The 136,664-nt window shown below is 40.9% G+C and overlaps 19 protein-coding genes, 3 long non-coding RNA genes and 6 pseudogenes across 33 annotated transcripts in view; 16 read left to right on the top strand and 12 right to left on the bottom strand.

Annotated features, from left to right (window-relative positions):
- Positions 1–558, top strand: part of LOC123474500 — a 1,990-nt gene extending 1,432 nt beyond the window's left edge. Inside the window, exon 6 of the mRNA XM_045176715.1 lies at positions 16–558. Coding sequence (XP_045032650.1) covers positions 16–450 — 435 coding nt within the window. The 3' untranslated portion in view covers positions 451–558. The remainder of the gene's footprint in view (positions 1–15) is intronic.
- Positions 559–1,381: 823 nt separating this feature from the next.
- Positions 1,382–7,232, top strand: LOC116935392. 3 transcript variants are annotated; one of them, XM_045176501.1, is made up of 15 exons: positions 1,382–1,748; positions 1,926–1,990; positions 2,193–2,538; positions 2,637–3,109; positions 3,170–3,283; positions 3,365–3,578; positions 3,648–4,138; positions 4,234–4,365; positions 4,434–4,654; positions 4,829–4,984; positions 5,390–5,659; positions 5,750–5,907; positions 6,460–6,619; positions 6,757–6,879; positions 6,995–7,232. In XM_045176501.1, the coding sequence occupies exons 1-15, from the start codon at positions 1,738–1,740 to the stop codon at positions 7,151–7,153; spliced, it is 3,093 nt and encodes a 1,030-aa protein (XP_045032436.1). In that variant the 5' UTR covers positions 1,382–1,737; the 3' UTR covers positions 7,154–7,232. The 3 variants fall into 3 exon arrangements, with proteins under 3 accessions (XP_045032436.1, XP_045032437.1, XP_045032438.1); XM_045176502.1 differs by lacking the exon at positions 1,926–1,990 and having other exon boundaries at positions 1,419–1,748; XM_045176503.1 differs by lacking the exons at positions 1,382–1,748; positions 1,926–1,990 and having other exon boundaries at positions 2,463–2,538; positions 2,637–2,690; positions 2,768–3,109.
- Positions 7,233–7,690: 458 nt separating this feature from the next.
- LOC123474499 (meiosis-specific nuclear structural protein 1-like) lies at positions 7,691–12,352 on the bottom strand. The gene is made up of 5 exons (XM_045176714.1): positions 11,762–12,352; positions 9,703–9,809; positions 9,377–9,620; positions 8,142–8,345; positions 7,691–8,070 (listed from the first exon to the last, which is right to left on the bottom strand). Exons 1-5 carry the CDS (start codon positions 12,350–12,352, stop codon positions 7,708–7,710), a joined length of 1,509 nt encoding a protein of 502 aa, XP_045032649.1. The 3' UTR covers positions 7,691–7,707.
- Positions 12,353–18,022: 5,670 nt separating this feature from the next.
- LOC116922105 (uncharacterized protein K02A2.6) lies at positions 18,023–19,250 on the bottom strand. Its single transcript, XM_032928526.2, has one exon. It carries the CDS (start codon positions 19,202–19,204, stop codon positions 18,023–18,025), a length of 1,182 nt encoding a protein of 393 aa, XP_032784417.2. The 5' UTR covers positions 19,205–19,250.
- A 2,515-nt stretch (positions 19,251–21,765) lies between these two features.
- Positions 21,766–23,961, bottom strand: LOC116921020 (ATP-dependent RNA helicase glh-2). The gene is made up of 6 exons (XM_032927210.2): positions 23,827–23,961; positions 23,524–23,713; positions 23,327–23,455; positions 23,159–23,230; positions 22,684–23,082; positions 21,766–22,534 (listed from the first exon to the last, which is right to left on the bottom strand). Exons 1-6 carry the CDS (start codon positions 23,845–23,847, stop codon positions 22,389–22,391), a joined length of 957 nt encoding a protein of 318 aa, XP_032783101.2. The 5' UTR covers positions 23,848–23,961; the 3' UTR covers positions 21,766–22,388.
- A 1,296-nt stretch (positions 23,962–25,257) lies between these two features.
- LOC116920891 lies at positions 25,258–26,037 on the top strand. Its single transcript, XR_006649204.1, has 4 exons — positions 25,258–25,417; positions 25,526–25,598; positions 25,664–25,819; positions 25,936–26,037. It is a non-coding gene; the product is annotated as an uncharacterized LOC116920891 (long non-coding RNA).
- A 1,537-nt stretch (positions 26,038–27,574) lies between these two features.
- LOC123474395 lies at positions 27,575–28,576 on the bottom strand (annotated as a pseudogene).
- A 752-nt stretch (positions 28,577–29,328) lies between these two features.
- Positions 29,329–30,384, top strand: LOC123474399. The gene is made up of 2 exons (XM_045176522.1): positions 29,329–29,624; positions 29,690–30,384. The coding sequence occupies exons 1-2, from the start codon at positions 29,435–29,437 to the stop codon at positions 30,055–30,057; spliced, it is 558 nt and encodes a 185-aa protein (XP_045032457.1). The 5' UTR covers positions 29,329–29,434; the 3' UTR covers positions 30,058–30,384.
- A 405-nt stretch (positions 30,385–30,789) lies between these two features.
- On the bottom strand, positions 30,790–31,847 carry LOC123474397 (annotated as a pseudogene).
- Positions 31,848–32,571: 724 nt separating this feature from the next.
- LOC116925954 lies at positions 32,572–33,601 on the top strand. The gene is made up of 2 exons (XM_032932724.2): positions 32,572–32,977; positions 33,040–33,601. Exons 1-2 carry the CDS (start codon positions 32,666–32,668, stop codon positions 33,556–33,558), a joined length of 831 nt encoding a protein of 276 aa, XP_032788615.2. The 5' UTR covers positions 32,572–32,665; the 3' UTR covers positions 33,559–33,601.
- Positions 33,602–37,421: 3,820 nt separating this feature from the next.
- Positions 37,422–39,045, top strand: LOC123474400 (serine/threonine-protein kinase 35-like). Of its 3 annotated transcripts, XR_006649202.1 has the most exons (4): positions 37,422–37,487; positions 37,747–37,907; positions 37,969–38,311; positions 38,421–38,667. XR_006649202.1 is itself a non-coding variant. In XM_045176524.1 (3 exons), exons 2-3 carry the CDS (start codon positions 38,295–38,297, stop codon positions 38,950–38,952), a joined length of 549 nt encoding a protein of 182 aa, XP_045032459.1. In that variant the 5' UTR covers positions 37,438–37,487; positions 37,969–38,294; the 3' UTR covers positions 38,953–39,045. The 3 variants fall into 3 exon arrangements, 2 of the variants coding, with proteins under 2 accessions (XP_045032459.1, XP_045032458.1); XM_045176524.1 differs by lacking the exon at positions 37,747–37,907 and having other exon boundaries at positions 37,438–37,487; positions 38,421–39,045; XM_045176523.1 differs by lacking the exon at positions 37,422–37,487 and having other exon boundaries at positions 37,494–37,907; positions 38,421–39,045.
- A 4,676-nt stretch (positions 39,046–43,721) lies between these two features.
- LOC123474393 (dolichyl pyrophosphate Man9GlcNAc2 alpha-1,3-glucosyltransferase-like) lies at positions 43,722–45,380 on the bottom strand. Of its 3 annotated transcripts, none has more exons than XR_006649199.1 (3): positions 44,890–45,380; positions 43,898–44,830; positions 43,722–43,831 (listed from the first exon to the last, which is right to left on the bottom strand). XR_006649199.1 is itself a non-coding variant. In XM_045176512.1 (3 exons), the coding sequence occupies exons 1-3, from the start codon at positions 45,054–45,056 to the stop codon at positions 44,142–44,144; spliced, it is 786 nt and encodes a 261-aa protein (XP_045032447.1). In that variant the 5' UTR covers positions 45,057–45,380; the 3' UTR covers positions 44,052–44,141. The 3 variants fall into 3 exon arrangements, 2 of the variants coding, with proteins under 2 accessions (XP_045032446.1, XP_045032447.1); XM_045176512.1 differs by lacking the exon at positions 43,722–43,831 and having other exon boundaries at positions 44,052–44,187; positions 44,258–44,830; XM_045176511.1 differs by having other exon boundaries at positions 43,722–44,830.
- On the top strand, positions 45,187–46,777 carry LOC123474498 (annotated as a pseudogene).
- Positions 46,778–47,523: 746 nt separating this feature from the next.
- On the bottom strand, positions 47,524–48,713 carry LOC123474401 (DNA polymerase theta-like). 3 transcript variants are annotated; one of them, XR_006649203.1, is made up of 2 exons: positions 48,250–48,713; positions 47,524–48,166 (listed from the first exon to the last, which is right to left on the bottom strand). XR_006649203.1 is itself a non-coding variant. In XM_045176527.1 (2 exons), the coding sequence occupies exons 1-2, from the start codon at positions 48,695–48,697 to the stop codon at positions 48,179–48,181; spliced, it is 444 nt and encodes a 147-aa protein (XP_045032462.1). In that variant the 5' UTR covers positions 48,698–48,706; the 3' UTR covers positions 47,524–48,178. The 3 variants fall into 3 exon arrangements, 2 of the variants coding, with proteins under 2 accessions (XP_045032462.1, XP_045032463.1); XM_045176527.1 differs by having other exon boundaries at positions 47,524–48,249; positions 48,325–48,706; XM_045176528.1 differs by having other exon boundaries at positions 48,079–48,166; positions 48,325–48,705.
- A 5,402-nt stretch (positions 48,714–54,115) lies between these two features.
- On the top strand, positions 54,116–56,990 carry LOC116934519. Its single transcript, XM_045175900.1, has 2 exons — positions 54,116–55,234; positions 56,744–56,990. The coding sequence occupies exons 1-2, from the start codon at positions 54,132–54,134 to the stop codon at positions 56,781–56,783; spliced, it is 1,143 nt and encodes a 380-aa protein (XP_045031835.1). The 5' UTR covers positions 54,116–54,131; the 3' UTR covers positions 56,784–56,990.
- LOC123474071 (leucine-rich repeat and transmembrane domain-containing protein 2-like) lies at positions 55,686–56,223 on the top strand. Its single transcript, XM_045175901.1, has one exon. The coding sequence runs from the start codon at positions 55,794–55,796 to the stop codon at positions 56,145–56,147; it is 354 nt and encodes a 117-aa protein (XP_045031836.1). The 5' UTR covers positions 55,686–55,793; the 3' UTR covers positions 56,148–56,223.
- A 4,001-nt stretch (positions 56,991–60,991) lies between the features above and the next one.
- On the bottom strand, positions 60,992–61,422 carry LOC123474763. Its single transcript, XR_006649792.1, has 2 exons — positions 61,168–61,422; positions 60,992–61,101 (listed from the first exon to the last, which is right to left on the bottom strand). It is a non-coding gene; the product is annotated as an uncharacterized LOC123474763 (long non-coding RNA).
- Positions 61,423–62,092: 670 nt separating this feature from the next.
- On the top strand, positions 62,093–63,831 carry LOC116934589 (annexin A4). The gene is made up of 8 exons (XM_045177333.1): positions 62,093–62,243; positions 62,322–62,495; positions 62,572–62,776; positions 62,840–62,919; positions 62,992–63,064; positions 63,147–63,320; positions 63,387–63,568; positions 63,665–63,831. The coding sequence occupies exons 1-8, from the start codon at positions 62,190–62,192 to the stop codon at positions 63,713–63,715; spliced, it is 993 nt and encodes a 330-aa protein (XP_045033268.1). The 5' UTR covers positions 62,093–62,189; the 3' UTR covers positions 63,716–63,831.
- Positions 63,832–65,504: 1,673 nt separating this feature from the next.
- LOC123474760 (coiled-coil-helix-coiled-coil-helix domain-containing protein 10, mitochondrial-like) lies at positions 65,505–66,680 on the bottom strand. The gene is made up of 4 exons (XM_045177335.1): positions 66,551–66,680; positions 66,164–66,262; positions 65,709–66,091; positions 65,505–65,646 (listed from the first exon to the last, which is right to left on the bottom strand). The coding sequence occupies exons 2-4, from the start codon at positions 66,238–66,240 to the stop codon at positions 65,633–65,635; spliced, it is 474 nt and encodes a 157-aa protein (XP_045033270.1). The 5' UTR covers positions 66,241–66,262; positions 66,551–66,680; the 3' UTR covers positions 65,505–65,632.
- A 291-nt stretch (positions 66,681–66,971) lies between these two features.
- On the top strand, positions 66,972–70,113 carry LOC123466393 (septin-2-like). Its single transcript, XM_045177332.1, is given in 11 exon segments — positions 66,972–67,305; positions 67,379–67,476; positions 67,977–68,171; positions 68,266–68,358; positions 68,431–68,582; positions 68,584–68,597; positions 68,669–68,819; positions 68,913–69,078; positions 69,175–69,238; positions 69,309–69,416; positions 69,500–70,113. Coding segments are annotated over 9 exon segments (1,155 nt in total). The 5' UTR covers positions 66,972–67,305; positions 67,379–67,476; positions 67,977–67,990; the 3' UTR covers positions 69,726–70,113.
- Positions 70,114–70,450: 337 nt separating this feature from the next.
- On the top strand, positions 70,451–73,237 carry LOC123474758 (vacuole membrane protein 1-like). Of its 2 annotated transcripts, none has more exons than XM_045177331.1 (7): positions 70,451–71,005; positions 71,078–71,280; positions 71,355–71,636; positions 71,695–71,968; positions 72,033–72,113; positions 72,203–72,385; positions 72,447–73,237. In XM_045177331.1, exons 2-7 carry the CDS (start codon positions 71,102–71,104, stop codon positions 72,744–72,746), a joined length of 1,299 nt encoding a protein of 432 aa, XP_045033266.1. In that variant the 5' UTR covers positions 70,451–71,005; positions 71,078–71,101; the 3' UTR covers positions 72,747–73,237. The 2 variants fall into 2 exon arrangements, with proteins under 2 accessions (XP_045033266.1, XP_045033265.1); XM_045177330.1 differs by having other exon boundaries at positions 70,466–70,974.
- Positions 73,238–73,360: 123 nt separating this feature from the next.
- On the top strand, positions 73,361–74,339 carry LOC123474759. Its single transcript, XM_045177334.1, has 2 exons — positions 73,361–73,643; positions 73,702–74,339. The coding sequence occupies exons 1-2, from the start codon at positions 73,364–73,366 to the stop codon at positions 74,145–74,147; spliced, it is 726 nt and encodes a 241-aa protein (XP_045033269.1). The 5' UTR covers positions 73,361–73,363; the 3' UTR covers positions 74,148–74,339.
- On the bottom strand, positions 74,216–75,245 carry LOC123474762. 2 transcript variants are annotated; one of them, XR_006649791.1, is made up of 5 exons: positions 75,122–75,245; positions 74,957–75,065; positions 74,805–74,880; positions 74,495–74,741; positions 74,216–74,434 (listed from the first exon to the last, which is right to left on the bottom strand). It is a non-coding gene; the product is annotated as an uncharacterized LOC123474762 (long non-coding RNA). The 2 variants fall into 2 exon arrangements; XR_006649790.1 differs by having other exon boundaries at positions 74,216–74,415; positions 75,122–75,242.
- Positions 75,246–75,353: 108 nt separating this feature from the next.
- Positions 75,354–78,691, top strand: LOC123474757 (annotated as a pseudogene).
- LOC123474756 lies at positions 78,687–83,966 on the bottom strand (annotated as a pseudogene).
- Positions 83,967–84,929: 963 nt separating this feature from the next.
- LOC123474789 (organic solute transporter alpha-like protein 3) lies at positions 84,930–86,739 on the top strand. Its single transcript, XM_045177486.1, has 9 exons — positions 84,930–85,105; positions 85,176–85,293; positions 85,367–85,474; positions 85,565–85,729; positions 85,797–85,905; positions 85,995–86,082; positions 86,153–86,187; positions 86,252–86,381; positions 86,467–86,739. The coding sequence occupies exons 1-9, from the start codon at positions 85,033–85,035 to the stop codon at positions 86,619–86,621; spliced, it is 981 nt and encodes a 326-aa protein (XP_045033421.1). The 5' UTR covers positions 84,930–85,032; the 3' UTR covers positions 86,622–86,739.
- Positions 86,740–95,897: 9,158 nt separating this feature from the next.
- Positions 95,898–96,909, top strand: LOC116934111 (annotated as a pseudogene).
- An 8,148-nt stretch (positions 96,910–105,057) lies between these two features.
- LOC123474704 (ATP-binding cassette sub-family C member 4-like) lies at positions 105,058–112,219 on the bottom strand. 2 transcript variants are annotated; one of them, XM_045177175.1, is made up of 25 exons: positions 111,845–112,219; positions 111,314–111,424; positions 110,654–110,803; positions 110,321–110,528; positions 110,146–110,262; positions 109,983–110,088; positions 109,747–109,903; positions 109,539–109,677; positions 109,358–109,468; positions 109,082–109,285; positions 108,772–108,950; positions 108,416–108,707; positions 108,132–108,350; positions 107,904–108,070; positions 107,508–107,842; positions 107,353–107,432; positions 107,135–107,285; positions 106,838–107,068; positions 106,664–106,739; positions 106,476–106,570; positions 106,269–106,396; positions 105,795–106,213; positions 105,598–105,727; positions 105,417–105,527; positions 105,058–105,345 (listed from the first exon to the last, which is right to left on the bottom strand). In XM_045177175.1, the coding sequence occupies exons 1-25, from the start codon at positions 111,919–111,921 to the stop codon at positions 105,157–105,159; spliced, it is 4,182 nt and encodes a 1,393-aa protein (XP_045033110.1). In that variant the 5' UTR covers positions 111,922–112,219; the 3' UTR covers positions 105,058–105,156. The 2 variants fall into 2 exon arrangements, with proteins under 2 accessions (XP_045033110.1, XP_045033111.1); XM_045177176.1 differs by lacking the exon at positions 110,654–110,803 and having other exon boundaries at positions 111,845–112,218.
- Between the last annotated feature and the right edge of the window lie 24,445 nt (positions 112,220–136,664).

Raw genomic sequence — 136,664 nt, 5'->3', positions numbered from 1 at the left:
ATGCACTTTCCACAGGTTAAAAATACGCTGAAAAAAGCCATTCGAATTGTAAGCGGTGGAGGATCGGATCAAAATGGAAACAGTAAAGGATCGACGTTTAGCATTGCGTCTCAATTGACGGGCAGTGGAGTCATGGGCGCCAGTGTTTTATTGCCCGGCGATCCGTCTCGAAGATCTTCCATGCCCGTCTTGCCTACAAATAACTCGGGCGGAGCTGCTGGTTTTGTTGCCGAACTGTTTGATCGACATCGTTCACAAGGTCGTTCGCAATCGCATCATCCGCCGACTTCTTTCAACGTGCCCAGGATTCAAGTCTCTTACTGGAACAATACGGTAGGAGGCAACATCCCTCCACCGCCGTCCAGCACACCGAAAATTATACCGGGCGAAATGAGACCGCAAACGAGTAGCCGCAACCGGCAACGTTCAAAGAGTTCAACTCGATCCTGAAATGTTTTTAATGGGAAGGTAAATCTTGAAAATTGAAAAACAGATGATTGTGAGTAAAATGTGTTGAAAATATGTAATGTGATGGATGTCCATAAACCAAAAACAAAAAGCGACAAAGAACTATGGATGTGACAAATTAAAATGGTTTAGGAGGTACCTACAAGGATTTATTGAGAAAAATTCATGTGATTAAGCACCGGAAAAATAAGCTTTTGTATGATACGAACTCTCTGTGGGTTTCCAAGTAAATTTTCACTTTTATTGATACATTTTCTCTGTTTGTTGGCATCGTTAACTGTTGAGATGTTGGCTGCGTCGTTAATCGAATCTCTACAACAGGATAAGTAAATGGAGTAGGTTACAATACTAATATACACGTTGTTTATTGTGCAGGGGAAAATTCAGTCAAATAGTTCTCTGTGGAAAAGTGAGGGGGAACAGCGAAAAAAAACGTCATCCAAACATCATGGCAGATTTCGACATTGCCAGACTTCAAGAATTCTGCTGTGGTCGTGGTCTACTCCGCAGCACCAGAGTAATAGAATACTATTCTCTGATAGAAGTATTCTAATAGAGTATTCTATTACTCTGGCAGCACCGTCGCACCGGTCGCACCGTAAAAGATGTTCACTTAGCGCTCGGCCCCGGTGCCCGGTGCAAATATGGGTTGACTGGCCAGCTAACAACGGAACGTGCTGGAACAGTGACACAGAAAATGTATTATTTTTCACTTTTTTTCCAGCATCATGCCAGCACTTTTCGTTATTAAGCTCATCAAGGTCAACCCATATTTGCACCGGGGCAGAGTCCTAGGTCTTTTAGATTGCTTAGTCAGAGTCATAGATTAGAATTAGATAGATTATATTGTAATTGTAGCCTAATCTATTACTCTGGCTTAGTTATTACGTAATTATGATATAAATTTGCGTATACTACAAAGCGAATTTTTTACCTAAATCAAACTGGCAACGCAGAATGTTTACATGTGCATTTCGTGCGAAATAGATTGCCAACCGCCCAAAAATATCCGGGAAACGGGGCGGTGGTCGTTTCACTTCATGTTTGTGCACGGCTAGCAAAACCAGGATATTACTCTTTCTTCAATACCAGATCTTCTTTCTCGTGTAAACGGTTCCACTCTCCCGTGTAATTGCGTAGGATAGTCGTAGTTTGGAGTTTGGACGTATTGGAAGACTAATTGTGTCTTGGTCAGATCAAATCAAATCTCAACGAAGTTGAAAAGACGGAAGTAATTGAAGTTACAAATACGCCAGAGGCATTGGCTGCATGCTTGCAAGGTAAGATTCTTCGTTGACTTGCTCCTGCTTTGCTATTTGGCATTGATATGGGCAGTTCGATCGATTCTTAAATTGGGGATGGACGATACGGCTGTTGCCTATCTCGAAATAGCAAAGATACTTTTAGAGGAAGTTCCATTAACTAAGGCCCTTGGATTCCCTGACGTGTGGCGTTAGGCGTTACGTCAGTAAAAACCATGTACTTAGCCAGCAGTTGCGAGGAGAGCAGCAATGGATGAAGAGTGAGTCATGAAGGAGTAAAGGAGGAGGCGCGGCTCACATAAAGCCCTGTCGTAAATTGTGTGCCCATACTGGCTGCTGCACGAGGAAGAATCGGCACAAAATTTTCCCTGAGCAGCTCCTCCTCCATTCCCCCTTAATGACATAAGGGTTCGTAATTACAATACAAGTGACATTTATCAACTTTTTTGTTTTTTTTTGTAGTATCTACAAGTTGTAAGAAGATGGCAGAGGCTGAACAGCTGAAATCAGAACAGCATTTGTTATTTAATGGGAAGAAATTGGTTTGCAACAATCAGCGTTTAAATCCATACGTTGACGGGATGTATGGCGGATATTGGAGGCGCATGGGATATCCTAGTAAACCCCGTGACCCGCTGGAAGAATGGAAAATGATCGAAGTAGAACAAAAAGAAGCCAAAATAAGAAGAATTAAAAATGAAGACTGCCTTGATGGGTGGAAAGATGTGGCCGAGAAGCTCATTATCTTCTATCACAACAATATCCTACGGGTTTACGGTTATGAGGAGGACGTGGCCAATGGATGGAGGTTTTTATTTTATTTATTTATTTATTTATATTCACATTAATGGCTAAGGAATGAGCAGTATAAAATAAAGACAATCTCATTTTTTATTTGTGGTCCAGGTATTTTGCTCTGGAACCGTACAGGGCCACTTTATACGAATATTGCAATGGCAAGTACGATGGAGGCATGCCAAATGAATCACAAGTTCTTTATCAAATTACCAACGGAATCTTCTTTCTGCATGGCCAAGGATTTGTACATGGCGATTTGAATCCATTAAACGTCGTAATTGCTGCCCAGTCCCGTCCTGTGCGCATGAAAATTTCAGATTTTGGATTGAGCAAATTCAGTTATAGCAAACAGCTGTCTGAAATAGAAGACATTTCCTCTAAAGTGAAACTCTGCCTGAGAAAGTATTGGACACAGTCAGAGGAAACAGACTCCCTGGAAGGCATCGAAGACCCCACCGAAGATGTCATTGCAGCTGGATGCATTTTGTTTTATTATCTAAAGCGTGGCGAACACCTTTTTGGTAATGACTTTGAGTCAATCTTGATAAACCTCAAGGAAAAGAATCCAGTCAATTTAGAAAGTAAGTTTGCATACATTCGCCGTATTTACGATTCTAAATTGTCTTTTTTTGTTCATTGAGATTTGGGTAAAAATCATTTTGCGTACGAGCCCATCAAAAATATGATTATTCCCCCAGGAAAAGGATTCAGTTGGTTGCACATAGCAAATGAGAAATTTAAAGAAGCCCTTTCACGCAAGTCAAGAATTTCCGTTTCGTGTATAGTCTAAGTAATCATTTTCTAAAATGTAATTAATTTTTTGATTAAATTTGCAGTCCAAGTCAACACCAGCAAACTACTTGGTAGTGTAACTTTTGGACAAGTGTTCGAGGGGAAATTTAACGGCGATCCCGTTGCAGTCAAAACAATGACGACGACAACAGCTGAAAAAGAAATTATTCAAAGAGAAATGAATACGCACATAGAATTGAATCACGTCAACGTAGTGAAACTCTTGGACGTCGCTGATTCGGCCAACAATAGATTCACGTAAACTGTCCATCTAATTTCATTTCCAAATTTATTTGAATTAAACAATTTGTTGAAACCTCTGGACAGGCATCAGGTTTTGGAATTGTGTGGCGGGACATTGGCAGATTATTGCCAAAAGAAATACAGCGGACCGGAATTGCCACCAGACGAATTGGTCCTTTATCAAATCGCCAATGGATTGCATTACATCCACTCGAGAGGTTTTGTGCATCGCGATATTAAACCGGAAAACATCCTCATTTCAATGACGACGCCCGTTCAGATGAAAGTCTCTGGTTTGTCGTTTGTTAAGAAAACTCGGGACGATATTTTTTCGCAGAGTAAAATCAGAGGAACTCTTCTCTGGATGGCACCTGAGAGACTTAAAATTTTAACTGACAATGAAAACATGCCAGTCGATCTGCCAGATGGAACAATCAAAAGTGACACGTTTTCATCCGGATGTGTATTTTTCTATTTCCTGACGCGTGGCACACATCCATTTGGGAAAAATCAAGTCTCTGCCCCTGCCAATATTTCGAAAAACAACCCGGAGGAACTCGACAGTTACAAGAAACGTAAGCCATTCCACTAGTTATTTCTTTACGTCATTTAATGCAGCAAAGATTTCACTCTTTTTCTAAAATGTACTTAATTAAAATGTTTGAAAAAGATTTGGCGGCAGACGACGTAAACGGAAGAATCCTTGCTCGTTTGATTGAGGATATGATTCAATTTGAAGAAAAAGAAAGAATCGGATTGCCTGAGGTCATAAAACAACTAGCCGCTGTATTGTACGGGATGGGTAAAAACTCAATCGTTTCATTTGAAAATGAATTGATTATAACGATTCTTTTATTTCCTTTTTTTTAGACAAAATCAAATGTCAATTGAACCTCGCTGATGTGTCGTTTGATAGGGATTACAGAATCCGTTCCCACCCCACTGAGCCGATTCTTGCATGTGCCAATGAGAAAAAGTTAATATTTTACACTGCCGAAAATTTGGCTATTCCGTTTTCCAATTGGAGACAGAAAGGCACATGTCTACCTTTAAACTTCGGTGGAAAGAGAGTTCTGTCACTTGAGTGGAATGTAAGTCAATAATGGACTGACTTTTTATCCCTGATTTCGTACGGAAACATAGTCCCCTAAAAACATCTGTATTTGATCGGGTTGTTACGGATAAATGTATAACGAAATCACGGACAGACAGAAATAATTTATCCGTACAACTAAGAGAAAATATAACGTGAAATCTTGAATTAGATTAACGGGACACGACTAGCTGCTGGATTTAATGAAGGTACTGTCGTCGTATGGAGTTACCCAGAGTGCAAAATCCTCTTTCAAAAGAAAGCGGGAATTTTTACTGAAATAAATTGGAATCCAACCAGGCCCAACTTATTTGCTATTTTTCTTTGGGTAAGTTACAATGTCAATTTTGATTGGCCCATCAACAAACTTGGGTTCATCTTCATGTCAGTTATCTGTCCTTTACTTTATTTATTTATTTTTTGCGAAATGCTTAAAATTTACTTGAAGACGCCATTCAAAAAGAGTTGAAGTTTATTGGATATTTTAATTAACATCGTCGCTATTCTGATTACGTCAAAAAGAAACTGTTACAGTCAAAGCATTTAGATCTGATGTTTTAAATTAACGATTCATTCCTCAAATTCAAAATTGAATTCTCCATTTACATAAAGTGAACGTGCGGAGATGTCAGTTCAGCAAAGTCAAAACTGCGCCTTTTAATGCCCATAATTCGTCAATTTATTTTTACGTTTGGCCAATTTATTTTCTTTTTCTTCACCATTCTTCATCCAGTACAATAGTAAAGTTTTCGTATGTGATTCATCCAATGTCGACGTGATCACCACAATTGACATTGAAGGCGTTATGACTGTGAAGTGGATCTCTGAAAATCGAATCGCCGTCTCTTCTTCTGGTGGAAAGATCGAAATTTTTGAAATGGAGGAAAACAATTTGACAACAACTCGACTCGTGAAAGAATTCACACATGGAATGAGTTGTCGTCATCTGGAGTGGAATGAAAGGACCCAATATTTGGCCAGTGGTGGTGATCAGGAGATCAATGTAAATAATTTGTTTATTGACGTAATGGAATGAAATTGAGGAAATTGAATTTGGTTTTTCTATTCGATTTTTCTTTTTTCTTCTTGGTAGATTTGGTCTACACACCACGACAGGCCAATTTATAGCCTGAAGTTTCTTCTACAGGACGGCTGGAAAAAATTTGCTTGGCGCTTGTGCACAGGAAATGGGGAAGAAAAGGGCGGAATCGAAATGGCAAGGAAATCAGCCAAAAACTTCGCTTTTGCTTAGTAAGTCCTTTAAAACTTAAATTCTAGTTCTACCAAATTGTTTGTTTGACTGAAGGCTTTTTTAAAGAGCGTGTCTATTCTTTTCAACGCGAATCACCCGATGAATCGTTGCGACTGAATTAAAAACTATTAGCCACAGGGGCGGGGATTTGAACACATTTTTTTCTGAAATTAGTAAATGCAACTTGAAGTTTAACGAACGCAGTGTCATTCGACAGCGGATGCCAAGCGAAAGGCATACAGGAAAATAAACGAAAGGAAAAAGTCTAACGAATGAATTGGCGAATCCAATGCGTTTCCCTGTTAGTCCTGTAAAGGAACCTGACAGACTTTCCAGCTGGTCTACCATCTGCCAAAGTTAAATATCAACAAAGAAAAAGAAGCAGCTCAAGGAGGGGAAATGTCCGCAATTAAAAAGGAGTACGTACGAGGGGATAGGCATTTTTTAATAAAAGAAAAAAAAAAATGCTTTGTGAATTGGTGTAAAATCCATGTCCGATGTTTTTGTTTTCAGTTCCGGTATCCTCTGATGGGTTTCTTTTTGTCATTTAGTGTTTCGATGAAAGGCATTTTTATTTGGAATCCTCTGGAAAGCGAACAACAGACGCGATGTCTTTCCGATGATACAGACATAGAAACGCTCGCCTTTTCATCAGACGGTCGATTTCTTGCAGCCGTAAGCCATGGGACATTAATGATTTGGTCAACGGAGGTGAGAAAAAACTATTAAGAAAATCATTGTTTTAGCCATGAGTTAACATAATCAAATAATGCTTCACGCTTAAAGTTAAAAAAATTCTTTTAACTTTAAACAAAATTTTATTTTCTCTTCCACTTTATGCTTTTCAGGACTGGGTACAAATATACAAAATCAACAGGTATATGGAATATGAACCAAGGAATAGATCATTTTTCACCTCAAAATCTTCAAACCTTTACGAGAATAAACTTATAGTCGATTATATCGAAGGGGTAAGTGATATCTGCTTAGATCCACGGATTTCAAATAATTCAACCTGACGATTATTTTACTATTTTACCATGTCACACAATTTATGCTCGTGCGAACCATTTTCTTTCAATGTAGACCAGCAGCTTATTTGAATTCGCATTCGAAGAAAGTAACATTTCTGATTCGACCATTGAAATATCAACAAAAACCGATGACGAGGACGACGATGAAGACGTGGACGCCAATAGCGAAGACGTTAGTCCTCCAAAACGCCTAAAGGGGTCATTCCTCTAAATAGAAACTAGTGAAAAACAAGATGTCCTGCAAAAGACAACCATTTAATATTTTCGAAATAAAACATGCTTCAATGATATTTTTATCCAAATGTACTGGGGCCCTTCAAACTACGTGTTGGATTTTTGCATTCTGATTGTTTTCACTGCATCGTACGTCTAGATTTGATTTGATTTTCATTTAGAGGTGAAAGAATCTCACCGATTGCAAGACAAGGAAAATTTCACAAGTATTGCGATTGGTGGTAACTTACGTGTTCGATCTCCATCAGCAAATTGCAGTTTTTTTCGTATTTTCTACGACCTACGAGATGCTTTTTCTTTTCTTGCCTTCTAGATGTTATGTCACATTGAAATTGTTTAATAACGTAAAAAAAGGAAAAAAAAAAACCTTGTCGAATCAGCAAACCCTGCCAATTTGTTCCATAAAAAACCATTTTCTCTCACCAAGGGCAAAAGCAGACAGACTGAAAAAAATAATTTTCACTTCTTTATGTATAAACTGTCACACAGCCATTGGTATTTTCTGGAATGTAAAGCAGAATAATCGCCATTTTACCATAAATCTGGATCGTCTTGAATCTGGACGTGCCGGCGGAACTGGGCCTGGATGTTTTCGGGTAGGGAACTCATTTCTGCCATGTTCCGGAACAGACCAGGTGGCAAGAAACCAATCAAAAGCGGAGCGTGTTGCTCCAAGATTCTTCTTCTTTCCTCTGCGATCGCTTCGTCCTCGGCCTGTTGACGCAATTTTTCCATGCGTCGTTCTTCCTCCTTCTCGGCCAATTCCAATTTCTTCAGCTGGCGTCGCTCTGCGAGTAAGGCCGCCTGTTCTTTCTGCAATTGCGTGAGATCCTTGTGTCTTCGTTCAGCGGCCTCTCGTTCAGCCTTTTCCTCCAACGCACCTTGCTCCAGCATCTATCAAGAAAATTCGAAAAGTATATCAATCCCATGTTTGCTAGAAATTAGAAAATCGTCAGTATGTTTACCCATAAAGGTTCGTTAAGTTCTTCTTCTTTCTGCGCTTTCTTCTTAAGCTCGAGCTGGCGCAATTGTTCAGCCATATCTTCATTCCATTTGATTCGTTGGGCTCGAGTCATCTTCTCTAATTCTTCAGCTTTTTTCTTCTCCAGTTCTTCCTTCTCTTCACAACCGTATTCGATCCATAACTCTTCTCTTTCACGACGCCGGCGCTATGTTTATTTGATTGAAGAAAAAAAATTTGAAAAATGTCATTTCTCACGTGTTTATGATGTAGGGGAGAGTGGGGGCAATTGATACACTTTTTGGTTTTTTGTATTTCTTGAAAAAAAAACTAAAAAGTTTAATATAAAAATTATATAGAATTGTAGCCTATTATCTCAGCTACTAAACGATATTTTTTTTATGAGAAAAGATTTATTATAATAGTAGTAAATTGTAAAAAACTGAGGTCGCTTCGAGTGTTTCAATTGCCATGGTAGCAGGGCAATTGAAACGGTGTGTCGACGCAATTGCAACGTGGGTTTTCCCATAAGGAAGCTTCTTCATACCCACATAAAATGAAAATCACGATATCTCAGCAGCCACAACTGCTAGTGTGATCAAATTTTACCATTAGGTACAATGCGACTTACAGATTTTTAAAATATGCTTAAAGTAGATCGTAATTTAGTTTAAAATATTAAAATAATTAAATTTAAAAAAAAACCATTAAGCAACATGCTTTTTTAAATAAATCCCAAACAGCGAATACAAGTATTATAGTTGTGTTAACATGATGATTTACATTTGTTTAAATGAATTACGTCAAATACTTGCAAAAAAACTGCAACCACTCGCAGACAGGGAATATAAACAAAGTGTTTCAATTGCCCTGCAATAGGGTCATCGTTACATTTAATTATTTAAAATTATTTAAGAGTGCAGGGAAAAATTAAATGACATTAAATTGTAGAAAAATGAATTGCAAATCATCTGAAACTAATTTTATTACTAAAATGTAGCGTTTTAGGGGTTAAAACAAAAAAATTGAAAACGCAAATTTAACAGACGGAGAACAAAAAACAGTTTTTTCGAGATATCTTAAAAAGTTTTGAATAAAAAAACTCGTAAATTTTTCTAAACTTGTAAACCCCCTCATTCTATTAACCCTAATTTTTTCAAGAAAATTTCTCTTATACGGCGAGAGAAACAATTTTTGTTTCAATTGCCCTGTGTCTCAATTGCCCCCACTCTCCTCTACCTCCTCGACTTCTAAAGCCTTTTGAAGCCGATGGCGGATGGAAGCAAGTTTCTCGGCTTTCTCTTTCCTTTCTTGCTGCTGCATTTGACTCAAGCGACGTCGTTGGAGTTGGCATTCTTCAATTAATCTATCTTCCTCCATTTCAATAAACTTCTGGATGGCTTTCCATTGATTCTGCAATCTGATACAATGATCTAATTCTTCTGCTAGGCGACGCTTCTTTCGCTCTCGATCTTCTCGTTCCCTGGAATTTAAAATGTTTCGCTTTAAGACAACTCCTTTTAAAAACAGTAGATTTCTCCTACTGTTGCAAGGATTTCTCTCACTTAAGCAACTCAAGGAAGAAAAATGTCCGGAATTGAAAAGGAGTTTGTGCGAGGATGTTGTCTGTTGTTTGCTGTTTGTTCCTGTATTCTCTGACGGTTTCTCGTATCTATACCCACATAGCAACGGGTAATCTTCAAGACATCCCAAGGATTTCCGGTAGTCCAAAAGACATCCCGGACTAAAAAAAGATGTCCTTAGGATGTCTTGTTAGGGATATTTTGGTACAAGGACATGCCTGACAAAAAAAAGATGGCTTTAAGATGTCCCGTCAGGCCTATTTTTGGGACAAGACAAAAGAAGACTAAAAATGGATGGCTTAAAGACGTCCTGCCGGGGATACTTTAGGACAAGGGCATGCCAGACCAAAAAAAGATATCTTTTGGATGTCTTGTCGGGGATACTTTGGGACAGGGACATGACTGAAAAAAAAAAGATGTCTTTAAGATGTCCCGTCAGGCCTACTATTGGGGAAAGACAAAAAAAGACTAGAAAAGGATGTCTTTAAGATGTCCTGCCGGGAATACTTTAGGACAAGGGCATGCCAGACCAAAAAAAGATGTCTTTTGGATGTCTTGTCGGGGATACTTTGGGACAGGGACATGACTGACAAAAAAAAAGATGTCTTTAAGATGTCCCGTCAGGCCTACTATTGGGACACTTATGGACAAAGCAAATTATGACTTTATGAAGATGTCTTTAAGATGCCCTGTAAGGGATACTTATGGACAAAGCAATTTAGGACTATATAGAGATGCCTTTAAGATGTCCTCTAAGGGATAGTTATGGACAAAGCAATTTAGGACTGTATAGAGATGTCTTTAAGATGTCCTATAAGGGATACTTATGGCCAAAGCAATTTATGACTATATGAAGATGTCTTTAAGATGTCCTGTATGGGATACTTATGGACAAAGCAATTTAGGACTATATATAGAGATGCCTTCAAGATGTCCTCTAAGGGATAGTTATGGACAAAGCAATTTAGGACTATATAGAGATGTCTTTAAGATGTCCTATAAGGGACACGTATGGAGAAAGCAATTAAGGACAATATAAAGATGTCCTTAAGATGTCCTGTAAGGAATACTTATGGACAAAGAAATTAAGGACAATATAAAGATGTCTTTAAGATGTACTATAAGAGATAATTATGGACGAATCAATTGAGAACTATATAGAGATGTCGAGAAGACGAGGGGATAGGCATTTTTTAATTAAAAAAAAAAAAAAAACGCTTTGTGAATTGGTGTAAAATCCATGTCCGATGTTTTTGTTTTCAGTTCCGGTACTCTCTGATGGGTTTCTTTTTGTCATTTAGTGCATCGAGAGGCAAAGGCGTTTTTATTTGGAATCCTCTGGAAAACGGACAACAGCCGCGACCTCTTTTCGAAGATACAGACATAGAAACGGTCGCCTTTTCATCGGAAGGTCGATTTCTTGTTGCCGGGGGCAATAAGAAATTAATGATTTGGTCAGCGGAGGTGAGAAAAAACTATTAAGAAAATCATTGTTTTAGCCATAATGTTACGTACGTTAACGTGCATGTAACGTCGTAGCAGAGATGAGATGAGGAGGATGAAAAAATAATGACAATGAAATATGACTTGAGGTATAGAACACTTTATTTCTGTGTAGATGTGGTGGGGGAGACAATTTTACCGACGTGGTAGAGAGAGAGAGAGACTAGGGGTACCTTTTACTTCGATACTGGATTTTACACTAAAAAATAAAAAGGGGGCAAGGGCTTCTTAACGTTAACATAAATTTAAAGGGCCCTTGCCACCTACAATCCTGCCCGTGAGGGCAGCACCGTAGGTGACAGCGGGCCCACCTGTCCACAGGTACAAACAACGTTAAAGGAAACAAAAAAAAACACAGTATCTGCCATTTCTGGTAACAGAAAAAAGGGAACAAAAACAAACAAAAAAAACAACACAGTTTTCAGGAAGACAAAATTACTACCCCCAAGAAACGCCACGTCGACGTTCAATTTTCTTTCGGCAGGAGCCTCTTGTAGGAGCTCCGAGGGCCACAGAGGATCTGGTGATGGTCTCCCACCTTGCAGAGGTTGCAGCACCGAGGATGCGGGCAATCGGCCAGGGTGTTATGGCCAGCAACAGAGGCGGGCAAAAAACACCCGAAGCAGCGATGCTGCGTGAAAAGAAGCTCCAGGCGATCTTGATTGGTGGGAGTCATAAACTCCTCACATTCCGCAATCTTCAACGTGCAGCGGTAAGATCCCGGCTTCTCCAAATGCTCGGGCAAGAAACAGCGGATGGTCGGGGTGTGACGGGGAACAACGTACTTCGGGGCGTCGGGAATTGGAACCGTTACGTGGACGTTTTCGGTTACATCCTTTTCCCGAATCTTGCGCAGCAGGTCTCCAACAAATCCACTCACCATTTTCTCCCTCTCAGCTCGGTAGTGGACCTGGACGTTGACGAGATCCTCAGCTCCCCGAGCGATTTCTTCGTTCAGGCGAAGCACCACGCGCTGATGGGCGTAAATGACGTCCACAGCTTCCTTTCGGGCTTGAACCAACTGAAGTTGGTTTTCCTTTAAATTCCGCACGCACTCTTCTTCCTTTTCACGGGACTCCTTCAATTTGTTTTTGGTGGATGCGGCGGATTCGGCTGGATTTTGGGCCATAGTGAACGTTGACGGCGAGAGATGATTAGCACACACAATGATGAAGTAGCACACACCAAGTCAAGGGGTAAACTGTCGCCTGCTGTTCGTAAGGGACTAAACAGTTTCCCTAAGCGGTCAAGGGTTAAACAGTAGGCGACCTAATTTTGCCTTTGCCCTTTGAACTAAGTATAGGTGGCGTTGCCGTCGGAAATTTTACAATGCGGTTTTGGGGTTCCCACTTTTTACATTGTTACATAGGACTATAAACCAGTTTTACATTTTACATTTTGACATTTGACATTCTACAATTTTACAATTCATACCACTTTTTTTTTACTTTCTTACAAGAATTGACTATTTACATTACATTTTGACCTAACGATCTCGATTTTTACTCAGGTGACCCCATTTTTTCATTTTCTACGTAAACGTCCTGCTCTTTGGCCGTAGCCATAACACAGAGCTTAGTCACTGGACGAATACAGGGGTTTTTGTGGTTGCTGATTTGCACTTTTACCACTCGTACAACGTTATCAGAGTCACTGGGGAGAACTTCTATCACTTTTCCCAACGGCCACTGTCCACGTAGAGTATTCGGCTCAATGACGAGTACTAGGTCTCCGACGGTAACGTTTGGCCGATTTTCCGACCATTTTCTCCTTTCCGTCAGGTGTGGAACGTATTCATGAAGCCATCTGTTCCAAAAATGTTGTATGATGGCCTGGCTTTGGAGGAATTGTTTTGATGTGACGTCCATGTTCTCAGAATCTCCCAACTTTAGCGGCACGTAGGGACGGGCTCCTCCATGAAGTAAGTGATTCGGCGTTAACGGGTCGGGATCTTCTGGATCCATGCTGAGGTGGGTTAGTGGCCGAGCGTTCAAAAGGGCTGCTACTTCTGCGATCACCGTTCTTAGGACCCGATCGGTGACTAAACGATTCCCGACGCTGACCTTCATGGCTCGCTTGCACGATTGCACGAGCCTTTCCCAAACTCCACCGAAATGGGGTCCGTGAGGAGGAGAGAAATGCCACTCTATTTGTTGGCATGCCATCTTCGACTGCAACTCCTGGTGTTGTTTGACTAACTCCGTTAGAGCTTGTCGGAGTTCTTGTTCCCCAGCTACGAGATTTGTTCCGTTGTCACTGTAAACAACGTTCGGCTTTCCACGTAAACTCACGAACCGAGTGAAACATAGCATGAATTCTTCGAGACTGAGGCCGTCGGAGACTTCTAGGTGAACGGCTCTAGTTGTTAGGCACGTAAACAGGCATACCCAACGTTTCTCGTGTCTACATCCTCTTCCACCGACTCGTACCGTTAGAGGGCCGAAGTAATCGATTCCCGTATATGCGAAAGGTGGAAGATAGGGAGTAAGCCTGTGAACTGGTAACGATGCCATGAGTGGCGGAATGGGTTTCGATGATCTCCGCTTGCAAGGCCAGCAGGTGTTGACAACCGATTTGATGACGTTACGTCCAGAGATTATCCAGTAACGTGAACGTAAATCCGCCAACAATCTTTCAGATTTAATGTGGAGATTCCGTGTGTGATGATCCCATACAATCCGTTGCGTCAGGAGATGATCGGCTGGAAGCAGGATGGGATGCTTTATGGAATAATCAACTGGAGCCTGAAGTATACGTCCGCCTACACGTAGCTGACCTGTTTCATCCAGGAAAGGGCTAAACGTGCGTAGTTTTGACTTCAGAGGCAACTCCAAGCTCTTTTTCAAGGCGGAGATTTCTTCCGCAAATGCCAGTCCTTGGGTGCGTTTGACACAAAGCATGAGGGCCGTCATCATTTCTTCGGCCGTCAACTCCCCCACGGTTGGCTTGTAAATTCCCATCTTAGCTCTGGCGTTGGTCACGAACCTTCTGCACCAAGCGATAACTCTTTGGATCTTGAGTAAGCTGGAATACCTTTTTACACAGTCATCAATCGGGTGATTTTCGTCTTCCGTTTTGACTGCGAAGACTCGAATTACGTTAACGTCCCTTTCTTCCGGCTCTGTGATCTCTTCCCAAATATCCCACTCTGACGGATCGAGTTTCAGGAACGATGGACCCTCGTGGAATTTCACCAACTCGTCGACGTTCTTCGGGTCAATGCCACGACTACACAGGTCTGCTGGATTGTTAATTAAAAATTAATAATAAGCGACTTCATTAAGAAAACAACAGGAGCGACGAGTCCCAACGGGTCGTAGACACTGGAGATTATACTGAGGAAATTCCTTTTGGTGAGAACGTCATGGCTAGGCTGCTTCCGTATCTTGAACGTCAGCATATCCGTTTCTCCGTTCCACATCACTCCAAGTGTTCGCTCGATGGGCAACTTCTCCAAATCAAGGTCCAGTGTTGGTGAAGCCAACCCGAACTCACGTAGAGCCGATATAACCTTCCTTGATGAGGACGTCCACTTCGTTAGATTGAAACCGCCTAGTTGTAAGAGTTTCTTTATCTGGCGGGCCCGTTTTACTGCCCCGTCTTCGGAATCAAAGGAATCGAGGTAGTTGTCAACGTAAAAGTTTCTTCGAACGCTCTCTGCTGCCTCCGGATACTGGTCGCGATGATCGTCTGCAGTCCGATTTAGGGCGAAAATACAGGTCGTTGGGGAAGATACCGATCCAAAGACGTGGACTGTCATTTGGTACGTTAACGGTGCTTGATTACTGCCAGGCGTACGATAGACAAACCGGTAGGCCGCCTGGTCTTCTACTGGGACCTTCACTTGGTGAAACATCTTCTCGATATCTGCGCCAACTGGTACCAGGTTCCTTCGGAAGCGTAGTAGGACACCGAATAGGCTAACGAGAAGATTGGGTCCACGTAACAGGTTCTGGTTGATCGACGTTCCCCCATACTCGGCGGCTCCGTCGAATACAACTCGAACTTTGGTCGTAGAGCTGGATGGGCTTACGACGCCGTGGTGCGGTAAATACCACGTTCTACTTGACTCCTTCCGCAACTCTTCGGTCGTGAGGAGTCTGGCGTGATCCAGGCCGATGTACTCCTTAACAACTGCATCATACTTCTGGGCGAAGTCTACATCTCGTTGAAATCGCCTCTCCAGAGAATAAAGTCTCTTCAATGCAGTTGCCCGATTGTCCGTAAGGTTTACGTTGTCGGTTTTCCACATAAGGCCGACTTGATACCGGTTACCAACATTTTTCACTGTTGACTCGAGGATACGTTGCCCACGTAGATCGTCTTCGGAGAGAACAGGCTGCTCCATGTCTACGTCTTTCGCCTCCAGCTGCCAGAATTTCTTGACTAACTCGTTGAGGTCTTCGGGACGTTCCTCTGCTACTATATGGGCGATGAACGGACGCCCATCTTGTGGCGGGCCCGTTTGACCACCCAGGCACCAACCAAACGGTGTTTTGAAGGCGATAGGCCCAATTGTTCCAGCCGGCGGCTTGACGGAATCTACGTGATCGTGGGCTTCTGCTAAGTCAATTCCAATTAATACTCCAACGTCTTCGGGTTGTATGTTCGGGACATCAAGACCGCGTAGGTGTGTCCAGGACTCCATTTGACGAGGGTTGATTGGAGGATTTGGCGTCACCTTCAAATTGTCGACGGGGTAGGCGTGTTTAACTTCAAACCGGCTTGTTCCGTCAACGGACGAGAGGGAGAAATCCACAACGGCAGCTTGGACGTTTGATGTGGCTCCATCATAAGAGACAACGTTGATGCGTTTAGGCTGACCAACGAGTCCCAACCTTCTTACTAAATCTCTCCTGATCAGTGTGGTGTCACTTCCGGTATCCAGGAATCCGAAAGTGTCGACCCATCTTGTACCGACGCTAATACGAACGGGTATAATCTTGAAACGTACACGTCGCTTTACCGGTTCCTTCTGGGTTAGTGTCCCAAGGAATGCAGTCGATGTAGACGCTGATGGAGACGTTGGATCCGATAGTTTCCTCAGTGGGATGAACTCAGACCCGTGAAGCAAGGGATGGTGTCTTGATCCAGTGCATCGACCCATGGTACATTTGATGTCCCTGGGACACTCCTTGCGTTCATGTTTGCCGGTTAGGCATAGTAAACACCTCCCGGACTTAAATACGACTTCAACCCTTTTCGTGGGCGTGAAAGACATAAGCAGGTTACAGCTGGCCAAGTTGTGAGCCCTGCCGTTACAAGCTAGGCACCTCCATTGGTCAGTCTTTTCGGCCGCTTTCTCCTCCGTCTTCGGTTGTTTACCCTTGGGAGCAGCCTCCGGAGGTGACGACGCCGTTGATTTAGAGCCTTCTTCTGTCGAAACGTGTCCAATGGTCGACGTGTGAGCAGCGTTCTGTTTCTTGACAGGCTTCTTCTCATCAAACCGTACTTTGGACGTCGACGTAGGCAAGGACTCAAATACGTTTTTACCATGTTGCTTGCTCATGGATTTTACAGTTACCCAGTCGTCCAGGTCCAGAACGTTCAGCTCTGCACCGGTTCTCTTTCGTTTTTCATTCCACTTCTCTTTAAGGTACGTCGTCAGCTTTACTTCCATGGCCATCAGAGTAGTACGGCTATGAAGCTCGTGGGCATATCTTGATTGTGACAGCGTCACCACTGCTCCATGCAACCGGTTTGCAAAAGTCTTGAGGCTCGCCGCATCTTGGCTCTTCAAAGGTGGAATCTGCAGAAGGTCGTCGAGGTACGTTTGATCCATGACTTCGGTGCGGCCGTAAACTGCATCGAGTCGTTCCCACACCACGGAGTACATAGCCTCATCTGCGAGGCACTCGCCGATCTCATTCCGGACCTCCTTCGACAGCAGCTCTTCCAACATGAACAGTAGGGCAGGAGAACCGTTGTATTCTTGTTCGTATAAGGCTCGAAATTTAGCCTTAAACCGGGCGTAGTTCTTCGGATTTCCATCAAACGGCTGGATCGTGAAGGTCGGAGTACTTGGACGACTACAGCAGCCGCCATGAGGATGATTGGAAGGGCCAGCGGCAGGTGGAGGTTCAGGGGTCGTGTCCGAACTCTCCGAAGACGTATCGTCCCCAGGGGGTGGGCATGGATTGCAGGTTGAAGGCATGATGGGCAAGGGTCTTTGGGTAGGATCCTGTGCAGAGGTACCGGCTGGAACGTAACGATTGGACAAGTCTCTTCGGTGCATTACTGTGGCCTCAATTGACTTTAAGGACGCCCGAGCAGGGATGTCTTGTGTAGCAGCGAATGACTGTGATCGTTTTGGAAGGCGTGTCTCCTGGTCCAGAACTTGCTCTTGTATCGTTCTCAGATGGATCTTGTTGACTTCCATCGTCGTTTTTAGACCTTCAATCTGAGCATTTAGGTCCAAGTTAACCTCTTTGATCTTCTGATCCATTTCACGTAGACTCTGACGTGAATCTTTCACCAAGTTGGTGTTAGCGGCAATTTCTGATGACGTCTTTTCCGCGCTGTCAATGAGTTTGCTGTGTAATGTAATGACGTGAGAAACAAGCAAGTCGTTGTATACACGCCAGTGTATTAAACTGAGTCGAGTGAAGGTGAGACCTTCGCAGAAAGGCAACTAAATGGCGACTGAGGGGTGAAACAGAGCTGCGGGGGTAAGACGGAAGGGTGCGGGGTTGCAACACATTACACGTCCCTTTTTTTTTTTTTTTTTTTTTTTTTTCAGACAATTAAGCCGTAATAGACAAGGGAAATAAGGTGATAGCTTAATGTCTAACACACAGCATTATTTCGACCACGTATGAGGGGGATACAATGATGATGGCTTCGGGACCCGCGCTGAACGTCGCGGAGGGGGGTCTTCTTCGCCTTGGTTGACTGGAGCGGGGTCGGGTGCTGGGCACGGGACGACAGCTTGCCCAGGGATGGCTGGGGCGGGTGTCGCGGGTACTGTTGGCGGCGTGACGGCTGCAGGCATTACTGGAACTCGACGACGTAGGAAGCGCCGGTTTCGCCGGAACACACGTCCAGCGGGAGTTTTGACTAAATAGTCACGATTCGGTCCGACTTCGGTGATGACGCCGGGAGTAGACCAGCATTTTGAGATTGGGTGCTGGATCAGGACTGCGTTGCCGACCTGGAGGGGCGGTAAGGGATGTGCTCGGCGATTGAAATGTTCTGTCCTCAGCTCCTTCGCGCGTCTTGCCCTTTTTTCGAGGACGTCGGCGTCTTTCTGCCACTCGGCAGCGAACGAACGGCGGTGGGCTGGGAGGCAGTCGCGCATGGGGCGATTGAAGACGACTTGAGCTGGTGAACGACCACCAGATACGGCGGTGTTGCGGAAGAGAAGTAGCGACTGTCCAAATTTGTTGACGTCGAACGATCCGGAGGTGAATGATCCGGCGATCAGCTTCTTCATGGATTTCACTCCGGCTTCCGCGACGCCGTTAGACTGGGGAAAATGAGGAGACGACACTCCGAGTGAGACTCCCCATTCCTTTAAAAATTGCTTAAATTCCGCTGCAGGGAATTGAGGGCCGCCATCTGACCAGTATTTGACCGGTACACCGACGTTGATGAATAGCTCCCGGACAGCATTGATGACTTTCTTGGCGGAAATGTGGGCGTCCGGAAAATAGACGACATGAGGCCAGCCGCTGAATGCATCGACTTGGATGAGAAAATGACGACCGTTGAGTTGGCAGAGATCTGCATGAATCTGCTCAAAGGGTCGCGAAGCTGGCTCGTGAGGTCGAAGAGGTTCCGGCGGGTGTGATGGAAGGCTAGAAGTGCATTCCTCGCATGCGCCGGCGAGATTTACAATTTCAGCGTCCATGTTGGGCCAAAAGACGGAAAGTCGTGCCCGTTGCCGCAGTTTGGTGGTGCCTTGGTGCATTTTTAGTAGGTCGCGCAGTAAATCGCCTTGCAGCGCCTTCGGAATGACGACTCGAGCTCCCATGACAATCATCCCATCTTCTCCGTCGACGGCTAGATGATGTCGAACACGCCAAAAGGGTCGAAGAGCGAGCGAAAGGTTGCACTTCTCGTTCGGAAAACCGCTGAGGATCACTTCGCGAAGCTCCTTCATGACGGGATCGGTGGCGGCGGCAGCTTTCACCTTTTCTAAAACGGGATCGATGACCGTTGGGTCCGACCCGTCGATAGCACACAGCATAGCAATCCTGCTGTCTGCGCCATGTAATGACGTGAGAAACAAGCAAGTCGTTGTATACACGCCAGTGTATTAAACTGAGTCGAGTGAAGGTGAGACCTTCGCAGAAAGGCAACTAAATGGCGACTGAGGGGTGAAACAGAGCTGCGGGGGTAAGACGGAAGGGTGCGGGGTTGCAACACATTACAGTGCTCACCCATGCCTTTCAGCGCCTTGCTTAACGTTTCTGTAGCCGACGTGGTGCTCGCTTCCATCTGGATTCTTGCACGTTCCATCTTGACTTTCAGTTCCAGTATCTGTTTCTGGATGCACAGATCACGATGGCTGGGTTGACCAAGGGAAACATTTGACGCCGAACGGGTAGACCTCTTCCGTGATAGCGTGGTGCTAACTGTGACGTCAGAAGTTGTCGTACCAATAGAGCTGGCTGAGTGACGTGACGACGTGGCATACCTAATGGCGAAGTTGAGGATTTCCACGTGGTCGGTGTCGAATTGTACCTCCCATTTTTCACATGCTTGACGTTGTGGATCCGTAATATCGGGCAAGCTCTCCATATACGTGTGGTGGAGATCTTTGTCGTCTTCGTAGATACGAATTAATTCGTCTCGCCATGCTGCAACTTGCAACTTCTTGAGTCTGATGGCTCCCATCTTGTGATCTGCCACTGCTTTTCTGAGCTGATTCGTTAACTTCGTGGGGGCCGCCTTTCTTCTCCCACGTTTCTGCTTGAGATCGTTGTCTGGGAGGAGGGGGCCTTCATTCTTCATTGCTTCTGGCTTCATTTCGTCTTCTATAGAGATATTGCCGCCCGACTCAATACTCTCGGCTTTTGCTACGGCTTCACTCATGACGTAGAAACGTTCAAAGACAAGGAAGTAGTCACACGTAAACGGATGTCGATGATTCACGTAGATACAGCGACGATACAGTCAGATACGTAAAGGTGTGGTAGACCGGGTTTTGCCTTCAGGATGGCGTGGACGTGTGTCAAAGTCTTACAAAGGGAAATACCCGACAATTTTACTGAATCTAACAAGTTTTACTAGGGATAACAAGAGAAATGCACGTGTTCGTTAAATCCCGGGTTTCGGCACCATTTGTTACGTACGTTAACGTGCATGTAACGTCGTAGCAGAGATGAGATGAGAAGGATGAAAAAATAATGACAATGAAATATGACTTGAGGGATAGAACACTTTATTTCTGTGTAGATGTGGTGGGGGAGACAATTTTACCGACGTGGTAGAGAGAGAGAGAGAGACTAGGGGTACCTTTTACTTCGATACTGGATTTTACACTAAAAAATAAAAAGGGGGCAAGGGCTTCTTAACGTTAACATAAATTTAAAGGGCCCTTGCCACCTACAATCCTGCCCGTGAGGGCAGCACCGTAGGTGACACATGATTTAACATAATCAAACAATGCTACGCGCTTAAAGTTAAAAAATTCTTTTAACTTTAAACAAAATTTTATTTTCTCTTCCACTTTATGCTTTTCAGGACTGGGTACAAATATACGAACTCAACAATATTGATTTTGTCGGCCTAATGAATATATCATTTTTTACCACAAAATCTACAAACCTTTACGAGAATAAATTTATAGCCAGTGGGGTAAGTGATATCTGCTTCGATCCACGGATTTCAAATAATTCAACCTGACGATTATTTTACTCTTTTACCATGTCATACAATTTATGCTCGTGCGAACCATTTTCTTTCAATGTAGGGCATCCGCTTATTTGAATTCGCGTTCGAAGAAAGTAACATTTCTGATTCGGGCAGTGAAATATCAACAGAATCCGATGAGGATGACATGGACCTTACGTGATAGAAGACGTGGTCATTTTAAACGACTAAAGGCGCTAATCTTCTAAACAGAACCAAGTGAAGAAAATTTAGTCCTGCAAAAAAAAACCATATGAATTTAAACTAGAAAGAAAAAAAAACTTGAATGAAATTTTTATCCAAATGTTGTGTGCCTTTTTTAAACTATAGATGTTAGATTATTAAATCTGATTGTTTCACTGTATCGTCCGTCTATAGTTAATCCGCATTTCATTTAGGAATGAAAGCATCTCACCAATTGCAAAAATAAAAAGAATATTTCACAACTATCGCGATTGGTGGAAACTTACGTGTTCCATCGTCATCAGCAAATTGCAGTCGTTTTTTTTTTCTTGTTTATTTCGTGGGTCTTTTTGATTTTTGCCTTTTCAGCGTCGCCACGTATGTCTACCTTATCTTCACATTTAGGGAAGGACGTGCCCATCGTCGTGTGGTGAATACATGCCGTGCTTACCTGCTACATCGTAACTAGAATTTCATGATTGTAATGGATTTTGGCGTCTTTGGTAAGTTCATTAAATCGATTTTTGCATTTCAGGGGGGTCTAAAAATGTGGGCCGTCAATGAAAGGGGAGAGGCAAATAATTAGTGACAACAGCGTGACAGAAGGAGCTCAAAAATAGTGAGTTTTACAATCCGAAGTAGAATTCACGAAGGTGACTTTTGAATGACATGGGGAACAAGGGTCGGAGATTGACCAAAGAATTGCAATGACGTCATGGACAAGGAAGAAATGGGAAGCGTTGAGGAGGAAGAGTGGGGAAGAGTTCAAGGAAATGAGACAAACGAAACAATCCAATTCTTTTTGCGTTATCCCTAATCATCTTGCCATTGACACCACATGAATGAATCAGATCTTCATTTCACCATCGAACAGAATTACACGGCTATTTTGGATTGTAATTGACTCATGTTTGAGTTTAGGGTATGGATCATTTAGGAGAGATTTGGATTGTGGACACACGACATCAGGACGAACGAATCGATGTCGTTGGTTCGTTGAACAAGGCGCCCGGCCCCATTAGCCACCTTACGTTTTCTAAACGAACAATAAAAGGCAATCGCTCGCGTTGTTCTCAATCGATAGGTTTTTTTAAATCTAAAATCGATTGAACAACTTCACAATCGTTTTATTCCTGTTGGTTGGCAAAGTCGATTTCGCCGCCGCTGGCCGGACTGGAATCGACAGAGGGAGCAACGCCGGGCTCGGCGACCACAGTGCCGTTGGACTTTTGTCCTTCACGCCATCCTAGGTAATTGCTGCCGTAACCACTTTCTGTAGATAATGGCCGAAATTAGCAAAAAAAAGGAAATCGTTAACAATCAAGTCATTCAAGTATGAAAGAAACATGTTTCAAGGCTCGACTAATTTTTAACCTGAAAAAAGAATGGCACAGAGGACGTTGCCATTTTGTTTTTACATACCAATGCTAAGGCTGTTGTATCCCGAGTTTCCATACGCGACATGTCCTCCGCCAACGTTGTTCCCGTACAGTCCCGTATTGTATCCAGTGTTCGTTCCGTATCCAGTGTTCGTTCCATATCCGGTGTTGCCGTATCCAGTATTGATTCCAGTATTTGTTCCGTATCCAGTATTTGTTCCGTATCCAGTGTTCGTTCCGTAGCCAACGTTAGTTCCGTATCCAGCGTTAGTTCCATATCCAGTGTTCGTTCCAAAGCCGGTATTGGTTGCATAACCCGCGTTCGATCCGTAACCCGTGTTTATTCCGGAACCCGTACCGTAGCCTGTGCTGCCATGGCTGGTATTGCCGTGGCCGGTATTGCCGTAGCCGCTGTGACCGTATCCCGCGTTACCACCGAAAGCTATGCAACACATATGATTTTGATAACATCGTTCACATTATTGTTAACTGATTTCCACGAAAAAGATCAAACTTACTTCCGCCGTGGTTGATGTTTTGCCCGTATCCGGCACTGGCTCCCGGAGTGTGGTAACCACTTCCGCCAAATCCTGATGCAAACCCAACAGCAATGCCAACCCATTATTTAAAAATTTCGCTTTATCAATTCTTGATCAAGTCTCAAGAGTTTAATCCTAAATGATTACCACCGGCAGCGTTGTTGGCGTGGTAGCCAGCGTTTTGGTGGCCAAGCTGTTGCTGCATGGTCAGACTGCTACTTTGCTGCTGATGGCTGCTGCTCTGTTGTTGATAAACTGTACTGCTCTGTAATTGACCTATCCACCCCCGAAAATGTTTTGTTTTCAAAATTCAATTGTTCATTTAAATTAGATTCTCTCATTAACTGCTTGGTGGCCATAATTGGGACGGTATCGCTCGTCAACCTTTTCACCTTCAGCCAATTCGGATGGGGCGGCTGCTGGATTGGCCAGCTCGTCCACAGGTGCCACAGCATCCAATACCTCCGGTGAGACAATAATGGGAGCCTCTTCTTCAGGGTACGGCATGGCAACAGCCAACGCCAACATCAATAACTATCGATACAACATGTTGAATGAAAATCGAAACAAACCAACATCAAACGTGAGACATTTCAAATCCGAAATGAAATTGGAAAATAACAAAAAGTAAAATGAAAATGACTTACCGTTAAAATGAAGTGAAACATTTTTTCCCTAGGATTATGGAGAGCTTCTCTTCCGGCGGATGATGCTGTGATCGCTTGGACGGTTCGTGTGCGGATGTGTCCTACTCGCTTTGGATGGTGCCGTATTTATAGTCAAACCGACTTTACCGAGCCATGTGAACAAAGCAACAGCGTCAGCATACGAAGGTCGATGCGGCGTATAGGTAAGAAGAACTTAATGACCTGTGTGTGTTTGTGTGTGTGTGTGTGCGTGTGAATAATAAGGAAAACGACCGAAGCTAAGAGAAAAACCCAACACCTTTTGTGGGGTGTTATGCTGCCTATCGAGCAAAGTACGCACTAAAAAAAGAGGGGGGGAGAGACCGAATCCATGCACTTATGCTCGTAAAAAAGAAAAAGAAAAACATGTTGAGGTGTTGGTGTTCCTGGGCTGATTTGTGGGGGAATGGCCATCACGATACACGTGATAGCCCGAGGAATTGATAGATCGGTTATGTGAGCCGGGTTTTCCTCCATGATGACATCAACAACATCGATATCATTATCGATTATCAAACAATCCATGCGAAACACAAGTGAATGAAACAGCAAACCCTCAGCAAAATCTTTGGCAGCGGATGTTCGCATGAGCAAAACAACCACATCCGCTTCTCTGCCAACGCAATGAAAACTAAATCCAATTGTTTTACATGTTAAAATTCAATTGAGGAAGACTGAAGATTATTGGCTTGTGAGAACGCTTTCCTACACTTTGCGAGAACATACGGAACGAGTATAAGGAAATTCTTGGTAGCGTTTACAACAACTAATAGATCCCGGCTATTTCTTTTTTGTCGATCGATTATGTTGTGATGCCGGTAAAAGGAAATCTAACATAAAGCTCCATTCAAATCTCATCCGCCTAGCCTATATAGATTGAAGTTGAGACCACATGTGCTGTACCCTGCTGTACTGTACTTTTAAAGCGAAAATATAGCGCAAGCAAGAAACGCATCCCACGTACTTTGTCAACACCTGTTCAAATCGAAAGATGGGTCATGCATGACTCATTTGCCAGATTATGAATATGATCTCATCAAATGCGCTATATGTATACGGACAGATACGTATCTACGCATCTATAGAGGCTGGGAATAGAATCACTTATTGGCATGGACAAATTATATCGATATGCTCTAACAACTTTGACAGGTGTGTTCCAACGCGTTCATTGGATATCTCCCTCGAACAGGAATAACATGCACACGTTCATGTAGTATTAGACTTGGGAGACATTTGTCAACATTGAATCAAGGACGCAGCTGATTGAAAAGAATACTGCGCACCTGCTTAAACGCGCTTAAACGAAACTAACGCAAAGCAATTGGGAAAATATCCTTGAGTGGCTTGTGTCAATACAAAATGCAATTATCAGCAACACCTTGTTTCACCTTTCCAATGGCCACGCGTCTGCGGCAATAAGCAAACGTGAACGGGGTATAAAATGACGTCCGATGAGATGGAAAAGGGACATCGAGCTTCATCGCTGACTTCGATAGGCCATTCATTTCCAACGAGTGCTCTCACGAAAATGCGTTTCATCATCCAGCTGGTAAGTCTCTCTTGAAAAATGTATTACGATTAGATTCACAAGATGGATATTGAAATGATTGATAAACGTTCAATCGAGCCACTTCTGTTTTCGCTTTGTGATCAAAAGGTACTGCTCGTCACTATTTGTGCGGCCCTTTATTCTCGAGTTGACGCAGACCCGGTAGACAACGATCAACAAGGTGATTTCTTTCTCTTTTATACGATACAGCAATGAGACGAAACTAACAAGACGTTTCCCGGTTAGCTACAATGTTTGTGAGAGGCATCCTCGGTGACTTGCAAGAAGAACTTGATAAAGGACCATGCGATCCCAGGAAGTTCGACAAGTGCTTTACAAAATGCTTTAACAAATTGCCGTTGCTTCAATGCAGGGATCACTGCCTACTAAATGGATGCTAAGGTAAGACGATTCTATCAAATGTTGTGCTATTCAATTTTGCCGTTAACAGAACACATCAGTGAACTAATTGAAATCTTGTTTCATTTCTGCCCGAAATGGATCTGGACACCGCCTAGACGCTGAACATATGTTTCTTCCGTTTAAGGGCAGAACAACCCTCAGCGTCCTCTACTGTCTTGTTTTTAAGTGGCTAATACACATAGAATAGAAGCATTTAATCAAATTGTGTTCCCTCATTCCCTGATTTCATGAATCAGTTCGAATGTCTGGTATTTCCCGCACAGCTTCGAAAGACGTAGAGTTTATTTATTCCGCGGTTTAACAGATTGCCATGGACGCGGGATTCTATCACTAACGAATGCAGCTATTGGCTTACCTTACCTATTTTCTTCCCAATCTCATCTTGAAACTTCTTTTCTCGGCCGGGAAGTTGCAATTTATAATTTTATATACAAATAAGTTGCGGGGGGTTGTCAACTCGAAAAAATATTCGTACACCCCAATATTTTTAAGCAAAAAATACGAAAAAATACAAAAAAATATGGAAAAATACAAATATTTTTTATTTTTTAATTCGTACACCCAAATGACGAGTCGACAACCCCCCGAAGTTATCAACAAATCTAGGCTACTTATCTTTTAGTTGCCCTATCGCAAAACCAAAAAGACTATGGACATTTCTTATTTGTATTCCAGAATCTCATGATTGTGTCCCGTTTTTTCTATTAGATATTTTACGAGATTTTGTGGCGTTTTGTAAAAAGTAGACCTACTACTGATACCTAAATCATCGATTTGTTGTTTTCCTGTTAGAACGAAAAAAAATATTGAATTGAAATGGGAGGAAAGGAAACTTTGTCAACCAATTAAGAAAAATGTTGTAGCCGTAAGTCATAAGAAAAAAAGGAGCAAGTTATTATTTTTCAGTGTTTGCCTAATGGTTTTGCATGCTGATACTAGCACAAGAAAAAGATAACGTTATCTACCTGAATTTAGACTACCTTGCGATAAACAATATTAGTGAAATGGGGCGTTGCCCGGGTAGGAATTTTATCTAGGTCCAATGTTGTTGCCGATACAGAATCGGCCATTGGTTCAGGATCAGAATCGCACATCGGCCCGGGTCATTTCCAACTTGAGTCGCCACACCTTGTCCATTTCTGCTATGCCAATATTACACATGTATTTTGGTAGAACACCGGCAAGCAGTGTTGATCCGGGATTAATTTATCAATATTGGCATAACAGAAATGGACAAGGTTTGGCGACTCAAGTTGGAAATTACCCGGGCCGATGTGCGATTTCGATATGCAGCCAATAATGGCGCAAAACAACATTGTATCAATGTTAAAAATTCAACACCTAACCAATGTTATAAATTTATTTTGGTAGAACATTGGCGAGCAGTGTTTATCCGGGATAATTTTATCAGTAGTGGCATAACAGAAATGGACAAGGTTTGGCGACTCAAGTTGGAAATGACCCGGGCCGATGTGCGATTTCGATATGCAGCCAATAATGGCGCAAAACAACATTGGACCAACATTCAACATTCCAACATCAAAAATTAAATAGTAGCCTAAAACAAAACAATAGCTTTATTCATCGTAACATAAAGTAAAGACAGACCTAGCCGGATTTGAACCCTAGACCACTGGGAGCAGCGGTAAAATGTGAGTTTTACAAGATGTTACCTCGTTTAGTTTAACTTTGATGAATTCTTAAATGTACACCATAAGAGTACACAGAAGTACATTTTTATCAAAACGAGATTGAGATTTATTTTGCTTATCAAAATTTAAAAGTCAACTGAGTACAATTTTTCACCATGATCAATCATCATTTGCGTTAGATTTACTACAGAATGGAAATAAAGGGGATGCAAATACAGATCATGGCGGAATCTTTGTTGTAAGCAGTCAAATTGCTTTAATCGTCGGTTCAAGGTTTCGTGCCTTGCTAAAACCTGTTTTTTCTTCCCATCATTGTTTCCGTTAGGGAAATCAAAAAAGTTTGGGTCGTTGTAACCGCGATCGGCAATGGCTTTCTCTCCTTCTCTAAGACCGAAAATAAAGACATCTCGGGCTAGCCTAAGATCTGACCATTCGCCACAGGGAAGTCCGCCGTAAGCCCAAACAATGTCTCCGGTTCGGATACAAATGGCTAGTTTGTATCTAAGACCGAGACCATGAAATTTATGGGAGTACCATTTGGGGTTGAATGGCGATGGCTCCATGATTCTGAAATCTACTCCATCAATAGATACCAGAATGTTGGAGCCTCTAAGGGCTCTATGGAAACGATTCTCCCATTCAATCTATGAATGAAAACAAATTAGCATTATATATAAACCCCAAAGAAATTAATGTTGTCTCCTACCACTGGCATTTTTGCGAGAAGGCGAATGAAAATATGGCACCACTTCCGAAATGTTTTTTCCGACACTCCAACTAGAGCAGAACTTATGTGTTCAGTAGCATAATGCTTCAAATGCAATAATGTCCATAAAAGATGCTCTGGGCGCGATTTAATGGGACGGACATGAGATAAATTGTCATAAGCAGCAGCACACACACTCGGGGAAGTCCCAAAAAGGATCTGAATTTCCGATAGCCTAAAGCAATACTACCGTCAACGTCATGTTTAGTAATATTATGGCCAAGCCGCCAGAAAGTTTCAGCTGATGCCATTTTTTTTAGTATGAAAAAGTATTTAAAAAACAATACCGAAAACCCAGTAAATCACTAAGTCCAATAGATTTTCGTCTGCTTGACAGGGTTGAACTGTTTGTGTAATTAGAGAATTTGTAAAATATTTAAAAACAGGTGTCAAGAAATTCTTTTAGGAATGATTAAATTGCCTTGACGAGTTTTGCCTTAAATTAAACGTTCATATGGAATAACTTTTAAAAAAGTAACTTATGCGGAACATTTCAAAAGTTTAAAAGATTTAAAAGTAGAGATTTTAAGGATCTTTAAGATGCTAATTTGTCTTCAATATTGTTTAAATAATGGAAATTTCTTTTTAAAGCTGTTGTAGACATGAATCTGCGGCTATGTGCAGTGAAAAAACTAATAAACCTGCCTTGTGGTGAAAAAATTAGTGGATTGAATGTTCAAATATTTGAAGAAAAGCTCAAATTTTTTAACATTCAATCCACTAATTTTTTCACCGCAAGGCAGGTTTATTAGTTTTTTCACTGCACATAGCCGCAGATTCATGTCTACAACAACTTTAAAAAGAAATTTCCATTATTTAAACAATATTGAAGACAAATTAGCATCTTAAAGATCCCGAAAATCTCGACTTTTTAAATCTTTTAAACTTTTGAAATGCTCCGCATAAGTTACTTTTTTTAAAAGTTATTCCATATGAACGCTTAATTTAAGGCAAAACTCGTCAAGGCAATTACATGTTGCACAAAACAACTTTTCGACAACTATTATTAATTAATTTAACCATTTTAAAACATTTTGCAAATTTTCCAATAATAGAAATCGTTCAACCTTGTCACAACAAAGCAGACAATAATTTTTGCTTAAGAAAGTCACGTCTTTTGCCACACTCAGTGTTTATTTCTTTAATAGCTAATTTCAAGCTTAAAATGAGCAAAAAATGCCGCAGTGGAAACACAATCCTCCGTGTAAAGCCCACACTATTCTTAGTCAAATGTTCGCAGACGGAAAAATTGATCCAGCAACCACTGCAAAAGCTGCATTCTCGTTTCACCCAGAATTTGCCAAGTTTACCATGCCGGTCTTTTACAACAACTTCAGGCAGCTTAGGCAATTGCATGGCCTCGAATGTATACCACATTTTATTATTCTCTATTTGTTTAGCAATTATTATATTTTCAGATATTTTTTATAGTAAAAAATTCCGAAAAAAGCTCATCGTCTGCCCTGAGTTGTTTGGAGGACTCGGCCAACTCTAGTAGTACCAGCTCTCTTATCGTTTCTCGCAAACGCCTCCGTGACGATCAAGAGTCTGACTTAAACGAGGAAATAGAAGATTTGGATAGCAGGATAATTCACCAGAACCAGCCGGTCCTGATGGCAGTTTATAAGGATCACTCATTAGCCGAGATAGTCTATATCTGTGTTACGCTTCCTAGTGGTGTCACTGATATCCGCTTCACTCTTGATGGCACTGGGCCCGCAACGACGTTTGCTACCATTACGTACACCTGGCCTCAAGTTATGTTCGACATTGAAGGTTTTTTTGCATCTGCCATTTAAAAAAAAACTATGACAGTCGAACACCCCAAGATCATAGCCCTTAAATTGGAACTAGAGAACAATAGACAACACATAGATAGAAAACCTCAGGGCTCTATGGAGATCTCTCTGCCTATTCCGGTCAAAACCGATCCGAACACTGTTAACTATAAGTTGGCCAAAGGAACAGATGGCGTAATAGTATTAATGGCTGATTTATGTGCATTCCACAGATCATATACAGCAACCAAACCCGAATTCAAATGTGATTATGAAGAATTCTAGACTTCTAGTCGTTTTGGTTTATGTTTTTATTTAAAACAAATAAACTGACAGTCGCAAACCCTATTCGTACCTATTCGAATTTCTCTCATTTTACCGCAGCTCCCTGTACAACAGCTTCATCTTTCAGACGCTTTATCCACTTAGCTATAGAGTGGTTCGAGGTTGCCATCTTGGATAGTTATTTCTCCCAGTTTGGTGCAACCTCAAACAAAAAAGCATTGGCAATTTTAGTATTTTTGGTGGGAAACTAATGAAAGTGAAAATTTTTTTAATGGGTGTAGTTTACAATGCCAAGTTAGTTACAATAATGCAGGTATTGGATATTGGTGGACTCGGTTGTTGCTCATATTCTCAGTGAATTTCTGATTTGTTTAATTATTTGAACTATTCTGTTAATTAGGAATCCATTTCATTCATGCTAAGCCCAGGGAGCTGCGGTAAAATGAGAGAAATTCGAATAGGTACGAATAGGGTTTGCGACTGTCAGTTTATTTGTTTTAAATAAAAACATAAACCAAAACGACTAGAAGTCTAGAATTCTTCATAATCACATTTGAATTCGGGTTTGGTTGCTGTATATGATCTGTGGAATGCACATAAATCAGCCATTAATACTATTACGCCATCTGTTCCTTTGGCCAACTTATAGTTAACAGTGTTCGGATCGGTTTTGACCGGAATAGGCAGAGAGATCTCCATAGAGCCCTGAGGTTTTCTATCTATGTGTTGTCTATTGTTCTCTAGTTCCAATTTAAGGGCTATGATCTTGGGGTGTTCGACTGTCATAGTTTTTTTTAAATGGCAGATGCAAAAAAACCTTCAATGTCGAACATAACTTGAGGCCAGGTGTACGTAATGGTAGCAAACGTCGTTGCGGGCCCAGTGCCATCAAGAGTGAAGCGGATATCAGTGACACCACTAGGAAGCGTAACACAGATATAGACTATCTCGGCTAATGAGTGATCCTTATAAACTGCCATCAGGACCGGCTGGTTCTGGTGAATTATCCTGCTATCCAAATCTTCTATTTCCTCGTTTAAGTCAGACTCTTGATCGTCACGGAGGCGTTTGCGAGAAACGATAAGAGAGCTGGTACTACTAGAGTTGGCCGAGTCCTCCAAACAACTCAGGGCAGACGATGAGCTTTTTTCGGAATTTTTTACTATAAAAAATATCTGAAAATATAATAATTGCTAAACAAATAGAGAATAATAAAATGTGGTATACATTCGAGGCCATGCAATTGCCTAAGCTGCCTGAAGTTGTTGTAAAAGACCGGCATGGTAAACTTGGCAAATTCTGGGTGAAACGAGAATGCAGCTTTTGCAGTGGTTGCTGGATCAATTTTTCCGTCTGCGAACATTTGACTAAGAATAGTGTGGGCTTTACACGGAGGATTGTGTTTCCACTGCGGCATTTTTTGCTCATTTTAAGCTTGAAATTAGCTATTAAAGAAATAAACACTGAGTGTGGCAAAAGACGTGACTTTCTTAAGCAAAAATTATTGTCTGCTTTGTTGTGACAAGGTTGAACGATTTCTATTATTGGAAAATTTGCAAAATGTTTTAAAATGGTTAAATTAATTAATAATAGTTGTCGAAAAGTTGTTTTGTGCAACATGTAATTGCCTTGACGAGTTTTGCCTTAAATTAAGCGTTCATATGGAATAACTTTTAAAAAAAGTAACTTATGCGGAGCATTTCAAAAGTTTAAAAGATTTAAAAAGTCGAGATTTTCGGGATCTTTAAGATGCTAATTTGTCTTCAATATTGTTTAAATAATGGAAATTTCTTTTTAAAGTTGTTGTAGACATGAATCTGCGGCTATGTGCAGTGAAAAACTAAATAAACCTGCCTTGCGGTGAAAAAATTAGTGGATTGAATGTTAAAAAATTTGAGCTTTTCTTCAAATATTTGAACATTCAATCCACTAATTTTTTCACCACAAGGCAGGTTTATTAGTTTTTTCACTGCACATAGCCGCAGATTCATGTCTACAACAGCTTTAAAAAGAAATTTCCATTATTTAAACAATATTGAAGACAAATTAGCATCTTAAAGATCCTTAAAATCTCTACTTTTTAAATCTTTTAAACTTTTGAAATGTTCCGCATAAGTTACTTTTTTAAAAGTTATTCCATATGAACGTTTAATTTAAGGCAAAACTCGTCAAGGCAATTTAATCATTCCTAAAAGAATTTCTTGACACCTGTTTTTAAATATTTTACAAATTCTCTAATTACACAAACAGTTCAACCCTGTCAAGCAGACGAAAATCTATTGGACTTAGTGATTTACTGGGTTTTCGGTATTGTTTTTTAAATACTTTTTCATACTAAAAAAAAATGGCATCAGCTGAAACTTTCTGGCGGCTTGGCCATAATATTACTAAACATGACGTTGACGGTAGTATTGCTTTAGGCTATCGGAAATTCAGATCCTTTTTTGGGACTTCCCCGAGTGTGTGTGCTGCTGCTTATGACAATTTATCTCATGTCCGTCCCATTAAATCGCGCCCAGAGCATCTTTTATGGACATTATTGCATTTGAAGCATTATGCTACTGAACACATAAGTTCTGCTCTAGTTGGAGTGTCGGAAAAAACATTTCGGAAGTGGTGCCATATTTTCATTCGCCTTCTCGCAAAAATGCCAGTGGTAGGAGACAACATTAATTTCTTTGGGGTTTATATATAATGCTAATTTGTTTTCATTCATAGATTGAATGGGAGAATCGTTTCCATAGAGCCCTTAGAGGCTCCAACATTCTGGTATCTATTGATGGAGTAGATTTCAGAATCATGGAGCCATCGCCATTCAACCCCAAATGGTACTCCCATAAATTTCATGGTCTCGGTCTTAGATACAAACTAGCCATTTGTATCCGAACCGGAGACATTGTTTGGGCTTACGGCGGACTTCCCTGTGGCGAATGGTCAGATCTTAGGCTAGCCCGAGATGTCTTTATTTTCGGTCTTAGAGAAGGAGAGAAAGCCATTGCCGATCGCGGTTACAACGACCCAAACTTTTTTGATTTCCCTAACGGAAACAATGATGGGAAGAAAAAACAGGTTTTAGCAAGGCACGAAACCTTGAACCGACGATTAAAGCAATTTGACTGCTTACAACAAAGATTCCGCCATGATCTGTATTTGCATCCCCTTTATTTCCATTCTGTAGTAAATCTAACGCAAATGATGATTGATCATGGTGAAAAATTGTACTCAGTTGACTTTTAAATTTTGATAAGCAAAATAAATCTCAATCTCGTTTTGATAAAAATGTACTTCTGTGTACTCTTATGGTGTACATTTAAGAATTCATCAAAGTTAAACTAAACGAGGTAACATCTTGTAAAACTCACATTTTACCGCTGCTCCCAGTAAAGAATTGATGAAAAACAAAAAAGTTTTACCGTTGCTGCTTCTTCATGGATGGCCAGGCTCATTCATAGAGTTCACAAAAATTATTCCCTTGCTCACTAGGGAAACTGAAGGATATGATTTTGTGTTTGAACTTGTAGTTCCCTCTTTGCCTGGCTATAGGTTCTCTGACCCATCTCGAAAACCTGGTTTAGGTCCTGCTGAAATGGGACTTATTTTCGACCGGTTAATGAAAAGGCTCGGGTACGACAAATATTACGTCCAAGGTGGAGACTGGGGTTCCCTCATCGGTTCAAATATGGCTACTCTCTTCCCTGATAGGTGCTCTCTAATACAGCTTTTATCAGTATTTTATTCATAATTTATGTTTTCAAAATTCTAGAGTAAAGTATTTAATTTATTATTATATTTTCTCTACATTAATTATATAAAGAAAACATGTTTATCGTAAATACAATTTCCTTTAGTAATTTCTCACCATAATTACTACGCTAAGGCAGCTCAGCCAATCAGGTATGGCACGCCTTCGTGCCAAATGCCAATACATTAACATCTTATCCAAATAATGCACTTGTAGGGTTTGTGAGGGCAGCAATAAATTTCCTAGATAAAACATTAAATATGCTTAACTAAGCCAAAGAAAAAATTGTAGTTGCCACTTTCCACAGTATTTTATTTCCAAATGCGTTAGGACTTCTAGTGGATGTGGTTTCGGAGCAGATTGTTCGATTAAGTCAAATAAGGCAATTAATTTTCCATAGGAGTCGATGCCAGTGTAAAATTTACAACGCTTGTCATTATTAATAATGAAATTACTTATGTCAATCTGTAAACTGACAGTTGGCTGGCACTATTTATCTAAAATTGCCAATGCTTTTTTGTTTGAGGTTGCCCCAAACTGGGAGAAATAACTATCCAAGATGGCAACCTCGAACCACTCTATATCTATACATATCAAGTAATATGTTTTCCGGAGTAATTCCGGAATTTGGTTAAAAACTTAGAAAAAATTTCCCAGTGAAAACCAAAGTTAGTTTAAATTTAGTACGTGGTTACAGTTTTATCATTTTTACTGATTATAGATACTAATTTACACAACAATCATTTGATTTTCATGTTTAATCGTTAATTTAGACAAAATATTTCAAAAATTAAACAAAAAATGTAATTAAAAATAACAAATTTAAAAAGCACACCCGGACAGGAAACAATACTGACCATTCTGTTTTCTTCATCCGATGTTGATTTTAGGTCGGTTCACATCGTAAATGCGTTATCAGTTACATGAGATTGGTCCATGGTTGGAAAAATATTGGAATGTGGTTTTCCAAAAACCAAATCAATTCCATCCTGGGCCATTCTTAGAAAGTTGAGTTTTAACGATGCATGTATCCCGCTACTAAACCAATGTCGATACAATTTCGAACCTTTGCTGTTGTTCGATATCGACTAGCCAATAATAATCCAATGTCCAAAACCCAAATTTCAATGATTTATATATCCCAATATTTATCCAATGTCAATACAATTTCGAATTTTTGATGCTGTTTGATATCGAAATGCCAATAGTACCCCAAAGTCAGGAATTCAAGTTTAAACGATATATATATCCATATACTAATCCAATGTTGGTACCATTCCAAATTTTAGCTGCTGTTCGATATCAAAATGCCAATAGTACCCCAAAGTCAAAAACCCAAGTTCAAACGATGTATATATCTATCTACTAATCCAATGTTGGTACAATTTCAAAATTGTGCTCTTGTTCGATATTGAAATGCCAATAGTACCCCAAAGTCAGAAACCCAAGTTTAAACGATTTATATATCCATGTACAAATCCAATGTTGGTACAATTTCAAATTTTTGCTCTTGTTCGATATCGAAATGCCAATAGTACCCCAAAGTCAGAAACCCAAGTTTAAACGATATTCATATATCCATATACTAATCCAATTTTGGTACAATTTCAAATTTTTGCTCTTGTTCGATATTGATTAGCCAACAGTAAACCAATGTCAGAAATCGATGTTTATCTCCCGATACTAATCTAATGTTGAAACAATTTCGAATTTTTGCTGTTGATCGATATCAATTTGACAATACTAAACCAAAATTAGGAAAAAAAGATTAAATGATCTATATATTCCGATACTAATCCAATGTCGATACAATTTCGAATTTATGTTATTGTTCGATATATACCCGGGCAGGAAACGACATTCGCCAAAACTAATCCGATGTTCGTATAGGCTTGGATTGATGCACAAAAATACAAGCTTTCTATGGGCAAGCCAATGCTCGGTCAATGATGGAATTCTGCACTTATATCAGTTATCGAATGACGAGACTAGGTAACATCGTAGGACCTATGTTAAAAATTCCTCGCTAAAATTAAACCCGGTTCCAAAAACCAGTTCCAAACACAGGGTGTTTACCGTTCCCCGACTTCTACCCCAAAACTATACATATCTACATACATACCAATAATATTATCGTTAAACAACAACAAAAATTCGTATCGCATCGACATTTGGTTGGTATCGTGGTATAAAGATCGTTTAATCTTGTTTGTCCAATATTGGCTTATAATTGGCTAATCGATATCGATCAAGAGCAAAAAATTGAAATTATACCAACATTGGATTAGTATATGGATATATAAATCGTTTAAACTTCGGTTTCTGACTTTGGGATACTATTGGCATTTCGATATCGAACAAGAGCAAAAATTTTAAATTGTACCAACATTGGATTAGTATATTGATATATAAATCGTTTAAACTTGGGTTTTTGACTTTGAAATACTATTGACCTTTCGATATCGAACAAGAGCAAAAATTTGAAATTGTACCAACATTGGATTTGTATAGGGATAAATGAATCGTTTAAACTTCGGTTTCTGACTTTGGGGTACTATTGGCATTTCGATATCGAACAGCAGCAAAAATTCGAAATTGTACCAGCATTGGATTAGTATATGGATATATATATCGTTTAAACTTGAGTTTCTAACTATGGGGTACTAGTGGCATTTTGATATCGAACAGCAGCAAAACTTCAAAATTGTACCAACATTGGATTACTATATGGATATATGTATCGTTTAAGCTTCGGTTTCTGACTTTGGGGTACTAGTGGCATTTCGATATCAAACAGCAGCAAAATTTTGATATTGTACCAACATTGGATTAGTATATGGATATATATATCGTTTAAACTTGAGTTTCTAACTTTGGGGTACTAGTGGCATTTTGATATCAAACAGCAGCAAAAATTCGAAATTGTACCAACATTGGATTAGTATATGGATATATGTATCGTTTAAACTTGGGTTTCTGTTTTTGGGGTACTATTGGCATTTCGATATCGAACAGCAGCAAAAATTCGAAATTGTATTGACATTGGATAAATATTGGGATATATACATCGTTGAAATTTGTGTTTTGGACATTGGGTTATTATTGGCTAGTCGATATCGAACAACAGCAAAGGTTCGAAATTGTATCTACATTGGTTTGGTAGCGGGATACATGCATTGTTAAAAATCAACTTTCTAAGAATGGCCCAGGATGGAATTGAGTTGGTTTTTGAAAAACCACATTCCAATATTTTTCCAACCATGGACCAATCTCATGTAACTTATAACGCATTTACGACGTGAACCGACCTAAAATCAACATCGGATTAAGAATGGTCAGTATTGTTTCCTACCCGGGTTGGTCGCGTCACTTTGTTTAAATCTATCAAATGGAACTAAAGTAATTACCACTGCTTCGTAACCAGGTAAATCTTTGCGTTTTTATGAATTTGATGCATAGCAATTTAGGTAAACTTTTGTTTCTATGGGATGTAGTAAAAACATGAGTTTTTTCAATTGTTTCAGCTACAATGATTTTTTTAAGACTTTCTTGTTACAGCTCGTAAATAATTGAATTGCCATAATTTCAATGGCGTTGTAATTGATACATAAAAAACTAACTACTAACTAAGTTTCTAAACAATTTAAGATTTTAAGCTCTTGTCATTATTTATCATGTTGGAGACGAGCTTGTTTAGGGGATAGGGTAGTCTAAAGCAAAACAGGACCACGGCTGATGGCGACAGGACTGCCCCACAGTCCTGCATGTTGGGCATGTAGTCAGTTGGGACCTCCTCTTCAACATTAACAGCTGTTATCCCCTTTGTGAAGTAGGGAGATGAGAGGTGGGGGGTTCGTAATTACAATACGAAGTGACATTTTTTTAAATTTTATTTTTCTCTTTAGTATCTACCAGTTCTGAAAAGATGGCAGATGCTGAACAACCGTAACCAGCCGAGGCTTTTATCTTTAAGGGGAAAAGATTGGATTGCAAAAAAAAGATTTTCGGTGAAGGTTTTTTCTTGTTTGAAGGATATTGGAAGGAAAATGAAAATGCAGGTGCTGAAAAGGAACGCGTGAAATCGAAGACTTCTAATCTAAAAAAAGAAGCTGCGATAAGAAGAATTAAAAATGAAGACTGCCTTGATGGGTGGAAAAATGTGGCCGATTAGCTCGTCAAGGGCAACCTGAATCACAATAATATCCTACGATTTTTCGGTTATGAGGAGGACATGGCCAATGGATGGAGGTTTTTATTTTATTTTTTATTTATTTATTTATTTATTTATATTCACATTAATGGCTAAGGAATGAGCAGTATAAAATAAAGACAATCTCATTTTTTATTTGTGGTCCAGGTATTTTGCTCTGGAACCGTACAGTGCCACTTTATACGAATATTGCAATGGCGAGTACAATGGACCGATGCCAAACGAATCGCAAGTTCTTTATCAAATTACCAACGGCGTCAGCTACCTGCATCTTAACGCAATTGTACATGGCGATTTAAATCCATTAAACGTCGTCATTGTTGCCCAGTCGCGTCCTGTGCGCATGAAAATTTCAGATTTTGGATTGAGCAAATTCAGTTATAGCAAACAGCTGTCGGAAAGAGAAGACAACATTTCCTCTGAAGTAAAACTCTGCCTGAGAAAGTATTGGACTCTGTCAGAGGAAACTGACTCCCTGGAAGTCATCGAAGACCCCACTGAAGATGTCATTGCAGCTGGATGCATTTTGTTTTATTATCTAAATTGTGACAAACACTTTTTTGGTAATGACTTTGAGTCCATCTTGATAAACCTCAAGGAAAAGAAGCCAGTTAATTTACCGGGTAAGTTTTTCAAATATTCACCGCATTTACGTCTATATAGGGGAGAGTGGGGCTAGTTGGCAGGAGGGCAAGTTTGCAATTCTTAATTTAGACGAATTGTGTGAAAGAGGTTTTTTTGAAATAATTCATAGTCAAAGATGTTTATCGTGCGCACATTTGTGCAACGTTTTATGAATTTATCCCAAATAGTTTAGGAAATAGAAAATAACGAAATTTTTTGCGTCAAATCCACAATAGTTGCGTGCTTGGTATTTATCAATTTTATCTTTTCTTGGTATGCATATAATTTTTAAAAAATATTAGTTTTATAGAAAATTGTGTCCTCTATCGAACTGTAACAATGGATTTGTTTTAATCAATTACAAAGGAGTAATAAAAATTTTTATTTTAATAAACCCCGGGTTGGGGCTAGTTGATTCATTGCAACATGGGGCATGTCGGCATAGGCATTATACATGCGTATGTATAGTACATGGCCTGTCAAAATGTCAGGGAATTGTTAGTCGAATTTTTGCTAGATATGACTTATGGTGAACAGTGGTATGCATTAAGGGCCAAAATTTGGCAAATTTTAAGTGTTTCTCTTTATACGATGTTCACCTGTGAAATGTTTGCCTGAATTATGTATATTATTTTTTATTTTTGCATTTAAGGCTATTAATCCTTATGTAAGTTATCACAACTTATTTCTGAGTTTCCCACTCTAAAATAACTATAGGATTTTTGTTTATTGTAATGTTATTCTAGTTTGTTTACAACATCAACATTTCACTGAAATCCGTATTTAAAATACATGGGGCCAACTTACCCCACTACCACTGCCAACTTACCCCGTTAGTGGGGCATGTAGGCAAATTTTTTTTAGCTTTTTGAACGTTGATTTCGATAAGAATTCTTCAACGTAGATCAAATTAAAAAATAGCACAAGAAAGCTGGTTATCTGAGCTTTCTTTTACAATTTTTTAGGTGTCAAAATATGAAAAATTAAAGAAACCAGAGAAGAAATTAAAAAAATTGTACCAACTAGCCCCACCCTCCCCTACGTTACGTTTTTAGTATACATAGCCTAGTAGTTTGATCTGATTGCATTATTTAGGGAGAAGGAATATTTCTTATTTCGAAGAATTTTTCAATCATTGTGATATCAACTTTAATATTTTTAATATTTTTCGCGGTGTACCCGATTAGAATGTGATCGGGGCCGAGCCCTACTTTTATGACTTTTATTGAAATGAAAAATAAAGTCTTGGAGTTCTACTGTCGGCCGTAATAATTATTTAAATATTCAGTGGAGTTTTACTGTCGGGTGTTGGGGTTCTACTGTCGGGTGTCGGGGTTCTACTGTCGGATGTTGGAGTTCTACTGTCGGGCATTAAATATCATATTTAAGGTATTGGAGTTCTATTGTCTCATGCTATTTGTTATTTTTAATTTTTTTTGTGGGGTTCTAATGTCTTTGGAGTTCTATTGTACATGGAGTTCTACTGTCGGACTTACCAACAATTTTTAAATATATTTTTAAAAGTGGGGTTCTAATGTCTTTGGAGTTCTATTGTACATGGAGTTCTACTGTCGGATTTACCAACAATTTTTAAAAATATTTTTTAAAAGTGGGGTTCTAATGTCTTGGAGTTCTACTGTTTTTGGAGTTCTACTGTCTTGGAGTTCTACTGTCAGCAACCCGATCCGTGAGTGCAACCGTTTCCGTTTCTATTGTAGCATTTTTTGCGTGTCAAAATTTGTTTAGCATAATTGAGATTCTTAATAATAAGTAACACAGCAAGTGACGAATAAAGTTCATTTTTTATTATTGTCAATCTAGTTCAGCGTGTTTGCGAAATTTAGCATTAAAGCCAAACTGACGCCATAATGAGCTGTAGCTCTTTTGGATCAACTATGAGACAGTATAAAAGACTTGATGAAGCGGTAAGTATGATAGGTAAGTATTGAAACTCGAGTAGGAAGAAAGTCGGTTTTGGGAGTTGCCACCCCCCGCTAAACAAGCAAATTTGACGCGAGTCCCGGTTGCAGTCCCGATAGTTTCGAAATTATCTACCCACGGGGTAGTAACGTAGAAACGATTAGGACTGTGCGAAGGTTCACGTAAATGGTCAGGTGGGGCATTCTTCTGCTAAGAATTGGGGAAGTAAATCGAAGTTGCCCAGTATACTTGAGTTTTCACACTCATTTTCTTTGTGTACTTTGCGTCCATCAGCATGTACCATAATTCCATTCAATGAGGAACTAACTTCCGCCTCGGTCTACGGACCAAAAAGGAGCACGGGCATGGCCTAGTTGGCAGTTCCCTACGGCGCTCAACCGTGAACTTTTTGAGATCTAAAAAAAAAAAAAAACAAAAAAAAATCTTTTTGCATTATAGTTCCATCTTGAAGTTAATATCATAAGCGTTTTGTTATATTTTGCATTTAGCGTTCGAATACTTTTCTAATCAAAAACTAAACTTTCGGTTCGTTTTGATTAATGATTTGTCACAACTCAAGAAAAGGGGGAAAAACAAAGCACAGTAGGATGTAATCTCATATCAAATGATCATGTAATGCAAATTCGGTGTGCCTGCTCGTCGACTCCCTTGTTTATCGACGCCTGCCAGCGAAAAAAGTGTGAATGGGAGTGTCCTCATGAAGTTTGTGACCACCCCTGTTATGAGTTTTGTAAACGAGCTCCGTGTGACAAACCGTGCAAGAAAATGTTTCGTTGCGGACATACTTGTAATGGTCTTTGCGGTGAAAGTTGCCCGCCCAAATGCCCATCTTGTGCCTACGTTAAAATACCTAACTACAACCCCAAAGCAAGGTACAAACCCCCCACCCCCCCTAAATGGACTTCGAATTCTTGCCTCATCGGTCCCGTGCTACTCACGTGCCACCTAGTGCCAACCGAAGAGAACCTTCCCGGTCTTACGGCGGGACTGATACACGTTCCATTCACGATCCGTGATTAACAATAGACCATACGATTTTTCTATTGTAGCGTTTTTCATATGTAAGTATCTATCTAGCATGAACAAGATTCTATTCAATAGATAATAAAAAAGAAGTAACGAATAAAGTTCATTTGTTATTATTGTCAATTCAGTTTATTCTGTTTGCGAAATTTAACATGAAACGTAAACTTGTGCCATAAAGAGCCGTAGCGTTTTGCCAGTCTCTTTGGTACAGTATAAAAGACTTGATAAAACGTTTTTCGTTTGGTAACGGTGTTGGTTCGCTATAGCGCCGTTACTATGCGTGATACCGTATGCGTTACTAATGAGTGTTTATCTAATGCTAATTGCAGGTCGACGATGGATGAAAGAGTGACGCAAGTTTGAATAACGATTGGAATAATGACCACACTGGCTGGTTAAATGGAAAGCAAAGGCTATAAACTCCAAATGGAGGAAATTAGGTGTCCACATGAATTATAAACGGTGGATTAATAGGACGACCAAACCCATTCTTTTTCACGTTCTCTGCAGTTAACCATCACAAATATGTTTTAATTCTGTTTTATATAAATCAGGCAGAAATGTAAATAAATTCTTGTCGTGACCCTCGGACTGCTCAAAGTTGTGGTGATGATGCGGCTTTAAGAAGTCGGAATGAGCTGCAGCGAGTTCATCTAAGTTAATGTCCGTTAGGGTAGACTATTAGATTTAGCTGTTGATTTATCCAAACGCATAGGGGGGGGAGGGGGGAATAAGCAGCAATAATTGGGAAGGCGCAATCAAGTAAACTAATCTTAAGGGCCGTTTTCAAAATAAGCCCATAACCCCCAAAACAAAAATTTCAAGATTGAAAAATAGCAAAGAAAAACAATCTTTGTTTTTAGGGGTAACATAGCCTTAACCTCATTCGACCTACCCATCAGCCAGTATTCAATCAACATGGCAAATTTTTACATATTTATATCGTTATGCCTGGCGCCTCTCTCTCTGTATTTCACCTTCAGTCTCTCTCGCTCTCTCCTGTCTTCTTCTCTCTCTCTCTTTAAGCCATCACACCTTCGATTGCTGGGCAAAGCCAGCCACACTTTCCCAGCTAGCCATCTACCCCAGAACGTCTGCACTCGTCTTCGCTGTACTAAACTCAATGCCATCCCTTTTTCTTTTTGCTCTTCTTCCCGCTTCTTCCCTCCTTTTCTCTCCGACGACAATCATTCGTCTGTTTCTCTTGAAGTGGATATAACGTTGCCTTCGAATTAGTTTCCCAGAATCCAATTCATAACAATATAAACTAAAATGATTGCTTGAGTTTTTGTTTTGTTTTACATTTTATTCAAAGTCGGCTTCTACGAGAAAAAGAAAAACATTTTTGCAGTGCGCACAGCGACATCATTTACCCCACAATCTAACAAGGCTGAAAAGATTCCGGTGTGATCAGTTCGATCGAAACTAAAATTGCATTTGTACAATACAAAAGCATTTACTAGATTATAACAGAACAGAACGAATCTGTTCAGGCATGAGTCTTCTTGTCGTTTCTGCCGTTTTCTGTCATCTACAGAAAACAAGGCGAATATGACGTGCACAATACGACATACTGAATGTAGTAACCAACCAGCTAGTCATTTTCACTTCCATACAATCGCCAATGTAACGGGCCGAACGACAGCCATCAAAAGATTTCATATTCATAGAAATATGCTACTCATATGCCACCTGGTGGCAACCGAAGAGTAACTTCTAGGTCTTATGGCGGGATTGGTATACATGTTCCAGTCACGATCCGTGAGTGCAACCGTTTCCGTTTCTATTGTAGCATTTTTTGCGTGTCAAAATTTGTTTAGCATAATTGAGATTCTTAATAATAAGTAACACAGCAAGTGACGAATAAAGTTCATTTTTTATTATTGTCAATCTAGTTCACCGTGTTTGCGAAATTTAGCATTAAAGCTAAACTGACGCCATAATGAGCTGCAGCTTTTTTCGATCATCTATGAGACAGTATAAAAGACTTGATGAAGCAAATTTCGTATGGTAAGTATGATAGGTAAGTATACGCTTAGTCGGGTTGGTGCAGTGGTTCGAGTGATATCAGCTTGCAGCTATCACTTGTGACTCCAAATCACGAACCAAGCACACGGTCATTCCTCCAATAATGTGACCGTTCTTAGTGCTCGTTGCATTCGAATCCGTTCGAATCAACGTCCTGACTTTTTCTTTCAGGCACGGGCATGGCCTAGGTGATAGTTCCCGAGGCGATTGAGGTTGGGTTTAATAGTCGTTTGATTTTGATCACAACATTTAGCGTGCACCAAAAATTGGCGACATAGTCTTCAAAGATTCCACGCTGAAAAGGAATAAAGAGTCTGACGATGACTTGCTGTAAAAGCCAATCATGAATTTGAAGAAATGGATACCAAATGATTGCAAAGGTCGCCACTGTGGCAGCGCCAATCTGGACCAAATTCTTTAGTTGGGAGGGAAGTGAGGAACCTTTAGGTTGACAGGAAGCCAGCAAATAGAAGCCAGCAAATAGAAGTATTGCATGATACAACTCCATCTGCTTAAAGTTTAAGGCAGCTGAAAAGGCAATTGCTGCTAACACATTCTTTCCCTGAGAAACAAAAATGATTGCCCACAAGGTCAACCCCAACGAAACACAATTGTACTGAAAATGACCATAATCTATAAGGGTGAGTCCAGAGTGTGAGGACAAAGCAAAGAAAACCCATTTGTACTTATTACTCATCTTCAAGCTTCTAATGTAAAAATAAAGTGCACTGACAAAGAAAATACAATCAGACACAAGGACGGACATCCTCATGAAATATTGGTGGTCAAAGTTTTCAAATCCCTGAGACACATGGAGTTTTACATAGTCTTGGTTGATTTTCTTAGCCACCGATCCAGTTAGGTAGCTTTGATATGCTGTGAGAGGAGGGTAATCCAGTCCCCAGTACAATAAATCATTGTCTGTTGTATTTCTATACCTGATGAGATGGATATCCTATGAATAATATCAGCCAACCTATCTCGACATCAAACCTACCAATCCTGTATGGGTAAGTTAACCGTAATTTCCATCCAATGTCTTTGAGCTTCATAATCTCCAAATTTTGGAGGTTGATTTTTGCCAGAATATGGGAAAACTGAGACACCCAGTTTAATGATGATTGTAGTCAAAGCAATCACTTCTAACTTGTAAGGGACCTCCATAGTGAATCCTTACTACGCTATGACTACTATGACGAAAATCACAAAAAATAAATAACAAAACGAAAAAACCAAACAAAAAAAACAAAAATAGCTGAGTTAATTTAGTGTCTTCAAGTCGCAGCCTGCAATGATGGGTAAAGTATACATTTCAACTTGTCTCATCCTTTTTTGTGTGTTAATATGACAATGCAATTGTTGAGTTAAAGGATTTGTATGTTGTATATAGAGGTGGATTGATTGTTGAAAGTTTTGATGACTGCAATTATGTAACTGATTTATTAAAACCAATGGTTTGATTGCAGCAGCTTTTTATGGTGTTATGCTGCTACTGGCTGTCGTGTCACTGATGGCTGGGTGGACCATGGGTGTGCCGATGGATTCGTCTTCTTCCGAGTACGGTAGTTATTCATACCAGACGACTACTGCTGCGCCGTACTACACCACTGCTGCGCCGTACAACACCACGACGTATGCTGCCCCCAGTTATTACACTACAAAGGCGCCCGAGTACTACCCCACAACATATGCGGCCCCCACTTACTACACCGAGGCTCCCAAGTATTACAGCACCAAGGCTCCTGAATACTACACCACCAAGGCTCCTGAATACTACACCACCACGTATGCAGCTCCGACTTACTATACGGAGGAACCAAAATACTACTCCGCACCGAGCTATTACACAGAAGCGCCAGTATATTACACGACAACGTATGCCACTCCAAGCTACTACACCGAGGCTCCCACCTACTATACCACAAAGGCCCCTGAGTATTACACACGCTTCACCAGTTTACTACACCGAGGCCCCAAAATATTACTCTGCTCCAAGCTACACTGACAACCGTGTCGTACTACACAACTACAGAGGCGCCCAATTATTACGTAGCACCAACTTACTACACTGAAGCCGCCCCATCTTACTACTCCGAGCCGACCTACTACACTGAAGCCCCGAAGAACTACGCTGCCCCAAGTTACTACACCACGACTGCTCCTTCGTACTACGTCGAACCTAGCTACTACACCACAACTTATGCTGCTCAATCTTACTATACTGAGGCTGCTGAATAGGCCTACTACACAACTAAAGCCCCGGAGTATTATACGACGAAAGCTGAATACTACACCACCACTTACGCCGCTCCAGCTTATTACACTGAGGCTCCGCAATACTACACAAAAAAGGCATCCGAATACACAACGTATGGTGCCCCAAGCTACTACACCGAGACCCCCAAGTACTACACCACCACTTACGCTGCTCCAGTTTACTACACTGAGGCTCCCAAATATTCGGCTCCACAATACACTACAACATATGCTGCCCCAAGCTATTATACAGAAGCCCCGAAGTACTACACTACAACATATGCCGCTCCGGTTTACTACACCGAAGCTCCTCAACAACCTATGCTACTCCCGGCTACTACACCGAGGCTCCAGCTTACTACACAACTACCTATGCAACCCCATCCTACTACACTGATGCTCCCAAGTACTATTAATCGTGAAAATTGCGCTGTCCATCAAGCTCGATAATGGAATATTCAGATTTGATTTTATCATTTACAGTCCTCGTTCCAAAATAAGTATTTCCATTTATGCATTCACTAGTCGTTTTCCATACGAATGTTTCCAAATGAATTGTTGAATACAGATACAATGCCGTTAACAAATCCCCTCGTTCTTTTTATTTTGTATCAAATAAAGCTAATGAAAGCGATTTGTTTCCTACAACATTGTAATTGCTGAACGCATTTATACACTAGAACATTAGTGAGATTTACATCATTGGTATTCATCAGTCTGGTATAATTTATATAGCTATTTAGTTGCGTAGCATAGAACATTGCTTCAATTGATTGCATTTGCCAATTAACATTGAATTGGGCAAGGTTGAAATCCACTTATCTTTACCGTTTTTAATTGCGTAGCAGGATGTAGCGTAAAATTTTTTAGTTTGCATTTCCATCACTAATGTTAATTTCCTAATTTCAATCTGAAATTCCCTTAAAATGAAATGCTCAAATATTCGGACTAGATGTTAGAAGTTTTGGTTAGCCAGTTTGGATTTTAGTTATTGAAAAAAAAAAAAAAGAAAAAAAAGGGTTGCGCTAAGCACTTGATTGACTTGCTATCGAGTAACCTCCAGACCTGCCCGGACGGAGATCATATTGCTGTACTATATGATCCACATCGTGACATCAGCTGAGGGCTCTTACCTCTCTATTCAGTCTTGCATTGCAATGGGGGCCAATCCCATTCCAACGCTTGACCTTTCGAGTTGTAATTGGGAGTCAAGTAAGTCTGTATTCATTTGTTGGAAGACAAACCTCTTTTTTCTGTTTCCGACGCCTGTTAAGCATCTTGGTCATGACACAATAAAGTATCGTTTTCCAGCGGAGGAGAATATAAGAAGAATCATGATTGTAGCACACAGTTCCAGCGTTTTCCTTCTCTTGTCCTTACACATAAAAAAAAAAAAAAAAAGGGAAAATAATCTGAATAACAAAGGATGTGTTTGGATTCTCTTGTGTGTGTGTGTGTGTGTGTGTGTGTGATGCTAATCACACAAGTTTCCCTTCTATGGAGGTTTCTGCGTAATTTATATTTTCGACATACACCCACACTCGCTGCATCATATAGTGCAATCGAAAAGGATCAGACACGGCGATGATGTGATCGTTAACGTAAACCAACCTAGCGCAGTTGAAACCATGACGATGTGATTAATAAATTCTGAGAAAAAAGCTACCCAAAATAATTCGGGCGGGAAATAACAGAACACACCCTGGCGGGGTACTTTTGGTGTAACAAGTAATTGCTATCTATATGTTGAAATAAAGATTGCTTGCTTTTGGGTAGATCTAGTGAAGCTTTAGTTTAGAAAATATCTTGTCGTTTTCAAAAAGTTATCACAGCCTCAAATTTCAAATAAAGCTAAGAAATTTATCTACGCAGACTCAAGTCATAGCTACAACTGGATAAGGAATTAAAAGAGGCAATATTACCTTTCTGATTATGATGCAAACTGATGTATTCCAGAATAGGCCAATGTCAGCAGCTCAATTCATTTTCCTCCTGAATTTTTTTCCACATCGGTTGACCTGTAAAGAAAATTAGGCATCAACATCATCAAATCCATTCGTGCGGCACTGGTTAACTGTGTTTGTTATAAAGCTTTGTATACCTAAAAGGCATTGATGTAATCAGATTATAAAGATTAGGCTATATCCAGAATTGACAACACACACGATTAACTTACTAGGATAGCTTGCGTGGAAAGTGTTAACAAAGAGTTGAGCCTCTTCTTCCCCGACTTCCAACTGTTCGGCTAAACTTTTACATCCCATGCCGTAAACAATCCCGTAGCAGATTTGTTTCGCTTTTTGCCTTTCATCGTCTCTGACTTCTTCTTGCTTTTTCTTTTTCCAAACCGATACAATGCCGCGGAAAACATCGTCATCGGGTTGGCTAAGAACAGAACAAAACCTGCGTCTTCGCTCAAATGCGCCAATATTCGAAGTTCCAACTGAGAATAATCCGCCGAAAGCAAGATAGTTCCTATATTTGAAGTACAAACTTTTTAAAAATTGACCTGCCATCAATGCCCAGTTAAGCAGACAGCAGACAGCCATCAAAAGCTTTCATAGAAATATGCTACTCATATGCCACCTGGTGGCAACCGAAGAGTAACTTCTAGGTCTTATGGCGGGATTGGTATACTTGTTCCAGTCACGATCCGTGAGTGCAACCGTTTCCGTTTCTATTGTAGAATTTTTTGCGTGTCAAAATTTGTTTAGCATAATTGAGATTCTTAATAATAAGTAACACAGCAAGTGACGAATAAAGTTCATTTTTTATTATTGTCAATCTAGTTCACCGTGTTTGCGAAATTTAGCATTAAAGCCAAACTGACGCCATAATGAGCTGTAGCTCTTTTGGATCAACTATGAGACAGTATAAAAGACTTGATGAAGCGGTAAGTTTGATAGGTAAGTATTGAAACTCGAGTAGGAAGAAAGTCGGTTTTGGGAGTTGCCACCCCCCGCTAAACAAGTAAATTTGACGTGAGTCTCGGTTGCAGTCCCGATAGTTTCGAAATTATCTACCCACGGGGTAGTTACGTAGAAACGATTAGGACTGTGCGAAGGTTCACGTAAATGGTCAGGTGGGGCATTCTTCTGCTAAGAATTGGGGAAGCAAATCGAACTTGCCCAGTTTACTTGAGTTTTCACACTCATTTTCTTTGTGTACTTTGCGTCCATCAGCAAGTACCATAATTCCATTCAATGAGGAACTAACTTACGCCTCGGTCTACGGACCAAAAAGGAGCACGGGCATGGCCTAGGTGGCAGTTCCCTACGACGCTCAACCGTGAACTTTTTGAGATCTAAAAAAAATAAACAAAAACTTAAAAAAAAATCTTTTTGCATTATAGTTCCATCTTGAAGTTAATATCATAAGCGTTTTGTTATATTTTGCATTTAGCGTTCGAATACTTTTCTAATCAAAAACTAAACTTTCGGTTCGTTTTGATTAATGATTTGTCACAACTCAAGAAAAGGGGGAAAAACAAAGCACAGTAGGATGTAATCTCATATCAAATGATCATGTAATGCAAATTCGGTGTGCCTGCTCGTCGACTCCCTTGTTTATCGACGCCTGCCAGCGAAAAAAGTGTGAATGGGAGTGTCCTCATGAAGTTTGTGACCACCCCTGTTATGAGTTTTGTAAACGAGCTCCGTGTGACAAACCGTGCAAGAAAATGTTTCGTTGCGGACATACTTGTAATGGTCTTTGCGGTGAAAGTTGCCCGCCCAAATGCCCATCTTGTGCCTACGTTAAAATACCTAATTACAACCCCAAAGCAAGGTACAAACCCCCCCACCCCCCCTAAATGGACTTCGAATTCTTGCCTCATCGGTCCCGTGCTACTCACGTGCTACTCACGTGCCACCTAGTGCCAAGCGAAGAGAACCTTCCCGGTCTTACGGCGGGACTGATACACGTTCCATTCACGATCCGTGATTAACAATAGACCATACGATTTTTCTATTGTAGCGTTCTCATAAACGTCATAAAAAGAGCCGTAGCGTTTTGCCAGTCTCTGTGGTTCAGTATAAAAGACTTGATAAAACGTTTTTCGTTTGGTAACGGTGTTGGTTCGCTATAGCGCCGTTACTATGCGTGATACCGTATGCGTTACTAATGAGTGTTTATCTAATGCTAATTGCAGGTCGACGATGGATGAAAGAGTGACGCAAGTTTGAATAACGATTGGAATAATGACCACACTGGCTGGTTACATGGAAAGCAAAGGCTATAAACTCCAAATGGTGGAAATTAGGTGTCCACATGAATTATAAACGGTGGATTAATAGGACGACCAAACCCATTCTTTTTTCACGTTCTCTGCAGTTAACCATCACAAATATGTTTTAATTCTGTTTTATATAAATCAGGCAGAAATGTAAATAAATTCTTGTCGTGACCCTCGGACTGCTCAAAGTTGTGGTGATGATGCAGCTTTAAGAAGTCGGAATGAGCTGCAGCGAGTTCATCTAACCCACATAGCAACGGGTAATCTTTAAGACATCCAAAGGATATCCGGTAGTCCAAAAGACATCCCGGACTAAAAAAAGATGTCCTTAGGATGTCTTGTTAGGGATATTTTGGTACAAGGACATGCCTGACAAAAAAAAGATGGCTTTAAGATGTCCCGTCAGGCCTACTTTTGGGACAAGACAAAAGAAGACTAAAAATGGATGGCTTAAAGACGTCCTGCCGGGGATACTTTAGGACAAGAGCATGCCAGACCAAAAAAAGATGTCTTTTGGATGTCTTGTCGGGGATACTTTGGGACAGGGACATGACTGACAAAAAAAAGATGTCTTTAAGATGTCCCGTCAGGCCTACTATTGGGACAAGCCAAAAAAAGACAAGAAAAGGATGTCTTTAAGATGTCCAGCCGGAAATACTTTAGGACAAGGGCATGCCAGAACAAAAAAAGATGTCTTTTGGATGTCTTGTCGGGGATACTTTGGGACAGGGACCTGCCTGACAAAATAAAGATGTCTTTAAGATGTCCCATCAGGCCTATAATTGGGACAAGATAAAGGAAGACTAGAAAAGGATGTCTTTAAGATGTCCTGCCGGGGATACTTTAGGACATGGGCCTGCCCGACCAAAAAAAGATGTCTTTAAGAAGTCCTGTCAAGAATACTTTTGGACAAGGCCTTTTCGGACTACAAACAGATGTCTTAAAGATGTCATGTCGAGGATTCTTTTGGACAAGGCAGTTTCAGACTATGGAAAGATGTCTTTAAGATGTCCTGTCAGGGATACTTTTAGATAAGGCCATTTCAGACTAAAAAAAGATTTCTTTAAGATGTCCGCTCAGGACTACCTTGGGACAATGCCATCGAAGACTAAAACAGGAGGTCTCTAAGATGACCGCTCAGGAATCCCTTAGGACAATTCTGTCGAAGGCTAAAAACAGGACGTCTTAACACTAGCAGAACACTTAGATGGCTAGGCAGATATGGCAGATACCATAGAAGTCCATATGACATCACGACATGCTTTGGACATCCTATATATATCCCTATTGTACTACCCAGGATATCCATAGTACAACATTTGGTACCATGGATGTCCATAGGACGTCAGAAGCTGACATCCTTTGGACATCCTATATATATCCCGATGGTACTTCCCAGGATATCCCACACCAGACGTTCAAGGTATGTCCTGCAAGTGACTGTCAAGGGTTCAAGGTATAAAAATAAAAATAAGATTACATGAGCGTTGGTTAGATTTGAACTTCTGGCCCATAGATTCGCAGACTTGTCTCCTACCCCTGTGCCACTACACATAACACAATACTTACAAAATCATCATATAAATAACTTAACATGGAGTATAACAGCTTGTTTTGGGGACCATGGATGTCCATAGGACGTCAGAGGACTTTTTTGGGACAATGCTATCGAAGACTAAAAATGATTGTTTTTAAGATGTCCAGCTATGCCTACTCTAGGACAAGGCGGTTCGAAGACCAAAAAAAGATGTCGTTAGGATGTCCGCTCAAAGACTAACTCGGGTCGGGACACAATAGAAAGACTTAAATAACACGTTCGTAAGACGTCCAAGATCAGGCTATTTCAGGACAAATGAACAAGGGCAAAACTGGATCAGAAAAAGATGTCTTTGAGACGTCTAAACAAGGCAAATTCAGGACAACTTCACCAATGAACTTGAAGACTTAAAAAAGATGTCTTTAGGATGTCCACTCAAAGACTAACTCGGGACATAACACCAAGATTAAAATAAGACGTCCGTAAGACGTATATTCTGAAATGGCTTTACCCAAAAGTATCCCCCAAAGGACATCTTAAAGACATCTTTTTATATTCCGAAATGGCCTTGTCTAAAAGCATCCCCGGCAGGACATCTTAAAAACATCTTTTTATAGTCCAAAACGGTATTGCCCTAGCTGGATAATATTGACCAAATGTTCTACTAGTAAAGACAACTTATATGAAGCAGTTGATATTATATAAGAAACATATCACCTGGAAAACAACTGTTCTACAGACCCACATAGCAACGGGTTATCTTTATGACATCCCAAGGATGTCCGGTTGTCTCGAGGGGGGATGTCCTAAGGATGTCTTTAAAATAATGTTTAAGACTCCTTCGTTTCGTCCAAATGTCCGGGACTAGTACTATCTTTAAGACGTCTATCAAGACAGTTTGAGGACAACTTTAAGTTGTCTTTTGGATGTATAAATGACAACTTTAGATCGTCTTTTTGATTATTTAAAAATATTTTTTGGACATCTTAAAGATTTCCTAAAGACATCTCAATGATATCTTTCTGACTTCTTAAAGATATCCCGATGCCATATTTCTGACTTCCTGAAGACATCTTTAGGTAACCTTTCTGAATCACCAAAGATATTTTTTGGACATACTAAAGATTTCCTAAAGACATCTGAATGCTATCTTTTTGACTTCTTGAAGATATAACGATGCCATCTTTTTGAATTCCTGATATATGTGCTCCCTACAGGAGATCTTAAAGACATCTCTATATAGTCCTAAATTTCCTTGTCCATAACTATCCCTTAGAGGACATCTTAAAGGCATCTCTATGTAGTCCTAAATTGCTTTGTCCATAAGTATCCGCGACAGGACATCTTAAAGACATCTCTAAGTAGTCCTTAATTGCTTTAAAAAGATCCTTCAACGTGAAATGAAGTTAATTGCTGTGTCCATAACTATCCCTTAGAGGACATCTTTAAGACATCTTTATATAATCCTTAATTGCTTTCTCCATAAGTGTCCCTTAGAGGACATCTTAAAGACATCTCTATGTAGTCCTAAATTGCTTTGTCCATAAGTATCCGCGACAGGACATCTTAAAGACATCTCTAAGTAGTCCTTAATTGCTTTAAAAAGATCCTTCAACGTCAAATGAAGTTAAAGTATATATAACTATATATATATATAGTATAGTATTGTATAGTTAAGTATATAGTTAAGTAAGTATTTTATCTTTTAATTAGTTACTTTATTTAACTGATATATTTATCAGCATTGTCATGTTTAAGGTCCATTTAAGTTTTGAGGCTCCCTCTAGTGGATAGTTACATAGAAAATTTTTTAAAAAGTGGCGTCGTCGCACATCAGATCGAGTCTAGCGCCAGACTGCCCCTGAACAAGGAAGAACAATCTCCATCGACCAGTAGGTAATTCCGATGTGGCCAACTCTTGTCCACCAACAAGAGTTACACGGCTTCGGTTTTATACTGGGAAGAGTACGCGGACTATATACAAGAAGGGGGTGGGAGATCTTGACTTTTACATCGAGACCCACCTTCCGTATATAGAGACCAACGTGCATTGTTCCTGATTATACTCCCAATACAATACTCACTTTAACGGTGTGGAACACTGTATTTAGCTCCTCCCAAGAAGCGATAGCAGCGCCATCGCCCGCATACGGGAGAATACCCGTCACCACCTCAGAACTCTTTTAGCTCCTTCTGAGTGACGACATTAAAAATGTCTGCTGCTTCGTTTGAATCTAGCTCTTCAGTTCTACGCCAACGTGCTCTTTTTTCTTCGGCGAATCCTCCTCGTGGGAATTCACCTATCGATTCGCGAGTATCTGTTCCTGATCATGATATTTTATCTATTTTGCCTAATAGTGTTCGTGGCAACTCACGCGATCGAGATAGTCGTCCACGTGATGGCCATGCTCGTAACATCTCAACTAAGCGCGATCGGGATATTCGTCCTCGTGATTGCCATGCTCGTAGCAACTCAACTCAGCGCGATCGAGGCAATCGTCCACGTGGTAGCCCGTCCCGATCACGATCTCGTTCCATCCCGCGTTCGCGTACACGCTCAGCTTCCAGGATTCGGTCTCGCAGCCGTTCGCCAAACGTGGTTGCTGCCAATGAAAAAACGTTTAGCATTTCTGCTTCTAAATCACGTCAGGTTCGTAAGTGGCTAGTTCAAGGCTTACCTAACAGCGAGGCCAAGGCATTGCGCCTGAACTTCAAGCCAGTTTTCGACAGTTCGTTTGATTTATTTTGCCCTAAGCTGGATGATTCCATGGAAAGAAAGTGGCTGAGAGCCATGAACCTGCCTAAATTGAAAGACTTTCAAGAGACTATGTTGAAGTCAATTCAATATCAGATGATAGACTCAATGCGGCCAATGCTGCATGCCTGGAACCAGATGAGAGTGGACGATCCGTTATTGAACAGTGTAGAATCATCTCTCCGTTTAATAGGCTCTGCATTTGCAAATGTCTCCAAGTTGCGACGTGAAAATGTGATTCGCCATGTGGCGCCGTCCATGAAACCATTGCTGAAGGACCCACGGGCATTCTCTTCTCGTGAGTGTGAGCGTTTGTTTGGCTCAAAATTCATTGACGTCATGGTAAAAGAAGTTGATGACGACGCCAAGTTGGCGAAAATCGGACGCGATGGCGGTCCCTCGCACAGCCAGAATGGTGGCGATTCCAATCGGCGCAATGGCGGCCGCAATCAAAGCTCGTACGTCAGCCGTAATAACCAGAGTAGTGGTTTCAACAAAGGCGAGAAGAGTGACAAGGGGAACCCCTACTTCAGGCAGACGGCCCAGGGCGCCAACAACAGGTATGTCTGGTCTCATGGTTTCACACCCCCTATTTTTTTCTGAAAATGTCTCCTGTTCAGTCACATGTTGGGGGTCGTTTGAGCAAGTTCACAGACGCATGGCTCTCTCTCTTTCTGATGATCAATGGATCTTGCCTACGGTTATTCACGGTTATGCCATTGATTTTTGTTCTTTTTTGTTTCTTGTTCGGTGGCCAAACCTTTTTTCTTGGTCTTTTTTCGCGTGTGTATGGGTCTTTGGCGCCGCACCTCAACCTGTCCCGTTCGCTTTGAAGGTTTTTTGGTCGTTGTGGACAAATGAAAGCCATAAGACATTGGCCGTGATGAAAGACGACTGGAATCTGGTGAAGACAACTGGATCGTTTTATTATTGACTCGGAGAAAAGACAGACAAACAGCGGAAACTCTTTTGTTGTCTTGTAATTTTTTGTTGTTTTGCAAAAAAAAAAAAAAAAAAAAAAGAAAATGGGCTTAGATCACAATTGGTGGTTTGCCCGTTGTCTTGCTGTGGTGGTCATGGTAGCGATTCCTACGGCAGTTGAAACTTTTTTGCCCGTCCATGTGCCAATGCGACGACAGTCTACTAGAGACCAGCTGTTCTGGCTCGAAACTCGATTCTGTGCCCATCTTGTTGAATCCTTCGTTTGCCGGACTCGCATCGCCCACCGTCCTCGATCTCAGCGCTAATCGGCTCACTCGACTGACGGATGACCTGTTCGCCGAACTACCTTCGCTGGTCACGCTCATCCTCAGTGGCAATAAAATTCAAACGGTGGCCAGCGGAGCGTTCAATTCGCCCCGCAAACGGCACACGCTGCGTCTCGAAGACAATAATTTGGGTAACGTCCCTACGGCCTCTCTAGTTCCCCTGGCCGCTGGTTTGCGATCGTTGTATCTCGGCAAAAAAATCTGATTGAGACGTTAGAAGACGGAGCGTTCCGTCATCTTGCCCGTTTACGGCTGTTGGCCCTTAACGACAACGCCATTGACCGCGTCGATACTCTGGCATTCGACTCGCTCGTTTCGCTCGATGCGCTGGATCTCAGTAACAATCGATTGGATGGACCCATTGAGGCTTTTACGACCGTTTCGCCGTTGACCCATCTGGATTTGTCTGGTAATATGTGGCGCCATTTGCCGGCCAACTTCTTGTCCGGCCTGCCGCGTCTCCAGACGCTCATCGTTTTTTCACAAGACGCGGCCGCCATCACCAATGGATCTGTCGTTTCAACCACCGCGAGTTAGTTGATACCACGGTAACGGTAGCAGTATTATCTCAAATAAGTTCCGAGTGATTGATCTTTAAAGTCACCGTTAAAGTGAGTATTGTATTGGGAGTATAATTGTTAATTCCACGAGGTCGCGAAGCGACCGAAGTGGAATTTTAATTAGAGGACTAATTAAAATATGAGACTTTAACGGTCTCTATTTCCCACCCGCCACCCATTTAATTAATCATTAAAAAAAAAAAAAAAAAAAATAATTTTTTTCTTTTGTTTTTCCTTTCAGAGGTGGCAACAAAAACTTCAAGTACAACCAACGCAGCTAATCACCGGGTTGTCTTGTTCCAGAGGTCAAGAACTTTTAAGAAGTCATTCATTTGTTTTGTTTATTCATGTTCTAACCTCTTACACCCCTCGAACTTATTTGTGTTTCATATGTAAAGAGTTCTGAGGTGGTGACGGGTATTCTCCCGTATGCGGGCGATGGCGCTGCTATCGCTTCTTGGGAGGAGCTAAATACAGTGTTCCACACCGTTAAAGTCTCATATTTTAATTAGTCCTCTAATTAAAATTCCACTTCGGTCGCTTCGCGACCTCGTGGAATTAACAATTTCATACTCACTTTCCCCGAGATTCGAACTCAGGCCCTCTACCATGGTAAGCGTACTCGTTAACCCACCATCTGTGAGGGTACATTTACTATCGTACAAGGAATAGAGTTAAATGTTTTTAAATAAAATATAAATAAACCATTGATAGTATAGTTATGGACAAAGCAATTTAGGACTGTATAGAGATGTCTTTAAGATGTCCTATAAGGGATACTTATGGACAAAGCAATTTATGACTATATGAAGATGTCTTTCAGATGTCCTGAAAGGGATACTTATGGACAAAGAAATTAAGGACAATATAAAGATGTCTTTAAGATGTCCTATAAGAGATAATTATGGACGAAACGATTGAGGACTATATAGAGATGTCATTAAGATATCCGGTAGGGGACAGTTATGGACAAGGAAATTAAGGACTATATAGAGATGTCTTTAAGATGTCCTATAAGGGACACTTATGGAGAAAGCAATTAAGGACAATATAAAGATGTCCTTAAGATGTCCTGTAAGGAATATTTATGTACAAAGAAATTAAGGACGATATAAAGATGTCTTTAAGATGTCCTATAAGAGATAATTATGGACGAAGCAATTGAGGACTATATAGAGATGTCACTAAGATGTCCGGTAGGGGACAGTTATGGACAAAGAAATTAAGGGCTATATAAAGAAGTCTTTAAGATGTCCTCTAAGAGATGGTTATGGACAAAGGAATTTAGGACTATATAGAGATGACTTTAAGATGTCCTGTAGGGGACACTTATAGCCAAAGCAATTTAGGACTATATAGAGATGTCTCTAAGATGTCCGTCCAGGACTACCTTTGAATAAAGCTGTCGAAGACTAAAAAAGAAATTCTTAAATATCCATGAGCAAGACTAAGTCGGGACTTGACAATGATACTAACTCAGTAAAAAATCCATAGGTCAGTTCAATAAGTACTTTGATTTGATTATTTATGTACTAAAGTGGCATAATGGTTAGGATACTAAGCCAAGGAGTCAGAGGTCTGCAGTTCGAATCCAACAATCTACGTAAGTAAAATATCTCGTCTTAATACACTATAAAATTATATGTGAAAGCGTCTTAATACAGCCTAAAAATATATGTCAAGCGTTCTTAAACATGTTGTAATATAATAAATATGTGCAGATGAATTAAGAACTGACAAATGGACCAAATAAGAAATAAGACAACAATCCCGCAAGAATTTCGAAATTTTTTTGTAATGACAAACAGATGGCTTTAAGAAGTCATAAAGATATCATTAAGATGTCTTGAGGAAGTCTTTAAGATGTCCCAAAAATATCTTTGGTGAATCAGAAAGATGACCTAAAGATGTCTTCAGGAAGTCAAAAAGATGGAATCGGGATATCTTTAAGAAGTCAGAAAGATATCATTGAGATGTCTTTAGGAAATCTTTAAGATGTCCAAAAAATGTTGTTAGTGAATCAGAAAGGTGACCTAAAGATGTCTTCAGGAAGTCAGAAAGATGGAATCGGGATATCTTTAAGAAGTCAGAAAGATATCATTGAGATGTCTTTAGGAAATCTTTAAGATGTCAAAAAAATATCGTTAGTGAATCAGAAAGGTGACCTAAAGATGTCTTCAGGAAGTCAGAAAGATGGAATCGGGATATCTTTAAGAAGTCAGAAAGATATCATTAAGATAACTTAAGGAAATCTTTAAGATGTCAAAAAAATATCTTTGGTGAATCAGAAAGCGGACCTAAAGATGTCTTCAGGAAGTCAAAAAGATGGCATCGGGATATCTTTAAGAAGTCAGAAAGATATCATTGAGATGTCTTTATGAAATCTTTAAGATGTCCAAAAAATATCTTTGGTGAATCAGAAAGATGACCTAAAGATGTCTTCAGGAAGTCACAAAGATGGAATCGGGATATCTTTAAGAAATCAGAAAGATATCATTGAGATGTCTTTAGGGAATCTTTAAGATGTCCAAAAAATATCTTTGGTGAATCAGAAAGGTGACCTAAAGATGTCTTCAGGAAGTCAGAAAGATTGCTTCAGGATATCTTTAAGAAATCAGAAAGATATCATTGAGATGTCTTTAGGAAATCTTTAAGATGTCCAAAAAATATCTTTGGTTATTTAGAAAGATGACCTAAAGATGTCTTCAGGAAGTCAGAAAGATGGCTTTAGGATATCTTTAAGAAATCAAAAAAATATCATTGAGATGTCTTTAGGAAATCTTTAAGATGTCCAAAAAATATCTTTGGTGATTTAGAAAGATGACCTAAAGATGTCTTCAAGAAGTCAGAAAGATGGCTTCAGGATATCTTGAAGAAATCAAAAAAATATCATTGAGATGTCTTTAGGAAATCTTTAAGATGTCCAAAAAATATCTTTGGTGATTTAGAAAGATGACCTAAAGATGTCTTCAGGAAATCAGAAAGATGGCTTCAGGATATCTTTAAGAAATCAGAACGATATTATTGAGATGTCTTTGGGAAATCTTTAAGATGTCCAAAAAATATCTTTAAGTAATCAAAAAGACGATCTAAAGTTGTCTTTCATACATCCAAAAGACAACTTAAAGTTGTCCTCAAACTGTCTTGATAGACGTCTTAAAGAAAGTACTATAGTCCCGGACATTTGGACGAAACGAAGGAGTCTTAAACATTATTTTAAAGACATCCTTAGGACATCCCCCCTCGAGACAACCGGACATCCTTTGGATGTCATAAAGATAACCCGTTGCTATGTGGGAAGTTAATGTCCGTTAGGGTAGACTATTAGATTTAGCTGTTGATTTATCCAAACGCATGGGGGGGGGGAATAAGCAGCAATAATTGGGAAGGCGCAATCAAGTAAACTAATCTTAAGGGCCGTTTTCAAAATAAGCCCATAACCCCCAAAAACAAAAATTTCAAGATTGAAAAATAGCAAAGAAAAACAATCTTTGTTTTTGGGGGTAACATAGCCTTAACCTCATTCGACCTACCCATCAGCCAGTATTCAATCAACATGGCAAATTTTTACATATTTATATCGTTATGCCTGGCGCCTCTCTCTCTGTATTTCACCTTCAGTCTTTCTCGCTCTCTCCTGTCTTCTTCTCTCTCTCTCTTTAAGCCATCACACCTTCGATTGCTGGGCAAAGCCAGCCACACTTTCCCAGCTAGCCATCTACCCCAGAACGTCTGCACTCGTCTTCGCTGTACTAAACTCAATGCCATCCCTTTTTCTTTTTGCTCTTCTTCCCGCTTCTTCCCTCCTTTTCTCTCCGACGACAATCATTCGTCTGTTTCTCTTGAAGTGGATATAACGTTGCCTTCGAATTAGTTTCCCAGAATCCAATTCATAACAATATAAACTAAAATGATTGCTTGAGTTTTTGTTTTGTTTTACATTTTATTCAAAGTCGGCTTCTACGAGAAAAAGAAAAACATTTTTGCAGTGGGCACAGTGACATCATTTACCCCACAATCTAACAAGGCTGAAAAGATTCCGGTGTGATCAGTTCGATCGAAACTAAAATTGCATTTGTACAATACAAAAGCATTTACTAGATTATAACAGAACAGAACGAATCTGTTCAGGCATGAGTCTTCTTGTCGTTTCTGCCGTTTTCTGTCATCTACAGAAAACAAGCCGAATATGACGTGCACAATACGACATACTGACTGTAGTAACCAACCAGCTAGTCATTTTCACTTCCATACAATCGCCAATGTAACGGGCCGAAAGACAGCCATCAAAAGATTTCATAGAAATATGCTACTCATATGCCACCTGGTGGCAACCGAAGAGTAACTTCTAGGTCTTATGGCGGGATTGGTATACATGTTCCAGTCACGATCCGTGAGTGCAACCGTTTCCGTTTCTATTGTAGCATTTTTTGCGTGTCAAAATTTGTTTAGCATAATTGAGATTCTTAATAATAAGTAACACAGCAAGTGACGAATAAAGTTCATTTTTTATTATTGTCAATCTAGTTCACCGTGTTTGCGAAATTTAGCATTAAAGCTAAACTGACGCCATAATGAGCTGCAGCTTTTTTCGATCATCTATGAGACAGTATAAAAGACTTGATGAAGCAAATTTCGTATGGTAAGTATGATAGGTAAGTATACGCTTAGTCGGGTTGGTGCAGTGGTTCGAGTGATATCAGCTTGCAGCTATCACTTGTGACTCCAAATCACGAACCAAGCACACGGTCATTCCTCCAATAATGTGACCGTACTTAGTGCTCGTTGCATTCGAATCCGTTCGAATCAACGTCCTGACTTTTTCTTTCAGGCACGGGCATGGCCTAGGTGATAGTTCCCGGCGGCGCTTAACCGTGATTAGTCTCAATATTTTTTGAACGTCTTCTAAGACACTTTAAGTGTCAAGAAAAATTTAAAGCTTGCTGGTCTTAGTTTACGACCTATCATAAATTTACAAAAAACAAAAGCAAAATAACAAACAAACAAACAAAAAAACATTAAAAAAACTGTCCCTGCATTGTGGAGCATTGGATACGAATGGTGCAGGTTAGGCGGACAATCAATTTCGAAAGTCTCTGTTATTAAGCAAACTATCTACGGAATAATTCCAAAAGTATATAATAACAGACACAACAAGAAACACCTAACCGTAATATTTTACTTCTCTGCACTTGTAAATACTTAACAGTATGTATGATGACGAAAATGGCCTGATTGAGCCTTTTATCGGCTTATAATATTACGACAAAAAACATAGGCTAGGTGATCCTTGCTACGTAGCCGGTACGTTTACGGTGTGATACAGCCACGAAATTTTCAAGGGATTTAAATCTGGAATTAGCATCCTAGCCACTTACAACAACGCCAAAAATTTGCGTTTTACAACGGCTACTGCCCAAGTTAAATTCGTTTTTTATTGCTGTGGACATTTTTTAAAAACCACACCTCGTGACTCGACTCATTTAATTAAGTATTTCTTAATTTATAGGTGACAGCTATGTCTAGCAAACAAGATAAAACAATATGTGGTCATGTGTTTCGGTTTCTTTAGATAACTCGACAACGAGATCAACATAAATTTAACTGAAACTGGATCGGCTGGTGTAATAGCGAACCAGACACGAAGGCAAAAAGAGTCGGTGCTTAGGATTGGTGCAGCTTCCACCATGAGATTCTTAAACATTTTATTTGTTGTATCTTTTGGAATCGTCTTTGGAGAAGTAAACTCTCAGCTTCTTTATTCGAATGGATCGAACTATGAGTAAATTCGTTTAACATGTATTTTCTTACACATACAGGACATACCGACTTTGCTTCCAGTTGAGCCATTTGATCCAAATAGTGATGCCGCTCGACTAGACGATGCAATGAGTGGTTTGGGAACTGACGAAGACAAAATTATTAGTGTTCTTTGCTATCGAACCGCATCGCAAAGGGACGTGATCACGACTACTTACAACAACCAATATGGCGTACGTAAACTAGATTGTCATATTTACATTTTTCTATGTAGCAAAATGTACATTTCTCTGCTGAACATTTGGTTAGAGTTTGGCCAGTGATCTGGAATCCGAAGTAACTGGTAACTTCAAAATACTGTCTGTTATGCTTACTCACAGTATGATCAAGTTCCTAAGCATTGAACTCCACGAAACAATGGATGCACCTGGGACAGACGAACCGTCGCTGACCGAAGTAATGATAAGTAGGTCCAACCAAGAACTAGCGGACATTCAGACGTTCTTCAACAGCTGTAAGTTCTTCTCGAAAGATCAAGGATAACATATTGAAAAATACATTGCATTGGCTATCTCAGATTATGGACATACCCTAGTGTCTGAAATCGAATCGGATACGTCTGGCCCTTACCGCCGACTTTTGATACAGATGGCAGAGGTAAATACGAATTGAAATAAGATCTTAGTGTTCACTCAAATAAAACAAGTAAGAATCCTGCTGAATTCATAGGGACGCAGGGATGAAACTAATCTTGTCGATATGGCTGCAGTTCAGAAAGATGTCGACGATTTGTACGAAGGAGGTAGGATTCATATCAAAATGTATTTCTAGTGACATACGTATAGAAGTTGAAAAGAGTTATCCATGTATGAATTTATATTCAGGTCCCGCCATGGAAGGAACCAACGAGGCTGTTTACGTAGACATTTTTTCGTTGCGCAATTATGTTCACCTGGACCAAGTTGCCATCCTTTACGAGTCCACTTACAAGATCCCGCTCAGCACCGTTGTCACCACTGAATTTGCGGACGATATGGCAAATGCGCTCGTATCCATCTGTAAGTATATAATGCGTTTTCGACTGACATTGATCACTATATTCACCATCTTTATTTTGTTTCAAGTGCAATATAGTAGCGATAAAGCCGTCTACTTCTCGTCGCGCTTCTTCACCTCTATTGCTGGCGCTGGTACAGCAGATCGTGATCTGATGCGTTTAACAGTCAGTCGTTGCGAGATTGACCTCGGCAATATCAAGAATGCATATCAAACAGTATACGGAGAATCACTCAGCAGCGCAGTTTCGGTAAGCAGAAACGGCCTACAAAATGTTTAAGAAAATTATGCTTTTCCAAAAATTGCTGATGTAACAATGCTTGTTTTATTTCGTTTCTTACAACAGAGTGACACTTCTGGATCTTACCGTACAGCGTTACTTGCACTGATTGAATAACAAATTTATACTGGCTTCAATATTTCTTTGCATACTACTAGTTAATACAAAGAAGTTACTAGTTACTACTACTAGTTAATACTAGAGAACAAAATAAAATTCTTTACAACCCTTAATTTTGGTGAATTTTTCAATGATGTTTCAAATTGATGCAGCCCTTCAAACTAAAACCCTGCTTTTGCGTAGATGAAAACTGAGCATGAAGATAGGCATACTAACTCTTATCCATTAAACCTGCAACAATTTCTAAGCATGCTTTGAAACAGTTGCTTTTTCCTAATTAGCTTTTCGCATACGCTTTTGATCTGCGAAATGCTACCGATCACATCGATTACATTAGAGGCGTGGGTCACGGTAAAATATACTTTTTTGGCCACTAGAAAATTTTCGTTGTAGCCCACTGAAACATATGGCTTACGCCAAAAATGAGATTCTTTAAAAAATAAATGAGAAATTACAACTGCTGGTTACGCCGACATGTCATTATTATCTCACCTCTTTTCAGGTTTTAGGGTGATGGAGTAGTCTCTAGCCGTTTTACTATGGCCAATTAGGGGGATTTTAGTTTTATAGTCGTTAGACGTAGCCCAACGTTTCGGCAGATAAACATTTGCAACTGCCCACGACTCCAGATCCTATGTCGTATTCGCTCAACGCTCGTACACGAAAACAACTGCAGCAGCGTAGCTTATCTGCAGCAGCGTAACTTATCTACAGCAGTGCTGCCATAAATACCTCACACAACCATAAACAACTCATCATAACACCAAGAAATGGGTTTTCTCGGGTTTTCTTCTTCAAACTTTACTTATGATTTATGAAACGCATACATGATCACTCTTGCAAATTTGCAATGTTTTTCGCTAGCAATGAAGAAAACGAAGCCACGAACGGGAATCGAACCTCAATATTGTCACGTACAGGGAAACTGTTTGTCGATTAGCTATTTGGAATGGGGGGAGGTTTCACCCCCTCTTCCAGCGATAGGTTAAGGAATAAGGGGAAACTTAAACGTAGTTAAGTCGTATAGTCGTAGTCTGGTCGTAAGTGCTGATGGCATGAAAAGGAGGGACTGTCTCTCTCGACGGTGGTCCCAGTCTGGTCGGGCACTGTCTGATAGTGGATGTGAGCCAGTCGTCTGCGCCGTTGTACCGATTCGGCCAGCGGCTTGGTGAGCATGACCATCAAGTAGTGAGGCGACGTGAACACCTTCTCCCTATCCGCGTGACCGTGACAATAGTTTGGTTCGGACTAGTTTGCAAAATGAAATTGGAGGTCCGTTTGTACGAGACCAAGAATTCCTTTGGTATTTGAAGAAACAGTTATTTAAGGAATGATATATTCCAGTAAAAAAAAAAAAAAAAAAAACAGTTGAGGGGAAATGAGCTTCTTTTCGCGTTATTTGGCGACTATTACTGGAGATGGTACGCTTACTCATGACTTAATGCATCTAACTATCGGCCGACAACCACGGCCTTGGTTACATCAAAGCTGAACGAATGGGGCTCTACAAAATATCATTTAATAGCACCGGCTCGAAACATGCTGTTTGTCTTTGTTGCCAAAGCTTAGCAAAAACTGGATGTCGACCAACAGCTTTCTAGAAGACTATTATTACCAGACCACATTATTCTGCTTTGCTGACCATAACAAATTAACTACCTAGGAAGAAACAAAGTCGATAGTGACTAGAGCCTCTGCGCAAGTTTTCTCAATCTTGCTGGGCAGTGTTGTTAAAAATTAAACTACATCAAATAGTATGCTAGATTAAACAATAATTATATAGAAATTTTTATATTGAAACCAATAAATTGTATTCCTATCCAGAGATCGGTAAGATGATCTACACTAGGTCAATTTTATGTTGATGTCACTTCTAATCCATCCTAATGCTCACAGGCTGTGTTGTTTTCTTTTTTACATGTAGGTGCCTGAATTGAAAAACAAAATTTAGAGATTGAACCATTTACACTTTCAAGTTAAGTACTATTACTTTGGCTCTGTCTGCACTGTCTCAAAGCCTCATTGAATCCTTCACACAGAGTCAAATCACTCTGATTTTGGGAGCACGCAAGAAACTGCTTGATTTCCCAAGCACAAGGGCCAGTTGGCTCTTGTGGCTGAGCAGCTCCATACTGAGGTGCAGCAGCTTGTTGCTGAGCGGGCTGTGCAGCAGCTGCTTCAGAAGATGACCCTCCACTGAACATGCCAGTGAGTGCATGGCCTGCTACATGTCCAATGGCAGAACCAACAGCAACTCCTCCAGCTGTGGCTGCCATCTGGGCAAACATTGATGGCTGCTGTGGCATTTGCTGCATAGGAGCTGGGGCATGGGATTGTGGAGCATGAGCTGGGACACTTGGAGGAGGTGCAGCCCTATGTAGTAGGAAAAAATTTTAGAAAACTGAGGAGAAAAACAAAAACAAAAATTCTGATTATTAAGGCTACCTAGGAGCAGGAGCAGCAGCACGAGTTGGTGGAGGTGATGCCCTGGCAGGGGCACGTGATCTTCCTTGACGTGGCATTGTTTTAGCAGAAGATTCAGAACTGCATAAGACAGAAGAAAATTCAGCAATTCAATGAAACCAAAGACAAAGACATAGAAAATTGAAGACGCGTACGACGCTACAATAATTACGCAATAATCTTGCAAGGTTATCCACAAAGCCTCCGCGTTTCAGCTTGTTTTATTAACAGTGTTATTAGTTGACTTACCGAAAGTTCTACCTCACTATTTCTATTAAATATGAATAACATTTTGCGTCTGGAACTAAAAATTGTCTGTTTCTCAGTTTGATAGATTTACAAATACACGAAAACAATTATGCAACTTACCACTAAAGAAAGGCAGTCTAGCTGGCACTCCGTGAATAATCTGAATGTGGATTGTGGAAAGCTTTCTAGTTTCTAGAAATTTCTGTTCTGCTACTTCAAAGCAATGTTGCCATATGAAATTCCAGGAACAACTAATCATGTTAATGAATCCTAAATTCCTAGTGGACTCTTATTTTTATTAATATCCTATTATTTATCAATAAATAATAATAATTTTCTGTTTCTGTAATATGAAATGCTATTTGTTTTCTTCAACTATGAGAACGTTGCGCCATCTACGGACATAGTGTTTCATGATACATAGGCTAATGACCACTGTCAACAGCGCTTGCGCGTTCCTTATATCGATTGGCTCGAAAAGAAAGCTTATTTTGTTTTGCCTGTCCTCACGATTGTGCATGCATGGATTTAAAGGGGAGACATGCAGTGGACTTGAGTCAATCGGAAATGGAAGAATAGAAAAAGCGCAGTCTCAAACGTCGATACACACGCTCAACCGTTATGTTAATGTATCTCGTGTGTGTACATTGACTTCCCGTTCATCTACGGGAAATTTTCTTTATGGGCGTCATCTGTCAAACTCGTTAGTAAGTTCAAAAGCGGTAATAGGAAACTTCACGCGAGATATCAAGTTTGCTTGGGGTTTTGTCTGTGTTTTTTCATCCATACTTATGGACGGCATTTGCTTCGCGAACACAGCACCATCTCTAAGCCGCCCCTCTCTAACTGCATAGGCACCGCCTCCGTCCACCGAGGTTCTCTACTCACGCTTCAGCACGATGGAAAAAAAAGATGTGTAACCGTGTCGATTGTTTGGTTTTCCTGTAGGAGAGCCCAGCAGACCATACGGCACTTGTTCACACAGCCGTACGCAGCTTGTGGATTAAGGCTGCTTATTTCAACCCTCTTCATTCCCTCAATCACAGGTATGTTGTTTTGTTCTCTGTCTAAAAAAACCTTTCGCACTCCGTTCTGCCATATTCTCCGTTTGGCGACGTCATCTTTTCACGCTATCGTTCCATTTCCCGTTGGGACAACAGACGCGTTTTTAGACGCTTGACAAAGTTATATCCGTCAATTGTCCTTTGGAGGAGCTATTTGACGCTATTCCATTGTCTATATCCCATTTTCCGTGCTATCTCCATTTTTATTTGTTTTCCCCGTGGAAAATTCAAAAACGGAAATATAAGGAAGAAAGGAAAACCCAAAATAGTACATTCGGAATTTTGTGGATTCTTACGAGAAAATCACTTGGTGGAACGGTGAGCCTTTTTCCCACAGCTGCCTCTTGCGTCTTGCCTCACACGCATTTTGTACGCCTGCCAGTAGTTCTCGAACACGTGCAAAGAAAGAAAACTCTTGAACAATTTTATCTCACTGAAAAGTGCTGGCTTTTTGTTTCATTTTTGTTTTTTTTTGTTGACAGGACTGATGTAAAACATGGATCGCGAGTACATTGGATTCGCAAGTTTGCCGGATCAAATTCACCGGAAGACCATCAAAAAGGGTTTTGAATTCACGCTGATGGTAGCTGGAGAATCCGGCTTAGGCAAGTCGACGCTCGTCAACACGCTCTTCTTGGCAGATCTCTATCAAGACCGTGTCATTCCTCCCGTTGAGGGTATATAATTTTTTTCTCTCCTCGAGACGTGACCGACTCGAGAAATGACAGCAATCAAATGCAATGACTATTACGGCAATGATGATTATTTCAGAACGGCTGACAAAGACGACTGGCATTCAAGTGCGGACGGCTGACATTGAGGAAATGGGAATTAAATTGAGGCTCACAATTGTCGACACTCCTGGTAAACGTTGCTTCCTCTTCGTCGTGTTTCAGCTTTAACAAACTTCACGATTTCTTTTGGTTGAACTTCAAGGTTTCGGCGATGCATTAAATAGTGAAGAGACTTGCCAAGCGCTTTCCGATTACATTGACGTCCAATTCAAAAAATACTTTCAAGACGAAAGTGGACTCCACCGCAAATCAATCGTCGACAATCGTGTTCATTGTTGTCTTTATTTTATTCCTCCCCTACGGTCACGGGTAATGACAGTTCAAGTCAAAGCCTGCGCAACCTGTTTTTCAATGGCCTTAATCTATGGCACCCCATTTAGATTACGAATGTTGGATGTAGCTGCCATGAGAAAGCTTCACAAGAAAGTCAACCTCGTACCTGTGATAGCCAAGAGCGACAGTCTGACTACCACAGAACTAAGTCGCTTCAAATCACAGGTTCTTCAGGAATTAAAACAACACGACATTCAGGTTTGTCTTCTGCTGTCGGCACATTTATTAGCATGAATTTTTAAATTAAAGTTTTTGTCTTGTTTTCTATTCTTCACTGTAATATTCCTATAGATTTACCAGTTTCCTGAATGTGATCCCGATGAAGATGAAGCTTTTAAAAAGCAAGACAAGGAATTAAAGGATTCGGTGCCCTTTGCCGTATCGGGCTCGTGTCAAATTCTCGAGGTCAACGGTCGCAGGTTTCGTGGCAGGATTTACCCATGGGGCGTCGTTGAAGGTATGTTATTAATTCGTAGCGTGGTTTCACGTAAACAGAATTATAAGAAAATTCTAGTCACATTCCTTGTGATTTTAATGTATAAATTTTCTATAGTGGAGAGCCCACTACATAGCGACCTACAAAAACTGCGGTCAATGCTGATAGAGACCCATCTAGCGTAAGTGAATAAACTGCATTTTCGTCAACAAATTTAAGTGTTTTATAATTTTATAATTGCATGAATGTAGCGATCTCCGCGATCAGACTCACGAAATCCATTACGAGGCGTTCCGGTCGGCATGCATAACCAGACTTACCCACAACCTGGTCACCCAACCACCCCACAGAGAGCGAAGGTAAATTTGGAATTTCTATACCTCCCACTATCAACTGAATGAAACCAGATTACGCATTATCTTCTCACGTTTCTTGTGCGCAGTAAACTCAAACGTGATTCTATGCTGATTGAATTACCGGAAGACGAGAATGCGGCGGATTTGATACTCCAACAGAAAGAGGAGGAAATCCGAAAAATGCAGGATATGTTGACCAAAATGCAACATCAGTTGCAAGTTCAGCAACGATCCAGATCACTAGGAGAAGCTCAGTTAAAGCACGAATTTAGTCTGTTAAACATTGACAAATCCCAGGAAGTTCGTTTATAAATACCTGAATGAGTATGCTGGCAATGCGTAATTGCGTATATTCACACTCACCCAAAGATTATGCGTAAAACTTGCGCGAACGTTTCTGACCAACTACGTATATTGATACATTATGCACCCCTCCGTCTTTACTTCCACTGTCTGTTTCCCAAAAATATGAAGATGCACGCACATTGCATTGTTGTCTCAACTCAAAACTGATATGTTTTCCTATGTCGGACTTGATGTACTTTCTCTTTGAACGAATTCATCTGTAACGTCACGAAAAAGTGTAGTGTTTTTCTGCTTGTATAACCTAAATCTGTTGAAATACCGAAACTCCTATGTTTTCGCTTTTCCATTTTCTAAAGATCTTTGAACAGCAATAAAAACTGAATTAGTTCATTAACGACTTCCTAAAGCGCTGGCATTGAAAAGGAACTAAAGAATCAGAACTTTATCCGCTTCACACCAACATAAAGAAAAATTGATGATATATTTAGAAAAACAAGCTGTACGGGTGGTCGTCCATTGCCTCTGGCGCGTTTGATTATATGGGTGGTTAATCGACAGGGCGGCTTTCCGTTTCTTTGGTCTACTAGCCACAAACGTTTAGTGATTGTGCCGTCGGACGTTTTTCACCCTCACAGCGGTGAACCGGGGCAATAACAAGCGGTTTATATTAGTTTTAGAAACAAAGCTTGAGAAGAAATGGCACTGTAACGTTCGGTCTTTATTTTTTATACAGAATATAAGTCTAATTATAGTTCAGGTTGCCTAGTTCAGACCTTCAGGGACCCTGAATATAGAGGGTTTTGTCCTGGTTTTGCCTTTTGCGAAGTGCCAAAGTCCCGTTTTTAGGGGCGGAGAGGTGGGAGTTGAATATTAGGACAGCCACCAAATCTATTGCATTTTGCAGTGGCATGGCCGATTTTCTGGCCGGCACAAGTTTTTAACATAACACAATTTCTACTACTGTCGTGGAGTTTCTTTGAGTTACTTTAAGCTATTCCTGGTAAATAACTTTTTCCTTGAGGTTATCTTTCTTTCGTCTGGTGAAGCGTAAATAAGCAATGACGAAATCAACCTCGAAGTCGCGTAATGGACAGACGAAAACACTCGTCTCGAATGCTCCAACTTCTACCAAGAAAAAAACGATAGAAAGGGCAAAGGTGACGATACGAGCAACGAAAGATCGCCGAATAACACTTCAAACGGAAAAGTCAAATACAGAACTGTGTCTCCAGTCCAGACTGGAGGAGGGAGCGAGGTAAACCACCCCCTTCACAAGTAGCAATAAAGTAGATTATATGTTGTTCAAGTAATACTCATTTTTGTAATCCGTCTAAATTGTCATAATGTTTCTCATCCAGGTTCAAAAGGGAGTTAAGAAAAATATGAAAACCGGTGAAAGGAATGGCCTGATCTCCCTCAGTCCGGAATTAATGCAATTAAAAAAAATGAGGGAAGAAGAACGCCAAGAGAGAGAAGGAATCGTGCTATGGAAGAGACCATTCACAACCCTGCAATATTTTACTGTTGAACTCTGCTTGACTATTCAAGAATATGCCCAAAAGTAAGTGTAGCTGCCCATTACAAATGCGACTTGCAAACTAACAAGACAATCTATTGCCTGTTTTTCTCTAACAGGTTATGGGCTTACAAGTTGTCAGTATTGTTTACCATCAGCTTAATGGTGCTGAGTGTTATAGCATATCACATCCCAGGACCTCATCAGGAACTTATAATCTCTGTAGAAAAACAAGTCATATGGTGCCTTTATTGGCTGGGACTTGGTGTTCTTAGTTCTGTAGGCCTTGGCACAGGGTTACACACATTCTTACTTTATTTGGGACCGCATATTGCGGCTGTTACGCTTGCCGCTTACGAATGTGGTACCTTAGATTTTCCATCTCCACCCTATCCGGACAGGTAATTACACGAGATAACTTTGTTACAAACTACTAATAATCATTTATGTCTTCTGCAGCATTATCTGTCCGGAAAATGAGACATTATCTCAGCTGCCAGTGACGCTTTGGTCTATAATGGCAAAAGTGCGGCTGGAAGCAATGATGTGGGGAGCTGGAACAGCCCTAGGTGAGCTACCACCTTACTTTATGGCTAGAGCCGCACGATTGTCAACATTAGGCAACAAAGGAAAACGGGGACGGAGGCGATCTAGTATCGAGCTTAATGACGACATCGAAAAATTAATTGAATTCGAAACCCTGCAACTTAAACAACAGCACCCTGAACAGATGGTACGGTTCCTCGTTTCTATTTCTTTAATTATTCGGCATTAACTAATTGAATTTTTTTTGGTAGACTTTACTTGATCGCCTAAAATCAGGCGTTGAGCGTCTGGTAGAACGTGTTGGATTCTTTGGCATCTTGGCCTGCGCATCGGTAGGAAAAATTATTGCCTACCCATGTGTGATTCACATACGGCTACTGTCTTGTTTATTAACTGTTTTTTATTATGAAATTTGCTTTAGATTCCCAATCCTCTCTTCGATTTAGCAGGGATTACATGCGGCCATTTCCTAGTGCCATTCTGGACTTTCTTTGGAGCTACATTAATAGGAAAAGCTATTATTAAAACGCATTTGCAACAGTTAACAGTGATCGTGGCGTTTAATGAGAATTTGGTGAACAAACTGCTGACATCTTTGGCAAATGTACGTACTTTTCCTATGCTTTATGGAAACAAAGTTTCGCAAAAGTCTACTTTTATTTCAGGTTCCAGTAATAGGATCACGGTTAAAGGAGCCTATAGAGCAATTGTTTAGAAGCCAAAAAGCCAAATTGCATGCTAAGGAGGGTACGATACCGTCCGAAGGAGGCAGCCTGTTAGCTTCTCTTTTCGAAAAGCTCGTGATGGTCATGGTGATATATTTCGTCATTTCAATCGTCAATTCACTGGCGCAAAGCTATCATCACCGGTTACAAACACGTAAGCAGAGTTTAACTGCGGCTACTCCACGCCAAGCTAACAAGAATCGCAGCAAAAGCCAGACAATCATCGCAAAACAAGCTTGAATTGACGTTATGCTAGCCATTCTGTTTTTTTTTTTCTGTCTTTTAAAGTAAATTGATTAAGTAGATATAAAGTCTTTTTGACGATGATTTACTCAGATGATCAATTTTTTGTTTTTTCCTGAAGGAAAAATGGCAGGTTTAGAGTCTTTTTTTCTTGAGCATTTCTTGGTCTGAAAGAAAAAAAAATCTCTTGTTCTCCAGCCAATTTCTGTTTGCATCCTTTACATTCCCCTCCTCAACAAGGTGCCCGGCGTGTGCTTTTTTTTTTGTTTTTTTTTTTTTTCCCGAATTAGTCTAATTTAAGGTTCCAGGAACCGTATATTCCCTTTTATATATAGTGTATCAACGCCGTGCCAGGCCCCCGTTTTGTCCCCAACATCCCGCCTGTCATTCACTTTCCGTGTTCGTGTGTGTGAGTGCGTATCAGTGTTATCATACTTGATCGTGTGTATCAGAATGGGTGGCAATACAAGTGGAGTTGTGTAAATTTACCAAGCGTTCAAAGTTCAGTTTGGATGCAACGCCGACCGGGCTTGCGTTTCCGTTAAAGATAACATGATCCTGCTGCCTTTTGGACAACTTAGAGCAAAGAGCAGTCAGGCGTATAAAGCTCTAACATGGCTGTGGCTTTTACCCAACTCCAAGTCCTGAATTCCCTGCCAAATAATCCAATTACTGAAATCACAGCTCACGAAACAGGGGCTTGTGCTGATGCACCGATTGTTCATTCTGTTAAAATTTTTGATGTGATAGGATCTTTGAAATTAGATAACAAAACAATTATTCGTCGTCTATCAGTCGATCCATGTGTTAATAACTTGTCAGATTGGAAGGAAAATGCAACTATTCATTTTGATCGATTCCTTCGCAACAAACAATTCTACCTTTCCTATACAGGTATGTAAATTTTAACTTTGTTATTCTTTAATGGAATCAAATTATATATTCCTAACAGATGTCGAAGGAAACCCATCGACTATAATAGACTCGGACGAAAAACTCGCAGCAATATTAAGATTACATCAACACAAACTTTCTGCCTTTCAAGGTAATTCCTTGCCTGCTTTAGAACTGAAACTAGAGACTACAGACGAGTCCTTTATTGCTGCCTCCGTCGAACTGTTTGAAACATCTATCAGACAAGATTGCGGTAATGACAAGGACCTGGCCACCTGTGATTGTGTTGGTTGCGGAAAAACGGTCACAATGGGTTTGGCCTATAAGTGCCTTCACTGTAATAACATCTACATTTGCGATGACTGTAAAACAACAGATGAAAAGCACAGCCTTCATCTCTTGATTCCATGCCTTATTTTAATACTCGGTTCCGAATATAACTGCAATAGACAAGCTGATGTACCCGTCCAACTTATAGAAGAGACTAATGGCAATAGCAAATAGTGATCCTTCGCCAAGCTAAATACAATGGAGTTACCACGTGTAAAAGCATCCCAAAAAGCTTATGCAGCTCTGTTTCCACTTCTGTTTCTATGTAAATTCAGGGCATAAAATGTTCTGTGTTCAAATGATACTGACAAAAGTGCTGCCACAAATCTCATCGACACACAAATCAAATAAAAGATCAAATTAGCACTGTTTGCTCCATTCTGATGATTTTCATGATGTGGAACTTATCAATTCAAAGCAATTTCTTTGAATTGATATTTACCTAAAGAGCAAATTTGTACCTACAATACTATAGGCATTGACTAATGAATCTGCATAAAGCCAAGCTTTTGCATGCTTACCATGTACACAATCCAAAAGGGAACTTGAAGTAATAAAGTTTCATATCATCTGAGAAACCAAACAAGTTAGCTCAGAGGAGAAATAGGTAAGACTGATTCAAAGCTTTTGGTAGATAACCAGGTTCAACATACAATCATTAATGACAAATTGATTCTTCTTTCCCACTAATACATTTATTTCATCAAATCCTCTATGGTAACACTGAGACCTGAATCTGTTTGTCTAATCAGGGATAGATTCCAAACCCTAGGTGAGAAAAAAAAATTAATTTACTAATACTGGAACATATTTCCATTACTGAAATGGTACCTTCAGCACATAAGGGTTACCAGTCAAACGAGTATCCCTTCTATAGAAAAACCTATCATGGGTTTTATTTTGAAGCCTTGAATATGCCTCCAAAATTAGAATAGATATTAGTTGTAATTCATCTTTTACATATAAAAAAAAACTTTACTTACATTCCCATTTTGGAAGATTTTGTGAATAACCGGAACAAGGCCATATGGGAGGCATACAAAGAAACCGGTCAAAAACAAACTAGGTAATGCTTCGTACCACATTTCTCTCCTGCGATTTAGAACACTTATAACTAAAATCAAATATATAACATTTGTTATTTTTACCTAAAGAACTATCGAAGTTGTTGGAGCAGCTGAGTTCTTCCAAATGCAGAATCACGATGTTGCCAGAGGAAATTTTCGAAGGTTATTTGAAAAATCCCATTTTATTTTTCGACAAAAGTTTCGGAAGTATGTAATTATTTTTGAAAAAAAATTTAACAAAATATTCAGCTGGAATAGATTAAATTTAAAATTTTCTAAAATAAAATAATTTTTTATTATTAAACGACGTTGCCATTTTCCACGCTTGTTATGGTTCCAATGGCTTGCACAAGTACCATAGTAATTTACTGACTTTATTCAAGTTATAAGTTTATCTTAAAGTGTTAAAGTTAGATTTGGGATATTAAAAAATATATAACATACGAGCAACTGGATATCACTTCAACTTTTCCCGTTCTTCGATGTCTTCAAGTAAAAAAAGTCGTGACGGTGGCAAAAGCCGAGTGTTTTCGAAAGGTTGGGATCGAAACCGTCTTCGGTGACGGACGACTATTGTAAGCAATGGGCTCACAAAGGTACTTGCTCCTATTCAAATAAGTGTAAATTTCTCGATACGCACAACAGTAAGAACTTTAAACCAGTAAACTCATCTGGTAAAGAAGGCAGGAAGAGAAGTTGTAGCAGGACACCACCTAACCGAAAAGATGTGGCTGGTAATAAACCAAAACTCACAATGAAACAAAGTTCTAAATCTGCTGATAGTGGAGACTGGGAGAAATCACTAGAGCATGAAGATGAAATGGCTTTAGAGCGCAAGTTGGAAATGCTGCAGAGAGAGCTGGCAAAACAAGAAGAGCAAGAGCATAAAGGCAAAATAAAAAAACCAGTAGCTAAGAAAAGAGAAAGAAGTTCAAGTTCTTCCTCAACTTCAAGCAGCTCTTCTTCAGAAAGTTCTTCAGAATCATCAGGTTCATCTTCAACATCAAGTGCCAGTTCCTCCAGCAGCTCTTCCTCTTCATCAGATTCAGATGGCGAAGTATTAAAAAAATATGGCCTTGGAGAACTTGTTTCTGAATTATAGTTTTTTTTTTAGGTGAAGGATAAGAAAATGGGTAAAAAGAAAGTCAACAGGGTTACTAAAAGAAGTCAAAGTTCTTCTAGCAGAAACCAAGTGGCTAAAGAAAAGGCCAAAGCTAAAGCTAGGAAGATTGCAAAGCTCTCTTCTGCAAGCCAAATTGCCAGAAAAAGGATTCGTCATACACTTCCAAAAACTAATTCGGAATACCTCACCGAAGCGTCAGCACGGTATGTTCATGTTTGTTTGAAGCTATGATCTCATGAAATGTTTAAGTGTCTGACAGCTCAAAAATCCTTAACAGTTTCGAGTTCTAGTGTAAAACATTCACGCGATTCTCCGCCCTATTCAGCGATGGTGCAGAGTCGCTCCCCACGTGTCAAAGACCCCGAACCACTAAGCAGGGATCGAAGGCAGCGCAGATCTCCAGAATCTTCTCCAAGTGAGGCAAAACGAAAATTGCTCGTTCCAGTGGTCAGACGCAGAGTTGACGAGGGCTCGCCTCCGGGAAGTAGATCACGTGAACGCAAAGCTGCAACCGGCACCAGCATTTACGACGCTCGCGGAAAAGCTGAGAAGTCACGAGACAGATTATTGGAGCCAGGATATCTCGTTCGTCCTCGATCACCTGTGTATCGTGAACCATATCCTGTTCGTGATCTCTCCCCGACCAGCTCCTCCTACAGAGAACGGCAGCGAGCCGAGCCATACGAGCCCCGACGTGTTTATAGTCCACAAACCTTGTTACCCAAACTTGAACGAAAAGAGGATATTTACGATAGTCGACTTCGGCGGCCTGCTTCTCCCGTCCCAGTCCGTCGCCCAATCGGTGGGAGAACTAAAGATTACAGTGATTATGAACATGAGTGGCCAGTTGTTCCTGAAACGACAAAAATCGGCGACTGGGATCATCCTGAATTTCGACGACGCAACCGCCCAATCGATGGTTTGCTTTAGAAATTTTTTTAGAAATTATTATTATTATCATTATATAAAATTTTTTATTTTTTATTTGAAAATGGATTATTCATTCATTGCATACTTTGTTTACTGCTTAAGTCCACTTTGCTCTTTTATTTTAAAGAAATCGGCTGGGGTAGAACATTGAGCTCTGCGGAAATGTCATGGAAAAAATCATACTCACCGCCCCCCGTAAGCAATCATTCGTATCCTGAGCAGATCCATCCTAGCCGAAATACAGCGTGGGATCCTATATCAAAGCTACCGTCTACGAGAACAGAAGATAATAAAAGAGATCGCGAACGACGCCTAGGCGGAGATGGCCGTCGTTCACGTGACTCGAATCGTCGGGTTGCAGATCCTGTTGTCAATTGTCAATTGTCAAAGCCCCTAACACCCGCCCCTTTACCAGAAGAACCCCGGTCGCCAGTTCCAAGTGAACCGTCCTCTGTTACTGCGCCTAAGGTACAAGATGAAACGGAGGAAACAGTGCGGCCTTCTTCGTCAGCAGCAGATGCTGAAGAAAACTTCAGTGATTTCAGTGACGATGTCGACGAAATTCTCAATCGCGATCTTCAGGTTTGTATCGAAAGAGCTTTATTTGGAATGATAAATAATTCCATTACTTACATGTCAATGTTTTCAACAAATAAAATCCACAGGATACGGAAAGCGTGAAAACAGAAGAAGCAGCGCCAGTGGACACGGAATTGGAACCAATAAAAACTCCAGTCGAAACCGAATTGAGTGTAAGCGTGGAACCTGTTGTTCAGTTGTCCGACGCTCAGCCGTCGCCGAAGATTGTGTCGCCTGTTGCCTCAGCTATTGAGAGCCGTAGCACGGACGAAGATTTGCTAGGTGGAATGGATATAGAACAGATCTCCGACGAAGAACTTGAGGATGAAGCGAGAAGCGGTAATTTGCGTTATATTATTCGGAATTAAGCTTAACTTAGTTGTTTTTGGTTTGTTTCTTATGTTCTTAAATCATTTTTAGCACCAATCGATGCCCTTGAAGTGGATTGGACAAGCCTGGCTTGTAAGCGGGAGAAAAAAGCAGATTCTGGAACTGTCAGAGCACGTCAGCGTTGGCAGAGTAAAGCAGTGTTCGCACGCTTAGGTATCGCTCCAAGTGATGGGCAGTCACCAACGTCTGACGTTGCGACTGACAAAAAACCCTTATTCGACTATTCATCACTCTTTCGACGTGCACTGTGTGCTCGAATGGACCTTGCTTTCAGGTGAGTTACACTTTTAGTAAGTTGAGGGTAAATCATTAAGTAAATTGTGTTGCATTTTGCAGAAGACGACTGTGCAATTTACCTGTGCGCGAGCTAGTGATCGAATACTGCGATGACGATTTGAGCTTATATAAAGCATCCGTGGATTTATTTTTGAAGGACCGAGTATTAGCTAACTAGCGTAGCTTAATACGAGCGAAATTTAAAAGGTCGCCTTTATTTTACATCGATTGCCATATCGTGTCATAGGCATCAGAACTCGAAATTGTACATATTTTCATTTTTCCTGTTCATGCTCTATGTCTTTGTTGTTTAAATGCCTGTCGTTTACATAATAAAGAAGTCTTGTCTCTTGTGTGTAGCAAGTGTAAATGCCATCGGAGATTCTTCAGTAATGCCAACTTGGTTTGGGATTTCGTACTGCATAATTTCGCAGAAATATTTTAATTTAGATCGAATTAAAACGAGGATTTTTCACACAATGGATTTTCTCATGTGTCTAAGGGTCTGTCAATAATGCCTTAGCCTCATGACATAGTACAGACGCTGCTTCGGTGTTCTTTTTGACGATTTGTTGCACTCCACTCTATCCATTCTTCACCATCTAGGAGCGGGGTGTTAAAGAAAATTAATCAAGTTACATAATAGCAGTGATAAAGTCTAGTACCTTCTCCGGCCTGTAGCTGTTGAACAATGTCACGAGCCTCTTCTGAGTTATTAACATTTAGCATTGCATCAAGCAATGTTGTCGGAATACTTTGCTGTCCGATAAGAAGACAGTGCTCGGTCATCTGTCGGACAAAATCCAAGCGCTGCTCAAGTCGAATTTGTTTGTGTTTTAATAGCTGTAGCTCCGATATCAGTTCTTGCTTTCTCCCGTGTACCGTTTCGAAAACGCCTTCGAAACTGTTTGTCACAGGGTTTTGAGCCAGTAATTCACCTTTCCTGATCAACGTACATTTGATTATTTGTATAGTTATGAGCAAAAAGTAACATTCGGATTGGTCACCGAGTAAAAATTCTGTGATCTTCTACACCGTGGAGTTGCCTGGTGTTCAGAGGATTGGACATTGGAAGTGGCTGGTTAAGAGGATCGTGGTTGATGATATGCCTTCCAAGAACTTCCACTACTACGGAACCATGATTCAAATATTCTACAAACTAAGCAAACGATAATGTGGAGTCTTTATCAGATGTTGGTGAAAACTAACTAGAAACTAACCTCTCGTGTTGCGGGTTCAAAGTGCAAGATTCGGATGTGATTAAATTTCACATTAGTCGAATATGGATACATTTCTGTTTTGCTATCAACTTTATCATCGTAAAATCTGTACTTGCAGTGAATGTCCTTTTGTTTACCAAAAATTATTGAATAATTTAGAAGTTTAGAAATGTTGTTTTGCAATTACTTATGAGCTACTAACTCTGAATTTAGGTGGTAGGTTACGACAACTTATTATGTTGAACTTAAAAAAAGATTTCTTCCAATCAGTTGGCCTGAAGAATTGATCAAATCTTCTTCTTGAAGCTCATGCCCTTGGCTGTCAGCACAAGGAATCAAAGCTAGTTTCATAAACCCAATCTTACTTCCACGCAAGTCGGTCACAGGTACATGCTCTTGTAGCTCCACCTGAAATTCAATAATACTCTTCAAACTGATTTTCAAATTTATTTTTGAGTTGTTTTTGCTGCCAGTAATGTCAACTAAGAGGATTTTCTGTTTACCAAGTAAGCTAGTGATTGCAGAAATATTCGAGCCATCCCTATTATTACCACAGCATCGGATGGTTCAGAAAATGGATCACGTTCCTATTCTCACATAAGAGACAGATGAAAACAGAGATAAAACAGAAAGATTACGTGAAAAGCGCCAACTGATAAAAGAAAAATCTAAACAAAAATCCAAAAAGATACATCCATGATGTGGAGGTCGTCGTTGTCATCTTCTTCTCCATTGATTCCCATTTGATGTTGCCTATACATTTCCTTCATGTAATCGAACCGTGCCAAGAATTTGTCTTTAGACCAAATGTAATCTGTTCCATGGTCTAAATTCTTCATCTTGATGTACACCTTTTAAACGCGGACATAATAAGAAAAGCCTCTTATGCATCGATTGTTTTTCCTAGAAAACTTACTTGGTTAGGTACCGTTTTGCCACCTGGATCAATAAAGTCCTTGGGGGCAACGAGCACAATCTCGAATTGGACGTGCTTATTCATTTCGGCGCTGATTCCATTAGCCTCCTCAACCGTGGGTACAATGACACTCAATTCTTCCTGTAGTAAATCTGCCATCCCATGTGAATTAGTAATGCTTATAAACGTTACATGTTATGTTTAACAATATTGTTGTGAAGGCCATATGTCTACCTTGATTGTCTGAAAAGCTTGAAAATATTGTTGAACCTGATTTGGTAGCCATTTCGTGCAAAACAAAATCATAATTAATCATGGGACTATCCGAGACGCCGGCTTCTGTTTCTAATGCTGGATGACGAAAGAGCCACATTTGAGTAGCGCCAAAAACCAGACGATCGTTTGGATGGAGAACCGTCTCGAATTGAGGCTCGATTGGCATTCCGTTAACCAAAACTCTACCATCAAATGTCAGTGGACGAAGCGTAACTTCATTATTCTCGTGAACTGACATTTCAGCGTGATTCTCCTTCATCCTATCGTAAGGAAGGAAGGAGTAGTGAAAGAAGCAAAAATGTAATTTTAGAGAACTATATCTAATATGAACAGAGATGGAATTACCCCGGACCGATCATTTCGATAGTCGATCTGCCAGCTTGCGTTTTCCCGATGAATGTGATGCCTTTATTCAAATGATGGATCCATCGTCCATTCAGCAAAGGATCCATGTTGATATTTTGTAGATGAGGTCCATTGTATTCATTATTCACTTGACTTTCAATCGACTTAAGAGACGTTAATGTTGTTTGTTATTTTCCGTGCCTTATTTCATTATAGGTACCAAGAAAATTTTCGTACCGTATCTGTTGCAACATGCTTTAACTCCTTATGCTGTGGAGATCGCAATTGTTGCATTTCACGTTCATTTTCCGTTAATTGAGCTCGGAGTTCATTTTCCCATTTTTTTCTGGCCTCTTTCATGGCTGTTGATTGCAATTGTAAAAGGCTCATCAGTAAAACAGATTGTCATCGACAGTCTGACATGTTAATTTATACCTTGCGGATTGGTTTGGCGGCCGTTTACTATTGTTTTTAACCATTGTGGATCAATGTTACCACGGGCTAAAATGGCTTTCAGCCGCTGGTTTTCGCCCTCCAAATCACGAACTAATTTTTCGGTTGAATTCTTATTAACTATAGGCCGCGTCCGGATTTGCTTCGCTCGATCAGCTAATCGTTGAACAAATAATAGAAAATCAACGTTTATGCATCATTAATCAATCTAGACTGGATATATTGCCATAACGTAATGTTGACAACGTCTCTTCGTAATGGATATCGGCAGGACTGATCGAAGCCAACTAAAATTAAAAACATTTGATTTAAAAAATAATTCTTTTGCAATCAAATTTGACATGAAATGGTTTACCATGATCGTTTTGCTATTTCCTCCTAAAGCATGCATCAGTAATTTTGTGAGCACCGAATCTCGATAGGGAACCCGTGGGCCTTTCTGGCTATGACTAGGGAAATGTGACGATGATCCAGGTGAAGATTCGGCTAATATATGGATTGCATTCCCCAGGCTCTGCAGCGATTTGTTGATGGAGACTCCTTCACGAAACCGTTCTCCGCTCGCGTTCCCACTTCCTTGCCCAGCAATCACACCTTTATCACCTGTGTTTCTAATCCGCTCGCTAAAAAAGGATTATGAGTCAGCATTTTTTTTTATTACGTTGTCATGGTGTTTGTTTTTTTCGCTCGTTTTCAGGGCTGTAAAAGGTTTTTCTAGCATTCATGCGCAGTCACTTAACAAATAAGCTGGATATTAGGGGATTTAATGAGAGAACGATAAGTTTTTCGTTTACCTTAGGCATATCACTACTGATTATGGAATCTTTTGAAACTCTTTTCCTAGCATTCATAAGCCAAGCACCATTGTTGCAAATAATACCGGAAAGCATGACATTAAAATAGTGGCCGTTATCATGTAAAATGTAAAAACTATACAATTCGTCTACAGTTTAATTGTAGTTGATAATTTCCACAGGACAATTTTGTCTACCAAAATCCTTGGTTACAATACACGAACGGCGCTAAGTAAATATAAACAGAGCATTAAATTATTTCACTGACCTGCCAGCTAAATCAACAATATTGACAACTGATGTGGTAGTCATTTCGCCACCGTTAATCGTCCCCTTCTGGATGAGACGAATGGTAACAATCATGTGCGAGCGGCTGCTGGTAGAGTTCATATTGGTCGCTACCACAGTCCTAGATTAATTTATTGTCATTTTATTATATTGTAATAAAGCACTTGCGTATTCTGAGCTTTTTCTCAAGGGTATATACGAGTAGGTCTAATAATGTCACATAGCTGATAACATTTATATTTTGCTATTCCTTTTAAGGACACTCTACGTAAATTTTGATAAAGTAGACTATACCGACACGAACAATCTAAAGAAAAAAAAGGTACCAACCGCTTGAGCGCCCCTTGTTCGAGAAGCCGTTCGATGTCTGAGTAATTCGACACTTGGAAATCTGACAAACCATCCGCTGTACAAAATATAACTTAATTAATGTTCTTTTGGGAATTTAAAAAATAGAATCATGTACAACAAATTGATCTAGTAATAGCTACCGTAGAAGCCTTTTTTTGGATGTTCGCGCACTTTTAGTCCTCTGCCGTTTTTCGATGCTGTCAGTAGGTCGTTTACAGTTTCATTGTATATTTCCTTTACAAATACAATTTTATGTATTTTAATAAAAAAAAAAAAAATGCCAAAACTTTTATTTTACCAGCATAGAGAGACGCACTTCGAACTGGGCAGTATTGGTCGGCGAAATGTATGTTTTTTCTTCTATGATACGGAAAACTTGATGACAGAATTGTGGAATAATACCTACATTGTTGTGTTTCATAAATGCTCATACCAACAACCAGTATATACTAGCACATAAAACTAGGGATTAACGTGTAACAAAAGATTTAAAGGCGAGTTATAATCACCTTGATTAGGGCCGTACCCAATAACCGAATAGGATTTTCCCGAACCCGTCTGTCCGTACGAAAACAGCGTCGTGTTGTAACCTTCAAAAGTGTCAGCCAACATTACCCGACCAAGATCGGCAAATAAACGCTCCTTTATCAGCAAGTAAATATCCAAACATAAAAGGAAACAACTGCATTAATCACTACCCTAAAATAAAAATGGTTTTATTCGTGCGCACTTGATCGCAGTAAATATGGCCTCGAGGATGTTTAGGATCGGGAATATTCCTACCGCTAACCGGGTCTTGGTTAAACCCGTCAAACGACCAGTAAGAATGATCGAAAGTGAAACTCTTACGGTCTGCTTGATCAGTCGGATGAGTCAAAACAGTTTCGGCTCCATCCATGTTGACGATGCGTTTACATTTTCTATTCACCTCTCGTTGACTGTGCAAAACGTATTGAGTTAAGGCTTTTCAAAAATAAGTGGCAATAACAAAAACAAGAGATTTAATGATAAATTTAAGTTCTGAAAGGATATGAATGGTCGAATGCGAACTGCGACCCGGAGACGATCTTTGGACTCTGACATCCTTCTTGCCTTGGTAGAAAAAGACTAATGCTACAACCTAAAAAAGAAAAACCATCTGAACTAGCTCGTAATAATCAACTTTGCAGCCGTTCTACGCATGAAAACTTCCGGTTTTGCCAATGAATGTCCTATTTCTTTTCAGTAGTTTTCATATTTGCGTAAGTGTGTTTTGTTTCGCCTATTGGTAACCATGGCAATACGACGAAGGGATGTGGATGAGTTTTTTCCACCCACTATTTCATAGAAGCGCAAAAGTAGGCTACTACTTATTCTATGATCGATTTGTTGGTTTCAACACCTTTTTGTTCTGTGTTCTTTGTCGGAATATCATAAATTATTCAGCCGTTCATTGTCGTTTATTTCCAAGCATCATAATAAACGATGTTGACACGCGCTGTTATTCCCGTTCCAAGTTCAACCTCGTCGGCTTAATGCAAAGTGCGTGCATGCGTCAATAAAAAAAGGAAACTGAAATAAACAGAACACATTTACAAGACGGCTATAGGACAAAAGTCACAGTTCCATTGTTGCCGACCACGATATTGTAGCCAATAAAACGTTTTCATGGGACTATTATGACGCAAGAAACTGCTGCATATTTCCGCCACGACAATTAAACGTGGTGATCAAGAGTTTTTCATTAACGCATATTCTTTTGTCCTTGTTTTACGACATTCGCGATAGCGCTTGCTTTGTGTATATTTGATCTGAAATCTACATGGCGAAAGGTCGGCAGACAAAAGGGCAATTGTACCGTTTTAATTACAGAGAATTAAGAGATTAAGCCGTAAACAACCTGAGATATTGCATTTTTCTACACAGATGCCTAGCAAGACGAGGTGCGATATAAAGACACCGTGGCATTAAAACCGTTCACTGTTGTCCCCAAGTTCTACAACGAGACGGCAACCATTTAAGCTGAAGACTGAAAAACAAAACTCAAAAACAAGCAAACAACAGAGAACACAATGTCATTCAATTGCTCGTACTTCTTGCAAAGCGACATCGAGGAACCGGTAACAACAATTGAACATCTAGCAGGTAGGTTATACATTTTAGCCATAGGCTGAGCCCAATTCAAACGGTTAAGTTGACTCAAATATCTTCGCAGCTCTAGGAGCTTTTGGCACGGCATTTGGTATTTTCGGTATAATCTCTACAGCAACCGTTACGGCCATTTTCGTGTTAAGCATTTTCCATGTTGTCAGAAAACACCCATCGCAATGGAGGTATGTCATATTTTAAATGCCAACAAATTTTTTCCATATTTTCCCACCAACCTAAAATATAAAATTTTTTTAGACGTCTGGTAACATGGATCGTTTCAATGCCTATGATTGTTTCTATCCTCTCTTTGGTGACATTCCTCGTTCCTGGAGCTGCCATATTGTGCGATACTGTCAAACAATCGTAAGAATTTCGCGATAACATTGTCAAGTGTTTTGAAAAAAGTGTCACTTTGATCTAAAACTGTTTCTTCTGCACGTGCAATCGTGACAGGTATTTGCCATTTGTGTTAATGCACTTCATCGATCTGTCATTGCTGATAGAGGGTGGTCATCGGGATACTGTTCAAGATCTAAAAGATAAGGATATTCCAATCAATTTTTGCCGACCACCTTGGTGCTGTGTTGGTCTCTGCTACCGCAACGTAAACTATAACAAGTAGGGTAAAGAGCAATTTCAACGATAAATTAAACGTAAACACGTTTGACTAATTGGCTAAAAATAGGAAAAATCTACGGATCATGAAAAGTTTGGTGTACCAGACACCGTTGTTTCAATTACTTATTAATCTCTTGATGGCAATTTTGGAGTCAGCTGGCGCCCTAGAGAGAGTGGTAAGCTCAAAAATAACGAAGTTTTTTTGGTTTTTTTTCCACAAATTTCTTTTTTGGGTGACCATTTGGTGATTTGTTTTTAAAACTAGATACGCAACAATGCCTTTGCCACCCTCGGCATAATCAACATAATATTTTTTACCATCGGAATGTACGGTTACAACGTTTTGACAACTGGTTAGCCACGCAAAAATTTCAAAGTAGCCTAATTACAAATCATGTTAATTCTTTTCATTTTTAATTCGAGGTTTTTCCCAAATTTCGGAATGGAAAAATTATCCAGTAAGTAAATCATATAATTTCGCTGACTAACTTTATATGACAATTTTTTTTTACAAATCAACAGTTGAAAGCCAGAGTACTATTTGTATGTGTAGTATTGTTAAAAGTTCAAACGCTTATTTTACTGCTCCTGGGAGTCGGTGGATCAATTCCTTGTGTTGAGCCTTACATTTCTCCAGTTGTCATGAGGAAATGTAAGTAACTTATTTTTTTATCTTAAAATTGTTACCAAGTTAACATGGACTGATCGATCATTATATAATATGTTTCATGTTACAGCGATTGAATCAGCGCTTTGCTTGGTCGAAGCTTTGATATTCGGTGTAATTTTCTACCCTGTATTCCGAGTTGTCGACAGTAGTGCCAGTCGGCTAGGATTGCATACAAGTCCTACAACAATTTCCGTGGTTTCTTTGGACGATGTTCAAGCATAAAGTTAACTGAAGTTTCGACTATGTACAGTATACATATTTAAAAGAATGGATTTGATAACACCACAAAAAAGATTTATGATGTACATATCTAATCAAATACAAATTAATGTAAAAACAGCTTCCTATTTTTGCAAGAAGAAAAGTAGCCTACAGTTTGCATTTCCGCTACGCCCATTAGGACGTATTATCTTTCAAATAATTTGCGTGTGAGACTATAATGACGCTGACGAGATGTAGACGCATAATCAGCGAAATTCAGCAAAGCTGAGTGGTGTCTGCTGTCTTGCAAGATGAGACGATTAAAAAAGTTCACCGGAATAATACAGTTAAAACACCCTTGGAAAAATGATTAGCGTAGCTCGCTAGTTGCATGGTCCCTATATGTTCCTCACAGTCTGGACTTGCTGAAATCGGAGTAACTGGAGGAGCTGAAGTAGCTGGAGGAGCTGAAGGAGCTGGAGGAGAAGCTGGGGGAGCTGGTGTATCTGTATTTGCTGGAGGAACCGAAGTGACTGGAGTAACTGGAATTGCTGGAATAGCCGAAAAAACTGTGGGCAAATCTAAAAACGAGACTCAAAACGAAAAAAGCAGAGGATCCGATAGCTCATCAGAGGAGGATGAATGAAGTTCTTCCCAGGAATCTCATTTGTTATTTACCGAAATGTAACGGGAAAGTTCAGTTCTTAACTTCCTTAATCGACCAGTGATAAATATCCAATTGCATGTGTATCAAAATCGTTAGACTCTTTTCATCTCGATAATAAAACATAATTCATTTTCATTTTACATCGTACAACTACAGATGTTAATACGCTTGATTTGTAATTTCTGCGCCAAGCTCCAAGTCGATTGGTAATTTCAGCTCGCGTCCATAGAGGAGAAAGAATGGAGAATATCCTATGGATTCTTGCCTGGCTGTGTTGTACGCGAAACACACGTACTGTAGGGTCTCATCCCAATCACACTACTCAGTACTAACCTACATGGAAAGCATTGCTGCTAACGTATGATTCATTCTTTCCACAGCTCCGGTTGCTTGAGGATGATAACTGGATGTCGTTTTGTGGTTGTTGTGTATTTTTTTGCCCACTGCTTGAGTTAACTTAGCAACGAAGCATTTTCCTCGATCCGTGATAATTCTCTCTGGAGCTCCATGGCGTAGAAAAATTTGGCTAACAAAGAATTCAGCGACATCATCTGCTTTGCCAGTTTTCTTAGCTTTCAGCTCTACCCATTTAGTCAGGTAATCTACTGCAACAATTATCATTTTGTTATCCTTGTCAGATAGAGGGGATGACCCTAGCAGGTCCATACACATTTTCTCAAAAGGTTTTTCTGCTTTAATGCACTGCAGAAATCCCGGAGGTTCATCTGGGACTCCTTTTCTTCCTTGACAGCTCACGCAACTCTGAAGGTAGCGAGTTATGTCAAGATTCATTTTCGGCCAAAAAAATCGGCTGGACATTTTGAGGAGAGTCCGCTTGCCCAAATGAGCGGAAACAATGTCATCGGGATAAGGTTGCAAATTTTTTTCACAACATGCCACAGGTACACATAATCTTCTGTAATTTTTTCGATCTTTAAAAGTTTCTTTGTAGAGTTTTCCGTTGTACAGCACGAAGTTTTTCACCCTTCTTTTTCCATCCTCAAGCTTCGAGATTTTTTCGTTCCATTCATGGTGAGCTCTTCGTTTGCTGACAACTGAGTAATCTTCTTCGGGAGAAAGGGTGTCCGATGTGTTTGGTCCAGTTGCTGCAACGATGAAACATCGATCATCTTCCATTTCTTCTGTCTGTTGAAGTGGGTTTCGTGAGAGACAGACGGCGTTGTCGTGAGTTTTTCCACTACGATATACGATAGTTATATCGTACTCCTGATGCGAAACTCCAACGTGCTAAACGTCCGGAGAGGTCCCACTTGCTCATTAACCAACACAATGCTTGATGATCGGTGATCACTTTCACTTGAAAACCACACACAAAACATCGAAACTTGGTAAGACACCACACTAATGCAAGACATTATTTCTCCCCGATAGAATAATTTGTTTCTGATTTAGATGGTAAGCGGCTTGCGTAAGCAACTGGTCTTTCGACTCCATCGATGCGCTGGGCTAGTACAACTCCTATGCCGAAACCGCAGGCGCCCGGTAGAATTTCCATCGTTAAATCGTAGTTTGGATGAGCTAGCACTGGAGCTGATGTAAGTGCTACTTTTAGAACATTGAAGCTATTAACTTGATCCGTTCCCCAAATGAATGGAATGTCTTTCTTGGTTAGCCATGGGAGCGGACGTGTGATGGCTGCGAAATTCTGAATGTGACGTCGGTAATAGGAGCATAATTCCAGGAAGCTTTGCACTCGTTTGATTTTGTTTGCTGTTGAATGGCCTACTACTGGAGATGAAAAATTTTCCATCGCCTCTAGTTTTTCGGGATCCGGACCAACACCTTCCTTGGTAATCACGTGACCTAATACTTTTAATGTATTCTTAGCAAATGAACACTCTGACCATTGTAGTTTCAGGTTGGCTTTTGCAAGGCCATTGGAGTCTTCACTGATTGGAGTCGTTCCAAATGTTGTTCGAACGTTGCTAAGTAGACGATGACGTCATCTAAGTACACTAGGCACGTTGTCCATCGAAGTCCGGCTAAAATAATATTCATTGCCCGCTGAAACGTACCAGGGGCATAAGTCAACCCTAACGGAAGGGCACGGAACTGATATAATCCACCCGTTGTTACTAAAGCTGTTTTCGGTCTATCCTTGCTGGTGACTGGCACCTGGTTATATCCGGATTGGAGATCCATGCTGGAGAAAATTGTAGCTCCCTCCAGGCGGCTCAATGTGTCAGCTACACGAGGCAGCGAGTAAGAATTCTTTACGGTCACTGCATTAAGTTTGCGAAAATCAACACAAAAACACCAAGTTCCATCTTTATTCTTTACTGGAACCACAGGCGAAGACCAAGGGCTGTCAGAGTGTTCAATTATTCCCTGACGTAGCATTCCTTCCACCTGCTCTTGGATCTCGGCTCGTTCCTTCCAGGCACTCTTATAAGGAAGCTGGTGAATTGGAGGGCTAATTCCAGTGTTAATGTCATGCTCCATCAACGTACAGTGCCCCAAATCATCTTCACTAAATGCTAAACAACTGATGAAATTCCTGAGAATTTTCAACAACTCACTTCTATCTTCGTGCAGGTTTTTCCAATCCTGCTTTTCAAATTATTCAATAATTTTTCTACTTTTTGATCCAATTTCTCAATCGCAGCATCTGTTTCTGGAGCTTTACCAGATTCTTCTGTGTTTTCCGCTTCTTGGAATTCTTCTAAAGCCCCCAATGTTACACTTTTTTACAGACTTTTTGGAGACAGATTTACTACAGGAATATTTTACAGGTTCTTCTGCACGAGGGCGTGACCCGTAGACAGACTTGTCGAAGCCACCAGCGAATCTGACGGTTTCAAGACACAAGCGCCTTCCAGTTTGCTAGAAACTTTTGCTGAAACTGGTTTAATTAAATACGCTGGAATTTCCTGGTGTTCATTGGACACTAACGCGGTATCTTCTGATTCTTCTTTCGCAGGGAGGGAGATTGCCGCAAGTGCTAAATAACCCATAGTGAGAAGAGGTTTCTCCGCATGGTAATTAATCTGTATACATTCCAAATTGCTTGAGAAAATCATTTTCCATCAAAAGTTCCATTCCTGACATTGCCATAACGATTGCTTTTTCTTTCACAGATCTGTTTTTGTGCATCACCAGGATTTTGGCTGCTCCTTGAGGCATTACTCGTGAACCGTTCGAGAGAATAATTCCGGAACCATCCCATGGTTGCTGAACGAATTGTGTGTTCTTCCATAATTCGGGAGAGATCACTGTCACTGGTGAACCAGTATCAATCACTGCCGTTGCATTCACCTCACCGCAAAACACAGGTTCTTTAATCAAGTTCGTTCAATCGAAGTTTAACAGGTGTTTTTCCTCCTGTACGTTAGGAGCTTGGGTTGCCAGATTTACTGCTGCATTCACCGTTGACGTCGTAGCTGGTGCTGCATCCCGTATAGGAGCTTTATAATATGGAGATTCTAGATTTTTGAAACAGTATCGGGCGACTTGTGTGGGTTTCTTGCAATGGAAACAGTATGGTTTACCGTCAGTAGTACGTCCTTTTGGCTTGAAGGATCCTTTTGTTTTCTCTTGCTCGTTTTTCTCCTTCACCATTAATTTCTCACAGGTGTCTTGGATTTACTCAGACATTGACTTCATAAATTCTACTTGTTGGTCTGGATAGAGAACGAAAAAGTTTTGTGGCTGCTCAACCTAGTAGAACATCGAGATATCTTTTGGATATCTTGGATATATGTTTCTGTCTCTCTACTGTCTTTTTTGTTTTTTGATATCTTATCTACATCTTAATTCTAAAACATATGTACAAAGACATAACTTTTTACACATATATAAAAAATCAATGGGAAATATCTTCCTCAAATAACTTTATACAGGAAATCTAAAAAATATGTTAAACATATGTTATTTGAAACGTGTCAACATACCATGAAAAATGAAAATGAAACAAAATTTTCCAAAAAAACATTATATTGCAATTCAACAAAGAAATTATTACAAGATTAATGAATTTTGAAGGTCGATTTCGCATCACCGATTGAGGGCGGGAGGTGCTCACGATTTCAGTGAAGATGCAATTGATGAAATATGAAAAGAAATAAAACGTCGATTATTTGAGAACATAGTTTGCTATGAAATAAAGTTGTAAAAGGCCGATTCCGCATTGTCGATTTAAGGCTAGCCAGGTCGTGCGCACGATTACAATGTAGATGCAATAGATGAAATATAAAAAAAAAAAAGAAAAGAAAATTAATTAAGAACACATTCTACTACAAATCAAAGTTCAGCAACGTATAATAGCAATTCCAAAACAATTTGCCATTGTGATTTGAATAATTGGAATTTTGAGTGCCTTAGCCGAAATTAAGTTCAATTTCCAACAGTAAATATTGGGAGACAATGAGTGCACAATTTGAGTCCCAATCAGTTTGAAATCTAATCCATTGAAATCATACAATGACTCAGAGTTTAAAAATTTCCTAAAACATACACTTGCCCGTGGCTTTTCTCAATAAAATTATCAATCAACACAACATAATCATTTTCCATAACAACACAGTTGTTTGGAGTTTTGATACTTAACCTGAGTTCCTTAAAGCAAACTTTTGAAAACTGCTGCCCACGAAGACCGTTCATCATTGGACCAAATTGTTATGTTCACAAAGGAGTTTAATAATACTTGGATTTTTCGTTACAGTTTAGATTTGCGGATTAGATCGCATCTCGATAGACCGATTGACTAACTGTTGTAAAGGTTTTGCCCTCTTGCGAACAAGGTTTTTTAACTTTCCAAGGTGATTTTCAAACACAAAACAGCTATACATTTCAAGTGAACCAAATCGTTTGCCTTCCACTCCTAAATGTTGCAGATTATGAATACTATAAGTTACAAATTGGTCTCCGTGAATCATTACGGACTTCTGGATAAATAAGACTAACAGACTATTGGCGTAATCCACGTTTGCTTCGTCTTTCACACTTGCTTCGCATGACAAAATTCTGTTTGCCGAATGAAGCAAAAAGAAGTGCTGATAAACTTCATCCCGAAGTCTATTCTTTAAAATGATTGGCAAAATGTATAAAAGAAGTAAACGAAATTCAGTCGCTTTGAACCGTGAAAGTCCATCAAGTGTTCTAGTTTTCCTTTGAAACTCAACACTTATGAATTTTTCGATTTCCACAATAATGTCTGAAACTTCCTTCATCATTTGCCATGACAGTTTTGCTTTCATCAGTCGCCTGGCATGGACCCAAATAAAGCAATTTCTGCATTGCTCCCATGTGAACTACATGCATAGGATCAATACAGAATGTTTCGATCATATTTATAGGTAATGTTTCCAAAAGAGATGATCCAGCATGATGCTGGACTTGTTCCCGATCGCAAAACGACTCGTCAGTTCTCATCATAGCATCAATTTCTAGATATATGACTCTTCCCCCTTTCCCGGATATGTTGACAACATAGTCACCCTTTGTTTCACATTTCATACATCCATAGTATGACCCACAAGGTTTGACATTTTTTATAAAAGTTCATGCCGGTGCATCACAACAAAAAGCTTTGATTTTCATCTTAATATGACATCCATTATAGTGAAACCCGCCATTGATCAAGTCTAACATTCCGTCACGGAAATGTGTGAGATAAGTGTTTACATTATGAGGCTTTGCGTTACCTTGATAAAATACTATGTCAAAAGGTTCTGTTCCATCAAGACAAAGTTTCCCAATGATAGGCCAAAATTGACTGTTAGAACTCTTACCCACATTTGTACCATCACAACTCACTAACAAGCCGAGTTCACAACGTTGAGATGTAAATTTTGCATTTACTGAATTAAAAGAAGTGACAATAGCATCTTTAATGCTAAAACCATGATACCAAACAGGGCTTACAGTGTAAAAATCTAGATCTCTGACAACAGAGAAACGATGGCCTTCGAATTTCTAAAAAGTCACCCCTCTGGCGCCCCAAGCAATACAATATAAGGGAGTTGACCGTTGCGGAAAAATCCACCTTGTTTTCGAACAAGAAAAAAGGTCGAGTTGAACGTTGTAAAAGACGCTACCGCGATTCCTACGCCAGCCAGAAGAAAAAGATGCTTCCTTAAAAAATCATAAATAGAACCGCGCGTCGGTCTTCGAGGGTTCTTTTTTGGTCTTACCACTTCAGTCTTCACGACAGTTTTTTGCTGTAGTATTTTTATCGATTGGGCTGTGTCTTCGCGGATCGTTTTTGTTGATGTTTGTGTTGAACTCATTCAGCACTAGATGAAAGCGTTATGATTTTCTGAGTAAAACATGGAAGACAACGTCTGAGTGATGACGCTGCGGCTCTCGACGTTGATGCAGAGAAGTTGGAATATACGTCCGGTCTGTGTGGTATCTCTGACAGAGTACAAGTGTTATTGAAGTACTGTGTGAAATTGAATTCTTGTGTTTTGGTAAGTCTCATTCAACTTATCTCCTATGCTAATCAGGAGTCAAAATATACACTCTACTCGAGTAATAAACTGACAAAACTCTTCTCTGATATTTTGTTCTAACAGTTTTTCATTCTCCATCGTCGCTTATAGTTCAATACAACATGCGGTAATTCCCAAACCCAATTTATTTTATTTTTTTTATAGTTACGTTCTTGTGGTAGTTTACACGTTCCACGCGCGTGTAAACCATTACATTGGTGGCAGCGATCTATCTTACTCGCGCGTCTTATCCTTCAATTTTTTGCATGTATTTTTTTAGCTCCAGGATCCCCGTGTGGTTATTGTCGGATGAGTTTTACATTATACGTTTAACGTCATTCCGAAGCGGCTGTCGAAAGATTTAGCGATCGTATGTACACGGGACACAGCGTGGATCTTGTCAGTCGGGTTAGGGATCGATTCTTAGTATACTGCTGGCTTTCAGTGACGTACACGAGAGTCAATCAAACACTTTCTTAATTGCTATGCCGGCAAGAAAGCAACTTTAACCACTTTAACAACTCCAATCGTGAAAAAGGGGTATAATGTGCCACATACCCACGTTGTATAGCAGTTTTTTTGGTCTTCAGCCAACTCTGCCATTTTTTCCCATAACTTGTATAGCAGTTTTGTTGGTAATCAGCCAACTCTGCCAGTTGCTCGTATCCAGTTCTGTTTTTCCTTACGTTCGCCCATCGATCTTTTTTCCTCCTCAGCCATTTTTCATCAAAGCATCGCCGCCATATTTCTTTTTTCGGCGATGCGATTTACAAACTCAAACCCCCCCAGAAATGAACGACCAATGCAGCGCCAGTAACCCTAAACTGAAATCAGACAAGCTAGTTTCCTTCCTCTCATACTCACTCAAAAGGTCTATTTAAATCTTCTCCCTTAAATTAGCTGGCCACGCCAATTGTTAGTGCACAGTTTCACTACCCTCTTACGCCGCCCCCAACAGTCTGCCAGCCTTTTTTTTTCAGCATCACGGTCATTTTTTTTCTTGGCGATATTCTTTCGGGTGATACGATTTGCACCATCTGGATCGAATGCGTGCACCGTCTCGACCAAAAAAAACCCACTCGTCAACGAAAAGCCCACGCAACGCCAGTAGCCCCTAAAACTAAAGTGGGCAAGCCTAGCTTTTTCAACGCACTCGGGAAGTCTATTTTGACCACTTTTTCTCCGAAATCAGCGTAACGATGCCAGCACGCCGTTGACGACGACTGTTACTCAGTCGACTCCTATTACGAAGACGAGAACGACTACCTCGTCGAGCCTAGCCCTTTGCCCGGAAATCCCTCGTTCGAATAAGACAGTGCAGCATTTTTAGTTAAAGGAAAAGGCGTGTCTAACACGGCTAATCCAAGTCGAAACTTGATTGGGGAAACGTCCAGCCAGCGTCAAGACAATTGGGCCCACGTCGTCGGTAAATCCATACCTAGGACGCCTGTCAACCATACGTGCCTTTATCCCGATTTCAACGCGGAGGCGGAAGACGTTGAACTGCTCACCGAAGAGGTGCTTGAGCAGCCTGGTCCGGTTCTAACGGTACGGAAAAATCGCAACATCCACGTGAAGGGCCAGCCACCTACCCGAGTCAGTGAACGTAATAGAAACAAAGCTTCCCATCCCCTTGTGCCAGAAACGATTGAGCCTATCGAGCCCACTCTGATTAACGACATCTATCTAAAACTCGAAAACAACCCAGAGACAGCAGATGAGGACGACGATTTCAGCAGTGTCAAATCTCACAACGATTTAGAAGTGGAGCAGGACCTTGAATGCATCAGAGAACGCGTCGAGGCGGATTTAAGAAGGACAGAGAAAGTGGAAACGTCTGCCGACGGCCAGTCACTTCCAACCCTCAAATATTCTTCAACGCCTATTAGCAGATATCAAAATTTTTATACAGACCAATAACAACAAACGACAGGGAAACTAGCTCCTACTAGTTAAGTAGGAACACAGACGACCTCCCCTCCAACTCGATTGGGGGAGACGCAGACGCCTCCCCCGTTCACTCGACAAGTGAAAACTGAAACGACCCTCCCCCTCTTCGAAAAGCCCCAGCCGTCTTCGTCAAAACAAATCGAAACAAAGTTCACACCGTATAAAAGCGTAATTAGCAAATCTACCCCCTCTCAGAAAACAGTCGACACGAACCCACATAGACCAACGATGGCGCATCTAAACCCATACGAGACCTTGCACAAATGTCTGAGGGAGACAGGGGCGTCAAGAGAAGATGCCGCAGCAGGAGCGTTAATTGCTCCGTTTTTATGAACCAGAGCTATTATAATAGCCAAAAATTAATACAGAACCAACAACAACAAACGATAGCGTTATTAGCTCAGGTACCTGCTTTCAATAGAATGGGGGCAACCAAATTAGAGGACTGGATACAACATTTGGAAAGGGTTATCGACACCGATGAGTTTGAAGAAGGGAGGAAGATAAACTTTTAGGCTCAAAGCTGTTTGGGTCTGCAGGGGACTGTATTACAAGTTTCCAGTTAAATTATCTGAGGGAAGCACAGTCGTTCGTTAAAGTGAAACAGAATCTAAATGAGCGTTTTCACGGAGGGGATAACAGAAAAATGTATTTTACAGAGTTAAAAAATTGCACGCGTAATTCTGGAGAATCTACCAGGGACTATGCTTGTCGATTACAGAAGCTTTACTCGTTTGCCTACCCAACGGAAGCAGGGAAGTCAATCGAGGCAAACGTTCTTAAACTGAGAGAGACAATACTAATGGACGGCTTTTTGGGAGGTCTGAAGCCGAACCTACGTGAAAGAATGAGTTTTAAGGACTATAGCAACTTAAACGACCTAGTAAAAGCAACAGAAAAATGTGCAGCCATCTTAAATGAGGCGAAACTAGAGAAACGGAGCGTCGACTTTGTTAACGCCGTTTCGGCAAAGGCCAGTACCCAGGAACTGAGGGAAACGAAAAACGAAATTGCAGAACTAAAATCGGTCATCGGGCAGCTTTCGCAGAAAATGATATTCACCCAACTGGCAGATAATGGTCAGTCAATCAATGATATCTGTACTGAGCTCCGGGCTCGAGGGCGTCCCGCATTTCCTTCGACGGAACACGTCACGTTGAACTCCGCGCTCTCAGACGTCCGCGTCACTACTTATTTTTTCCCATATTCATTATTTTGCTGTTTTGAATCTGATTCGTAAAGATCGTCTAGGTTTAGACACTTTTGCTTCAGATTTGTTTTATCGAGCTCCGCGCTCGAAGGCGTAAAAATTCCTTCGACGGAATGCACCAGACCGAGCTCCGCGCTCTTTCTCTTTCTCACGTCTGCGTCACCACCCTTTTTTTCATATTCTTTGTATTGCTGTTTTAAATCTGATTGAAAAAGACCGTCTAGGCTTGGACACTTTATTTCAGATTTGTTTATCGAGCTCCGTGCTCGAAGGCGTGCGTATTTCCTTTAACGGAACACGCCACACTGAGCTCTGCGCTTCTAGATGTCCCCGTCACTACTCGTTTAATGTTGTATCTTTTCTCCTACGCCATATTTCATTCCAAGTAAAAAGAAAAAATTCCTTATTCCATCGGAGAAAGTGCTCCTTGAATATTCCTGTTTTATTTTTCTTCTCTTTATTTGCAGGTTTTACTGTCTTGAGCAAAGAGATTGCGAGACGCAATCTATTTTGACGGGTAGCCATGTAACGATCCGCCGTCTAAATCAGGCAACGAGATGCGTCTTCAAAAATTGCCACACTGCTGCACAAATTCGTTGCTTATGGGTAATGAGCTGCGTCTCAAAAATTAAAACTCTGCAGCACTAATTCGTCACTTACGGGTAACGAGCTGCGTCTCCACCAATTGTCAATCGAGTTGTATTTGTGTTTGATCAAACACAAATGAATACAACAAGTGATGACTTAAATCTAAACAATCCCCTTTTACTTAAACAAAAAAGAGATAACCATTTACCAAAAGTTGGAGAAGTGTAAAGAATCGATGTCTCAGATTGCAAAGAACCTTGAGAGTTCAACGTTCTCAGGGTAATTCTTGTTATTGTCACAAAGCAATGCAGGGAGTTGACCGTGGGAATGACTTTCGAATCGTGACCTTCAATCGGAAACCCATCTAGCTAGTCTAGAATATTCCCCCTTACTTGTCACTAGGGCAAGGCCAAGAGTAGACCATAAGACGTCTAGGGAAACCTGGGAACTCATCTTTAACTGAATTTTACACTCGTATTTTTACTGCTATGCTAATTACGCCCCTTCCGGAGCGAATGTCTCTGTATCTACTTCTAGCGCTGATTATTTCCGATGATTCATTCCCATTTTCGCAGCGTAGTTCAATGAGCGGGTGAATCATCTCTGTTAAGAGATAAACATTTCCCCTTTTTCACCCGCGACAATATTTTCCTGCTTCTTGGAACAAGGAACATAGGATGTCTTTATGTCAACCAAGGGTCATTGGAAAGATTATAAAAAGATGTTTAAGGTATTTGACAAATGCGTAATCATGTTAATAAAGTGACTTTTTGGTATTCTTAAATTAGCAGGAGAAACCTGAAGTTTGAGGAAGATACATTTGTTTCTCGTTACTAGTTTTGTAAAACAAATGGTAAAATGGTAAAATGAAACAAAATATGACCTATTACTTTAAATAAATTGTTTTTAAAAGTGGGGATTGATTCCAAATCTTCAGCTTCCCAGGTGGACATCCATCCACAAAGCCATGGGTGATAGATGATATTCACAGCGGGCACGACTGTGTTGTAAATTGGTTTCACTTTTACAAAGCCAAACAAGTATAACAAAAATGGCATTTTTAAAAATTTTTATACAGACTTGTGTTGCTTCTTTGCTTCATTGGACAGCAGATTAAGATCACGTGTCTACTGTGAAAGAGATAAAGTGTCTCAACGAAAATGGTTCTCTCTGTTTGCGACGTCAACCTCCCCAGTGTGTCATTCTGATGCAGAGCTTTTCAAATCAAGTTGAACATTTTTAAACACCTTAGGCCAAAGCTGAAGTTCTTGGTCTGTCGGTTTTTCTGCTTGTAAATCCATGATTAAAAGTAATTGAAGTGCAATTTATTGTTTTGTTTGCAGAGGTATTAGAAAAGTCGTCGCTTTTTGGTTAGAGTTTCTTCGTCGTCCGATACATCAGTTGGAATGATGTTCACTTCCTCGACACCATTGCTCACGTAATTTAATAACTTTGTGCTTCGAAAAAAGTTGTACTAATCTTCAATTTTTAAAAGAAAACTTTTATGCATTATTGTTATCTCGAGGTTATATCGAAGGGGCACTTTTAATCATTGAAGTGGAAACCCACCATTTAAAGGAGTTGTTTTGAAAAATGCCATCTGGAAGCACAAGAAACCCAATTCAGCTAATCAAACGTGTGTTGTAGTCACATTTAACAATGGCAAAGAGATCTGTGCATACAATAATGGTACAATTTTCAATTATATAATTTTACTATTTTCAATTAAATTAACACCATGTTTCACATTCAAGGAAGATAATATTGTGTTGGTGTGCATCAGCCATATCCTAGACTTTCCTGGTTTGAAACTCAAGTGAAAAAATGAGGTAAATATGATCTTGCCCGTGTAATTAAGAATAAGTAATTGAACGTTGCAATCAAATAGCACGCAAGCATTAGAGTAAATTTGCAATGAGGCAGTTAAATGGTAATAGGCATACAATTCCATTACACAATTTCTTACTCTGTAAACTTTTGCATCCATGTCGATAACGGTTTCTTGCATAAAAATGAATCCGAGCAGGTTGTCCCTAGTTCAAAACAACTCGGGCTCAATCTTCGGGTGATTTGAGATATTTTTCTTGACCGTTCAGAATCTTAGGATTGGCCATAATTTGATACGAGATTAATTGATTCGTTGTCCTGTCACATCCCAAATTCTAAGGTTTATAATTCACAACAACTCGGCTCAATCTTCGCGTGCTTTGAGATATTTTTCTTGACCGTTCAGAATCTTAGGATTGGCCATAATTTGATACGAGATTAATTGATTCGTCGTCCTGTCACATCTCGAATTCTAAGGTATAGAATTCTTGTTCTATGACCGAGTTCTTTTACAGACAGTGGCTTCTCATGTCTTCTTCATACCAGCGATCAGATTTGATGTTTTGAATTGTTTTAGGTTGTTAAAGCAAGTTTGACTTTCTACGATGCTTCCTCCAACGTGTATGGTCACCAAACTTCGTCGCTGTGTCGGACTGTTAATCCGGTAGAAAAATCGTTGAATTATTGGCGATACATTTGTCAAAGTGGCAGATAGAACGGCTACCGATTTAAATCTCACTTGGGATAATCCAACTACTTCTCGAACAATGTATCAACCTTCTCTTTTTTTGCATGTATTATTGCCTAATATGCAATGTGATATATGAAATATAACAGGTGATTTCTGCTTTGATACCGGATTTAATTGAGTCCGCTTCGCATAGGCCTTCTTCGCGAAGAAACGAAAACGTCCTTTCCACAAAAAAAAGTGGAAAGGACGTTTTCGTTGCTAGAGCCGTAGCTATGGAAAAGAGCCGGAGGCGGCTGTGGGTCGGTGGGAGGATGCCAAACTTGAGTTCCACAGGGAGATAACCAGCTTCCTGGCCGTTTCTATAGAAGGCTATGAGCCAGATACTAGTAGAACCCGAAACATTGTTTTGAGAAGAACTGTCATATTTCGGTTGCAGGTTTAACTAAATACCAAGGAAGTAAGGGGTTTAATCGTGTTAGATGTTTGATTTTTCGATTCAAGTCTATTTAGGTATCAGAACTGAAATTAAACTTTTAGAACTTTTAAAACACCACATAACTTTTTAAAACAATAGTTTACTTTTACAATTATCAAAATATTGTTAACCATTTAGAGGAGAACAAAGCTCATTTTTTTAGATTTCCTGAATTTCAATTTTCGGTTTACTTCCGGTTTTAAAATGCAAAATAACTCCTTATTTATTGGTCTGTCAGAAAAGATTCACATTTTCGTGATCCTCGTCAAATTTGGGATCGACTCCATGTATCAGCTCAAAATAACCGAAAACCGTCAAAAATCAATATTTTTATTTCGAGCAACAAAAAAAAAATGTTTTCATCAATTTTTCCCCATCGTGCCAGCATATTCCATTATTGAGCTCGTCAAGGTCAACCCATGTTTACACCGGGGTCGAGCCCTACCACCGAGTAGCGATCGGCCCCGATTAGCCATAATCGGGTTAACCGCCCCGCCCCGGGAAAATACAATCGGGGCTGAATCGGGGTGCCATTTCGTCAGCCGGGGCGGGGCGGGAAAAATTCGAAATTAACCCGCTTGCCTCGACGCAATTTGTGAAAATGGCGCCTTAATTCAAACTACGAATTTGGGTCGGGTTTTTATCGGGGCAACCGGGTGAACTCCCCGATTTTCATTATAATAATCGATTTCACTTCGATCGATTGATTGCAATCGGGATTGCATCCCCGATTAGGCACCCCGATTTAACCCCGATTAAGATCAGGGTTTAAAAATTTCACCCTGAGCCCCGAATTTCAAAACCCGATTGGCCAAATGCTCCCCGATTAGGGTCGGGGCCGATCCCTACCACCGAGTTCGTATACAATGAGAAATTTTTACTTTAATATAATTGACAACCCTGGATGTTTACAAGCTCTTTTAATGTTGATCTTTTATTTTGTTTTGAGTGAAATGAAAGGGCGATCTCTTTCACTCAAAACAAAACAAATTCAACTTTAACAAGGGGAAATTTTTTTGCCCCGAACGTAATCAGGGTTCAATCTGGGGACAGAATCGGTGATACAAACCTGATTGCATAAATGATATAGTTTTCGACCCGATTGCCCTAATTACAGTTCCGATTATACCTCATTCTACCCGACTACCCCGATTTTTAGCCTAAAACCGTAACAGCCGCCATCTTTTAAAACGGTGTCGTGGCAATTGGGATAAATTTCCCCCCGCACTGCCCTGTTTGACGAAATGACACACCGATTGATCCCCGAATGCCATTTTTAGGGCGGTTACTCTGATTAGAGCTTTTCGGGGGCCGATCGCTAGAAATTACACGGGGAAAAGAAAACACGGAATAAAGATGGCCGATTTCGGCGTTGCCTCATGGAAAATTCCATACTTTTTGCATTGCAAAAAAGGTCTACTGCTCAGGACTGGCGGTAAGAGAACCGACATTTCAACTATTCGGAACGACTAGACGACGAAAACTGCTCCGAGCAACTGACTGGAAAAGACTGACAATGTTGAAAAGCACCAACATTTATACCAAGAAGCGAGGTCATTTAGGATTAGGTGTCGCACTGGGAATTTATATTTTGGTTGAAAATGCATACCTATGTGAAAAAGAAACAAGTTTGAAGGCCAAGTAATTTGGGAGGTTGAAGGCCAGAGCCATCGGCAAAAGAACTTTAAGCTGAAAAGAAGAAAAAGGGTCACCTGCCCTAATGAAATGGCAACAATCTTTCTTGACACCTTCTTTGACAGATCAGACACCCAACCCGCCAAAAACAAATACTTGGAAGAACAAATTTACCAAGCCATTACCTGCAATCAGCCTAACCCCCTCAATTCTCCCATCACCCTAAATGAAATCGAAGAAAGTCTCAGACATCTAAAAAGCAATGCCACAGGCCTAGACCTTACGCACAACAAAATGATCACAAACCTCAACAAAGAAAACCGGGAACATATGCGCCGCATGTTCAATACCCTACTAGACCACGGAGAAGTCCCACTCGAATGGAAAGAGTCGGTCATTATACCCATACCAAAACCTAACAAATCGCCAAAAAGCCGTTCCTCATACCGTCCTATTTCCCTTACTTCCTGCCTTGGTAAGGTAATGGAACGGGTTATCAAAAATAGACTTAGCTGGTACCTAGAGTCGAATCACCTGCTCCAACCAACTCAAGCAGGCTTCCGCCCTGGCAGGAGTACCATGGATCACATCGTGGCCCTAGAAAACCACGTCAAAATCGGATTTAGTAGTGGTCGTCCTACAACTGCCATATTTCTTGACATAAAGAAAGCGTTCGACCGCACCCAACACGATGGCGTCCTCTACAAATTAGCATGTCTCGGCATCAACGGCCGTATACTAAAATGGATTCAATCCTTTCTTACCGGAAGAACTGCTCGGATAAGAATAGGTGATCACCTATCAGAAACACAACCAGTCACCAGAGGAGTTTCTCAAGGAGCAGTCCTCAGCCCTCTCCTGTTCAACGTCATGATGAGAGACCTGCCTCCCCCCCCCATCTGGCGCCTACACTCTTCAGTATGCAGATGACGTACTAGTCTACGCCAGTACCAAAAACGCAGTCGACGCGGAAGATCTCCTACAACCCTATTTAGACAAGCTGTACAGATGGGGTGGTAAATGGGGACTAGAATTTCAAGCTGACAAATCTGCCCTACTAACCATGTCACGCGCCCGCAAGTCTCCGCCCGGCCCCTTGCTGTTTATTCATGGCAACCGCATTCCTAACGTTATAAAGAATAAGTTCCTTGGCCTCACTTTCGACCAAAAATTAACTTGGTCTGCCCACTTTGATACAGTAGTATCCAGCTGCCTCCAAAAAAGGAACATCTTCATCCTTCTCACCAATCAAAAATTCGGGCCTAACATCCACACACTAACGACACTTTTCAAAAGTATCGTACGCAGCAAAGTGGACTACGGCGCTATTGCCTATGGAGGAACGAGCTCAACAAACATTGCAAAAATCGACATAGTCTGCCGCGGAATCCTCAGGATGATCCTGGGGGCTTTCAAATCCACACCAGTGGACATCATATATGCAGATTTAGGACTTGAACCGTTCAAAAAAAGATGCCAATGGCTCAAAGCACGCTACCTAATAAAACTGAGCAAAAAACCAACCAATTCAACATATCAGCCGGCCTATCACCACATCAAGAACCCCAAGGAATGGCCCCCCAGAAGCATTCCAAACATTTCTCCAATGCTCAGCGAGTTAACTGCTCTTGAACCTAATCTCTTCAAAACGCTCCCCGACTACTTCGCCCAAAGAAAAATTCCTCCGCCATGGTCTTCTGCTCCTCATAAGACGTCCTATTTCCCAATGTCAAAGAAGTTTGCACAAGTCAATCAAAGTGAAGCCCGTGCAAAGATGAGCCACGCCTTAAAACATCTACCACACACAGCTATTAAAGGCTACACAGATGGCTCCGTCTCATCGCTCTCCACATCATGCGCCTACACCTTTCCCGAAATTAAAGAACAAGGTGCCTGGTATCTCACGCCTGGGTCTAACATCCTAACTGCTGAGCTACATGGTATATTCAAAGCCCTTGAAACCTGCTACCACCTAGACCCTGGACCCACGCAAGTACAAATCTTTACTGATTCACAGTCAGCCTTGATGGCTATCGAAGCAGCCACAACTCACTCACACAACCCTATTATACATGACATATGGAATCTCCTACATTGCCTAAAAAATGCAGGAACTTACACTCACCTTACATGGATCCCCAGCCACATTGGCATTCCTGGCAACGAAGATGCTGACAGGTTGGCAAGTAACCTAGCCGACATCCCATGCACCAACAAAATCAACAACACCCTGACGGCATCTGAATTAATTGGAAAATACAAGAGAAAATGGTTAGCAGAAACACTCACCGAGCTGAAACACTCTGGTAAAACCTGTCTCAACTCAAGGGACAGATTGGGTGTCCTCGAGTGGCATCACCATCCCATCAGAAATATCTCTATTACCCTCCATCGACTCAGATCGGGCCACAATAAGCTCAACTATTTCCTCAGCAAGCTAGACATGGATGTCTCTCCACTATGCCGACATGGATGCCTTGAACTGGAAGACACAAAGCACGTCCTTACAACATGCAAACTCTATTACAATCTCCATGCACCAATCAAACAATTCTTCATGGAAAATAAACTTACCTGGGATGTCAACACTCTCATAGGCTTGAACATGTCACTGGACAAAAGTAAACAACTCCAAATCCGTGACGTTCTAGTCTCATTCCTCTGGAAATCCAAACTTCACCTGATCATCTAAACAAACGTTGAAGCATGACGACGCACCAAACATCGTCTACTCCACAACAGACCCGTTACAAACCCTGGTGGTGATATTGGGCATCAGGCCCAGATTTTCTCAGACACCCGAGACATCGGCCCCGTCTGCAGAAAGCACCTATTCAACAAAAAAAAAAAAAAAAAAAAAAGAAAAAGGGTGATAGGTGTGGGAGACAAGAGATGTGTGCAAGAAATGCGGCTTGCCATTTCTTACACGAGATAAGGAGAAAAAGCATGATCAAGCACGCAATTTCAAAACCGAGCTTAATTGTATTTAGATCTATTTTCCATTATGCATTCACAATTAAGAATTAACAACAGAATGGCAGTTTTCAACGAAAAAATTTTTCTAGGAAGACACCGATAACGAGTGTACGTTATAATTTTGAATTTTCAACTTTTCCGTTTCAAACTCTGATTCATCTAACCCTTGTTCTTGAGAAGCTTTCGGACATAACTGGTGACGGATGGTATTCCCATTAGTTTCCATAGTTAAATCCGCTGCGTTTGTACCCTTTCTGCGCCTTTGTTCAGCAGCCTGTAGGGGGAAACGAAATCGCCAAGGTATTTTTGCTTCAGTTCAGAATTTAAGAGCTTAAATAGTTTTACCTGTTTAGCCAATTCAGTTAAGTGAGTAGCAACGATAGGACCAGTTTGTTCTACTAAGCTATAAAACATGCTTTTGGGATTTTCCAAAAGAATAGCAGGCTCACCAAATTCCTTAAGTTATCAATTTAACAGTTAAATATTTAGAGAGTGAGGTAGTAGCGATTCTTAAATTTGTCTTTACCTTTAGATAGCCAGCATCAAGTAACATGATTCTGTCAGAATCCATGATTGTATTTAAACGATGGGCAATCGTCAAGACAGTACAATCTCGGAACCTCTCTCGGATCGTTAGCTGGATAAGGGAATCCGTTCTACGCAAACATAAAAAGATCAACATAGATGAGTTAAAACTCCGCTTGTAATTTTTCAAAGATTTACTTTTGATCGACGTTAGCTGTGGCTTCGTCCAAAACAAGGATACGATTTTGTCTAAGAATAGCTCGTGCCAAACAGATGAGTTGTCTTTGACCAACGGAAAAGTTAGCTCCTCCTTCAGTCATATTTGCTTCTAGTCCGGCGGATAGATCCTTAACCATCTCCTTCAGTTTAGCCCCTTCCAGAGCGTTCCAGAGGGCATCGTCACTGTGAAGACCGAAGGGATCCAAATTTTTCCTAAGTGAACCCGAAAACAAAACGGGATCTTGTGGAATGATGGCTATCTTCGATCGTAAGTCATGAAGACCGATCGATTTACTGTCGATGCCATCAATTATAATGTGGCCGTCCGGCTCTGCCAATCGAAACAAAGCTGCAATAAGTGATGATTTACCAGCTCCCGTTCGACCGACAATGCCAATCTAAGAAATTTGGTAATAAGAACTGCGTTCGGTTGTTTAACTTTCAATATAAAACCTTCTCATTTGCTCGAATTAAACAAGTGATGCTTTTCAAAACAGGTTGGTCAGCTTCAATATAACGAAGAGACATCCCATCAAATTGGATAGTCCCACTCAGTGGCCACGTGTCTGGAGGTTTCTTTCCTGAAGAGACAAAAATGAGAGGAAAAAAAATGCTTAAAAAAAAATTTGTGAGTAAGAGCAGAATGAAGTTTGAATCCACCTGGGGCCGAATCTAGGGGAGCCTCCGAGGGCAATTTGCTATAGTCAATAACACGTTCAACTGACGTCATTTGGTTTTCCACTTCTGCTGATTGTCTGTAATTCATTTACAATAGACATCATCATGTAACATTTTATTTTTATTTTATTTCTCTTTTCTTTTTTTGACTGAGCAAAAATTGATTTTACCTTACACCCCACTGGAACATACCCGTCAAGGCCAATGCGGAGGATATCGCAAGCCCGGCTTCACTTCCGGTCATAGCTGGAAGGATAAATAACAAGAATAAATTATTCAAACTGCTAAGTTGTTCTATCGATAACTGAAAATAAGCCGCAAGTTAAGTTAATTGTTTTTCATACAATCACGTAGTGCCAAGCAGGCGTAGGTAACACAGCCAACATAGATGACGCAAATCCAATCCAGGCAAATGCCAAACCATCGAGTGGTCGACAAAAACATGTACCAAGCAGAGGTGTGAACATCTTGGCATTCATCGAAGATTGTTTGGAAGATCACTTCACATCGATGGGCTCTCAAGGTGGTTAGACCAACCAATGATGAGGACAAGTGGGTAAAAACGGGACTCCGACCTGTAATTAATCATAGGGTTTATTATAAATCAAGAGAAAAAAGCATATCACAGGATAGTAACTCACTGGTAGCTTCGAGACGCTTCACATCACGAGCTGTTTTCAAGTAGAATTGCCGAAGATTGACAAAAACGATGGAAAGAAATAGAATTGGTAATGATAACCAAGGGTTGACTAGGCCAACCAGAAACAGAATACCAACAGCAGTCAGAGCAATCTGAAAGAGAAATTTGCAAAAATATAGATTATTGATTTACATTCATTTTGCATTAAAAAGGTTTTACAGTAATAACGTCGAAGAAGGCGGAAGGTAACGTCTCGTCCACGGATCCAATATCTTTGGCAAAACGATTCAAAACACGTCCTAAAAATAAAATAAAATAATTATTATTGTAGTATGAAATTGTATGGAAAAAAAAGGATGGATGTTGACTGATACCGACTGGATTTTGATCGAAGAAAAGAAGAGGTGTGCGGATAACCGACTGGAACATGCGATTGTGCAAGTTGATCGACGAGATCATGCACATCATGAAGTAATGGATAGTGCGAATAAACGAGAAGATGAAAACACAAATAATGAGGATGGTAAAAACGTATACGCCCGTGTACGTGTCGGGATTTTTCCACCATGCACCAGAAAACACAGCAGTTTCTTCCGTGCCGGATGTGACGTTAAAGAAACCGTTTTCAGTAACAGGTATGTATGTCGAATTTTCCGTTACATTGCTGTGCGTAGCACGAAGTTCTTCAGCATTCGTCCACAAGGTCAGCCTAGCAATCATAAAAATCACTACACATAATCCAATAGTGAAATACGATTTACTAGACTAACCAATAATCGGATCCACTGAAAAGGACTTGAGTGATGATGCAAGTGACGGTCATTGTGAAGAGTGACAAGCAGCTGCCACCCGACCGAAAGTATTCCCAATAGACTTTAGGAGACACACTACCAGAGGAGCGAGATTCTTCCGCGAACGTTGGTTTCTCCTCTTTTTTCTAGATCGAATCGAAAATTGAATTGCTTGTTACAACGCAGTTAATCAAGTGAAAGCCAAACCTCTTTCACTGAAGACCTTGATGTGACAGATCCCACACGTTGCCGTATTGAGCTCGAAATAGACCCACACCTTGAAATCGAACCGTCAATGTCACATTCAGAGAAAGACCGCGTCAAGTTATCTGCCTCTAGTTCTGGCTCTTCGTCTTCTATTGTTTTCGCAATATCCAACCCACTATTACTAATTTCCTTGTAGGATCCCATCGCTTCAACACGACCCTACATCACAAGAAAAACAAAATTAAAAAAAACTGAAAATAAATTCGCTTTAGAAATGAGCTTACCGCTTTGAGAATGAGAATCTGGTCTACATCTTTCAAGTACTGAAGTTGGTGAGTGACTAACACTCGTATTTTGTCACGCAGGTAACCATTAATGGCTTTGTCGAACAGGTGGCGTCCTACATGAGTGTCTACAGCACTAAGAGGGTCGTCCATTAGGTAAATATCGGCATCGACGTAAAGGGATCGGGCAAGATTAACTCGCGCCTTCTGACCGCCACTAAGCGAGACACCCCGCTCGCCCACTGCGGTCTGGTCACCGTTGGGGAAGAGGCTAAAATCCTTATCCAATGCACTGTTCAATGTAAAAACATACTATTATAATTGAAATAATGTGGGGTGACACAAGAGTACAATACCAGGCTTTGATCACTTTTTTGTAGCGTTTGAGATCGTACTCCAATCCACACAAAATATTCTGACGCACCGTTCCAGAGAAGATCCAAGATTCTTGAGAAGCGTAAGCGATCTTCCCCGCAACTCGACAGGTTCCCGTCGACGGAGAAAGCTCGCCGAGAAGGACATTCAACAGTGAGCTCTATTATTTAGAAAAAAACAGTATCAAGTAAATAAAAGGAAAAATCGGGTAATAATATGAATGAATCAATTCCAAAAATACAGCATGGCGTATAGTGAACGAGTTTTAATGATTTTACTTTAATGACTGACCTTGCCAGACCCAACTTGACCAACGATGGCAAACACCTGGCCAGGACGGATGGTGAAAGAAATATTCGTCAACGTATTGTCTTCTTTCTCTCCAGCAGCTGGCCACTTGACTGTCAATTGATTCAATTCAACCAGACAATCGGATAATGCTGGGTGCACTTTTGCCTGAGCATTTTTTTCAATCTCATCCAACAATAAGAAATTCTGCATTGAGGTGGGCGATACGATTATCTGTTAGAAAGCAATTTACTCAGATGAAAAGCAAATGAAAAATACTTCGATACGCTTAGTAGAGACTCTAGCTTCTGCCGCCATAGTTATCGCACCGGGGAAAAACGATGTCATAATAATGCGAATATTATTGAACAGGGAAACAGTCACAAAAACCTGTTTAAAATATTTGATAAATTAAAAACCTAAAAATTGAGAAGAAAAAATAATGAAAGCTATTGTATACCTTTTCAGCAGTTAAATGGTTGCCGGTAAAGATAAATACCAAGAAAGTTAAAAATATAATGAGTTTCGAGGACGTAAAGAAGAGACTCATGTTGAGTGCGCGGAAGTGATTCGTCCGCTTAATAACATTTATCTCCTTTCTAAAGATAAAAAAAAAAAATGAAAATCAGAAAAAGTGCTAACACCTTCTAAATGTCTTCATCAAATACCGACGGCACTTGGAAATCAGTTTGGCAAAAGGCTTCTCCCAGGTGTACATTTTAATCACCCTCATCGCGGAAATAATTTCGTTCATCGTTCTTATCCTTTCGTCTGTACGTTTCGCAGTTTCCAGTCGGAGCTTTGAAAACACTTTACCCATCCAACCTGATAAGATAAAACGGAATATAGTTTTCTGGCAAATATCGTTGTATGCAGTATTTTTTTTTCTTTTTCAAATTTATACTTTGCAAAGGGACGAAGAGAATCAATACTGCAAGCCCGACCAAGCAAGAAGGTCCGATGACGTGAAGCAGAATAACCATACTAATTATTGTCTGCAGCGGCCCGACCTAATGAAATGCAAAAGTTTTAACATACATCGTTCAAGCTGATACGATCGCCCTTACCCAAAGATAATGAAGATAGTTGACTGATAAATCGTAGCGATTGACGTCATTGGACATGATGTTGACCATTTGCCCAATGGTTGTTTGTCCCAGAGCCTTTTGGCTGAGCAGCAGGCACTTTAAAGGAATTGAATCATAGATTTTCATGGGCGATTGAAATGAAAAGCGAAAATACCTTTTTATAAACAAGAGAACACGCTGCAACTCTGATTCGCATTCCAGTATGTTGGCATGAAAAAAAATACGGGTGATGAGTCATGGTATACAGAACGGAACCCAACACCAGCCCAGTCGCATAAAGATAAGCTTCCGTGGTGGATATTGTCTCGTTTTCACTGCCAAAGTAGTGAACCAGTTGGCCCAGACAAAGAGGTTGACCAATCCTAGGTTGTTCAGGGTTTAAATTTTTTTACAATTAGTTTAACATTGATAAATATCCTAGTACTTGCCGATTTCAAATGAAAAGGTTTAAAAAAAGAGAGGAAAAAAATTCATTGAAGCTGCATACTTAAATACACATTCTTCCAAAAACGCTAGAAAGCCCACCAGTAGAAATTTGAGTCCAAATGTTCGGACCAAAGCTTTCGTAAGGCTAGGCTTGATCTTTTTTCTTTTGTTTCCATCTTTCTTACATTTTGCTATTTGGTTGTGCCACTCCCTGCAGAGACAAAAGAGACGAAAATAGGACAATTAACGCTATATCAGGTATTATTAATCCACTTAAGTTAAGGGAGTCAAGTCGGTGAGAAAATGCTGCGACCGTTAAATTTTAATTATTTTCATTTCAGCATTGACAGTCATGATGGAAACGTAAAAGCACAATTCAAACTACTGCTTACGGCAAACTAGTATGTGCATGCATAACTAAAATATGTAACTAACACTAAACGTATGTTAGTTTTTAAGTCCTGGAGCAAAGCCGGTTCACATGCAATTTCGAATACAATTCGGGATGCAAACTATGCGACATTTGAATCTAACCTTTATTGTTATTAAAGTAACGCACGAAGGGCGATGTCTGCTCATTGTTATAATAAAAGTAGAAAAAAAACAAGTTTATAACGGCAAAGTTCCTGTTTTGCGATCGCAATAGATTTAAAATCCCATGCAATCGCGTGACAGAGCGCTTTTTTACGGCAATCCGTTAACTTGCACTATTTTAGCTTACCTTTGCAATTTCAGTCCAAGCTCTTCCGAATTGTCTCCTGGCATAACATCGTACAGGTCGGTAACATCAAGATCTTTCTTTGCCCCAACACCCATAAACGGGTTCACCCACCTTTAAAAGAAAATTAAATTAAATGCTGATTTCTAATGGAATCCTGCAGTTGGAGAATGATTTAAAAGAACTGTTTGTGGAACATTCGTATGGAATACCATTTTCCTTTTCTCTTAATAAAAATGTGTACGTTTTCGGCCTCTGAGAACTAACTATAGGACTTAATCAGTACCAGTTATTGACATGCTTTTCAAAATTAAGGTCTCCAAAGAATCAAGAAAATGATCAAATACATAGTTAATAAGCAACAAAGGCACTGCTGCTGTACTAAAAAAGGCAGCCGCATCGGCGCGCTTTTGCTGTTTCCATGACAGCAGCCGTACACAAAAAGTCACGTGTCTGGCATTATCGATCCAATCACAATCAGCTGATTTCAACAAATTCTTCGAAATACTATGTTCTTGTTTTCTAACTACTTACCAGAATATAAGGACAGAAAGAAAGTTTGAGTTAAGTCTAGGATTTGGCTTCGGCGTCTTGTTTTTGTTCACCTCCATGGCTCAAAACGGATAGGGTAGCCTTGGCGGTTGCGTAACTGCTGGAGGGCAGGCCTGGTTTAACGAAATTGGCCTTTGGACAAATCACGTTTCTATTCTTCACACGCTTTTTAGTTTTGCTGTTGAGTCGTGGGCAACTTCTTAAGCCATCGAACGATCTTTGGATGAGCACGGTTTTCTATATACTGTGCACCGCAGACCGTGACTGCGTGGCAACCTGAGACCGAAATCTCAGAAACAAACAGACGACCAACCTTCTCTCTTGGCAGCTGCCCTGACTTGACTGAGCTTGTGAGCTGCCTCTGCCTTAGACTTCTATTCCTTGAATCCTTCCCCCCTTTTCAGGCTTCAGAATTTGTTGCTCTCTCTTCCTTCTTTTTTCGATGCCGTTAACGGCCGGCGTCGGAACCAAACGTTGAAGTACGACTTGCTGCAGATGTTATGTAATCATACTTGCATTGTTTGAGTAGTAATATGCAATTCAATCTCGCCATAGGATATTACGTTCTTAGGGTTTAAAAAAAAGCACGTTCTTTAAAATTTGCAAAATTGAGAGTTAAGTAACAAGGCGGGCTGTCCACGTTTATACAACGTGAAATAAAAAGGTAACAAGTGTTCTTGCACGAAGATTCTCAATTCCATCGCCATAAGATGTCTTGACAAAAACGCATAAAGAGGCGTCTGCTTTGATAGAGATTTCTCGGGATACTGATAATTGGAAACAGAAGTTTTCTGGGATGCACTGAGATATGATAAGATAAGATTAGCATAGTATTTATTGTGATGCATTTTCTGTTGTTCAGACCATTCCACCATAAATTTCATGTTCACATGAAACAGAACAAAAATAATATTTCCATAAGCAATTCAAAAACCCGCACGAAGGCCATTCCATGACAATGCATTCGTTTTCCTACCATGACTATGCATTTTCGTGATCGCCTTTCGTCTGGTTTCCACCGAAAACGTCAAATCATTCTAATTTCACAACGTGTATCCAAGGGGAGAAATGGAGTGTTAAACAATGTGTTCAATGGTATCGGACATCGATACTGTTACGAAATCAGGGGATTCGGGCATAGAAAAGAACACAAATAATAAGTCTCAGTAGCTCGGTCTTTATTTTCCTGACAAAACCAAACGAGTCCTACCCGGTCACACTACACCGTGTCAGCCTGGACTCGCCCCACCGGCCATACTTGTGGTATTCCGGCTCCTCACACATACACAGAATACTGGTCATGTATACGACATTCCAGTTACCAGCAATTACACATATGCGATTCAAAACAATAAACACAACGAAGACAGACAGACAAAGTAGGATACTCACACACGAAAATCACACGAGTTAGCCTGGCTATTAGAAAGAATACCGAGCTGATGGCGGCGTCGTCTTAGTTCAAGGTGGCACATAAGAGTGCCCTCAAATCATTCCAAAGGGAAAACAAAAGACTCTAACTCAACGTCAGAGAGACGTGAAAGACCAAAAAGGACTCACTCGACGATCCTATATCGTCGAGTTCCGTCGAATAAGGTAAAACAGATACAAGTAAATAGGGAAGCAAAAAGGGGGTGATTCCGGGGAATCCGTCGAGGTGTGAACGTCGACAAAGTCGGCGATCATAACACGGCCTCTCCTGACTCGAGTTTTCCGACCGAAAACCGAAACTGAAATGAATTAATTAGATAACACAAATTTGACATATTTTTAGGCTTCCGTTGGCCCTAAGGATGGCCAATCTACTTCGTTCGGGGTTTTGAATAACTTTAGTTGATTGACATGTGCAGGGAAACGACGCCACATCTTCTTCCGAGCAGCCGGAAGAGTTTCAACAAGATAAATGAGGGATGACCTTTTTTCGGCGATTTGGAATGGACCAATAAATTTGGGCAACAATTTTTGAGTCAATTGAGGGAAACGTAGAGTTCTTGCTACCAATACGAGGTCTCCAACCGAGAATTTTGGTGACTTTTTCCGACTTTTATCGTACCGTTCTTTGACCTGGCGTTGCTGAACGACGAGCCTCCATTGGATTTTCTTTCTGAGGTGTGTAACACGATGCAGGAAATGTTGAAGACTTTCTTTGTCTTCAGGAGGCCAGGGAAATTGCCTTTCACTAGGAAACTCTGGTTGTCTTCCATACACAATTTCAAACGGAGAAGCTTTAGTACTCTCTTGTTTGGCCGTGTTAATGGCTAGTGTTGCATGAGTAATCTTGGCATCCCAATCAGAGTGAGTGGTGTTCACGAATGGTTTGAAGGCCATTACTAAGCATCGATTGATTCTTTCTACCTGACCATTGGACTGATGATGTTCCGTTGTGATGAAAGAATGATTGATTCCCCTCTGCTGTAGTTGATTCTGAAGAAGTTTCACCGTAAAACCAGTTCCGCGGTCAGTGATGATACGATGAGGATATCCATGTTGTGCAATCACCTCCGTTTCCAGAAACGTTCGAATGAGAGCGGCAGCCGTAATGGCTACTGGTTTGGCAATCACCCATTTTGACAGGTAATCAATGGCCACTAGGAGATACCGATTACCACTGGTAGTTAGTCGGAAAGGACCGAGGTGGTCTATTCCTATCAACGAAAACATCCTTGTTGGTGGTGGATTAGGATGAAGCTTCCCAACAGGAGTCGATGTCTTACTCTTATTCTTTTGACAGAATGAGCACGCAGCCACGTATGACTTTACACTAAGGGAGAGTCCTGGCAACCAATAGTTCCTGCTGACTTTTTCTGTGGTTTTGGCAATACCAAAATGTCCGCTGTCTGGTGTATCATGGCAATTACTAAGAATTCCCCGTCGTAGCAGTGAAGGTACGACCAGCCGAAATTTTCTTTGATGGGCATCGCCTTTCCTGTAGAGTACACCGTTTTTCAAAACAAACTTATCCAAGGTTTCGTTGCTTTGCCCGTCGTCTGGTCGTAGGCCTTGTAGTTGCAAGAGTGGCTCTCGAATAGTGCTATCGCCCTGTTGCCATGCCGCTAGTTCCTCTTTTGAATAATTGTGATAGTTAAAGACATCTCTTAATACTTCGGGAAAAGATGGATCATTCCCAGCCACTGGGTGACGAGAAAGAGCGTCGGCAACTTTGTTTTCGCTTCCTTTTAAATGCTCTATGGAGAAATTGAATTCTTGTAGGATCAGAACCCAGCGGGCCAATTTTCCCCGAATGTTTTTTTTCTGTGACAACCATCGAACGACATTGTTATCTGTCTTGACTGTAAATACTTGGCCGTATAGGTAATGACGTAATTTAGTCAATGCCCACACGAGAGCCAAGCATTCCAACTCATTAGAATGGTAATTAGTTTCCGCCGAAGTCAGCCTACGACTAAGATAAGAAATAGGATGAAATTCATTTGTGGTAAGATTGGCTTGCATTAGAACTGCCCCAACTCCACTTGCATCAACATGAACTTCAAATTTTCCTGTTGCTGTGGGGTGACTCAGTACCGGTGCGTTTACCAGACGCATCTTGACGTATTGGAAAGCGAGCTCATGTTTCCTGTCCCATTTCCAGGAGGCATTTTTCTTTAGAAGTTCATACAAGGGTGCTAGGAGTGATGCGAAATGGTCAAAGAATCGCCGATAATAAGAAACTGCTCCCAAAAAACTTCGTAGAACTGAAATCCTTTGCTTGGGTTCACTCTTGTCAGGGGAAGGAAAATCTATGATGGCATCGATTTTTGAAGGATCTGGAGTGATACCGTCACACGTCACCTGATGACCTAGGCAAAGGATTCGACGTTGAGCAAAATGGCATTTACTTAGGTTGAGAGTAAGCTGAGCTTTTTCGATGGCCAGAAACACAGTTTCCAACTTATCTTGATGTTCTGGATATGTCTTACCACATATCACCAAATCATCGAAGTATACTAGGCAAACATTCCATTTCAATCCGGTTAGAATTTCGTCCATTGTTCGCTGGAATGAAGCTGGTCCATTACAGAGTCCAAAAGGCATGCGCTTACTCTGGTATAATCCATCTGGCGTGACAAACGCAGTTTTCTGTTGACTCTCTTTACCCATCGGAATCTGCCAGTATCCGCTTTTTAGGTCTAAGCAGGTGAACACAGTTGCTCCTCCAAGGTGATCCAGGAAATCGTCAATTCTCGGCAGCGGGTATACGTCACGAACCGTGACAGCATTTAACTTCCGATAGTCGATGCAGAATCGAAGTTCACCATTTTTCTTTGGAACCATGACCACCGGTGACGACCAAGGACTAGTAGATGGTTCTATAATGCCGGCTTGCAGCATTTCCTCAACTTGACTGCGGATGGCTTCTCGTTCCGTATGACTAACTCGGTATGGGGCTGATCGTATCGGTTGATGATCTTCGGTGTTGATGTGATGTTCGGCGACTGTGGTACTTTTGAGAAATGATGGATCGTTCTCGTGGAAGAGGTGGCCGTATCTGGTCAAAAGTTTTTCCATCTGAGAACGATACTCAACAGGAATAGTGTCGAGAGTTTGTTGTAGAAACTCTGGAGTTGAAGATTTTTCTCCTGACACACTACCTACTTCCACGTTATCACCTAAAACTGACCACTGAGCTTCCTTAATTAATTCGATCCCAGATACTTGCTGTCCTGACTGGACGGTGATCGTCTTCCTCGATGGATTGAGAATAGAGACATAATAGTGGTCTCCCAGTTCCGTTAGAATAGAGTTCGGTATCACCCACTCAGCACCTGGATTAGCAGAGAAGGAACGATTATCAATAAGGCACTGTAAACGGCTGGAACCTTTATCGTCGGTATGCTTTGGTATTGGTAGGAATGCGAGTGACAAGGGTGGAACGATGACGGTACGATCTGTTCGATAGGTTTCGGGTGGACTATGAAATTTGTGGTCGGTAAAAGGTTCGATGATTACTGAACTTGTTGATGGATAGATGGAGATTCCGCCAATCTGATTAATCCAATCTGTTCCAAGTATGAGGTCATGAGAGAGCTCCATCAAAACCAGCACAGTTGTCTTTTCCTTTTTTGACTTCCATTCGACCTTCAGATCTAATTCTCCAACAGTTTCTACAGAGCGACCGTCCGCCATTTTGAGAATTGAAGACACAGGAATGATGAGATGATTATTTGATGCGATGACGCAGTGTCTTATAACACTAGTGTTGGCACCAGAGTCGACCATTGCCTTGACAATTCCTATCCCCGGAATTGTGACGTCAACGATGGGCCGATTAGTTGGGACTTCAAGAGCACTCACTGCCGGGCCTGGCCCACTGGTCCGGCCTTGTCGTTTTCCGAACGATTCCTTTCGGGACAATCTCTTTTCATATGGCCAGGTCGATTACATTGAAAACACAAGCGTTCTCTGCCAGTGGTGTCCGTCTGTCGCCCCGTCCGGGTCTGATACGGTTGGAATCGCTGAGTTTTACCCATCTGTTTCCTTAGCTCCGACAATTCTTGCGTTTGAGCTTTAATTCGAGCTTCGAGTTCCGATTCTCGTTCTGGAGCTCTATCGCTATTTTGTTCCAGCAGGCCATAAACCTGGATAAACGCTGTAGTGGTAGGAGGAAGGTTCTGTAGCAAAACCGTACGGAACTGTCGATGGCGAATTCCTTGAACAAGATAAGGGACGAAGTCTGCCTCCGTCATTGGATAGGGACAATGGCGGCGCAATTTAGCCTTGGTCAATGCATATTGCAGTCCTGTCTCGTTGGTCTGCTGTACTTTGGCGGTTACCATCTTCTCCCATTCTCCAAACGTATAGCGTTTGCGAAAGGCCGCGCATAGAGCAGCCGACCATCCATCCCAATTCCGAGGTCATGGCCAAATCCCAAATCCGCATCATGTAACCAACGCCACTCGGACGCAATTTCCCGTAATGCTCCTTTTGCCAGTTGTAGTTTTTGATTTTCGGGCCAGTTTCCGGCCACTGCTTCCCGATTGACGGTTTCTACAAATTCAAGGACATTTTCTTCCGCCTTTCCGCTATAACTGGGGAGTTCATGATTACGTTGTCGATTCTGCTCTACCATACGCTGTTGCAGATCGTTTTGATTTTGGACGATTCCAATTAGAATGGCAAGCGGATCGTCTGCCATGTCAATTTTAGAAAGCGAAACTAGGATAAGAGAAATATTTGTGACGTTAAAACATGACTTTTAAACCACAGAAAGCAAACAAACATTAGGTTCAATCGAGCGGTCGGAAAAATTCCAACCATTCTATGGCCCGATCCCACTTCTGACACCATTTTACGAAATCAGGGGATTCGGGCATAGAAAAGAACACAAATAAGTCTCAGTAGCTCGGTCTTTATTTTCCTGACAAAACCAAACGAGTCCTACCCGGTCACACTACACCGTGTCAGCCTGGACTGGCCCCACCAGCCATACTTGTGGTATTCCGGCTCCTCACACATACACAGAATACTGGTCATGTATACGACATTCCAGTTACCAGCAATTACACATATGCGATTCAAAACAATAAACACAACGAAGACAGACAGACAAAGTAGGATACTCACACACGAAAATCACACGAGTTAGCCTGGCTATTAGAAAGAATACCGAGCTGATGGCGGCGTCGTCTTAGTTCAAGGTGGCACATAAGAGTGCCCTCAAATCATTCCAAAGGGAAAACAAAAGACTCTAACTCAACGTCAGAGAGACGTGAAAGACCAAAAAGGACTCACTCGACGATCCTATATCGTCGAGTTCCATCGAATAAGGTAAAACAGATACAAGTAAATAGGGAAGCAAAAAGGGGGTGATTCCGGGGAATCCGTCGAGGTGTGAACGTCGACCAAGTCGGCGATCATAACAATACTATCTACGACTTCTTTACTTGCGCCCGTGAATTGCCTTGGTCGTTTAGCAGACGACGTAGCCTAATTCATTGTGCACGAGCGGTCAATTATGTAAGTTTGTCGCAGTTGCGGAACTTTCTGTTACTAGACAAGAATTTCAAGACCAGCACTGCACCAATCATTGCTTATTCATGAATACTCCCAGCGCTAATGGCAAATACTTTTTAGCTAGTCACGATATTTTCAAGACTGAAAATTGTGAAATGAAATGAACCAATCGATTTCAAGGAATTCGGACTTTGCTTTGTGTGCTCTAGAATTGCACCATTTATGCATTTCTGTTCGTCACAAGTGTGAGATGATTTTTTTTAAAATCGCTACATGGCTTACGAGTAAAAAGCTGGATCGATTGTGCAATGCAAATCAAATGGGAAGATGAACAGACCGAAAACGGACTGGATCATTATTCGCGCGATTTAGGAAGGACTTAGTTACACACTGTCAAGGAAATGCACAAAAATGACGCTATGAATGGCAACTGCGTTACCTCTATTAGATTACTTAAGACACAAATCATCGTTCAATAACAATGATGTCCACATGCATATCATATTCACTTAAAAAATACATGAAAAATGTGTGAATGGAATAAGATAGACGGTGAAAGAAGAAATGTCGGAAAATTGCAACGCGATGAGCGCAATCGGTCTAGTCAGATAGATGTCCATCAAAGCGCAAAGTCTTTGGCACACGCAAGTGTTTCGAAATATCAAGATAAAATGAAAGTACACACGCTGTTTAGAGTTTCAAAGTTAAACAAGGGATAATGACATCAGACTGTGCAAGAATGATCGCGACAGGGAATATCATTGGTGGATTGGGTGGTCAGATAAAATGAAACAGGGAGACCAAAATAGCCTTTTAACAAGCAATCCACCACTCAAGCGCACCAAATTCATGGACCCCCCTTTTTTTCACTTTCCGCTATGGGATCTAAAATTCTGAAACAAATACAGGCCTATCCAGTTTTTGACTCCGGATTTGCCTGTTTTTTCAGAATTCTAATATTCCCTGCCGTTCTGGAGATACTTTATGTTAAAATTAGGGTTTTTTCAAATTTTGGAAATTCGGGGGGGTCTTTGGTATCGTTTTTTGCAGTGCCGGATTAACCATAGGGCTTACCGGGGCTGAAGCCCAGGGGCGCAAGGACTGGGAGGGCGCAAATTTTGTTGAAAACTGCCAAAAAAATAGTTATCGAAAAAAAAAAAAAAAATTATATTTTTTTTTAATCTTTGAATTCTCTCATTTTGAAAGCAGAAGGTCAAAGCTGGGCCCCTGGGGGTCTTCTGGCAATTCTGCGCGTCACTTAAGGATTCTGGTACTCGTGGGAAAGGAAATTACATGCGCCTCATGCGGCTCAGTTTTTCTTGAGTCGTCGGCTGAGAAGAAGCTAATTTGCTAATAGACTTCTAAGTCGTACACTCGTACTAAGTTTCGAAAACAATTATGTCAAATTCAGATAATACCACATAGCAACGGGTTATCTTTATGACATCCCAAGGATGTCCGGTTGTCTCGAGGAGGGATGTCCTAAGGATGTCTTAAAAATAATATTTAAGACTTCTTCGTTTCGTCCAAATGTCCAGGACTAGTACTATCTTTAAGACGTCTATCAAGGACAGTTTGAGGACAACTTTAAGTTGTCTTTTGGATGTATGAAAGACAACTTTTGATCGTCTTTTTGATTACTTAAAGATATTTTTTTGAGATTTTTTTTACTTAAAGATTTCCTAAAGACATCTCAATGATATCTTTCTGACTTCTTAAAGATATCCCGATACCATCTTTTTGACTTCCTGAAGACATCTTTAGGTCACCTTTCTGATTCCCTAAAGATATTTTTTGGACATCTTAAAGATTTCTTAAAGACATATCAATGATATCTTTCTGATTTCTTAAAGATATCCCGATGACATCTTTTTGACTTCCTGAAGAAATCTTTAGGTCACCTTTCTGATTCACCAAAGATATTTTTTGGACATCTTAAAGACTTCCTCAAGACATCTTAATGATATCTTTATGACTTCTTAAAGCCATCTGTTTGTCATCACAAAAATTTGCATCATGAAAATATTTGCATGCCGAGCTCCCCTCCTCCTTCCCGATGAAGCCCTCGAGTCAGATTCAAAATTTACCTGAACGAAAAAAATCAACGGTGACGTCTTGCGGCAGACGGGCGCTTCGCGCCCGCTGCCGCGTTTACAATTATCCTCCTTCCAACACAACCGATCCCCTCCTCCTAAAAATCACATTTACCGGTTTTATCTCTATTTCTCCAAAATTTCACACAAACAAGTTTAAAAATGATGTTATTTCGACTAATTTTCATATTCTGCGTCGATCTAGACCATTCCCGTTGCTCTACGATGTATGGTTCAAAAGTTAGCTATTTTGCATAAGTTTTCCTAAGTTCTCACTGCAGTAAAATGGCGATTGCTCACGAATCTTTGATATTTAAATACGAAAATGCTCAATGCTTAATATGAAAATTAGCCATAACTCCTCAACCGTTAGCCGCCCTTTGAAAATATTTGCATGCCGAGCTCCCCTCCTCCTTCCCGATGAAGCCCTCGAGTCAGATTCAAAATTTACCTGAACGAAAAAAATCAACGGTGACGTCTTGATGATACGGCAAATCTCGCAATGTTTGCGGGATTGTTGCCTTATTTTTTATTTGGTCCATTTTTCAGTTCTTAATTCATCTGCACATATTTATTATATTAAAACATGTTTAAGAACGCTTGACATATATTTTTAGACTGTATTAAGACGCTTTGACATATATTTTTAGACTGTATTAAGACGAGATAATTTACTTACGTAGATTATTGGATTCGAACTGCAGACCTCTGACTTCTTGGCTTAGTATCCTAACCATTATGCCACTTTAGAACATGAATAAACAAATCAAAGTACTTATTGAACTGACCTATGGATTTGTTACTTAGGTAGTATCATTGTCAAGTCCCGACTTAGTCTTGCTCATGGATATATTTAAGAAATTTTTTTTAAGTCTTCGACAGCTTTATCCAAAGGTAATCCTGGACGGACATCTTAAAGACATCTCTATATAGTCCTAAATTGCTTTGGCTATAAGTGTCCCCTACAGGACATCTTAAAGTCTTCTCTATACAGTCCTAAATTACTTTGTCCATAACTATCTCTTAGAGGACATCTTAAAGACTTCTTTATATAGTCCTTAATTTCTTTGTCCATAAATGTCCCCTAACGGACATCATAATGACATCTCTATATAGTCCTCAATTGCTTCGTCCATAATTATCTCTTATAGGAAATCTTAAAGACATCTTAATATTGTCCTTAATTTCTTTGTCCATAAGTATTCCTTACAAGACATCTTAAGGACATCTTTATATTGTCCTTAATTGCTTTCTCCATAAGTGTCCCTAATAGGACATCTTAAAGACATCTCTATATAGTCCTAAATTGCTTTGTCCATAACTATCCCTTAGAGGACATCTTAAAGGCATCTCTATATATAGTCCTAAATTGCTTTGTCCATAAGTATCCTTACAGGACATCTGAAAGACATCTTCATATAGTCCTAAATTGCTTTGTCCATAAGTATCTCTTAAAAGACATCTTAAAGACATCTCTATACAGTCCTAAATTGCTTTGTCCATAACTATCCCTTAGATGACATCTTTAAGACATCTTTATATTGTCCTTAATTGCTTTCTCCATAAGTGTCCCTTAGAGGACATCTTAAAGACATCTCTATATAGTCCTAAATTGCTTTGTCCATAAGTATCCGCGACAGGACATCTTAAAGACATCTCTAAGTAGTCCTTAATTGCTTTAAAAAGATCGTTCAACGTCAAATGAAGTTAAAGTATATATAATTATATTGTTAAAAAGCACAAAACAAAAACTGATCTAAAGTAACGAATTTGTATTGCCACGGCATAAACTCTACACTTGACTCTACACTTGTTTCACAAAACAAGACCTCACAGACCGTAGCTCTAGCTCAAACGATTCTCCAACAGCAACTGGCGCCAAAACTGCAGGGGGGCGCCTTTTATGCGGGTTCAAGAGGGCAGGGTAGGTCAAGGGCGGGGCCAATCAGGTCAAGGTAGGGAATAATATTCTTACAAAGTACATGCCCGCGCATTCTATCGGTCAACTTAACAATTACATGAATAGATTTTGACATTTCATAACACTCGGCCATCCTTCAATTTCAAGGCTCCTGCCTTGACGAATCAATTTAATTGTACGTACATTTCATAAATTAAGGCCCTTAAATGCAATAAATACTTTTATAAATTAATTTAGATCTTGTAGTCGCCAAGCAGGTGGGTATGTTCGTCTTCCAGCTCGGGTTACGGTTCCCTCGGGTCGTGGCGTGGGTCGGACGGGTTGGTCGTCCGGGTTTCCCCTATCTTCGTTCCCATTGTCCCTGGGTTCGTTCGGTTTTTGAGCGGATTTTGTCGGTTCATGTTCTTCTTTGGTATGTTCATCCTCTGTGTCGCTTTCCGAGTCCTCAGGTCGCCATTCTGTTTCATAAGGGGCACGAAACGGCCTTATCTGAGCGACGTGCGCATTAAACCGACGCCAAATTTGCCTCTTTCTTCGGGTTGGAGAGTCTTCGACCAGGTAATTAGTGGGGCAGACCTTCTTGACTATTTCAAATGGACCAGTGAATTTTGGTAGAAACTGTTGGAATACGTAAGCAAACACACAATAGGTGGCAACACAAACGGGAGTGGTGGCAGCACAACCGGGAGTTCTCTCGGCCTTCTACCTTAACTGTGCAGTGCTCTAACTTGTCTTTTTTTTTTCTCTCTTCTTCCCGTCTGCTGAAACCACGCTGTCACTCGTCAACTTGTATCAAACCTTTTCGTATCAAGAAATCAGGTCTAAAGTTATTCTTCTGTGTTCCAAATCTCGTAGTATCGAGACTCTTGAGTTTTTCCTTTGTTCATCCGAGTTGATCAGACTCAGGTAATTATCTCTGTAATTCAGTCTCATGTATTGCATATTCTATGTACACATTTCGATATGCATTGAAGAGATGTACTTTGCCTGTACAGTCAATACAGAAGCCTGTGTTTATTCAAAACAGAAGCCTAGTTGAATCCTTGTCTACTTCGAACAGGTTATGGGCCCAGTGCACACCTTCCAAAGACAAGATGGCAAATTCACCAACTAGAGAAGTCAGCCATGTGATCAAATTCAACGGCAAGAACTTTCCCCTCTGGAAATTTGGATGTTGGCTCAAACTTGAGCAACACGACCTCGTGCACATTGTAAATGGAAATGAAACACTTCCAGAACAGGTATACATGTTTCACAAAGCACACACTGTCTGTCATTTGAGATTATCCCTACTCGTATCAACCCAAGATAGACTTGAGGAGCATCACATGTTGCATGTTCATGGCAAGTCGTACCATCACCCATATTCACCTCCATTATCTCCCAAATGCAGCATTGAACGTGTAGCTTTTATACAATTTACAATACTGTCAATATTCATGAACCTCTTTTTCGTTCAGGAACTGAATGATGAAGGAGAAGTAATTAACTACGTGGCGATAAGCGACTGGATGAGAAAAGATGTCCTTGCACGCAATTATCTCGTTGCAACGATCGAGCCTCAACAGCAAAAAAACGCTTATCAACTGCAGAACTGCTTTCGAGATGTGGACTCGTCTTTCTGCACAGCACCTTCAGAATGCTGCGGAGAATCAGCACGTGCTACAACACAGATTCTACGAGTATCAGTACCAACCGAGCCATGATGTGATGTCCCACATCACTGAAATCGAGACCCTGGCATCACAATTGAGTGACGTGGGCGCGCCAATGACTGATATTCAGATCATGACAAAAATAATATGCACGCTCCCACCGAGCTATCGAAACTTTGCAACCATATGGGACAGTGTACCAGTAAACGAACGCACGATGTCACTCCTCACATCGCGGTTGCTGAAAGAAGAATCCAACACTTTGCGCTGGTCAAGAGGTCAACAAGACGCGGCCGATACCTCATTCTTCGCCCAGAATTATCCAAACACCTATGCACCAAGTCCGCGTGAATCAAGAGGTGGTCGAGCGAGTCGAGGCAGAGGCGATAGAGGAAGAGGCGGCCACCACCGCAATGGTTCAGCAAGATACCGGCCATACGTGAAGTGCACATATTGCAATAAAGATTGGCACACGCATGAAGAGTGCCGAAAACGAAAGCGAGATGATTTAGCCAAATCAAACGCCACCGGAGCCGCAGTGACCGATTTTCTCCCGATGAACAGAATGTCTTTGAAACAGATGTCGGATCGACCAAATCAAGACACATCAGAAGCCAATCAAGACCACAGCTTTATATCGAACTCCACCTGCTTCATAGCGCGACGCTCTCAAGATTGGTTTGCCGATTCCGGCGCGACGCAGCATATGTCCGATCAACGAGAATTCTTCAAAGAATTCACAGCCGTGGAACCCAACACGTGGTTCGTGAAGGGTATAGGCGGTGCTCAACTCCAAGTACACGGTCAAGGCAGTATTGAATTCACGGCACTTGTAGATGGAACCAAACGGACAATCAAAATCGAAACGGTCCTATTTGTGCCTAATCTTGGAGTCAATCTGCTCTCCATAGCCGCAGTAACAGAAGTCGGCGTTTCAGTACACTTCATTGAATCCAACGTGAGCTTCAATCAAAATGATACCGTCGTGATGGTCGGCGAGCGCATTGGCAGAACACTTTACCACTTGGCCATCACAGTTGACCCACCTTGTGACTGGGCATGCTTCACGACACCTGCCCCGCCATCTATCGACGTTTGGCACCAACGACTAGCGCACACAAGCACCAAAAAGATACGCAAGATGGCGTCTCTACAAATGGTAAATGGCCTTATTCTACCCATTGATGATGTATCACGCATTCATCCCTGCACAGGCTGTATGTCAGGAAAAATGGAGCGCTCAAAATTCAAATCAGGAAGAACGAGAGCGATACAAGTTGGTCAGCTCATACATTCCGATGTATGCGGGCCTATGCACGTGGCCACGCCTAGAGGATCAAGATATTTTGTTCTTTTTTCTGATGATTTTAGTGGTTACCGAAGTGTCTTCTTTCTTAAACAGAAATCAGAAGTAGCTGACTCCTTCCGAGAGTACGTGAATCATCTGCGAACCGAGACTGGCCAAATGGTTCACACGCTGAGAGCCGACAACGGTGGAGAGTTTATAGGACATCACTTCAAAGAATGGCTATCCAACCATGGAATCAAACTAGAGACGTCGGCGCCACACACCCCAGAACAAAATGGTGTATCCGAACGAGCTAATAGAACCATAATGGAAGCTGCCCGATGCCTCATCCATGCCAAGAACGTTCCCCTGGAACTGTGGGGAGAGGCCATTGCCTGCGCCGTTTACACGCTAAACCGTGTATCCACCAAGACGGCCCCCAACACTCCATACCAAAACTGGTTTGGCACTAAGCCAGACGTCTCCAATTTAAGGATTTTTGGTTCCACTGCGTACATCCACGTACCTAAGGCAGAAAGAAGAAAACTCGACTCGAATAGTGTCACCTGCCATTTCGTTGGGTATTGCGCCACACAAAAGGCCTACCGATTCTGGGACCCAATCACAAGAAAAATCAGGATCAGTCGTGACGTAATCTTCAACGAACAAGTTTTTGACACATCAAGACAAGACCCAACATCTGATAATGATTTTGCAGCGAGACGTCTTCTTTTAGGCCCATTAGCCAGCGCACCCAAAGAAGCCATGCCAGAAAACGATGTCGATACCACGCCTTCTCCGCCGCACAACGAAAATAATCTTTCAGATCCAATCTTGCTACCAGAATCTCCTACTATTGACCTTTTTCCACCAACACCTTCTGTAGATTATCCACCTTCCATATCTACCACTCCAGAAGCCAATCCTCCGTCGCCTAATATCCATTTACAGGACGATGTCAACACCAACGCTCCGAACAGTCACGTTCGCCATTCCAAATATCCTCTTCGAATTCGTGAGCCGAAAAGACGATGGGATGAATCACTTCTTTCAGCAGCCGAATCATGTGAGCCCAAGACCTATCTTGATGCCATAACCTCACCTGATCACCTGCACTGGAAGCAAGCAATCCAGGAAGAATATGATTCCCTTTTACGCAATCAAACTTGGACTTTAAAGCCACTTCCACCCAGCCGATCTTTAATCAAATCCCGATGGGTCCTCACAATCAAGCCGGGCGTACGTGGCACTGTTCCCCGCTACAAGGCAAGACTAGTCGCCAAGGGGTATTCTCAGCGTTATGGCGTAGACTACGAAGAAACCTTCGCTCCAGTGGCAAAACAGGACACTCTTAGGTTAATTCTGTCATTCGTCGCAGTCTACGATCTTGAAATGCGGCAGCTGGACATCAAAACAGCTTTTCTCTACGGTGAACTGGAGGAGGAATTATATCTGGAGCAACCGGAAGGCTTCATTACTGCTGGACAAGAAAACATGGTATGCCACCTACACAAATGCCTGTATGGTTTAAAACAGGCATCACGCGTATGGAATCGACATTTCGATGCCTTTCTCCGCAAGTTTGGTCTCGTCCCAAGCGAATCTGATCCCTGTCTCTACCATCGCCACCACAAGGAGGAGTTCACCATGGTCATCATATGGGTGGACGATGGCCTGGTTTGTAGTAACAGCAAAAAAGCAATATCTGATATAATAAATTATCTTGCAGACCACTTCGAGATGAGATCATCTGAGGCCAACCACTTTGTAGGCCTATCAATCTTCAGAAACCGAAAAGAAAAAACGCTCTACCTGGCACAGTCGGAATACACTGAAAAAATCTTGCAACGTTTTCACATGGACGGATGCCATCCTGCTAGTCTACCAGCCACTCCTGGAGTTTTCCTGAATAAAGAAGAAAATCTTAAGAAAACGATCCAAGTTCCCTTCAAAGAGGCCATTGGATCACTCATGTATTTGATGCTGTCATCACGCCCAGACATAGCTTTTGCTTTAAATCAAGCTTCACAATTCTGTGAAAACCCACAAGCAGCACACTGGGCAGCCATTAAGAAAATCTTCTCATATCTACAAGGGACAAAAGACTACGGTCTACGCTATGGTCCCTCATTGGTCGCTCCTGTTGGTTACTCGGATTCAGATTATGCTGGAGACATCAACACCCGACAATCAACTTCAGGTTTGATCTTTCTCCTGAACGGGGGCCCAATAGCCTGGAGCAGCCGTCGTCAGCACTGTGTTGCCCTCTCCACCACTGAAGCAGAGTATGTGGCTGCATGTGAAGCAGCCAAGGAAAGTGTATGGTTGCGGCGCCTTCTACTCGAAATAATCCCTGATTGGAAACAACCACTACCTTTGCTCTGTGATAACATTTCCTCAATTGAACTCACCAGGAGCCCCAAATTCCACCAGCGGACCAAACACATCGACGTCCGTTTCCATTTTATCAGAGCCCAGCAAGAAGCAAAAGAAATCGACGTGAAGTACACTCCAACTACTGAACAGCTGGCAGATCCATTCACCAAGCCATTACCGAATCCTCGCTTCTCTATTTTACGCAAGGCGATTGGTATAGTGCCAGTCCCCGATTTATAATATTTTTCCTTTTTAGAGAGAGAGCTAACAGACCATCGGAGAAACGCTGATATTTTTTTTTCATCACGAAGAAGTTCAAACATTTATTTTATTTTCCCATACAACCTTCTCTGTCTTTCTCTCCTCTTTAAAAAAAAAAAAAAAAAAAAAAAAAAAAAAACAACAACAAAAACAACAAAACTCTAGATTTAGCCATCGCACCTGTACGTATGTTTGAGGAGGAGTGTTGGAATACGTAAGCAAACACACAATAGGTGGCAACACAAACGGGAGTGGTGGCAGCACAACCGGGAGTTCTCTCGGCCTTCTACCTTAACTGTGCAGTGCTCTAACTTGTCTTTTTTTTTCTCTCTTCTTCCCGTCTGCTGAAACCACGCTGTCACTCGTCAACTTGTATCAAACCTTTTCGTATCAAGAAATCAGGTCTAAAGTTATTCTTCTGTGTTCCAAATCTCGTAGTATCGAGACTCTTGAGTTTTTCCTTTGTTCATCCGAGTTGATCAGACTCAGGTAATTATCTCTGTAATTCAGTCTCATGTATTGCATATTCTATGTACACATTTCGATATGCATTGAAGAGATGTACTTTGCCTGTACAGTCAATACAGAAGCCTGTGTTTATTCAAAACAGAAGCCTAGTTGAATCCTTGTCTACTTCGAACAGAAACTTCTTCGTCATTCTTTTTTTTCGGATGTTCCTTTGGACTAGGACCAGGTCGCCTTTTATATAATGTCGACCATTTCTTCTGCGTGGGTCGAGTAACCACTTGCTTTGATTTTGTGAATCTGAGATTAATTTACTGGCTTCCGCTCGCCAGCGAGTGACTCGACGGAAGAACTGCTTGACTCTTTCGGGTCGTTTGACTGGCCAGAGGAAGGCGTTTTCTCCCGACTGGACCGGTGTTCTTCCGTATATTAATTCGAACGGGGAGCGCTTTGTGGTTGACTGCCGGGCTGAATTGATGGCTAGCGTCGCCATAGGAATATGGAGGTCCCAGTCATTATGGGAGAGGTTTACGTAACTTCTTATGGTGATTACTAAGGTTCTGTTGGCCCTTTCGACTGGACCGTTTGTTTGTGGTCTTTCGCAAGTTGCTAGGATATGTTGAATGCCGGATTTCTCCATTTCTAGTGCGAAAGCTTCTGAGGTGAACGCGGTACCTTGGTCCGTAATGATCCTTTTCATGAAGCCGTGCTGAGGGATTACAATTTGGTTGAGGGCGTCCACAACCCCCTTGGTTTTACGTCAGGACATGGAACAACGATTATCCATTTTCTCAGATAATCCATCATTACTAAGGCGTGTACGTTTCCTCGAGAAGTTGGTAGGAAAGGCCCAATATGATTCATCCCTAGGGTATGGAAGGGCGTGCTAGGGGCAGGTATAGACATTAATTTGCCTTCCGTTCGGCCCGATATAGGCTTGTTGAATTGACAGACTCTGCACGAAGATACATAAGCCTTCACTGACTTCCAGGACCCTTTCCACCAGTAGCGTTCTGCTAATTTGTGATAGGTTTTTTCAATTCCCATGTGGCCTGCAGAAGGATCGTCGTGACAAGCGCTTAGCACCTCCCGTCTAAGAAATGAAGGGACCACCAGTAGAAGTTTCCTTCCAGCCTGACTGTTCTTTCGGTATCGCACGTCTTTTTTCAAAGCGTATGACTCGTTCGCAGCGGCTCCGTCTTCTCTTAACTGCATTCTGATGAGTCTTGTTGCCTTATCGTCGTTTTGAAGGAGCGCGATTTCTTCTGGAGGATGAAAGCTTCCTACCGCGGCACAGCACATGGCTTCCGGAAGATCCGTCTCCTCTGGATCTCCTACTGGGAAGCGAGAGAGGGTATCTGCGACGACGTTCAGGTGACCTTTGATGTGTTTTATCTGGATTTGAAATTCTTGTAGCGCTAAGATCCAGCGGGCGTATTTCCCGTCTATGTCCTTCTTTGAATAAAGCCATTTCAATGCCGAGTTGTCTGTAAAGACGGTGAAGTTTCTCCCATACACGTAGGGTTTAAGCTTATCCAAGGCCCATACTAGAGCGAGGCACTCTAGGGCATTACTATGGTAATTCATTTCTGCTTTAGAGGTCCTTCTAATGATAAAGATAATCGGCCGTTCGACCTTCTCTTTCACGCGATTAAGGACTGCCCCTAGACCAAATTTACTTGCGTCGGTTATTAAGATCAAATCGCCGTCATCATCATCGTGGGCCAGGGTCAGCGCTGCTAGGAGGGCATCTTGTAGTTTCCTCATAGCTATTTGGTGTTCTAGTTCCCATTTCCAGGGCGCTTCTTTCTTCAGCAATTAATGCAGGGGTGCCGCCATAAGGGCAAATTGACGGATGAATCGGTGATAGTACGAGGCTAATCCGAGAAAGCTTTTCAAGGATGAGACATCCACGGGCGTAGGGAACTTGTTTATGGCTGCAATTTTCTGTGGGTCTGGTCGGAGCCCTTCGCCGTCCACTAGGTGACCCAAAAATTTCACGTGCGGGACGCAAAAGCTGCATTTTTCTACATTGAGCGTTATGTTGGAGTTCTGGAAGGCAGTAAGGACCGCTTCTAGCCGCATTTGGTGTTCCTTAAAATTGGATCCGAACACCAGGATGTCGTCTATATATGCTAGACAGTGTGTCCATTTCAGATTGAGTAGCGCATGGTCGATTATTCTGATGAATGTGGCAGGAGAATTGCAGAGCCCGAAGGGAAGATATTTGAACTGGTAGAGGCCATCTGTAGTGACAAATGCCGTTTTCTCCCGATCTTCGGGGTGTACCGGAACCTGCCAGAATGCGTTCTTTATGTCCATAGTACTAAAGATCGCCGCCCCGGCTACCCTTTGGATAAGGTCGTCGGGTTTGGGCATTGGATATACGTCTTTCTTAGTGACTGCATTCAGCGGTCAATAATCCACACAAAACCGTAGATTACCGTCCTTCTTCTTGATTAGCACCACGTTGGCGCTCCATGGGCTGTTGGGTGGTTCGATGATCCCCTTGGATAGCATGCTTCTTACTTGCTCGGTTATTATTTGTCGCTCGTACATGGAGACTCGCCGGGGTCGTGCGCTTACGGGGCGCGCTTCTCCTTTGTCGATGCGATGAGCGTGCCCGGCGTCCACTCCGATCTTTCCTTCATTGGAGAAGCAATTGGCGTACTTATCGAGCATTTTATGAAGAGCGATTTTCTGTTCCGCCGTAATTTTCGCTTGATTTGTCATTTTTTTTCTTTATTTCATCTGGCAGATACGTATTTTCTTCTCCTAATGTCCCACACACCTCGTCCCTGTTCTCCGATTCATCGTCGACGCCCCATGGGTTGATCCGGGTTAACTTTTGACCCTTTTTGAGGATCAGGGGTTCGTTGGACAAGTTTGTTGCTGGTACGCGAATATGTTCGCCCTCCACACCTACTAGACAGTGCGGAACTATCCATTCTTTGTTGGGAAAGGCTGAGTGAGCCCTTTCTACCATCATTGTCTCGTTAGTAGTTTCTTCGATGCTTACGTGTACAAATTTCATCGTTTTGGCTGGGATGACGCATGGCTTCATCACGTATCGTTTGGCTCGTGTAGGAGGCATCGCGGGCGAAAGAGTGATTGCTGCCAGCATTCCATTGCCATCGACCGTGTTTTCTTTCTTGAGTTGTTTGTCCGTGTTGTTGGTAGTTGTCTCAGGAAAGATAATGGCTTCCATTTGACACCGATCCTGGAGGCTTGGCCTCACGCCGACGTTGCTTTTCCCCATCCAATCGACTCCTAAGATCAAGGGAAACAACGCCTGCTCTACCACCCTTACTTTTTGCAAATCTACCACTCGGTCTTTGCATCTGACCGTTAGCGGAATTTTTCCCACTATTGGGACGCGTTCTTTATTGAAGCTCAATAGAGTTCCGCCTACTAGAAACTCTTCTTTTAATAAATGTTGGATCATCTTCTTCTCTATTACGCTAAACATTGCCCCAGTGTCGACCATAGCTTTCACGGGCCCCACCCTGGCGATGTGAACTTCGATCAACGCCAGGTTGGTGGGTTTGAGGGCTTTTTGTTCATTTATTGCCGCTCCTGCCTCGACGGGGCAGCTTGCCCATTTTCCGAATTCGTAGCTGGCTTAGGGAAACGAGCGTTCGGTAGCGGACAATCTCGTGCAAAGTGGCCAAATGCATTACAATTGTAGCATTGAATTTCGTTTTTTGATCCCGGCGATCGACGTTCGAACGCCACTTGTTTTGATGCTGGTTTCACTGGCCCTGGTGAGGTGGTTTGATTGGCGGCTCGGGTTAGAAAGGCTACCTGATTGGCAAGGGCTTCTATCACCTGCGTTAGCGAGCGGTTATCGTTGGTGTTTGGAGGAGGAAGAGAAGCAGTTCCAGTCATGGCTCCTGCTGCATACGTCGGGGATACGGTGATCGCCTCTAGCCGGCGTAATTCGACGAGAAAGTCGTTGACTGTTACGGGCGGATTTCCCATCAGGACCGAGCGTATTTCTGGACGATATAATCTGCGAATAAGATAAGGGGTCCGTTCCGCATCGTTAATAGGAATGGCCCTTCGTCGGCATAGTTTGACTTTGTCGAGAACATATGCGGAACCGGATTCATTCGGTAGTTGTTTTCTCTCTTCTACCAGTTTTTGCCACTGGCTTTCGGTTAATTGGATTTCGAAGGTTCCGCGCAAGCTCTCTATCCAATCGTCCCACTGAGGTAGATTTATGCCAATCTCCTCGTGCCAGGTGAGAGCCTTGCCGAATAAAGAGCTTGTGGCTGCTCTCCTTTTATCTGCGTCTTGCCAACCTTCTGCTAAGGCTATACGATTAATCAGCTGTAACCGGAGCCCCGGTAACCCCAGCCCCGCCCCAGCGGCCGGGGCTGGGGCGGCGACAACGGGCACGGCGGCGGCTGGCGCAGCAAGAAGTCTATTCGCTAGGGCCGTCAGCACGTCTTGTTGTTGTTGCATCTGTTGTTGTTGAATTTGGAACTGCTGTTGCTGCAGTTGTTGATTAGCCATCAAATTGGCCTATGCCGCCGTTAACGCGTCTTGATCCATTGCGGTATTTTGACTATTATGGCTAACTACTGATCGATTTTCGCACTGATTTGGATTGCACTTACAGCTTTCGTTACACTGTCTATTGTTTTTGGTGCATGCACACTTTTTACAGGAGGTCGATTTACAACCGCAGCTTGAACGCATAGATATCAGCTTTCTTTAGACTAAGTTTCGTCTAATGAGATCTGGAAATAGTATCTTAAGACACCAATGTGTCGATTAGGGACCAACACTGGGCTGTAAGACACTATATGTGTCGATTATACCGAGTTGGATTCATCTAAGACACCAGATGTGTCCTATGATTATGAACTGGTCTTTCGAAACACGACTGTATTAATTGGGGACCAAGCGAAGTTATTAAGACACTAAATGCGTCAATTAAATGCTGCAACTGGTTTATTTGGGTGCAAGATGTGATACACTGGGTTAAATATGTGTCAATTACGAGATTTTCCTGAAACAACAATGGAACACTTAGTCGAGAAAATTGATTCCATCCGCATTCTCTCTATCTCTTCTCTTTCTTCTTGCTTCTTCTTTGCCGCCTCTGCAATCTGTAGTCTTTCACACCTTTCCTTAGCTCTTCTTTCTTCCCTCTCTGCAACGGGCTCCTCCTTTTCTTTCCTTATTGGCAGCATAATTTTCACCTTCCCATGCAGGTTTTGTTTCTTCTTTTCAGCTCTTTCCTTTCTTCCTCTCTCTCTTCTCTCCTTTGGTTCTTTCTCTTCTCTTTTGCTTTCTCTTCTTCCTCTCTCTTTCTCTTCTCTTTCTTTTGCCTCTCTGGCCCTTCTTCCTCTATTGCCCTTTGCCGTGCGACCTGCTCGAGCTCCCTTTCTCTTCTCCTTTGGATAAATTTCCGGACTCTTTTTTCTTCACATGGGAAGTGATTGGCTGAATAGTAGTTGTGGCAATGTACCTTCTGGTTGTCTGGAATTCCTTTCTCCCTGACTGGTGCTGGTGGATTGGGGGTGACGAATGGAACAGTAGATGTAGTTGGAAAGATGGGACCAACAGACGGACCAACGTTAACGACGCGACGAAGGGGCAGATCGGCAGAAGTTAAAACCACAGACCTTTCAGAAACGATTGGGATTGAAGAAGTCGATCGGAGGGCTGCGGCGACTGCTGCTTCACGTTTTTTCCTTTCTTTTTCGAAGGTCTACCGATTGCGCATTCTCTTCTGTCCTTCCGTAAGCTTTTTCTTCTTTTTCCCTTTCCCTTCTGTCCCAGGGTTAGGTATCGAGCTTGAAAAGATCAGAGAAATGGGTTAGGTATAAGTTAATGACTCCAAACGAGTCAGTTAACAAACACAACTAAGTTAACAACTCCAATGAGTCAATTAACAAACTCAAGAAAGTCAATAACTCCAAATGAGTCAATTAACAAACACAAATAGCTTAATGACTCAAAATGAGTCAAATTAACAATCACAAATAAGTCAATGACTCCAACGAGTCAATTAATAAACACAAATAAATTAATGACTCCAAAGAGTCAATTAACACACACAAATAAGTGAATGACTCCAACGAGTCAATTAACACACACAAATAAGTTAATGACTCCAATGAGTCAATTAACACGCACAAATAAATTAATGACTCCAACCAGTCAATTAACACACACAAATAAGTTAATGACTCCAACGAGTCAATTAACACACACAAATAAGTTAATGACTCCAATGAGTCAATTAACAAACATAAACAAGTTAATGACTCCAACGAGTCAATTAACACACACAAATAAGTTAATGACTCCAACGAGTCAATTAACACGCACAAATAAATTAATGACTCCAACGAGTCAATTAACACACACAAATAAGTTAATACAAAACAACTTATGCTAACACTAAAGTCACCAAGTTACCTCTTTTCCATGTTGAATTTGTCTCGACGGCATGTGGTGGACACCTTTCCTTCGTCAGATCCCACTTCTGACACCAAATGTTAAGAAGCACAAAACAAAAACTGATCGAAAGTAACGAATTTGTATTAAATGGCAATGAGAACTACGCCATAAATAAGATGTCAATACGACATCAATGGTACGAGAAATTTTTAGCATGACAACTTACAAAAACATTTAACTCTATTCCTAATACGATATTAATTGTACCCTCACAGATGGCAGGTTAACGAGTACACTTACCATGCTAGAGGGCCCGAGTACGAATCTCGGGGAAAGTGAGCATGAAATCAGGAAAAATGAACGTTTGTCTCTATATACGGAAGGTGTGTCTCGATGTAAAAGTCAAGACCTTCCACCCCCTTCTTGTATATAGTGCGCGTACTCTTCCCAGTATAAAACCGAAGCCGTGTAACTCTTGTTGGTGGACAAGAGTTGGCAACATCGGAATTACCTACTGGTCGATGGAGATTGTTCTTCCTTGTTCAGGGGTAGACTGGTGCTAGACTCGATCTGATGTGCGACGACGCCACTTTAAAAAAAATTTTCTATGTAACTATCCGCTAGAGGGAGCCTCAAAAATTAAATGGACCTTAAACATGACAATGCTGATAAATATATCAGTTGCATAAAGTAACTAATTAAAAGATAAAATACTTACTTAACTATATACTTAACTATACTATACTATACTATATATATATATAGTTATATATACTTTAACTTCATTTGACGTTGAAGGATCTTTTTAAAGCACTTAAGGACTACTTAGAGATGTCTTTAAGATGTCCTGTCGCGGATACTCATGGACAAAGCAATTTAGGACTATATAGAGATGTCTTTAAGATGTCCTCTAAGGGACACTTATGGAGAAAGCAATTAAGGACACTATAAAGATGTCTTAAAGATGTCCTCTAAGGGATAGTTATGGACAAAGCAATTAAGAAATATATAGAGATGCCTTTAAGATGTCCTCTAAGGGATAGTTAAGAAAAAAGCAATTTAGGACTATATAGAGATGTCTTATAAGGATGTCTTATATATTCACAGCTAACCATTCAGATGCTGACAACAACACAATTTCTTTTCCCCAAAGTGGTTGGCAAATAAAATTAGATGATTAGTCTACGTGAAATGGCAAAGGTGAATCTAGGAACTCGTAAAAATCACGCACTTCATCAGCTGCAAAAGGAATGAATTTTCTACTAATATTTCTATAATTTCTTCTTGCTAAAAAACGGCAAAATATTTGATGATTGACGAAGGTTGTACCGTGAAATTCATTTTTTAACATGCCTCCGGCATCTTCAAATAT

The sequence above is a fragment of the Daphnia magna genome, linkage group LG7 (assembly GCF_020631705.1).
Source record: "Daphnia magna isolate NIES linkage group LG7, ASM2063170v1.1, whole genome shotgun sequence".
Classification (NCBI taxonomy): domain Eukaryota; kingdom Metazoa; phylum Arthropoda; class Branchiopoda; order Diplostraca; family Daphniidae; genus Daphnia; species Daphnia magna.
The sequence above is the reverse complement of the archived record's forward strand: the minus strand, read 5'-3'. Positions and strand labels throughout refer to the sequence as shown.

Excerpts from the sequence above, each read along its gene's own strand:
- LOC116935392 (XM_045176501.1), top strand. Across the intron at positions 5,660-5,749 it reads GTGGTGATCAGGAGATCAAT|ATTTGGTCTACACACCACGA; the intron begins GTAAATAATTTG and ends TCTTCTTGGTAG. Across the intron at positions 6,880-6,994 it reads TAGTCGATTATATCGAAGGG|ACCAGCAGCTTATTTGAATT; the intron begins GTAAGTGATATC and ends CTTTCAATGTAG.
- LOC123474499 (XM_045176714.1), bottom strand. The coding sequence starts at position 12,352 with ATGGCCCAAAATCCAGCCGAATCCGCCGCATCCACCAAAAACAAATTG. Across the intron at positions 9,810-11,761 it reads GGTGCTGCAACCTCTGCAAG|ATACGAGAAACCGTCAGAGA; the intron begins GTGGGAGACCAT and ends ATGTGGGTATAG. Across the intron at positions 8,071-8,141 it reads AACTTAACGAACCTTTATGG|ATGCTGGAGCAAGGTGCGTT; the intron begins GTAAACATACTG and ends TTTTCTTGATAG.
- LOC116922105 (XM_032928526.2), bottom strand. The coding sequence starts at position 19,204 with ATGATTGTCATGGGAGCTCGAGTCGTCATTCCGAAGGCGCTGCAAGGC.
- LOC116921020 (XM_032927210.2), bottom strand. The coding sequence starts at position 23,847 with ATGTTTCACTTCATTTTAACG. Across the intron at positions 23,714-23,826 it reads TGTTTCACTTCATTTTAACG|TTATTGATGTTGGCGTTGGC; the intron begins GTAAGTCATTTT and ends TTGTATCGATAG. Across the intron at positions 23,231-23,326 it reads CGCCAACAACGCTGCCGGTG|GATTTGGCGGAAGTGGTTAC; the intron begins GTAATCATTTAG and ends GGTTTGCATCAG.
- LOC123474399 (XM_045176522.1), top strand. The coding sequence starts at position 29,435 with ATGCCGCAGTGGAAACACAATCCTCCGTGTAAAGCCCACACTATTCTT. Across the intron at positions 29,625-29,689 it reads GCAATTGCATGGCCTCGAAT|TAAAAAATTCCGAAAAAAGC; the intron begins GTATACCACATT and ends TATTTTTTATAG.
- LOC116925954 (XM_032932724.2), top strand. The coding sequence starts at position 32,666 with ATGGCATCAGCTGAAACTTTCTGGCGGCTTGGCCATAATATTACTAAA. Across the intron at positions 32,978-33,039 it reads TTCTCGCAAAAATGCCAGTG|ATTGAATGGGAGAATCGTTT; the intron begins GTAGGAGACAAC and ends TTTCATTCATAG.
- LOC123474393 (XM_045176511.1), bottom strand. The coding sequence starts at position 45,056 with ATGGAGGTCCCTTACAAGTTAGAAGTGATTGCTTTGACTACAATCATC. Across the intron at positions 44,831-44,889 it reads AACTTACCCATACAGGATTG|GTATAGAAATACAACAGACA; the intron begins GTAGGTTTGATG and ends CCATCTCATCAG.
- LOC123474401 (XM_045176527.1), bottom strand. The coding sequence starts at position 48,697 with ATGGCTGTCTGCTGTCTGCTTAACTGGGCATTGATGGCAGGTCAATTT. Across the intron at positions 48,250-48,324 it reads TTTCCACGCAAGCTATCCTA|GTATACAAAGCTTTATAACA; the intron begins GTAAGTTAATCG and ends AATGCCTTTTAG.
- LOC116934519 (XM_045175900.1), top strand. The coding sequence starts at position 54,132 with ATGTCTGCTGCTTCGTTTGAATCTAGCTCTTCAGTTCTACGCCAACGT. Across the intron at positions 55,235-56,743 it reads GCCCAGGGCGCCAACAACAG|AGGTGGCAACAAAAACTTCA; the intron begins GTATGTCTGGTC and ends TTTTCCTTTCAG.
- LOC123474071 (XM_045175901.1), top strand. The coding sequence starts at position 55,794 with ATGTGCCAATGCGACGACAGTCTACTAGAGACCAGCTGTTCTGGCTCG.
- LOC116934589 (XM_045177333.1), top strand. The coding sequence starts at position 62,190 with ATGAGATTCTTAAACATTTTATTTGTTGTATCTTTTGGAATCGTCTTT. Across the intron at positions 62,244-62,321 it reads TTGGAATCGTCTTTGGAGAA|GACATACCGACTTTGCTTCC; the intron begins GTAAACTCTCAG and ends TTACACATACAG. Across the intron at positions 63,569-63,664 it reads CACTCAGCAGCGCAGTTTCG|AGTGACACTTCTGGATCTTA; the intron begins GTAAGCAGAAAC and ends TTCTTACAACAG.
- LOC123474760 (XM_045177335.1), bottom strand. The coding sequence starts at position 66,240 with ATGCCACGTCAAGGAAGATCACGTGCCCCTGCCAGGGCATCACCTCCA. Across the intron at positions 66,092-66,163 it reads GCTGCTGCTCCTGCTCCTAG|GGCTGCACCTCCTCCAAGTG; the intron begins GTAGCCTTAATA and ends CCTACTACATAG.
- LOC123474758 (XM_045177331.1), top strand. The coding sequence starts at position 71,102 with ATGAAAACCGGTGAAAGGAATGGCCTGATCTCCCTCAGTCCGGAATTA. Across the intron at positions 71,281-71,354 it reads ATTCAAGAATATGCCCAAAA|GTTATGGGCTTACAAGTTGT; the intron begins GTAAGTGTAGCT and ends TTTCTCTAACAG. Across the intron at positions 71,637-71,694 it reads TCTCCACCCTATCCGGACAG|CATTATCTGTCCGGAAAATG; the intron begins GTAATTACACGA and ends TGTCTTCTGCAG.
- LOC123474759 (XM_045177334.1), top strand. The coding sequence starts at position 73,364 with ATGGCTGTGGCTTTTACCCAACTCCAAGTCCTGAATTCCCTGCCAAAT. Across the intron at positions 73,644-73,701 it reads ATTCTACCTTTCCTATACAG|ATGTCGAAGGAAACCCATCG; the intron begins GTATGTAAATTT and ends TATTCCTAACAG.
- LOC123474789 (XM_045177486.1), top strand. The coding sequence starts at position 85,033 with ATGTCATTCAATTGCTCGTACTTCTTGCAAAGCGACATCGAGGAACCG. Across the intron at positions 85,475-85,564 it reads TGCGATACTGTCAAACAATC|GTATTTGCCATTTGTGTTAA; the intron begins GTAAGAATTTCG and ends CAATCGTGACAG. Across the intron at positions 85,906-85,994 it reads CTGGCGCCCTAGAGAGAGTG|ATACGCAACAATGCCTTTGC; the intron begins GTAAGCTCAAAA and ends TTTTAAAACTAG.
- LOC123474704 (XM_045177175.1), bottom strand. The coding sequence starts at position 111,921 with ATGGAGGTGAACAAAAACAAGACGCCGAAGCCAAATCCTAGACTTAAC. Across the intron at positions 110,529-110,653 it reads TTGGAAGAATGTGTATTTAA|GATTGGTCAACCTCTTTGTC; the intron begins GTATGCAGCTTC and ends TGAACAACCTAG. Across the intron at positions 106,740-106,837 it reads CTGCTTGGCACTACGTGATT|CTATGACCGGAAGTGAAGCC; the intron begins GTATGAAAAACA and ends TTATCCTTCCAG.